The sequence below is a fragment of the Rhizophagus irregularis genome, chromosome 14 (genome assembly GCF_026210795.1).
Source record: "Rhizophagus irregularis chromosome 14, complete sequence".
In the NCBI taxonomy this organism is placed as follows: domain Eukaryota; kingdom Fungi; phylum Glomeromycota; class Glomeromycetes; order Glomerales; family Glomeraceae; genus Rhizophagus; species Rhizophagus irregularis.
In genome coordinates this window covers 420438-564616 of record NC_089442.1, presented here as the reverse complement: position 1 = coordinate 564616, position 144179 = coordinate 420438, and the positions used below count along the sequence as shown (strand labels likewise).

At 26.0% G+C, this 144179-nt stretch overlaps 28 protein-coding genes across 29 annotated transcripts; 12 read left to right on the top strand and 16 right to left on the bottom strand.

Moving 5' to 3' along the window:
* Positions 1-140: 140 nt before the first annotated feature.
* On the top strand, positions 141-5737 carry OCT59_005834 (uncharacterized protein; the record flags this gene model as incomplete). Its single annotated transcript, XM_025333451.2, has 15 exons — positions 141-215; positions 309-432; positions 871-975; positions 1177-1340; positions 1409-1505; positions 1683-1867; positions 1939-2046; positions 2550-2683; positions 2897-3041; positions 3132-3231; positions 3520-3629; positions 3727-4212; positions 4289-4352; positions 4802-4827; positions 4901-5737. 15 exons carry the CDS (start codon positions 141-143, stop codon positions 5735-5737), a joined length of 2760 nt encoding a protein of 919 aa, XP_025172333.2.
* A 5442-nt stretch (positions 5738-11179) lies between these two features.
* On the bottom strand, positions 11180-12883 carry OCT59_005833 (uncharacterized protein; the record flags this gene model as incomplete). The annotated part of the gene is made up of 1 exon (XM_025327238.1): positions 11180-12883. The coding sequence occupies one exon, from the start codon at positions 12881-12883 to the stop codon at positions 11180-11182; it is 1704 nt and encodes a 567-aa protein (XP_025172334.1).
* A 6691-nt stretch (positions 12884-19574) lies between these two features.
* Positions 19575-20547, top strand: OCT59_005832 (uncharacterized protein; the record flags this gene model as incomplete). The annotated part of the gene is made up of 4 exons (XM_066140867.1): positions 19575-19698; positions 19768-19973; positions 20062-20175; positions 20317-20547. 4 exons carry the CDS (start codon positions 19575-19577, stop codon positions 20545-20547), a joined length of 675 nt encoding a protein of 224 aa, XP_065997712.1.
* A 462-nt stretch (positions 20548-21009) lies between these two features.
* OCT59_005831 (uncharacterized protein) lies at positions 21010-25373 on the top strand (the record flags this gene model as incomplete). The annotated part of the gene is made up of 13 exons (XM_066140866.1): positions 21010-21102; positions 21175-21657; positions 21728-21776; positions 22128-22285; positions 22359-22551; positions 22705-22865; positions 22938-23058; positions 23260-23408; positions 23482-23565; positions 23632-23952; positions 24024-24174; positions 24415-24551; positions 24618-25373. The coding sequence occupies 13 exons, from the start codon at positions 21010-21012 to the stop codon at positions 25371-25373; spliced, it is 2856 nt and encodes a 951-aa protein (XP_065997711.1).
* A 3739-nt stretch (positions 25374-29112) lies between these two features.
* Positions 29113-31436, top strand: OCT59_005830 (uncharacterized protein). Its single transcript, XM_066140865.1, has 5 exons — positions 29113-29374; positions 29465-29537; positions 29630-29814; positions 29893-30226; positions 30292-31436. The coding sequence occupies exons 1-5, from the start codon at positions 29147-29149 to the stop codon at positions 31308-31310; spliced, it is 1839 nt and encodes a 612-aa protein (XP_065997710.1). The 5' UTR covers positions 29113-29146; the 3' UTR covers positions 31311-31436.
* Positions 31437-33763: 2327 nt separating this feature from the next.
* On the top strand, positions 33764-36294 carry OCT59_005829 (uncharacterized protein; the record flags this gene model as incomplete). Its single annotated transcript, XM_066140864.1, has 7 exons — positions 33764-34936; positions 35022-35233; positions 35313-35545; positions 35636-35932; positions 36003-36045; positions 36119-36183; positions 36266-36294. The coding sequence occupies 7 exons, from the start codon at positions 33764-33766 to the stop codon at positions 36292-36294; spliced, it is 2052 nt and encodes a 683-aa protein (XP_065997709.1).
* A 4468-nt stretch (positions 36295-40762) lies between these two features.
* Positions 40763-43826, bottom strand: OCT59_005828 (uncharacterized protein; the record flags this gene model as incomplete). The annotated part of the gene is made up of 4 exons (XM_066140863.1): positions 40763-42640; positions 42847-43204; positions 43279-43512; positions 43602-43826. 4 exons carry the CDS (start codon positions 43824-43826, stop codon positions 40923-40925), a joined length of 2535 nt encoding a protein of 844 aa, XP_065997708.1. The 3' UTR covers positions 40763-40922.
* Positions 43827-56717: 12891 nt separating this feature from the next.
* Positions 56718-58354, top strand: OCT59_005827 (uncharacterized protein; the record flags this gene model as incomplete). Its single annotated transcript, XM_025320028.2, has 5 exons — positions 56718-57227; positions 57292-57455; positions 57939-58156; positions 58223-58267; positions 58335-58354. 5 exons carry the CDS (start codon positions 56718-56720, stop codon positions 58352-58354), a joined length of 957 nt encoding a protein of 318 aa, XP_025172341.2.
* Positions 58355-59074: 720 nt separating this feature from the next.
* On the bottom strand, positions 59075-61620 carry OCT59_005826 (uncharacterized protein; the record flags this gene model as incomplete). Its single annotated transcript, XM_066140862.1, has 4 exons — positions 59075-59464; positions 59520-60892; positions 60965-61322; positions 61393-61620. 4 exons carry the CDS (start codon positions 61618-61620, stop codon positions 59075-59077), a joined length of 2349 nt encoding a protein of 782 aa, XP_065997707.1.
* A 1407-nt stretch (positions 61621-63027) lies between these two features.
* OCT59_005825 (uncharacterized protein) lies at positions 63028-64614 on the top strand (the record flags this gene model as incomplete). Its single annotated transcript, XM_066140861.1, has 2 exons — positions 63028-64357; positions 64421-64614. 2 exons carry the CDS (start codon positions 63028-63030, stop codon positions 64612-64614), a joined length of 1524 nt encoding a protein of 507 aa, XP_065997706.1.
* A 2361-nt stretch (positions 64615-66975) lies between these two features.
* Positions 66976-69663, bottom strand: OCT59_005824 (uncharacterized protein; the record flags this gene model as incomplete). The annotated part of the gene is made up of 5 exons (XM_066140860.1): positions 66976-67223; positions 67314-68570; positions 68649-69012; positions 69105-69338; positions 69433-69663. The coding sequence occupies 5 exons, from the start codon at positions 69661-69663 to the stop codon at positions 66976-66978; spliced, it is 2334 nt and encodes a 777-aa protein (XP_065997705.1).
* Positions 69664-70306: 643 nt separating this feature from the next.
* On the bottom strand, positions 70307-73188 carry OCT59_005823 (uncharacterized protein; the record flags this gene model as incomplete). The annotated part of the gene is made up of 4 exons (XM_066140859.1): positions 70307-72144; positions 72217-72574; positions 72645-72878; positions 72958-73188. 4 exons carry the CDS (start codon positions 73186-73188, stop codon positions 70307-70309), a joined length of 2661 nt encoding a protein of 886 aa, XP_065997704.1.
* Positions 73189-76912: 3724 nt separating this feature from the next.
* On the bottom strand, positions 76913-78382 carry OCT59_005822 (uncharacterized protein). The gene is made up of 4 exons (XM_066140858.1): positions 78285-78382; positions 78137-78213; positions 77902-78064; positions 76913-77833 (listed from the first exon to the last, which is right to left on the bottom strand). The coding sequence occupies exons 1-4, from the start codon at positions 78325-78327 to the stop codon at positions 77028-77030; spliced, it is 1089 nt and encodes a 362-aa protein (XP_065997703.1). The 5' UTR covers positions 78328-78382; the 3' UTR covers positions 76913-77027.
* Positions 78383-81007: 2625 nt separating this feature from the next.
* OCT59_005821 (uncharacterized protein) lies at positions 81008-82161 on the top strand (the record flags this gene model as incomplete). The annotated part of the gene is made up of 4 exons (XM_066140857.1): positions 81008-81098; positions 81512-81705; positions 81814-81908; positions 81987-82161. 4 exons carry the CDS (start codon positions 81008-81010, stop codon positions 82159-82161), a joined length of 555 nt encoding a protein of 184 aa, XP_065997702.1.
* Positions 82162-82202: 41 nt separating this feature from the next.
* Positions 82203-82903, top strand: OCT59_005820 (uncharacterized protein; the record flags this gene model as incomplete). The annotated part of the gene is made up of 4 exons (XM_066140856.1): positions 82203-82241; positions 82318-82429; positions 82510-82598; positions 82673-82903. 4 exons carry the CDS (start codon positions 82203-82205, stop codon positions 82802-82804), a joined length of 372 nt encoding a protein of 123 aa, XP_065997701.1. The 3' UTR covers positions 82805-82903.
* Positions 82904-84946: 2043 nt separating this feature from the next.
* On the bottom strand, positions 84947-88257 carry OCT59_005819 (uncharacterized protein; the record flags this gene model as incomplete). The annotated part of the gene is made up of 4 exons (XM_025320031.2): positions 84947-87236; positions 87318-87678; positions 87755-87988; positions 88066-88257. 4 exons carry the CDS (start codon positions 88255-88257, stop codon positions 85033-85035), a joined length of 2991 nt encoding a protein of 996 aa, XP_025172348.2. The 3' UTR covers positions 84947-85032.
* A 1484-nt stretch (positions 88258-89741) lies between these two features.
* Positions 89742-90032, bottom strand: OCT59_005818 (uncharacterized protein; the record flags this gene model as incomplete). Its single annotated transcript, XM_066140855.1, has 1 exon — positions 89742-90032. The coding sequence occupies one exon, from the start codon at positions 90030-90032 to the stop codon at positions 89742-89744; it is 291 nt and encodes a 96-aa protein (XP_065997700.1).
* Positions 90033-90962: 930 nt separating this feature from the next.
* OCT59_005817 (uncharacterized protein) lies at positions 90963-93894 on the bottom strand (the record flags this gene model as incomplete). Its single annotated transcript, XM_066140854.1, has 4 exons — positions 90963-92818; positions 92902-93262; positions 93344-93577; positions 93661-93894. 4 exons carry the CDS (start codon positions 93892-93894, stop codon positions 90963-90965), a joined length of 2685 nt encoding a protein of 894 aa, XP_065997699.1.
* A 1162-nt stretch (positions 93895-95056) lies between these two features.
* Positions 95057-97923, bottom strand: OCT59_005816 (uncharacterized protein; the record flags this gene model as incomplete). Its single annotated transcript, XM_025323539.2, has 4 exons — positions 95057-96834; positions 96922-97270; positions 97350-97583; positions 97687-97923. 4 exons carry the CDS (start codon positions 97921-97923, stop codon positions 95213-95215), a joined length of 2442 nt encoding a protein of 813 aa, XP_025175972.1. The 3' UTR covers positions 95057-95212.
* A 7305-nt stretch (positions 97924-105228) lies between these two features.
* On the bottom strand, positions 105229-105680 carry OCT59_005815 (uncharacterized protein; the record flags this gene model as incomplete). The annotated part of the gene is made up of 2 exons (XM_066140853.1): positions 105229-105472; positions 105658-105680. The coding sequence occupies 2 exons, from the start codon at positions 105678-105680 to the stop codon at positions 105229-105231; spliced, it is 267 nt and encodes an 88-aa protein (XP_065997698.1).
* A 4978-nt stretch (positions 105681-110658) lies between these two features.
* On the bottom strand, positions 110659-113682 carry OCT59_005814 (uncharacterized protein; the record flags this gene model as incomplete). Its single annotated transcript, XM_066140852.1, has 7 exons — positions 110659-110665; positions 110736-111592; positions 111661-111818; positions 112020-112125; positions 112198-112677; positions 112748-113218; positions 113293-113682. 7 exons carry the CDS (start codon positions 113680-113682, stop codon positions 110659-110661), a joined length of 2469 nt encoding a protein of 822 aa, XP_065997697.1.
* A 4564-nt stretch (positions 113683-118246) lies between these two features.
* On the bottom strand, positions 118247-121943 carry OCT59_005813 (uncharacterized protein; the record flags this gene model as incomplete). 2 transcript variants are annotated; one of them, XM_066140851.1, is made up of 6 exons in its annotated part: positions 118247-118607; positions 118678-118751; positions 120059-120900; positions 120975-121098; positions 121180-121535; positions 121604-121943. In XM_066140851.1, the coding sequence occupies 6 exons, from the start codon at positions 121941-121943 to the stop codon at positions 118247-118249; spliced, it is 2097 nt and encodes a 698-aa protein (XP_065997696.1). The 2 variants fall into 2 exon arrangements, with proteins under 2 accessions (XP_065997696.1, XP_065997695.1); XM_066140850.1 differs by lacking the exons at positions 118247-118607; positions 118678-118751 and having other exon boundaries at positions 120376-120380; positions 120532-120900.
* A 1024-nt stretch (positions 121944-122967) lies between these two features.
* OCT59_005812 (uncharacterized protein) lies at positions 122968-123553 on the bottom strand (the record flags this gene model as incomplete). The annotated part of the gene is made up of 3 exons (XM_066140849.1): positions 122968-123032; positions 123246-123296; positions 123430-123553. The coding sequence occupies 3 exons, from the start codon at positions 123551-123553 to the stop codon at positions 122968-122970; spliced, it is 240 nt and encodes a 79-aa protein (XP_065997694.1).
* Positions 123441-124134, top strand: OCT59_005811 (uncharacterized protein; the record flags this gene model as incomplete). The annotated part of the gene is made up of 2 exons (XM_025326482.2): positions 123441-123655; positions 123792-124134. The coding sequence occupies 2 exons, from the start codon at positions 123441-123443 to the stop codon at positions 124132-124134; spliced, it is 558 nt and encodes a 185-aa protein (XP_025175968.2).
* Positions 124135-124435: 301 nt separating this feature from the next.
* OCT59_005810 (uncharacterized protein) lies at positions 124436-124770 on the top strand (the record flags this gene model as incomplete). The annotated part of the gene is made up of 2 exons (XM_066140848.1): positions 124436-124551; positions 124608-124770. The coding sequence occupies 2 exons, from the start codon at positions 124436-124438 to the stop codon at positions 124768-124770; spliced, it is 279 nt and encodes a 92-aa protein (XP_065997693.1).
* Positions 124771-135070: 10300 nt separating this feature from the next.
* On the bottom strand, positions 135071-136680 carry OCT59_005809 (uncharacterized protein; the record flags this gene model as incomplete). The annotated part of the gene is made up of 6 exons (XM_066140847.1): positions 135071-135075; positions 135147-135173; positions 135239-135520; positions 135995-136103; positions 136171-136331; positions 136509-136680. 6 exons carry the CDS (start codon positions 136678-136680, stop codon positions 135071-135073), a joined length of 756 nt encoding a protein of 251 aa, XP_065997692.1.
* Positions 136681-140327: 3647 nt separating this feature from the next.
* On the bottom strand, positions 140328-141851 carry OCT59_005808 (uncharacterized protein; the record flags this gene model as incomplete). The annotated part of the gene is made up of 2 exons (XM_025318517.2): positions 140328-141534; positions 141601-141851. 2 exons carry the CDS (start codon positions 141849-141851, stop codon positions 140328-140330), a joined length of 1458 nt encoding a protein of 485 aa, XP_025175966.2.
* A 216-nt stretch (positions 141852-142067) lies between these two features.
* OCT59_005807 (uncharacterized protein) lies at positions 142068-142481 on the top strand (the record flags this gene model as incomplete). The annotated part of the gene is made up of 1 exon (XM_025332189.1): positions 142068-142481. The coding sequence occupies one exon, from the start codon at positions 142068-142070 to the stop codon at positions 142479-142481; it is 414 nt and encodes a 137-aa protein (XP_025175965.1).
* Positions 142482-144179: the final 1698 nt, after the last annotated feature.

Below are 144179 nucleotides of genomic sequence, written 5' to 3'. Positions count from 1 at the left end.
ATATGATAGTTGAATGGATACCATATAATCAGCTTAATGATATTAAAGAAATAGACAAAGATGATTATAGTATAATATGTTCAGCAATATGGACAGATGGTCCATTAAAATATAATTATGATAAAATAGAACGGAAAAAGATGCCTAATAAAAAAGTTGCTTTAAAATATTTAGTTAATTCACAAAATAATATTATCAATGAATTTTTAAATGAGGTCTGAAATTTTTTTTTGAATCTTCCAAAATATAATCTAATTTAATCTAATTTGATCTAATTTAATTAAAATAACTATTTTATATTTTAACAGGCTAAATCATATACTATTGAAAATGATGATCATAGTAATATTATTACAATGTACGGAATATCTCAAAATATAGATACAAAAAATTATATTATGATACTTCAAGATTGTTATTGTGAAAACTGTGGTAAAATATATACAGATAAAAGGTACAAATGGTGTAACCATGTCAAATAAATAATTTAAAACAAAATTTTGCAAATTGGACTAGTAGAAACGAAAAATTTGATAAATTAATTCAAAAAATGCAATTAAAAATTGATAAATTAGACGATACAATATTTGAATGGATACCATATAATCAGTTTAATTATATCAAAGAAATAGGCACATCATTATATTCAGCAATTTGGATGGATGGACCATTATTTTATAATTATGATAAAATGGAATGGAAAAGGAATCTTAATGAAAAAATTAATTTAATATATCATGATAATGATAATTCTTTTAAACTAACCAATAAGGAATTTTTAAATTATAAAGGGGTATGAATTTTTTATTACTATACTGTCATTTTAAATACTTTATTTATTATAATAATTTATTTTTTTATATTTTACAGATAAATTTTTTGAAGATTATATTATTAAATTATATGGAATATCCCAAAACCCAGATACAAAGAATTATATCTCAATACTTCAAGATTGTTATTGTGAATACTGTGGTAAAATTTATACAGATGTAAAGTATAAATGGTGTAACCCATGTCAAATAAATAATTTAAAACAAAATTTTGCAAATTGGACTAGTGGAAATGAAAAGATTGATGAATTAATTCATGAAATGCAATTAAAAATTGATAAACATAATGATGTAATAGTTGAATGGGTACCATTTAATCAGTTTATTAATATCAATAAAATAGGCAAAGATGATTCTACTCCATTATATTCAGCAATTTGGACAGATGGTTTATTAGAATATAATTGTGATACAATGGAACAGAAAAGAATACCTAATAAAGAAGTGGCTTTAAAATTTTTGAGTAATTCACAAAATAATGATATTACTAATGAATTTCTAAATGAGGTATGAAATTTTTGATTTTTTTTTGTAATTTAAGTGCTTTTATTAAAATAATTTTTATATCATAACAGATTAAATCATATTTCGCTGAATATGATAAAATTATTAAAATATATGGAATATCTCAAAATCCAGCTACAAAAGTTTATATTATAGTGCTTCAAAATGGTTATTGTGAAATCTGTAATAATATATATAAAAATATGAAGTATAAATGGTGCAAGCAATGTTTAATAAATAATTTAAAGCAAAATTTTACAAATTGGACTAGTGAAAATGAAAAAATTGACGAATTTATACAACAAATGCAACTAGAAGTTGATAAACTAAATGATACAATAATAGAATGGATACCATTAAACCAGTTTAATAATATCAAAGAATTATATGAAAGTAATTCAGCAACATTTGTAAATGGTCCATTATATTATAATTATGATAAAATGGAATGGGAAAGAAAGCCTAATGAAAAAGTTACTTTAATTTGCTTAGATAATTTACAGTGTACTACTGATGAATTTTTAAATGAAGTATGAATTTCTGGTTTCTTTATAATTCAATTTAAGTACTTAGTGTTAATGATTCTTCTTATATTTTACAGATTAAAACATATATTGATGAAAAACGTACAAAGGATTGTGTCATTGAAATATCTAAACGTTTTTCAAATAATTATGGAGAAAGTCATTTTAACAATAATGTTGTTAAAGTATATGGAATATCTCAAAATCAAGATTCGAAAGATTATATAATAGTACTTCAAGATTGGTGTTGTGAAAATTGTGGTAAAATGTATAAAGATTTAAGTTATAAATGGTGCAATTCATGTCAAATAAATAATTTAAAACAAAATTTTGTAAATTGGACTAGTGGAAATGAAATAATTGATGAAGTTATTCAAGATATGCAATTAAGAATTAAAAAGTATAATAATACAATAGTCGAATGGATACCATATAATCAATTTAATAATATTAAAGAAATAGTTCAAGGTGATTTTGCTACATTATATTCAGCAAATTGGATGAATGGTCCATTGGATTATGATTATTATAAATGGAAAAGAATACCCAATATTAAAGTTGCTTTAAAATATTTACATAATTCACAAGATATTACTGAAGAGTTTTTAAATGAGGTATGAAATTTCAAATTTATTTATAATTCAATTTTAATGCTTTATATATATAATAAAAATCTCTTATATTTTAGCAAATTAAACCATATGATATTGTAATATATGAAGACGATTTTACTTCTAATTCTCCTAGAATAATTGGAATATCACAAAACCCAAATACAAAAAATTATGTTTTGGTTCTTGAAAATGGAAGTCATTGTATAAAGTGTGGTGAAATATACACATCAATATACTTTAATTGGTGTGAATCATGTCAAATAAATAATTTAAAATCAAATTTTGCAAATTGGACTAGTGGAAATGAAATAATTGATAAATTTAGTCAAGGAATGCAATTAGAATTTGAAAATTTTAGTGATATAATATTTGAATGGATACCATATAACCAGTTTAATAATATTATAAAAATGTGTAAAAGTGATTCCGCCTTACTATATTCAGCAATATGGATAGATGGCCCATTAGGATATATACAAAATGAATGGAAAAGGATACCTAATAAAGAAGTTGCTCTAAAATGTTTATATAATTCACAAAATATCACCAATAAGATATTAAATGAGGTATAAAATTTTGATTTCTTTGTAATCTCTTTCAGTTGTTTATTTAATTTAAATAAATTTTTTAATATAATGATTTTTAATATACTTTAGGAAACTAAATTCTATTCTATTAAAAGATCTACTCTTAAAATATATGGAATATCTCAAAATCCTAATACAAAGGATTATATTTTAGTTATTCAAGATGGAAGTTTTTGTGGAGAATGTGCTAATATATATACTGACACTAATAGAAAATTGTGTAAAACATGCCAGATAAATAATTTAAAGAAAAATTTCGCGAATTGGACTAGTGGAAATAATCAAATTGATGAATTAATTCAAAAAATGCAATTAAAAATTAACAGACACTATGATAATATAGTCGAATGGATACCATTTAATCAGTTTAGTGAAATCAAAGAGATAGGAAAAGATGATTCTGCCAATATATTGTATTCAGCAATAAGGATAAATGATTCATTTGATTGTAATAAAGTGAAACATGGTTTTACGTCTCAAAATAATATGAAACCAAATAAAGTTACTCTAAAATATTTAAGTAATTTACAAAATAATAATATTACCAATGAATTTCTAGTAAATAAGGTATGAATTTCTAATTTCTTATAATTTAATTTGAGATCTTCTTGTTCTTCTAACTTATTGTATTATTGTTAATAATTTCTTTATATTTTTTTAACAGGTTGAATCTTATTTTATTGAATATAATAATATTAAAATATATGGAATATCTCAAAATCCAAATACAAAAGATTATATTTTAGTTTGTGAAAATGGAAAACATTGTGAAAATTGTGGTAAAATGTATAAAGATTATAAAGATTTAATTTATGATAATTGGTGTAAAGCATGCCAGATAAATAGTTTAAAGGAAAATTTTGCGAATTGGACCAGTGAAAATAAAATAATTGATGAATTAATTCAAGAAATGCAATTAAAAATTAAAAATTATGATGATATAATAATTGAATGGATACCATTCGACCAGTTTAATGATATTGAAAAAATAGGTAAAAATGATTTCACTATGTTATATTCAACGATATGGATGAATGGTCCATTAAAATATAATCAAGGAGAATGGAATAGAATGCCCAATAAAAAAGTTACTTTAAAATATGTAAGTAATGCGCGAAATAATATTATTACTGATGAATTTTTAAATGAGGTATGAAATTTTGATCCTTTGTAATTTAATTTAAATATTTTTATTTTAATGATTTTTTTTTATGTATTTTCAACAGGTTAGATCATATTCTATTAATATGCAAAACGAAGATAGTAGCAATCTTTCATATTCAACAAAAAGTACATCACATGATAGTATTAACATTGTACCTGAAATATATGGAATATCTCAAAATCCAAATACAAAAGATTATATCATAATTCTTGGAGATTGTTATTGCAAAAAATGTGGAAATCAATATACAGATATGGAAAATGAGTGGTGCAAATCATGCCAGATTAATTACTGTATTTGAAAAATAATTTTGCAAACTGGACTAGTGGAAATAAAAAAATTGATGAACTAATTCAAGAAATGCAATTAAAAATTGAAAATTGTGGTGATATAATAGTTGAATGGATACCATACTACCAGTTTAGTAATATCAAAAAAATAGGTAAAGGTGGGTTTTCTACAGTATATTCGGCATTATGGAAGAATGGCCTATTACGATGTAATACAAATTATGAAAAGTTGGAAAGAGAACATAGTATAGAAGTTGCTTTAAAATGTTTAAACAATTCACAAGATATTTCAAATGGATTATTAAATGAGGTATAATTTCCTTTAAATTAATGAAGCTAATCAATATCTTTTAATATAACAATTTTTTTTAAAAATTTATTAGGTTAAAAATTATTCTATTTGTGATAATGGAATTCTTCAAATATATGGAATATCTCAAGATCCATATACAAAAGATTATATCATAGTTCTTCAATTTGCAACTGGAAATTTTGTTAATCATGAATATATTAAAAATTCTTGGTATTGGTTTAAGAAATTATATATATTAGATCAAATTATTGACTGTCTTAAAATTATTCATGACAAACAAATGGTCCATCATGATTTGCACACAGGAAATATATTAATATTACCTAATAATGTTATATGTATTAATGATGATTATATTCCTGATGTATTAGACAAAATATGTATTTCAGATATGGGATTATGTAGAGAAGTTGGTGATATAAAAAATACAGATGAGACAAAAATTTATGGAGTTATGCCTTATGTAGCTCCTGAAGTATTAAAAGGAAATCCTTATACTCAAGCAGCAGATATATATAGTTTTGGTATGATTATGTATTTTATAGCAACTAGAAGACAGCCTTTTGACAATTGTGCTCATGATAATATTTTAGCATTGAAGATATGCAATGGAATTAGACCTGAAATTAATGAGCAAGAAATACCCGAAAGTTACATTGAGTTGATAAAGAAGTGTTGGGATCCAAATCCAAATAATAGACCAAATGCTACTAAAATTAAAGAGGAAATTAATAAACAATTTGAAGAAGCAAGAAAAAACAATATAAAATTTCCATATAATATCCAATTAACTACTCATCCAAAGGCTTGTTATACTTCTCGGTTACTTAATCCATTTACAAATGATCTCCCAAGGTATGATAATATTAGCAATAATTCAGTAGAAGTTGTTGATTTTACAGAGTAAGTCATAGCACCATTATTCAAATTTTGATGATTTAACAAAGGAATTATGTATTAAATTTAAATTATTAATGAGACATCATCGGAAGAATATAATTGAACTTAATTTATATTATTTTTATATTTTATATTAAATACACAGTATTTTGTTCAACACTGATTATAGAGTATATGTAAATTTTTTTTTTTTACATAAATAAAGTCAGTTTGTAATTGAGCAATAAACAAAATACAATCTTTATTAAATGTACCAACTTATAAAAAATTAAATTTTATAAATTTTTATCGAAGAATTATCATGACATAGTTTTATAGTGTACTGTATTTAATTTATAGTGATTACATACATTAAAATAAAACCATCAATAAAATGCATGACTTTTAGATTGACAATATAGTTTTCCCGCGCGTTTATGCTGCATAATCGGGCTGTTGGTACGAAAGGATCATGTAGTTACACAACCAAATAAGGGAAAATAATCACATTTTTATCCATGCAAATTCTTAGACTATTAAAATTTTCTTACTTACCATAAAATTGTTTTATTATTAATAAACAGTAACTCTAGAAATAAAATTAACATACAAAATTTCAATAACTTATATGAGATTCAGTTTTAATGGTGAATAATATAGTAAAAAAAAAAAGCAATAGACAATATTATGTATTATACATAAATTTTTTAACACAAAATTTTCTCATCATATATTCTTTTCAAATTATACTTATGTCATATTAAAAATGTATATTTCGTTTTAACTTTTGCTTTCAAATAGGACTGTTAAGACCGGTTAAAATGGTTAATTTAACTGGTTAAGTTATTTATTCGGTTAAAATACAAGATCTTGCAGATTATGACGGTATTGCCATTTTTCAAGCATACATATTTTTATAATTACATCAACAAGTGGCAAAAAAATTTTATCACCGATAAATTGGGAGCTCAATTCTTGCTGGAATTAAAGATTTAAAATTTGCATAATGTATTAAACTCCGGTCAAATTTTAATGCCGGCCAGAATTAACATCAGGAAATTTTTTCACATAAAATCCACATGGAAATCCATATCAAATATTGTGGAATTATGTGGAGCTCTGAATAGTTCCAATTTTTTCCAAATACCCTGTGATGAAACAATGGCATTTTCACAAAATTCTACGTAGATCCATGTAGGATATATGGGAATGTCACATATTTCTGAACTAATCCATATGGAATAACGTGGACCGATCTACCTAAAAATTTCATGATGCGGGTTAAGGTTTTTTGGACTGGTTCCAAGCTCTAGATCTAATTCATCTATTGTTTTCAGTATATTTTATAGAATTTAATTTTCAATTGTATTGCACAATGTATGAAAAAAATTTCTAACCACTGATATGGAAACGTATAATTAAGGCTATTATGAACTTATATTATTTGAAGATAAATAAACGAGATTCTGGTTTAGACAACATACGGTATTAAACGTCCTATACATCAACAACGTACAACTTCATAAATTTAGAATAAGATAGTATTAACTAGTATGGATAATTTAAATTCAATACTAATAATCCTCTCCATATATTTACAAATTTCTCCAATAAATAACCAAATATTTTTGCCGAAATATACCATAAATTAAAAAAAAAATGGTAGAGATTTAGTTAACTATACTATTAAATAAATATATATATTTTTTTTTCAAAAAAAAATTTTTAGGGCTTAAACATTTAAAATCCGCATAAATAAGGAATCAAAATTTATTTCAATGATAATTGTATAATATTAAAAAAAATATAAATTTCTATATTAGAATTAAAAATAAATTATGTTTATTGAGTTAATTAAAAAAAAATTGAATAAAATAAATAAATTTATAGAATTTCTTAAATACCTAATAGTTTTCATAGTTTTTCAAAAGATAAAAATGTAGTTATTAGATTAAAAAGAAAGTATAACTAACAAAATAATAAATAAACTCCATCACTATTTGGTCTCATGAAATTACTTGTCGTTACTATTATTAGCTCCATTATTTATTATCCTAACTCATCAATTTTTTTAGAGAAATATGCAATAAACATTTCCATTTTATCACTTCTAAATAAGTTAAACTTTTGTTATGAAAACTTGACTGTGATTCCGACACCTATAAAATATTTTTAATAAAGTGAATATTTATCCAAATATCAAGAAAACTTGATAAAAAAATTTAAATTAAAATTTTTTATTGTAAGAAACGAACTTGATTTGTCGACTAACCATAATAATTCTAAGCAATCATTCTCAATGACTTCGTAAACTTTCAATACTTCTTTTACATACTATATAGTATACAGAAATGAGTATTTTCACTACATTCAGCAAAAATATTTATTTTACTTGTAAATTAATCTGACTTTCTAATAAAAAAGTTGAAATGATTTCAAGGTACTTAATATATTTAAATTTTTAGGTTTTCAGTTTTTAACCTGTTTCTAATGTAATCCCAAGAAATCTCAAGAAATTCTCTGGTATTTTGAATACTTTTTTTGCATGAAATATTGAAATATGCGTACTTTTTAATTTCAAAAGTACTGTGTAGTTCAAATAATACAGTAAGTGTTGAAACCTTTTTCTTTGGAATCTTTATAAATTTTGTGATATTATTTAAAATATTTTTGCATACCTACATACATTATACAAACTCAAAAAACAAATTTGTAGTTTAAAAGTTTCCTGTTGTCATATTTTCTATTTTTATACAAGCGTACTAGATTTTTAGATAATTTAGGCCAAATTATAATGCCAGCTGAAATTAAAAATGCATTAGTTGATCGGTTAAACCGGTTTAAATACAATTAATCCACAAATAAACCGTTATAAATCCGGTAACCAAAATCGGTTCAAACCTTACTGCCAGCGTTCAGCAATTATGCACCTGGTATGAAATAGTTTTTTTTTAGCCATCTAAATCTCTATTATTAAACATCCATAATAAATAAAACTTTATCAAAATTTCTTCGAACAACTTAATCTTTTTTTAGACCAACTTGCATTCTCCCTTTCTAGACTTTTATGTTTATAAAATTTGGGTTGAAAAATATTACTAATATTGATAAAGCTTTGTTTCCAAATACATTCAAAATATTTGCATGTCATTATCTATTAATTATTATGACCTTTTTTTTTGTTAACCAAATATTCTAAATCGTACAGAGTATTATACCTTTAATATTATTTTTCATTTTCTTAATAAACAATTTACTATAACCCTAATCCAATGAACTTGAATAAAATAAATTATAATAATTATAATAGTATATTTTGTTATTTGTAGTTACAGATGTTTGTGATGTTCCTAATTTATTTACGTTTTATCTTTTTCGTCTTTTAACATTTTACTATTTTAATATAGATATACTTTTTTTTGTTACACAACAAATCCTATTTTGAACCAAAAAGGCATTTTCGATCATATTTTACCAAAGTCTAAACAATAATTAACCATCACATAATAATATAACATTTATCAACTACACACGTATTTTGTTCCAATAAAATGCCAACATCTCCATTGAACTCTTTATCATCTTCAGAAATACCGATTTTATATCAAATCCATGTAAATATTATGAAGATGTGGAATGAAGACCTTTAATAAAGAAAAATTTTCTATTATGAATAACAAATTTCTTCTCATCATAATAGTGAGATACTTCGTTTAAGTATTCACCAAAATAAATAAATCTATTTCTTAGTAAAGAAGTTGATATTTCAATATTAGCTACGTAAAATACAATATAGAAATCACGAACAAGTAAAATGAAAAAAATTATATAGATAATCGTCAAAATATTTTTTCCGGATATAGCTAGTCTTCTCTCGAATATATCAGTAATATCATCAACACGTGAATGACTTCATCATGGGCACAAATAAACGAGATTCTTTGGAAAGCAATTCTGTCCGATCCTGATCCACAAAGTCCGGTCTTTTTGATCAGATTGATCGACTGATTCAAATATTGTTATGAATAAGATCTAAAAACTACAATCCATAAATGTATAAAGTTTTCTCCATAAAAAAATGCTTTTAATTAATAAATGGGTAAAATTTTCTGCCGAAGCTTTGTCTCTTTCAAGGAGTTGTACCTTACTATCTACTGAAATTTATCCCAAAACCATCTAAGTTACTTTGATTAACATCTTCATCGGGATCACACAAAAATATAACATCTATACTGTATCTACTGTAATAGCCAACAACCGTAATAAAGTTGATTATAATATCAACGAATACATAATTAATAAATGATTGTTGATAAGTATTTGTTAAGAGATAAAAATGCGTAAACGAAATAATATAAATACGCGCTAATAAACAATAATAAATAATTGTACCCTGATACGAAATCAATCAATAAATAAATAAATAAAATAATAAATTAATTAATTAAATGAATTAAGTGAATGTTACGGAAATTATCAAATAAATAGCGTAAAAAAAAAATCACCAATTAATTGTCATACAGAAAATCTCTTACAAATAAAATTTTCAGTCTAACCCAATCCTGGAAAGATTACGAAGAAAAGATAAATAGTAGATATTCTCTTAATCCATCAATCTTAAATCGAGTAAATACTAGATCGAGTCTTTTTTCCATAGAGGTTGTTATTAAATACGATATAGTTTTATAGTATATTTAATTTATAGTGATTACATACATTAAAATAAAACCATCATTAAAATGCATGACTCTAAATTGACAATATATTTTCCCACGGCTGTCAGTACGAAAGGATCATGTAGTTACATAAAACCAAATAAGAATAATCATTGAAGGCAATATTAAATACTCTCACATTTTTTATCCATGCAAATTCTTAGACTATTAATCAATAAATTTTCTTACTTACCATAAAATTGTTTTATTATTAATAACATTAACTCTAGAAATAAAATTATGCTGTTATAGTAAAGAAAAAAGTAACAGACAATAATGTTAATCATAATATGTATTATGCATAAATTTTTTAATACAAAATTTTCTCATCATAAATTCTTCTCAAATTATAAAATTTTTTAAAAATGGCTTTTTTAGATAATAGGGCAAACCTGATTATTTTATTCAGATAAAGATCGCTCTATCAGGATATCTGTTAGTAACTCATTCTTTTAAAAATAATTATATCATACACTTTTACAATCAATTTCCTATTTATTTTTTTTGTGTTTTTTTAATTATATGATATTCATTCTTTTTTCAGATTTCTAGTCATCACCAGTATTGGAAATTTAGATTATTTATAAGCGCAGAGAATTAATCACATAAAAATAGTGTTTTTTTTAAATCCAATAATATTTATTTTATTCTGTTTTAAATTTACTATAAAATTGAATACAAAATGAATAATATATAATAATTCTCTTAATAGATATACAATAAATATAAATTATGAATATACATTATACATATCCCTAATACATCTCATCTATAAATTCATAAGCTTTAATATATAAATCATTATATTCTTTAACTTTAATGTTATATGATTCAAATTCCTTCAACTCATCTGTCATAGTAAACAACTCTTTTATACACCTATATGTACTATATGTACTTACTTGGACTTCTATATATCCTTCAATAGCTAAATATTCAGCCCTTTTTTCTTTCATAATATATTCCTTTATATATGGTAAAATATCATCAAATAAATTATTAATTTTGAATAATAATTTCTTAATAAAAATATGTTTTAAATTTTTAAAAAATACTTCCCAAACATTTTTTATAACATTAATACTAAAACTTAAATTCAAATATTCTAACTTATAAGGAAGAATATGTGCTAATCTTAAAAATAATTCTATTTTAGATTCAATTTTTTCATCATACGGAATATAAAAATATATTGAAAGATAATTAAGATTTTGTTCGAAAATTTTGACTGAATCTAATGCAATATGAGCTTTCTGAATACTAGACGTATGTATATCAAAAAATTTAATTCTCTTACAATAATTATTAATAAATTCTAATGCTTTGTATTTTAATCCAATATTTTCTAAATATTCCCCAAATTTTTGAAATAATAATTGCATTAATTCAATTTGTAATTTTCTATTTTCACCACTAATAAAAATATCATGTTCATCCTTTATAAATAAAGATATTAATTTAAATGGTTTGTTAAGATCAATGATTTGTTGAACAAAATTAGAATTGAAAATAAGACACTCAAGTATATGAATTGATTCTAAAACATTTAATTGTTCAAATGCCTTTTTTATATGTAACATATTCCTAAAATCAACTTTATGAAATATAATTATTTTTAAAGGTTTTGAACTAGTATTAGAATCACCTATGATATTATATAATGGTATACCATTATCTGAAAATGGCAAATAAGGACGTATATATTTATTATGTGCAAAAATAATTTTTTTAAGATTTTTTTGTGAATTAATAATTTGTGATAATTGGTTTTCAATTGTCATGTAATTATGTCTAAAACTTTCATATTCTGAAAATCTAATATGAAATGATGAAATTAAATTACAGTGATAATAAAAACATTTTAAAAATTCATACCCATTTTTATATTTTATAATTTCCTCATTAAAATGAAGTTTTAAATTTTTTATATTAATGAATTTTGGATTTTGTAAGATTAATTTAAAAATAGAACTAAAATATTTTCTGCTCATAAGGTATTTATATGCAATTTCAATTTCAAAAGTATATAATTTAGCTTCATTTTCGATAAATACTTTAATTAATAATAAAAAAATACGTCCTTTTGAACATGTAAACGTTTTGTTATCTTCAATCCAATTTACAATAATGGAACATATGTTTCGTGTATTTATACATTTAATAAAATTGGAATAATTAAATAATGTTTTTAAAGGAAATACATCATTATTAATTCCACATCTATTTAATTGTGTTTTGTCTTTTTCATTTATTTTTTGTAAGTAAATTTCAATAAAATGAAAATTTTTAGGATTTTTAATTGAAAAAGGATCTTTCCATAATAATGGAATCGCAATTTGACACCAAAATTTATTAACTAAAATACATGAATGTAATGTTGATATATCATCCCGAAAATATTGAATAATATCATCTGTTAATTCGGGAAAATTTCCTAATAATACTTTTGAGCATGCCATATTGCAAACGAAGAAAAAAGGGAGTACTTGTTTTTAAATTAGGATAAATTTATTATTTCTCGGCTTGAAATATATGGTGATCAGGTGATATACCTATTCCATTTATAGATAACAAGGAATCATCATTTTAACCAATCAGTTTTCAGAAAATCGAGCAAAAAAATTCATTGATTTTTATGTCGATCATTATTCATTACCGACCCTGCAGGTAAAACTTTATTTTTTAAGTAATAAATATTTTTAAAATCCATAATTTAAATAAAATTTATTTTATTAATTTTTTTCTGATACCCAATTTTTATTAATTAAATTATTTAAATTATGCTCTTTATGTGAACGCTAGCATAATAATATATACTCAAAGTTACATAAATCACATATCTGCAGAAAATGGGAATTTGGTGTGGTTAAATAAAAGTAAAAAATTATGTTAATTTATAATTTGTCTAGAATCTTCCTTAATTCTGCCTCCTACCATAGTCTTTGAAAAAATACTTACTTGTGCATATCAAAATACAAATTAATCCGATTCATACCTTGATTTCGATGGAATAGATACCATCCTTTTTTCATATCCAAATCCACAAAATCCCAAGATAGTAACAAATTTTCATATGTTGCATGTGGAATGAGTATGTTGTAGCAATTCTCCACATCGCCTTTCATATATTGTAATGGATAAAACAGCTTGAAAAGTTTATATAGTTAATATTGAAAACTTAATCATTAGCTGGAAGTATTTATTCATATTAATTATAAACCATGTCTTTTTGAAAATAATAAGCAAAACAATATATTATAATACTTTTTTACTCACTATTATAATCATTAATTTTTAATATAAAATTATTTTCTTTACAGTGATATTTCTGGAATAATCTTCTAAATATTTCACTTTTTAAAGGATTTTGTTCAACGTTGATAAAAATGTCAGTAAACTTTAATCATTTTAAGTTCATCATATTTACTTTCTAGGCCTCTATGATCAAGAGTTTGTCGGATATACAAAAGTCGTATCATGTGATTTATTTTGTAGAACGACTGATTTTCTGATCACACGTGATAGGACGGACTTTAGCCACAAATAAAATTTAGCCACAAATATTGCTATTTTTTTTGTAATCTGTGAATTTTATTTAATCATTATTATTATTAAGGAAAATTACTAACAATGGTTAATTAATCAAATTTTAGGGATGTGACTTCTTTTATTAAATGTGAACTAGAGTTTACATGATTTTTAAGCAAGATGATTGACCGTTATTATGCATGTAAAATTTTTCTTTATATTTTTAGTCTATTTAACAAATTTTTAACTAAAATTTCTGATTAATTTTTTTGTGGCTTGTTGCATTATTGGAAATGTTGAGTGATCAGAGGATCTTGAGGATCTTTGCCTCTTTGGCATAAGCCGCGAATTTACTGGGGCTTGCAGTCAAATTTTGCGGAAAATTATGGTACTGTACGTCATAATCATAATCTGATTTATTTTATTATTATTAATTATACGCACTTTTTCAATAATAATAAATGTCCAAATTAACAAAAATGTGCTTTACTTTAATATTTTTAAAGAGTTGCATATATAATAAAAATACTCTACATTATTACCTTTAGTTAATAAACCTGGTGTGAGATTACTATTCCAATTCTGCGGAGAAATCCTTAAAATTATTAAATTATTCAAAAAGGAAATTCCTATTGGATGTAAATCATGTAATCATTCACAAATAATATAAAGTGTTAAGGTATTGATTATACAATTAATTCATACAAAAAGCCTTTATTTAATTTTATACTACCGCGTTTCCTAATAGTCGTCCGTGATCTTCCTTATTGATATTTTTATGGATGATGTTTATCTAAAAGGATAGTAATAAAGCTAAAAAGCCATTCACTGGTCGAAGTGGGATGATTTGCATGAAGTTTATTGCCCATAAATAGCTTATAAATTTGGTGATCTCAATTATGATTAGGAAATCTCCATCAAATTTAATTTATAGATTGAAACAGTAAAATTTATTGTAAATTTTATGATTTTAAAATTAATTCGCTAATTTATAATGTATAAATTCTGAATAAATTTTAATTAAATTTAATATCAATGTATATTACACATATTATAGCTTGAAATTTACTTGAAATATGATATTTAATTTGCGACAAGCCATCTACTTAAATTTTGCTATTACTTAAACAAAGTTTTATATCATTGCAAAATAACAAAAATAGCAGAGATAAATCATAAACTTCGTAGCCACGCTCAATTAAGGCAATGTATTACTGGACCTACACTAAAGATGACTTTAGCAAGGCTTTCTTTATGAATTAAAAGAAATTTCATACACTTTGCCAGCTGGTGAGAAAGCTTATGAACTCTAATAATTTCAAGTCAATTATACTAAAAAACCCAGAATATAAATTTTTCTAGGATTTTTTTTTATATTAGATTGGTATAGTATAATGAATAGATATAAAAATTTTTTTGGAATTTTTTTAATAATAGATTGGTATAAATATATTTTGAGATTTTTTTTAACAATAGAGTCAATAGAATAATGGATAGATATAAAAAGTTTGCTGGAATTTTTTAATACAATAAGTTGTTTTGCAAGAAATAATAACTAATTTGTCTGTTTATTATTTTGAAGAGTATAAAAGAAAAAATGCAAAGAAATTAAAAAAAAATAGTTTATTCGTGATTAAAAATAGTTAAAATAGTTTAAATAGTTTAACGGCTTTAACGCGTCCGTCGCGTCCTACATAAAATTAATGTCACGTGTATCACGTGATATAATGATAACTGATAGGCGCAGTTCAATGATGGATAATCTCTAAAAAAAAGTTTACATTCTTGTCCTTCTTTCCCATAATTCCTTTCCCTCTTTCTCATTCATTAATTTCTTTTTCACAACAGTAACATCAACAAGCTATTGATATAAACAACTGACAAAAAATTAAAGGAATGAACAATGTTCCCAATGGTTTGAAGTTGAGGTTCAATTGAGAACGAACTGAACATTTCCACAAGTTATTGCTCTCTTAGGTGATTTCTGATTTCTTTTTTATTTTTATCGATTATTAGATTTTTTTTTTGTTTTATTAACTAATAAATTTTCTTTTTTTCTTTTTATTTTTCATAAAAATTTTTCCAAGCCTATGATAGCTGGACTTTGGAAATTAGTTTATAAACCATTGATTAGGCTACTGAAGAAAACAAAAGTAAAAATTATACTTTACAAAAAACAAGAATCGGAAAACTAAAATAAACAGTAAGTTATTAATTTTGTTTTAATAGTTTATTATTAAGTGTTAGAAATGAATTTTCTTTTTTATTTCCTTCTTTTTTTGGTAGGTAATATTCTCTGGAGGAACTTTTGGATGGTAAGTAAATTTTTTGGGGAAGAGTTTCGCCATTATCTATGAGAAACGTATTAAATTTTCCTTTTTTTATTTTTTGTAGGTAATAACTTTCTCTGTGGAAGACTTTTGGATGGTGTGTTATTTCTTTTGAGAGGATTTCGTCATTTATCTATAAGAAATGTCTGACACTTCTTTTTTTAATCTTTATAGGTTCTGTATTTCCAGACTCCAGTAAGCTATTTGAGTTCGGAATTGACTTTAAGAAACCTACTTTAAAAGAATTTTATTAATGAAACTTTTCTTTTTTTTATTTTTTAGCCTTAGGTTAATGTATTCTTTTAGATGACTGATATGGTACTTCGGATCTTTGAAGCAGAATTTTGACAAGGGAAGACAAAGAAGTTTTCACTTATTTTTAATGCTAGATTTTTTTGATACATGGACTTCTGGTAATTCTTTTTTAAAGTTCTTTTTTTTTAATTTAACGAAAGAAAAAGTGACTTTTAAATTATTCTAACAAAATTTTTTAAACTTTTTATTTTAACATAACATTAACTTAATGACTTCATTTTTCATTATTATTTAGATGGATCTTCAGCTTGCTCTTTGGATGCTGGTTTTGGTAAGATATTTTTTACTTTAATGTTAACAAACAATTACTAACTTTTTTTTCTTTTATACTGTAGACAACTTGCTCTTTGGCTTCCAGGAATATCTTTGAACACAAATTTCGTAAGTTCAATTTTTTCTTTAATTTTTTCTTTTAACAACCGAATGATCACTAATATTCATCATCTTTCTTTTTTCAGATGGTTGGTTCTTTGACTTTTTAAATGCATGAAAAACTTGGTGAGATTTTGTTTCTAATTATGCATTTCAATGAAATGTTTTTACTAATGTTTAATTTTTTCTTTTTTTAGATGGTCTAGAATGTTTAGGAATCTTGTAAAAAAGGGGGTTTAAGGTTAGAGATCATAGGCTTTCTCATCAGCTGGCAAAGTGTATGAAATTTCTTTAATTCACAAAGAAAGCCTTACTAAAGTTATCTTTAGTGTAGGTCTAGTAATACATTGCCTTAATTGAGCGTGGCTACGAAGTTTATGATTCTTTAATAGGATTTTTGTCAAGTATCTTATTATACAACATTTTGTTTTATTAATTTTACAATGCATTTAAAGTGTTAGCGAAGTTTCTTTATAATATACATAAAATTTATATAGAATTTATAATAATTTATTGTATTTATTGTTAATATTTTAGCTATATATTTGCAAATATGAGCAGAATTTCTTTAACATTTCTTTATAATGCAAACAATTTCATTTTAATATGTTGTAAATTTAAATGATGTATAAATATGTTTTATTGCAATTTAAAATACATTTATATAATGGAAACTTGCAAATTTCAAAAGACATATACACTTCATGGGAATTGGACAAGTTTACAACTAATTTCTGTGACATACATTTTAATCGGATTCAATTGAAATTACTAGTAAATCAATATGAAATGTGACGTGTGCGTAAAATTTGTCTGATGTAAATACTGTATATTGCACATCACCCCACTTTGACCAGTGATTGGTCTCTGTGGCATAAACCAGTTATTTCACGGTCAGCGTTGATCTCATTAACATCAGATATCAAGGCTTCCCGAGATGGATAAAATATCTTAAGAAATTAAAAATAATAATATCTTAGAATTAGAAGAAAAATTATTATTGAAATTTCTGGTATTTATTGGAATAGATGTTTTCAAGTTTAAATTTAATTATTCAACTTATATTGGTTGCTCCACGATGTGAAGAGGTAACTGCTGAACTAGAGAAAGAAAAGGCATAAGTAGTAAGTAGGGATGGCAACGGTCGGTCATGGTCGGTCATCGGTCGGTCATAACCGGTCAAGAACCTTTGACCGACCGACCGTTCTGACCGACCGCTATGGCTGACCGTTTGACCGACCGTTTGACCGACCGGTTTGACCGATCATTATAAAACACATTTTCGCAGCGTTTTTATTAAGGCAATTAAAAAAACGTGCGAAACCGTTTTTTTTTTTTATTAAAATAATTAAAAAACGTTGCGAAAACGTTTTTTTTTTAATTAAATTATTAATAAAAACGTTTTCGCAACGTTTTTTTGTTAAATTAATTAAAAACGTTTGCGAAAAATGTTAAATTATTAATAAAAAACGTTTTCGCAACATTTTTTTGTTAAATTAATTAAAAACGTTTGCGAAAAACGTTAAATTATTAATAAAAAACGTTTTCGCAACGTTTTTTGTTAAATTAATTAAAACCCGTTTGCGAAAAACGTTAAATTATTAATAAAAAAACGTTTTCGCAACGTTTTTTAAATAAAAATGTTGCGGTGATAATGATCGGTCAAACGGTCGGTCAAACCGGTCGGTCAAACTGTCGGTCAAACGGTCGGTCAGAAGTCTTGACCGACCGATATCGGTCACGGTCATGACCGGTCATAATCGGTTAATGACCGTGACCGTTGCCATCCCTAGTAGTAAGGATAAAAAAAACAAAGGTAAATCAAGTAGATAAAGGGAAGAGTGCGAAGACAGGTGTCAATTCAACATATAATAAATGAAATCGTAAAACAAATTAAAAGAAAATATTAAAATAAATATTAAATAGATTTGTTAGTAATAAATAGTATAACAGATAATGATTAATAGGTTGTATAGTAATATATGGGGCCATACATACGTAGAAGTATGGATAATTAGATATGGATCAAAGTATAAAGTCTTGAATATTATAACTACAACAATACGTTAAATATTGTGTTAATTGATAGTTTTACAACGATATGTTTTACTATTTATATATTTATAAATACTAATAAAGAAATACGTGTTGATATTTTTTTTTACCGTTGATATCAACTTTAAAAATCTTGATTTCAATCAATATAATGTTCTTCATATAAATCATATAAGTCAAAATTTATTTGTTCACCAATTAGTTTAAATTTATTCTGTTGCAAAGCAATGGGCGACCGCTAGTAAACAACCAATATTTTTTTTTTTAAAAAAAAAATACTAATTATTACATTTTTGTTAAAGTTTTAAAAGCTGTTCTAATGATTTTTTTTTGTTTTATATTAATTATCCAATAGCACTTAACTATAATCTCATTCTTTTTTTTTCGATTTCTATTTGTCTCACAAATGAAATTGGCGTAAATTTATAAGTCACGTGAAACAAAGTTTATTGGTCAATCATCACAAAATTTTATTAGGTGCAGCTTAATTTTTGTGTAGATCATAATACTAGACAATTTTCTCTCACCAAAGAAAACACTTGAAAGTATAATGTCATCTCAAAATGATATTACGTGTAAAAAATGTGGTGAAATTTACACAGAAATTAATTATAAATGGTGTGAACCATGTCAAATAAATGATTTAAAACAAAATTTTACAAACTGGACCAGCGGTAACGAAAAAATTGATGAATTAATTCAAGAAATTCAACTAAAAATTAAAAATTTTGATGATATAATAGTTGAATGGATACCATATAATCAGTTTAATGATATTAAAGAAATTGACGATGATGATTATAATATAATATATTCAGCAATATGGACAGATGGTCCATTAAAATATAATTATGATAAAATAGAACGGAAAAGGATACCTAATAAAAAAGTTGCTTTAAAATATTTAGTTAATTCACAAAATAATATTATCAATGAATTTTTAAATGAGGTATGAAATTAGTTTTTGGGTCATTTGTATTTTAATATAATTTAATCTCTGTGTTTTTATTAAAGAAAACTATTTTATATTATAACAGGCTAAATCATATACTATTGAAAATGATGATCATAGTAATATTATTACAATGTACGGAATATCCAAAAATATGGATACAGAAGATTATATTATCGTACTTCAAGATTGCTATTGCGTAAATTGTGGTAAAATATATACAGATAAAAGGTATAAATGGTGTAACCCATGTCAAATAAATAATTTAAAACAAAATTTTTCAAGTTGGACTAGTGGAGACGAAAAAGTTGACAAGCTCATTCAAAAAATACAATTAAAGATTGATAAACTAGATGATACAATATTTGATTGGATACCATATAACCAGTTTAATTCTATCAAAACAATAGGCATGACATTATATTCAGCAATTTGGATGAATGGACCATTATATTACGATTATGATAAAATAGAATGGAAAAGGAATTCTAATGAAAAAATTAATTTAATAAATTTTGATAATTCTTTAAAGATAACCAACAATGAATTTTTAACTTATAAAAAGGTATGAAATTATTTTTAATTGTTATACTATTCAAGTACTTTTTTTTTATTATATTGTAATAACTTTCTTTTTATATATTTTATCAAGAATAAACAATGTTTTATTGAAGATTATACTATAAAATTATATGGAATATCTCAAAACCCAGATACAAAGAATTATATTTTAATACTTCAAGATTGTTATTGTGAATACTGTGGCAAAATTTATACAGATATAAAGTATAAATGGTGTAATCAATGTCAAATAAATAATTTAAAACAAAATTTTGCAAATTGGACTAGTGGAAATGAAAAGATTGATGAACTAATCCAAGAAATGCAATTAAAAATTAATAAACATAATGATGTGATAATTGAATGGATACCTTTCAATCAGTTTAATGATATTAAAAAAATATGCAATGATTCTGTCCCATTATATTCAGCAATATGGACAAATGGTTTATTAGAATATAATTGTGATAAAATGGAACAAGAAAGAATACCTAATAAAGAAGTTGCTTTAAAGTTTTTGAGTAATTCACAAAATAATGATATTATCAATGAATTACTAAATGAGGTATAAAATTTTTAATCTTTTTTAATTTAATTTAAGAGCTTTTTATTAAAATAACTTTTTATATTATGATAGATTGAATCATATTCTGTTCAATTTGTCAAATATGATAATATTGTAAAAATATATGGAATATCTCAAAACCAAACCACAAAAGATTATATTATAGTACTTCAAAATGGTTATTGTAAAATCTGTGATAACATGTATAGTAACATAAAGTATAAATGGTGCAAGCAATGTCTAATAAATGATTTAAAGCAAAATTTTGCAAACTGGACTAGTGAAAATGAAAAAATTGACAAATTTATACAACGGATGCAATTAGAAATTGATAAGTTAAATGATACAATAATTGAATGGATATCATATAATCAGTTTAATAATATCAAGGTATTATATAAAAATGATTCTGTTATAATATATTCAGCAATATTTATAAATGGTCCGTTATATTATAATTATGATAAGATGGAATGGGAGAGGAAACCTAATGAAAAAGTTACTTTAATTTGTCTAAATAATTCGCAAATAACTACTGATGAATTTTTAAATAAAGTATGAAGTTTTGATTTCTTTGTGATTCAGTTTAAAAGCTTTTACTAATGATTTATCTTATATTTTATAGATTAAAACTTACATTGATGAAAAACATATAAGGAATTATGTCAGCAATAGTATGAAAAAATCCTCCTTTAACCAATATACAGAACATAATATCGGAATTTATGAAAATGATAACAATAATATTATTAAAGTATATGGAATATCTCAAAATCCGGATTCAAAAGATTATATTATGGTGCTTCAAGATTGTTATTGTGAAAACTGTAGTAAAATGTATGAAATAACAAGGTATAAGTGGTGCAATCCGTGTCTTATAAATAATTTAAAACAAAATTTTGTAAATTGGACTAGTGGAAATGAAATAATTGATGAATTAATTCAAGAACTGCAATTAAGTATTACAAAGCATAGTGATATAATAGTTGAATGGATACCATATAACCATTTTAATAATATTAAAGAAATAGTTCAAGGTGAATTTGCTACATTATATTCAGCAGATTGGATGAATGGCTTGTTGGATTATGAATATTATAAATGGAAAAGAACCCCTAATTTAAAAGTTACTTTAAAATACTTATATAACTCACAAGATATTACTGAAGAATATTTATATGGGGTATGAAATTTCAAATCTCTTTAATTTTTTTGTAATTTAATTCTAATATATAATAAAATTCTTTTATACTTAGCAAATTAGATCATACAGTAGTATTGCAATAAATAAAGAAGATAGTACTTATAATAACCCTAGGATATATGGAATATCACAAAATCCAAACACAAAAGATTACATTGTAGTTCTTGAGAATGGAAATCACTGTGAAAAATGTGGTGAAATATATACATTAATATATATAAAATGGTGTGAATCATGTCAAATAAGTAATTTTATAATGGATTTCAAAAATTGGACTAGTGGAAATGAAATAATTGATAAATTTATTCAAGAAATGCAACTAGAATTTGAAATCTACTATGATAATATAATGGTTGAATGGATACCATATAACCAATTTAATAATTTTAAAAAAATAGGTGAAAGTGATTTTGCTATGCTATACTCAGCAATATGGATGAATGGACCATTAGAATATGATAAATCTGATAAAAAGGAATGGATAAGGATGCCTAATAAAAAAGTTGCTTTAAAATATTTATGTAATTCACAAAATATTAACAATGAATTTTTAAATAAGGTATATAATTGCTAATTTTTTTAATTCAATTTAAATATTTTTTTAATATAATAACTTTTTTATATATTTTAGGAAACTAAATTATATGTTAAAAGCAATGAATATGATATTACTAAAATATATGGAATATCTCAAAATCCGGATACAAAAAATTATGTTATAGTTCTTCAGGATGGAATTCTTTGTGATAAATGTATTAAAATATATAATGATATTAGTAATAAATGGTGTAAAATATGCCAGATAAGTAATTTAAAGCAAAATTTTGCAAATTGGACTAGTGGAAACCAACAAATTGATGAATTTATTCAAGAAATGCAATTAAAGATTAACAATTATAATAATATAGTTGAATGGATACCATATAACCAGTTTAATGATATTAATAAAATAGGCAAAAATGATTCTGCTGCAATATATTCAGCAATATGGAATAATAATTGTGATAAAATGGAGCAGAAAAGGATACATAATAAAGAAGTTACTTTAAAATATTTGTGTAATTCACAAAATAATGATATTACCAATGAATTTTTGAGTAAGGTATAAAATTTTAATCTTTTACAATTTAATTTAAGTGCTTTTTTGTTAAAATAGCTTTTTTTTATTATAATAGATAAAAACATATTTCATTGAATATGATAATATTATTGAATTATATGGAATATCACAAAACTCAGCTACTAAGGATTATATTATGGTTCTTGAAATTGGAAAAAATTGTGAAATATGTGGTGAAATATATGCAGATTTGACCTATAAATAGTGTAAATCATGTCAAATAAATGATCTAAAGAATAGATTTGGAAATTGGACAAGTGGAAATAAAATAATTGATGAATTAATTCAAGAAGAACAACTAAAAATTAAAAATCATGATGATATAATAGTTGAATGGATGCCATATTACCGGTTTGGTAATATTAAGAAAGTAAACAAGAGTGATACGACTTTACAATATTCAGCAATATGGATGAATGGTCCATTAAAATATAATGGAATAAAGTGGGAAAGAATACCTAATAAAAAAGTTACTTTGAAATATTTATGTAGTTCACAAAATATTACCAATGAAATTTTAAATGAAGTATGAATTTTTAATTTCTATGTAGTTTAATTTAAGCACGTTTTTCCTAGTAACTTTTATATTTTTAATAGGTTAATTCATATTTTATTAAAGTGAATAACTTACCATTAAATCAACCTACTGATTATAGTAGAATATTACATCCAACTAAAGATATATCACCTAAAATATATGGAATATCTCAAAATCCAATTACAAGAGATTATTTTATAGTTATTAAAGGTTATTGTAAAAAATGTAGTGATCATTATACAGATATTGAACATAAATGGTGCAAACCATGTCAAATAAAATATTTAAAAAATAATTTTATAAATTGGACCAGTGAAAATAAAAAAATTGATGAATTAATTCAAGAAATGCAATTAAAAATTAAAAATTATGATGATACAATAGTTGAATGGATACCATACGACCAGTTTAATAATATTAGAAAAATAGGTAAAGGTTGTTTTTCTACAGTATATTCAGCATTATGGGAGAACGGTCCATTACAATATAATACAAATTACGAAGGGTTGGAAAGGGATCATAGTATAGAAGTTGCTTTAAAGTGCTTACATGATTCGCAAAATATTTCAAATGGGTTATTAAATGAGGTATAAAATTTTCCTTTAAATCAATGAAGCTATTTATAATTTTTTTTAATATATTTTATTTTACAGGTAAAAAATTACTCTATCAATCATAATAAAATTCTTAAAATATATGGGATATCTCAAAATCCAATTACAAAAGATTATATTATTGTTCTCCAACTTGCAAGTGAAGGTTTTGTTAATAGTAGATATATTAAAAAACCTTGGTATCGAATTGAAAAATTGTATATATTGTATAAAATTATTGACTGTCTTGAAATTATTCACAACAATCAAACAGTTCATCGTGATTTACATATAGGAAATATATTAATATTGCCTTCTGATCAATTTTCTGATGATATATGTATTATGGATATGGGATTATGTAAGGAAGTCGATAATATAAGTAATACAGTTTATGGAGTTATGCCTTATGTAGCTCCTGAAATATTAAGAGGAAAACCTTATACTCAAGCGGCTGATATATATAGTTTTGGTATGATTATGTATTTTGTAGCAACTAGAAGACAAACTTTTGCCAATTGTGCTCATGATGGTATTTTAGCATTAAATATATGTAATGGAATTAGACCCGAAATTAATGAGCAGGAAGCACCAAAATGTTACATTGAGTTGATGAAAAAGTGTTGGAGTTCAAATCCAGATGATAGACCAAAAGCGATCGAAATTAAAGAGGAAATTAATAAACAAATTGAAGAAGCAATAAGAAATAAAAAATTTAGATTTTTAAACATTGGAAGTAACCAATCAACTGTTCATCCCAAAGCTTGTTATACTTCTCGATTGCTTAATCCATTTACAAAGAATCTCCCAAAGTAACAATAATTCAGTAGAAGTCATTGATTTTACAAAGTTAACTTACATTGCTTTTATTCAAATTTTGACAAGAATTTATTAAATTAGTTTATTAATAGGTTATCATCGGGGGAATAAAAAAAATTTTAATTTACCATTTTATTCATTAATTTTAAAATATACTATGATATTTGTTTAACACTGATTATAGAGTATATGTAAATTTTTTTTTTACATGTGTAAAGTCAGTTTGTAATTGAGCAATAAAATAACATAAAGATTAAATGATATTCAGAGTTTTGTAGATTTATCATTTATGATATTTGATTAGAATTAAAATGAATAGATAAGTTATCATGAGATATTGAGATAAGTATGCTTAATATATTATGTAATTTGTGGAAGTGATGGCAAATAACCAGGTCATTTGACGGTCATTTGGCCATTATACTTATGAATGACCTAGTCGCTTGAGGCCATTTGTCATTTGAGTCGTTATTATTTAAATATACAGCTGCATAATTTAGGTACTATTATTGATATATTTATTTTATCCGCGAAACATTAAATTGTATAAATAATTTTGGTCAGGATTATGAGTTTATGAGATCACATGATGATTCATTCGTTGATATCATGGTCTAAATGACAAATGTCACATTTGTTGATTTTTGTCTTTAGTACTGTTTTGTCTCAGTGATGTCATTTAAATCATTATTCCATCACTGATTACATTTTTAAAAAATGTATAATTTTTGCATTCGAATTTAATGGATGATACGATCCAATTTATCTTAATTGTTTTCAGCATATTTCATAATTTTTAATATATTTTAATTTTAAACATATTGCTACAACGTACGTAAAATATTTCTAACCATAATATGAGATGCTTATAGGTTACGACAAACTTATATTTTCGAAGTTGAAGAAAACAAGATTGTGCTGCAGACGATATAACTATTAATTAATACTATCTTATTCCGAAGTTTATATGAGTTGTATATTGAGAATTAGTTAATTAGATATTTTCAAAAGGATATTTCTGGTTTAAACATTTAATATCTAACAACTTAGATTCGTTTTTTTTTAGAAATATGTTCCAATTGCGAGTATTTATATAGAATAATACTGAAAGATGCACCTATGAGATGCATATGACTAGTACGTACCTGATCGTATTTACACATAATAGTGTAACTTATCTCAAACAATACTACCAAAGCCAGAAATTTTATATATACATATTATTGGATGGGGAGTAGCTATATCGGTCACAGGACCGAATGATTGGATGAAAATGGGCCACGTAGTGGCCCATTTTCACCAATCAATGAAGGGCCCTGTGACCGATATAGCCCCACATCCAATAAAAGTGTTATCGTTCTGACGTTTTTGATCATGCATTAATTAATAACATCATAAATAAGTTTTCTATAAATTTCATTTTTATAAGCTTTATTTAAACTTTTCCTACAAAATATTCATTTACGCCATTTTTTTACTCCACTTTATTATATCAATAATGTGTTATTGCTATGACTAATAAAAATATCGGTCTATGAAAATCTGCATGATCCTATTTGGCTGAACGATAATCTATAATACATATGAACTTTACTAAATATTATCTGAGTTTAAATCAGTAAAAAGCAATTATAGCTTGTTTTAAGCTTCTCTCAATAATTATTTTTTCCATTTTCGTATAATTGCCAAAAATCGAAAGTATCACTATTCAAAGTTAATAGACATTTTTTACAATTTTTATTAAATTTTCCTTATAAAGTAATAAAGCAATTGAAATAATCACGAAAATGGCAAAAAATTTTTAATATAAAATAAAAATCTACGATCTCATTTCTTAAAATAATTTTTTATACTGAATAACTTTACAATGTTCTAGAGATTCAAAATAAAAATAAATTAACTTCATATTAAAAGTGAATTTAACGAAAGAAGTATTTAACCTAAATTTTTACATAAAAATATTTTTATTATTATCATAATTAATTATAATCTTTGAACTCACGTCATCTTATTAAAAATTTAATTTAATTTGCAGAATAATCGATTTTATGTCAGTAAAACAAGACAACGGATGATTTTCGTTTAAAATTTCATTTCACGTAAAAAAAGAGGAATTAGATATAGTATTTATTAAATTATTAACTAATCATAATTTTTTTATAAAAAATTGTCTTTTAAACAGATTTATTTTTTACCTGATAAGAGTCTATAACATTCATTATAATTTATAATTGTTCAGAAGTTGGTCTTTTAACAAGAATAGGATCCCACACCTTTTTATTAATTCCAAGTAATCATTCTCCATGACTTCATAAAATTTCAATGCTTCCCAATTTTCGTTCTTAATCCTTGACAAACATTTAAGGATATATTGAGTATTATAACACGAGAAATGATCTCTGGCATTCCTACTTTTAATAGTGTATTGTACCTCATGATTTCAAAGCCTTAAGGCAGGTCTTATATATTTCTTAAATTATTGCAATTTCTTTCTGATTTCTAGCTTTTAATTGAGCTTCTGTATAAATTTATCTATAAATTTACACTATTTCTACAAGCCCATTTTTAGAAAACTCTTCGAAGTCGTTTAGAATTAGTATTTGATTTATTACAATCAGGACATGATCCGAATTCTTGATTAAGATCTTGTTTTTCATAAATTCTGTAAGTTTCTTCAAAATTATTTAATATTTTCAGACATTTGTATACCGATTAATACATTATATATTAAGTTTCTCGCGTTTTATAATTGTATCTATCATTTAATCATGTAATTTAAAACTCTAAAATATTTGTTGGCTGCCGATCGTATTAAAATAGAAAAGCTTGATTCGAATTTAATGTAAATGTATTATATAATCAGCAAATCAATACCAAAGACAAGGATCAGTATCTTAAAATGGTAATCACTAAAAACTAATCTTATGATAACGTTAGGTAAACGTTAACGTTAACCTATCATGACACGCCATTTCAAGTCAATACATAACGTTAACGCGCCACCCACCCACCCACGAGGTCATAATACACTTTTATAGAATTTCTTCTTTTACTAAGTAAAAAATTGTGGGATAAAAATTTCGGCAAATCATGTTAAAAACTGAATAATTTTTTTTTGTCAGCTAAAATTAAAATGATCTTCATAATAAATCACATGAATATTTAATACACAATCACATGATCTATCAGTAATTTTTCCACCAGTTAAAATTTAGAAATTCTCTTTAAATCTTTAAAACTATTTATCATAATTATGATACTGTATGGTAGTATAAACCAACTTAATTAAAAAAAGTCAGAATATTACAGCTCTAATAATACTATGATTATAGCTCCCTGCCATGTTTAACGTTAACTTGTAGGTCAATATATGCGGACGGATTTGACTCCCTTGATGATCACCATTCCGATCATCAAGTGAGCCAATGATGTTATTGTCTTACATCGATATTTTTATGTTCTCATGTAAAGAAAATCTTATTTCTATATTGACAGACTGTAGTGTGTATTAAACAAAATTATCTTTAACAAAATGTTGCATTATTAACCGTTTTTTAAATAAATTAATGTATAAAAATTTGTTCTTTGAAAATTTGATTAATTGGTTAAGAAAAGTAGATCACCGCAGCATGTTATGTGGCTTTTTTTGTGCACATTTTGTGTACTGTACGTCTTGTACGACGTTACCAAAAATTTATTTATATAATGAAAAAAAATAAAACTTTTTAAACTTTTTGATTTTACTTTACGCCCAAAATAATAATATCAAAATGCAAAACACCGAAAATACAAATGAATGGATCAATTGGATTGAAGAAGCAATTTCTAAGGAATATTTTAGACTTTATGAACACAAATATTTTAGTAATGTTCAAAGAATTGGTACTGGAGGATTTGGAAAAGTTTATCGTGTAAATTGGAAAAATTCAGACCAATATTTAGCGTTAAAATCCTTTTCCAATGTTGATGACGTAATTGCAAAAGAAATCGTTCATGAGGTATAAATTATGAAATAAGTATACTATTGTCATTTTAATATTAATAATATATGCATTAAATTTATATTTATTAAAATATTATAATCTAAGCTCAAGCTTCAACGTGATATACAATTTCATAATAATATTATTAAGTTCTATGGCGTTGCACAATTTGAGCCAGGTAATTTATATAAATTCAATTATAATAATAGTTAAAATTTTATTTAACTTTGCAAATATAGAAAATAATTAATTTCTTTTATTCATAATTAGAATATCAAAATGTTCAATCGAAAAATTATTTGTTAGTAATGGAGTATGCTGATTCTGGTACTCTCAAAAATTATTTAAAGGAAAACTTTAGTAATCTTACTTGGAGCAATAAATACAACTTGGCGTACCAATTAGCTAGTGCTGTGGCGTGTTTACATAATGAAGGAATAGTGCATCGTGATTTGGTAATTTTAATTTTATTAAATAATAAAATAATTATTGTAATTTTTTTTCATATTTTTAACGTCGTATTAACTTAATAGCACTCCGGAAATGTGTTAGTCCATCAAAATATTATCAAACTGTCCGACTTTGGGTTGTCAAAAAGAATTGAATCATCAACCAACACAAAAACTAAATTTTTTGGATGTGTTCCTTACGTCGATCCAAAAAAATTTAGTGGACGAAATAAAAATAAAAAATTAAATGAAAAAAGTGATATTTATAGTGTGGGTGTATTATTTTGGGAATTATCTAGTGGTCAGCCACCTTTTGTTACTGAAGAGTACGATATTGATCTAGCTATAGAAATTTCACAAGGTCGTAGAGAAGAACCCATTCTTAATACGCCTGAAAATTATATTAAAATTTATACCGGTACGTATGAACTCTCATTAATTATAATTTAAAATTTATTTATAATTTATTATTATATTTTTTAGAATGTTGGGATAATGAACCAGACAATCGTCCAACTATGAATCAAGTCTTAGAAAGATTAAAAGCAATTATAGCGAAAACAACAGAAAATCATCAACCGGAATTAAATCTTCAATCAACATCAACAGACGAACAAAATTTTAATTCAATCAATATTGATACTTCAAATGTTAATAATTCATTACATGGGGAAATGTCTCAAATTATTGAAAATTTTGATAAAATGAATACAAAGGAAATAGTATATAAAACATTAACAAATGAAGATATTTCATCTGAAAAAAATATAAGTAAAATAGTTAATGATATAGTAAATTATCTTTTCAAGTCAAATAATGAAGGAAAAGATCTATCAAGAAAAGATATTCTTGATTATTTTAATGATAATAATATAAATTCACAAGAAATCCATGATTGGTTATTAATTAATCAAAATAATTCAGATTCCATATTTTTACTTGGATATTTTAATTTTTTTAGAATTGAAACAAGTGAAGATGAAAAAAAGAAAGCGTTTAACTTATTCATTAAAGAGTCAGGACAAAACCACACATTATCGCAATATTGTGTTGGATTATGTTATCAATTTGGTTATGGAACTGTAAAAGATGAAAAATTAGCTTTTGAATATTATGAAAAAATAGCTAATAAGGGTTACGCAATGGGATTACTTAAGTGTGGTTATTTTTATTATTATGGAATTGGAATTAATATTAATAAACAAAAAGCAATTGAATTATATCAGCAGGCGGCAAATTTAGGAAATAGTGGGGCTTACAATAATTTTGCCGCTATGTATTATAAAGGAGATGGCGTTAATAAAGATTATAACAAAGCTTTTGAATTATATCACAAGGCAGCAAATTCAGGATTTAGTTTGGCTCAATATAATCTTGCTGGTATGTATGAAAATGGAAAAGGAATAGAAAAGGATATAAATCAAGCAATTTATTGGTACGAGAAATCTGCTAAACAAGGATTTGAACATGCTCAAAATAAATTAAAAAAATTAAGAAAATGAAATAAACAAGTTTTTTTTATTTGAATAAATCTTAGTGACAAAGTGTGTATCAAGCCAGTAGTTTTATTTATTGTAACGTTTTTCTTAAATTAAATATTGTATTATCCTATAAATTTATTTATAATTATTAAATACTAGTAATTTAAAGTGACGCGTGCAGATATTTCACGTGAATTCCATTTTTGTAATTGATGATTCAACCATCATCAAAGTAACTAATTGTTTAATTTTGATTTCTACAAATGGTACGTAATATATATATATAGATATAACCACAGAAGTTAATACACGAAAACTTTGATATTCCTTAATAAGTTTTTATATTTTCCAAAAGTGTAAATTACAAAACCGCGTAAAAAAATTATATAAGATTTTTCTAAGAAACGTTAAGATTGTTGTGATTTATTAAAATTTCCATTATTCTATCAATAAATGACAAATTAAACTCTTGTAAAATTACTAACTGATGGAAAGTAGGTATGATTATTTCATACTTCCAACATAATCAATTAATCTCAAATTCTTTAAACTATTTTGTAAAGAAATTAATTCTTCTAAACTATTTTCTAACCCATTTGGCATATAAATGATTTCAAATAATGAATTCAGCTGTTGGCAGCTGATAAAAAAATTTCAAAATGAATGAATAATGTATAACTAATTTCTTCTCCAGAAAAATAAGTAAAATATCATTAATTAAATAATAAGTCAATAAAGTAATTTGGTTTGTAAACTTCCTTCGTGACTAAACAATTTTTAACTTTTAGAGAATTATACTAAATATTTAATCAATCATATAATTAAATACAAGTAGTTTTGAGGCATTGGATATTTAGTGCTGAGAAACGAATTGTTAATAAACCAAAATATTCTTCCAAAAAATTGAGACAATATCTTATGCCGCAATTATTTTATAATGTTGTAAAAATGACGCATGATTATTATTAGTAAATTCTAAAATCATAATTAGATCGGAATTAAAAATTAATGTGATTTATTCAAACAATTGATTATATTTGACAAATCCCATAATTAATTTTATAATCGAAACTATGCCAAATTAATTTATTGAATGATAGATGATATTTAAAGTATTCTGAATTCTATACTTGACATTCATCAAAATTTAGGTGATCCTCAATATTATCATCTACTTCTATTATATTACGTTTTTGGCCAGACATCCTGTTTCTTTAGGTTTCAGTTAGTTTTTACGAAATAATCATAATATACCGTATAACATTTTATACTAATCAATTTTATTACATCATATTTACATCATATCCTAGGATATCCGGATTATCCTACTGAAAAATGAACGGATATATCCGTAATCATAGGATAATGAACAAATAAAAAATAAAACCTAAAATTTAAATTTCTTATCATAACCAATTTCAAACATCCGTCATTTTTATTCCCTAGGTATGCGACTCATTATGTATTAAAATTTTATGACATACAGTATGTTAAAATTTCAATAATTCGAAGCTTTGAATATTATTTAAATATTTTTTTTTGATAAAAGTTAATATTTGATATAACATCTGTTTTCGTAATTATATCATATGTGTCCTTTTTATTAAATGTATTTGGGACAACCGACATTTATCAATAGGACATTAGATGATTGATGCCTTTTTTTTTAAAAAAAAAAACTAGCTAAATTTCATACTTTAATAACTTTTGTAAGGAGAAAAAGGGTAGCTATATAAATAGAATTTTATATTTGTTCTTTAAAAAATTTCTGAAGTATATCAAAAAATTTATTTTTCAAAAAAAGATGATATTTAATATTTGATGATTGTTTGTTCAGCTTTATATTATATTTAAGTTTTGTGCATATGATACATTTCATTTAAAAAGGAATATAAAGTGTTTTCTTATGAAAAACAAAAGAAATATGAAAATTTTCTACATAAATAATTGAAATAAAAAGGTTTTAAAAAAAAGTCTTATTATCCTATTTACCAAAATATGTTAACTTTAATAGCGAGATCTTCTTAAACTGACTGGAACGTTAACGTTTAAAGTTTATTAACCATTCCTAATAAGCTGAAGAACATTCGGTACGAATAAAAAAATTAGAAAAGTTACACACGTGTAGTTAAAAAGAGCGAAAATCCTCCACATAAATGGTCATTTGTTTGCGCCATTCCTCGTGATTGTCAATTTAGGATCATGTAACATTAACCTTGTTTAGTCAAGCGTTTTTGTAAAACCGTAAATTATGTAACGTATTAAGTGATCATCACAAAGCTAACGGATTTATTCTTCAAAGTACTTCCAAATGACATACGAACTTTCTGAAATTCCATGCATATTGGTAAAAAAAATCTTAGAAATACTTTTTAGAAAGTTCTATCTTTTAAATTTCCGAAATAATGAATCATCGAAAAAAACTATATATATGTTGTAAAAATTTCTAATTATTCATCAGTACTTATGATAAAATGGAGCTTACAAATGACGATTCTTTTGATCCGACACCAAAGTTAAAATCTAGTCCTGTGCCGATTTCATTTATTTCATTCAATAAACATGATGAAAATTGTATTCGTTGCGGTGATATATATACTGAGACAACAATCAATTATCAAAAATACTGCAAAAAATGTTTATCGGGTTACCTTACTAATATAACTGATGAAAATATATATTTAGATGTGTATATATTTACAAGGAACTTAGAATGTAATGAACATGAAATAAGTAGAACAAAAGAACCACAAAATATTCAAGAATGCTGTAGAAATTGCTTAGAAATATTATTCTTTAAACAAGTACCCAATAATTATTATTTATATGGAAGTAATAAATTTAATTTAAACGATAATGTGATTGAAAGTGAAAAAAATTGTAAATATGGAGGTAATAAATTTAATTTAAATGTGATTGAGAGTGAAAAAAATTGTAACCTATGTAGAAAAGAATTCCATGAAACACATATGTATTTTACATTATGTTCAGATTGTTATCTAATTTCTTCCAGATATACAGAATCAACTTTGACCAAAAAACCTATACCAATTATTTACTTACCATATTGGTATAGTTTATCTAATTGTGAAGCTTGTAATTTAAAATTAAAATTTACATCAGATTGTCAAAAATATTGTGAAAATTGTTTTATATTTTATACCGGATGTAGATATTGTTTAACAACAAATGTTATTTTTGGCGTTACAAATCAATCACAATGTAAAAAGTGTAAAAGAGTATCATCAATAATTTTTGATAGAAGCGGAAATAGCGATTTAGATGATTTTCTTGGTAATTTAAGAATTGAGATTCACAATCGATTGGAAATAACTAGATTTACTGACGAGATAAAAAATATTTACAAATATTACAAATATTATATGCCAAAATCATTAATTGGTTCTATTTATGTTAAGCAAGCAGAAATTTTGATGGAATGGATACCATATTCTCAATTTACAAATGTAAAAGAAATAGCAAAGGGAGGATTTGGTATTATATATCAAGCGACTTGGTTAGATGGTTCAATAAATAATAAAGAAGTTCGTTATAGTGTAGAAATAAGAAAGAGAAGGAAAAATGAAACTGTCATATTAAAAAAGTTTAATAATTCTCAAGGAATTAGTAAATATTTTTTAAATGAGGTAAATACAGTAAATTGTATTTAAATTATTTACTTGATTACAAAATAAATAGTTTGTTTAACCTTTTTACCCTCAAAAATTATAGTTAAAATCGAATCAACATTGTTATGCACTTGATCGTCATATTATTAGAACTTATGGTTTTACAAAAGATCCTAAATCTGATGATTATATATTAGTTATGCAATATGCATCGGGAGGAGATTTACATAACTTTTTACGAAAGCAATTTACAGAAATTACATGGAATCATTGGAATGAACATAAAATAAGTATTTTGTGGCAAATTGCAAGAGGGTATTTATAATAATATATTATTATGTTTATTAGTATTATAAATTTCTAATAATTTAAATTTTTTCTTTTACCCTCCTAGGCTCGAAACAATACATAAAGCAAATTTTATACATCGTGATTTTCATAGTGGGAACATATTAATTGATTTATCATACGATAAAGCACATCAATGGCAAATTGGAGACTTAGGATTATCTCAGCATGAAGGTAGCGCATCATCAAATAATGAAATATACGGAGTGATACCATATATCGCACCAGAAATATTTAAAGGATCTACATTTTCCAAAGAATCTGATGTTTATTGTGTGGGTATGATTATGTGGGAACTTACGACAGGTTGTAAACCTTTTGCTAATGTTGAACATGATATTAGTCTGATTTACAAAATTCTTGATGGAGAACGGCCTGAAATTACAAAAGATACACCTGAATGTTACGCCAATTTAATGAAAAGTTGTTGGGATCCTGATCCGAAAAAAAGGCCTTCTATAACAGGAATTCGTAAGATTTTTTATAAATGGTATTATAGAAATGAGAATTTAAAACAATTCAATCGAGCTGAAATAAAAAGAAAAGAGTTAATAAATTTGAAGGAACTTGGTCCTGAATTTAATGGAAAAACTCATCCAATTGCAATATATACAAGTAGACCATTAAGATCTTTTATTTCTAGATGTTCATCTTATTTTTCAAAAGGTATGTAGTAAATAGGTAAAATAAGTATGATTAGGTCCTTGGATTAATATATCAAATTTTTTTTTTATAGATTACAATTCAATAGAACTAGAGCTTGACATAGATATTAAAAGGTATTTAAGGTTTAAAATTTTTAGTCCATCATTACATACGTAACTTAAATTCAAACTATTCGAATACTATTAGCTCAAACATACTCGAAAAAAAGCGAAATATTGAAGAATTAGAAATCAATTCTTATGGAAATAGTGGTATATATTAATTTGACTAAATGTTATCAATATTAAGTTTATATTTATTTAATTCTTATACATTTTTAAATTAAAAAAATAGGAAAGCACATTAAAATTGAAACCACTTAATGAAAGTTTTCTCACAGGCCGTTAAGTGTAAACAAATCCGAAATATTCTTCATATATAATTTGATTTTTTTTTTTGCATTTTTCATGTACGCTATGCGATACTTTTATTATTTAAGAGATATCATTAAACGTGTAATGTATAACAATAATTGGATATTAATATTACTTATAAACATTAAAGTAGGGTGTATGATTACAAATATTCTATTTTTATATTTAATAAATTTTAGTCAAGTAATGAAACCGAAACACTTTTTGCTTCAGTATTCACAGTATTTAAATAAACATTTTATATGATAGTAAAATCAAATTCTTAATAACGCGGCGCCCAAAGCACGGCCATCAAAATACTTGAATTGTTGTTTTACATGTGTAATATTCTATCATCAAAAATTAATATCTAGCGTCACACTAGAGGTTGGAATCGATTAATTAAATCGGTTAAAAATGCAGAAACAGGCATTTATTTTTTCATTAGTTATATAGCTGATAGATTTACGTAAAAAAAATAAAAAAAATTTAATTTAATTTATTTTAAATAAAACTTTATTAAAAGTGGCTATTTAACATGAATGATAACGAACTGAATGATGATATTTATGAATATCGTGACTATAGGATTGTTGAAAGTATTGAAAAATCTATATCTGGGCCGCCAAGCTTGCATCTTCTAGCTAGTACTACAATTTCTAAAGGACGTCATTTTCGAAATCAACAACTAGTAAGTCATTTAGTCATCAGCAGCAAACAAAAAAATCAAAGGGAATTGCTTAAACATCGCCTGGGCGATGTATTGTATTTTTTTATTAAATATTTTACTGCTTTTATTTTTATTTTTTAACGCTATTTATAAATATTTTTGTAATTAAGTATTTGTATAAATAAATATATTTCGGATATTAATTATGTTATGTGATAGTACGCGAAAAATTATAAAATGTTAATAGCAGGTTAAGTAAAAATATATAATATAAATTAAATAACCTTAAATTTATATATAAATCGGTTAATTAACCGATTGATTAACCGATTAAATTAACTGATTAATTAATCGATTATGGTAGCTGGCTAAATCGATTATTAATCGGTTAAGGTTTTTTCGGTCGGTTTCAACCTCTACGTCACACTTTATAATGAAACCACGTTTGTCTCATTGTCTGGCTATACGTAAAAACTCCTGATAGTAATATTTGATAATGTGCAAGTCTCAGCATTTTGTTATTGCTTGAATATGCGGGATTTAATGACCGATATTTTTACGAGACATTCAATATTGAAATCTCGAACTATAAATATTTAATACAGTAATAAAATTTTTTTTTTTAAGAATAAATTTACTATTTATTAAACATATATATGTATGAACGTTATGAACGAAAAAAAAATGATTGTATTTATCATATCAAAGATATGGCCACAACATTTGAATATTAATAAAAATAATAAAAATATATATATACTGTATATAACTTATTATATATTTACAAATAAATCATCCAAAGAAACCATCTAGTAACTTATTAACTAAAAACATTAAAATATTGTCGATTGTTACCTCAAGTCCCATTTCATCCACTGAACTAACTATTATCATCAAAAATTTTTGAGTATTCCGAGCAAAAAATAAAATTGTTTAAATATTAATTTAGATCACGGTATATTCCCTTTCTATGTTTTCTTCTAGCTTAAATTGAAGATGCGTCGTGAAAAAAATTTGTATGAACAAACATTAATAGATACTCTAAACTGGTTATATTTCTTGTATTATACTTTAGTTTTTCTTTGGATTCATCTTGTCAGTTTCATTCATTTCCTTCCTATAATATCATTTTTACGGTTGATATTATTTTTCTTCCTTTTGCTATCGTTAAGTTGAATTCGTTGCGAGAATTTTGTAAAATATTTTCTGTGAAAAACTCTGATAAATGATCATTTTTCTAATTTATATTCCAAGAAAACTCCAACATGTAATCAATTTTCTAAAAAATTTTTTATAGGGCGTACACGAATCATTTTGAAGAAAAAGAATTATTTAGAATAGTTTTGTTAGGAACTCTTATTTCATCATTAAAGAAACCATCCAATGCATTTAATAGTGGTGTGATATAAGAATAAATTTCTTTTACTTTAAACAATTTGTTAACTTTTGTTCTTTTTTTTAATTTTGTTCTAATATTCAAATTGTTCCTCTTATATGTCTTAATTGTAAATTAGTATTAGTCAAAATAACTAGTGAACCCACGACCTTGGACTTATTTAATTTTTCGAATAATATATTCTTATTAGTCCTTTTATACCTAAATCTACAATTGCAATAATAACTAATAACCATGATAGCTGTTAACATTTAATGGAGCCATTACTATATTAGCTGCTTATTTTTTATCTGTTCCATGATCTAACTTGAGAAATCTTATTAAAATGCCATCCAGATGAAATTAAACCATGTATATTAGCATAATTCTTAAAATTATATGCTATGCTATAATTTATTTCAATATATTTCATATTCTTTGGGTGATTCCATGCAAGATCGGATACTCATAAATGTTGTATTTCTTTCAAATACAAGGTATAAGGCAGTTTCACTTAGTTCATTCGATTGTAGCTGAAGTGAAAAATGTTTTTATATATTTTATATTATCCTTGCCGTGCAAATTTTATTTTTCTTCTTACTTGTGGTTGATTATAAACTTTAAATATAGCAGAATTGCGATTATGTGGCCATAATAACCTTTAAATTCATAAGTAATAGAAATTTTTTCCTATAAATATTATGATATCCATCTCTAAAATATGATTATGAAAATATTCAGTATTATTATAATATGAATAATATTATCAATATATAATGATGGTTTTTATTATGATGGTTTTTTTAGTAGAAATAATCTGATTGCAACTTTAAAATTAATACTAGAGTTTTAAGAATGAAAAAAAATTCAAGATAGGGAGAGGTATTGATAGATTGGTTCTTTTATTTGAATTTTTGTCCATTTATTTTCAGAAAAAGGCTTAGTTTTTTAATTGGGCTTAGTCAGGCAATTGGGCTTACATAGTTGAGGCTTATTTGGCTTAGTTTAACTTAATTGTTTTAATTGGTTTACTTAGTTGAGGCTTATTAGGTTTAGCTTTTTTTAATTTGTCTTAGTTAGGCTTACTTAGTTAAGGCTCATTAGGCTTAGTTTTTTTAATTTGGCTTAGTTGGGCTTACTTAATTAAGGCTTATTAGGCTTAGTTTTTTAATTTGGCTTAGTGAGCTTATTAGGCTTATGCTTAGATTACCGTATGTTTGATCATATGACCACATAAAAAATAACAGTCTCTTAAAAAAAGGCTAATAAAAAAAATATCTTGTCATTTTTGTTCCTGTGTAAAGTTTACAAAGGAAAGAATGATATAAATTATATCAATATCATATACAAATATCCATGATAATTAAAGAACACTCTCTTACTAAAAAACTGTTATACAGTCGCCTCTTAACAGGCTTAATTGGTAATGATAAAATTAAAAAACTATTTATAAATTTCGCGTTATGACATCGACAAATAATTACAGTATATGGCTTTTACAGCATAAGATGAAACAAGTACAATGTTAGTGGTGTGGCGATGTGAGTTTGTGGATTGATGTGTTTAGCGGGTTATTTGTTTATATTTCTTAGAATGTTGTCACATTTCATATAATATTCTTGGAAAAAAGGAGATGAATAGTAAATCCATTCTAGTGCTTGGCTTTTTTCTAAAGGTGAGTAGTGCAGATGGTGAGTTTGTAATTTGTGGATGGTTTTGGATTGGTATGTTTAATACTATTGTGTTTTTATTTTATCTTTTTAGAATGACTTGTATTTTATGATGAAAAAATGGATTTCCAACATTATATCAAGAACTGCGGATTTATGTTAATTCCAAAATGGTGACAAAATATAATTTTTTTATATTTATGATAAAATATTCATTAGTAATACTAATAAGTTTTTCATGTAGGGAAAAAAAAGGGAATCCATTTTAAATACAGAAGAAGTAGTAAAAACACAAAAATAAAATTGCCATAGAAAAGAACCTTCTCGCCTCTTACTTTTTCTTCCCACTCTTGTTAAACTATAAAATAAGCCTAATTAATAAAATAATCTGCCAAATACATTAATTAAAGACCGCTACTATTAATAAGCAGTGGCAACTTAAAACATTTTTAAGTCGAAATATACTGATAAACTAAACCAAAATGCTAGGTAAATCTTTCCTCGAAAATTCTTTAAAGTTGTTTGCATTTGATGATGAGGCAGTATATGATTAGCTTTCATAATATCATTTACACAACTACTACAGTTTGTAACTCAAATAATTAAGACATCTCAAGTCTGCATCAATATTTAATAGTTATTTGGCTCGAAGTGCCAAATAAGTGATTTATCTGGTGTAACAATCAAACTTTCAAACTTTTTTTACCTGATACACATGATATTTTGACAATCTTCAATTATAACATACCGGATAATTTTTATTTATTTATTTATACATAATAATTTAAAAATTAGTAATACAAGGAGATTTAAAAGAAATCTCAATTTAATCCAATTGATTTTCTTTTGTTACTAGAAATGCGAGAATGTACTAAACTATAAATTAGCTAATGGTATCAGTTTTTTTCAGTTTTTTTATTTTAGTAGCAATTTTAAGTAAATTATCTGCCTTTTCTCTATCAATATCAGTTCCGATTCCTCTTTTATAATATCCTATAAGTACATACATTCCTTTAAAGTAACCTTTTTCAATATAATATTTAATACATTTAAATGCTTTAGCTTCATTTTTTTCAACGACTTCATAGAATTTAGCTAAAAGATAATAAGCAGCATCATATCCATTTTCTGCTGCTTTTTTATACCAATAAATGGCTTTTCTTGAATCTCGATCAATTTCTTCACCTTTTTCGTATAAATATCCTAGGCAACATTGTGCATAAGCATAATCTTGTTCAGCTGACTTTTCATACCACCATACTGCTTTTTTTATATCCTTTTTTACAAATCCATACCCTCCTTTTTCAAAATATAATCCTAAAATTACTTGTGCATATTTATTTCCATCATTCGCTGCATTCTTGTACCACTTAAATGCTTCAACACGACTTTTCTCAACAATAATTCCTTCTTCATAAAATTTTGCTAAATATAATTGCGCGTATTTATTTCCTTTTTTTGCTGCTTTTTCAATCAAATGAACTGATTCTTTTAATTTTTTTCCAAAACCTATTCCATTTATATATAAATGTCCTAATATATATATTGCACTATAACATCCTTGTTCGGCTGATCTTTCATACAATTCAAATAGTTTAAAATCATCCTTCTGAGCACTCAAAAGATTATCATAATGTGCACTTATATGAGATTTTTTAAATTTTCTTGCTCTTTTCATTGCTCTTTCAATCCAACAAAATGAGTTTTCAAAATCTTTTTTCAATTTTTCATATAATATTCCAAGTAAAAGTTGAGTAATAATATACCCTTGACTAGCTGATTTTTCAAACCATTCAATTGATTTATCATAATCTTTTTCTATACCTATACCACATAAATAACATCTACCTAAATTAAATTGTACAACTTTATTTCCACTTATTGATGCTTTTTCATAATATTTGAATGCTTTAAAATTATCTTTTTTAATACCATTTCCATTTTCATAACATTTACCTAAATAAAATTGTGCAAGTTTACTTCCATTTTCTGCAGATTTTTGATACCAATAAAAGGCTTTTTTAGAATCTTTATATAATTTACCTAAATAGAATTGAGCAATAGGATAATTATCTTTTGATGCTTTTGAAAATAATCTAATTGCTTTATCTTCATCTTTTTCTATAATAATGATTCCATTATAATAAAGAAATCCACGAAAAAAAATATATTTTGATGATGTTTGATTTCTAATAAGCCAATCAAAAATTTTAATTTGTAAAAATTTATCAATATTTTGAATATTTTGATTGATGATTTCTTTTGCTTCGGTAGGAATATAACACAATTCATCATGAATTCTAATCAAATGGTCAATTAATTTATCAACAATTTTTTCAACATTATCAGTTAAATTAGTTAAATTAAGTATTAATAATTTATTTTTTACATAATCAAACGTATTTAAACTGGAGTTGTCATCTATCATAATTTTTGAAAAGTTGTCGTATATAGATAAATCATAATCATCCATCATGTATTTAAGATCATTATTCTCAATTTCATTTGTAATAGATTTGATAGAATGATCAATTATTGATTTAAGACATGAAACTACTATTTGAATAGATGGTCTTTCGTCAGGATCATCTGACCAACACGCTAAAAAATAGAATTTTACATCATTAATTGTCATGTAAATCATCCCACCCACTCCACTGTGATACGGTTACGGGACATTTTGCGAAAGGACGATTTGCCGAAAAATAGGGCAAAAACTATGCAGCATTATGTATAGCTCAGGCCAAAGATTATTTTTCTGCGAAATAGCTTTCGGCGAAATGTCCCGATACCACTGTGATACGTACCTGTATATATATCACTATATTCAACAGGCGTGTCCTCAATGATCTCCTCTCTTTTTCCATTTACTATCTCCGTGGCTAAACTTTTATCATATTGTGTACCTTCATCATAAAAAGGTCTACGTCCGCTTGACAATAACCAGAAAAGAACTCCTATACTATAAATATCTGATTTAAAATTCATTATATGGGGTTCACTTTCACATTTGATATCAAATGCATCATTAAAGCTTTTTGGATCTAAATAAGGCAGAAAATCTAATACTTTATTGGAATAATTTGATGTTTCGTTCGCTCTTTTAGACAAGCCAAAATCGGCAACTTTTATACTATTTTTATGTATCAGTACATTCTCTTCGTGCTAAAATATAAAGGATAGTAATAATTAGTAATTTATATAAAAACAAAAATGAATGTTTAATAATTAATACGTACCAGGTTACAGTGGATTATACCTTTACTATGAATAAAGTCTATAGCACTTGCAAGTTGTAACGCTAAACAATATTTATCATCCCATTCAAGTTTAGTGAAACTTTTCTTCAAATAAGAATATAATGATCCACCATCCGCGTACTCTAATACTAATGAATACTGATTGTCTAATTTTGAAATTCCATAAATTCGTAAAATATTTTGATGAAAATTAACTTCTTTCTGCGCTTTGAGCTGTTATATATATATATTTTGATAAATAAGATTTTTTTGTGAAATTATTAATTATATGAAAATATGAAATATATTAAAATTTTAAATACCTCATTTACAATTTTTTTAACATCCAATTCGAACGATGTTTTCACGACCAAATTAGTATTAGTGTTATTCCAGTTTGCTTTAAATATTTTTCCGACACTATTTTCAATTATTTTTTTATTTTTAAATTCGTTATAATCATAGTATGTAATGAAATTATTCTCAATTGCTTTTCTTATCCAATCAACGTAATTGAAATTTTTATTTTGTTTTTCGGTTATCGACATTTTGTAAAAAAAATAAACCGTTTTATTTTTTTTCTTTAGCGCTCAAATGGTTTCTTATATAAAACTCGATTGTACTACCGATTTTTATGATTATCGTTAATCATTTAGTTGTAAGAACAGGTTTTGATCGCTATTAATTGTTCACCTTGGTAAGATTGTTCGGAAATGTTAATCTCCGCTGATTCCTAACCCATATTAGGTTAGGAATAAATACTGAAAATGATCAGATCGTTCACAAGTTTGATGGTCTAACATGTGATATGATAAGTGCTTACACCTGAAAGATCATCCTATAATGTACATTTTTGTTCTAAAATTTCGTCATTATGATTTTTTTTTCCTTTTTCAATTTTTGACTATACAAAGTCAGAAATTACGTAAATACATAATTATGTAATATCTTTTTTTTTCTAGATAACGCCACATGGTTTCCAAAATGACTTATATACTGTATTTAAGAATAGCTCGTTTGAAAATCTTTGTTTAAAATTGCAACTTACTATAGTCAACCTTATTTGCTCAAATATTTATTAATGTTAATGTTTTTAATACAAGTGATTTTTTCTTAATTTATAATGAAATCCAACTTTGTTAATAAATATCTGATATTATCTATATAAAAGCAACGCAAATCATTGACGATCGTTAAAAACTTGAAAACTTTTGTGATATTTCCTTAAAAATATAAGTTTTAATGTAAAAAAAAAAATAATAATAATAAATTCTTATTAAAACCGCCAATTTTTTTTTTTTATTGTGCTTTCATTATTTAACAATTAACAAATAAAATTTATAAATAATAAAAATAAAGGTTTTTAACTGGTCACCACACGTCAAATTCTCTAGTTATTAAACAAAACGTATAATGCGCAAAAATTATTTTTTAGATTCTCATTTATTATTTATTATTTTTTTTCTCTAAACAGTTCGTGAAGAAATATGACTGGGGCTAATTTTAATGTGCTTTCTTAGTATTTTTAATTGAAAAAAAATAAATAAAATATAAATGAATATAAATAAATTAAATTAAAATAAATATTTACTATTATTTTTACTAGTGTTGATATTTTGATTCTTTAATATTTTGCTATATTCCAAGTAAATTTCGTCTACTAAGATATAAAATTGCATTGGGTTAAATTGTTAAATTTAGATTTTGTAAAGATAAACGAAAATATTTTTACTTCAAAATCGATTTAACTCTTAGATGAAGCATTTAGAAATAATAGATTTTAATGATCTACTTGTATAAATAGCACTTCAAGTCCGAGTTTCTTTTAATGTATTAATTCTTTTCTTTTTTTCAGCTTGATTAAATAGTTCTATATTTCTTATTTCTGTAATACTATATACCAAGGGTTTTACGAATTTCTGTCATAGTAGGTCTTTTTGGGTCGGAATCCCAACAACTTTTCACTAATTTAGTAAAGCATTCTTGTGTGTCTTCTGTAATATTAGGTCGTTCCCATCAAGAATTTTATAAACAAGCTAAATATCATGTCCAACATTAGCAAAAGGTTTACACACTGTTGTAAATTTCCACATAATCAGACCCATATACAATAAACATCAGATTCTTTAGAAAATCTAGATCCTCTAAATATTTCTGGTGCAATAAAAGGTATCACTCCATATTTTTCATTATCTTCAATTTGCCATTGATGTCTTTTTTCAATTGATGATTTTTCTCGTCGGAATAATATATATAATAAATAAAGAAATTGAATGAATAATACAAATAATACAACGAATATAATATCATAAATATCCTTCTGATATTTTGCCACAAATATCCAATCTTTGAAACTCTTTTGTATGTAGATTTGACGCAGCAACACATTACAAAATCAAACTAACTTTTTTAATTATATAAATAGCTATTGTACTAAATATTTTATTTATTAAAAAATTATTTTTTTAATTTCCTTCTCCCGACTCATTTATGGCCTATTTGGTAAGCCAAAATATTTCAGGTTACAATCCAAGAATCGTTCCCACTTTCCATTTCCCAATACTAGAATGAAGCAAGCATTGATCGAAGCTAGTAACCCCAAACCCGCAGCGGTTCATTAAAGAATATATGGAAAGCCATTAGTCAGAAGATAATGAAAACTTACGGGAAATCCCCTGTAATGGTTTTACGTTGGTTCAATAAAAATCATTAAATTATTATTTTTTTTTACATTGTCATCTTAAAAATTCAAAATAATGCGAAATATTTTTAGCTTCATCATAAAAAAGATTATTATTAAATGACGAAATTTTTTTCTTTTATTTGTCAGCTTAGAAAAATGATAATCATGCTAATCATACGATAAGTGGCCAACATTATGTAATTCTGGTAGGTGTTATCAAAGAGAAAGATCAGTTATTTAGTAATTTTTTTTAAAAAAAATTATTTTTAACCTGAACCGAAAAAATTATTAAAAAAATATTTATCTTATTTTTTTGGATTTTTCGGTATGAAGTATGAACTGAAAAATAAAATAATTAAAAAAAATTATTTTTTGGTATTTCGGTTAGAAAAAAAACGGTTATGCCTTACAGTGTCCGGTCTGATGATCTTTCTGAGTCCAGTCATGTCAATTTTTAGTACAGTCATGTGGATTTGGGTCCGGACCCTCGGACCATGCGGTCCGATGATCCGCTTAAAATCACTTGAGTCCGATTAATTGTAAAGCTTTGATCTACACTGGATTTTTTTTTGCCATTCGCTTCATAATGAGTCATTAAAAAAAAATATTTTTAATTTAATGAGATATTACTATTATGCCATAATGAATAATTATAATGTCATTAATATTATATAATTAATAATTTTAATTAATAATTTCAAATTTGTAAGCCTTCCAAATGAAATTTTACAAAGTATTTCTTTCAATTTTTCATGTATTTAATTTTATAAAGAAAAACATGGATGTAATTAACATTACTGAAAATAATAAAAATAATATTACATTTAGTTCACTAATAGAAATACCAAATGTTAGTTATAAAATTTTCGTGTCAATATTAATATTAATGTTATATTTTATAATAATATTAAATACTATTATAATTGTAATTATTAAATTCAAGAAATGTAGATCAGATCAGTCGTGTAAATTTAGTTCAGTCCGATTGATCAACATCACAGGACTCGGCACAATTAACTCAGTCCGATGGTAGTGAAGTCCGATCAAAGTTTAAATTCAATCCGCATCAAAATTCACATGACTGTGCTAAAAACTGACATGACTGGACTCAGAAAGATCATCGGACCGGACTCAGTAAGGATATACTCGAAAAAAAATAAACGTACACATGACCCGACGCCAATCAAATTATTGTAACCATAATAAATATGGAATAGAGTAATCTAAATATCACCAAATCTTTTTAAATATACGGATATATCATTAACAAATTATTATTTTTTTTTAAATTGCTTTTAGTATAATTTCCAAAACAAGCTTTCATTATACCATTTGTTAAATTTGCTAACTTAGCTATATTCTTTTTTGAATATTCGATCACACAAGCTTACCATTTTAGAAGTGTCTTAAATTATCTAATTTTTTTTTAAAAAAAAAATCTCGTAGAAATACTTGACAAATTAATACATAAATACTACAAGTTAAATCATTTTCAGGTAAATCTTTGTTTATTTTAATTTGTTAACACTTAACAAATCTTAATTTAAACAAATCCTATTCTGGATTTCTGGAATATTCTGGGCGGTTTTATTAACTTCAAATAAAAAATTCAATAAAAATCTGCGTTATATTTGTACCCAGGGCGTCAATCCTCCAAAGTTACATTGCTCTTTACCCTTATGTTTCTTTAATCTCGATTATTTTTTCCAGTTTGTTGACTAAAAATTGATATTTATGCATGAGTTTTTTTACGTCTAATAATGGATTGGTGACTAGATTATTTATATACTGCCTCTCTTCCTTGATAACTTTTCTAAGGTCCCCCTCTCTCTCTTTTTCAGTTTTTGGGCCCATCAATAATCCAAATTTTTGATGATGCTTGTTATCCAAGAATATTTTCCCAGGAAATATTATTTCGTAAAAGTCTAGCGTTTTAAATTTCGCTGAAAAATCCACAACTTACATAATAATATAATACTAACTATAATTAGTTAACAATCTTACCTATTATGGAGAATTTAAATAAAACTGTAATTTGCCAAAATTGAATAAATTTAATTGCCGATCAGATCCTTTGTGTATTTTAACTAGTCTTTTTTCATAATTTTGTTGCCGATCTTGAAATCATTACAACATAAAATAACGTTTCACCATTTTTTTTTATCATTTTTATCATTTTATTTTTTTTATTTTTAGTAATTTGCATACGAATTAAAAACATTTTTTTTTAATAAATTATTTATTAAAATGGATGTAATTAAACTAAGTGATGATGTAATTGAACAAATAAAAGACTTTGATGAGTATCGGAAATTGACTGAAGAGCAACAATCGTTAATTGATAAACTAATAACAGACAAAGAATTAAAAGAACATTATAAAGCAAATGGTTTATGTAAAAAATGTAAGCAGCCTAATACTAGTCTTTGGTGTTATTGCCCATGTAATTTACAAAATTTTAAACAAAATTTCAAAAATTGGACAAGTGGAAATCACGACATTGATGAATTTATTCAAAAAGAACAATTAAAAGCTGAAGATATGTTCCATATCATAGAGTGGATTGAATATAATAAATTTGAAGATGTTGAATATTTAGCAAAAGGGGGATTTGGAACTACTTTTAAAGCAGTTTGGAAGGATGGTCCTTGGAAATTAAATTTTGGCAATAAACAATGGGAACGAAAAGTTGATACAAAAGTCGCTTTAAAATGCTTACATAATTCACAAGATATTACAGCAGATTTTTTAAAAGAAGTAAGATATTTTCTTATAATCTTCATTTTCATAAGTGTTAAATTAACTATAATTTTCTTTTAAGGTTGAATCAAATATTTTAGTATGTAATCGTTCTTGGATAGTTCGTTGTTTTGGTATTACCAAAGATCCAAAAACAAATAATTTTATGATGGTAATGGAATTAAAAAATGGTAGTTTAAGACAACATTTAAATAACAACTTCATTTCGTTGAATTGGGAACAAAAGTTGTCTAGTATAGTTAAAATTGCATTGGGTCTTAATGAAATTCATGATAAAGGATTAATGCATCATGATTTTCATTGTGGGAATATATTAAGCGATTTTGTTAAAGATGCTTATATTACTGATTTGGGATTATGTCAACCAGCAAATTTCAAATCCCCTCAAAATAGTAATAAAGAAATATATGGAGTATTACCTTATGTAGCTCCTGAAGTTTTAAAAGGAAAAGAATATACTCAAGCAAGTGATATTTATGGATATGGAATTATTGCATACGAAATTTGTACAGGTTTCCCTCCTTATTACGATATGGCTCATGATGAATTCTTAGCAATGAAAATTTGTAACGGGTTGAGGCCAAAATCTGATTATAAAATTCCGAAATTAAATTTTGACATTATTAATCAATGTTGGGATGCTGACCCTTTAAAACGACCTAATGCAGTTGAATCACATAAGTTATTTTATAATTTATGGGTTGATATGCTAAATAAAAAAGTGGATTCTGTAATTTATAAGCAAGTTAAAGAAACAGATGAAATTAATAAGAAGTTATCTTTTTCATCACCTTTAATATCTAGTGATACTAGTATATCATATGTGACACATCCTCAAGCAGTTTATACAAGTAAACTTTTAGATTTTAAGAATCTTCCAGAACCAAAAAATGCTGATGATAATGATGATTTACATGGAATAGAATATTCAGGTATATATATAACATGCTATAATAATATAAATTTATTTTATAATGCTAACAATTAATATTTATAGATTCTTTAAAAATGGATTTTACTAAACTTAATATTAATTCTAAAGGTAATTAACTTTGCGTGTGATTTTTTTGATCCATTAAATTTTAATTAAACTATTTTTTTTTATTATAGATGAAAATAATTAAGCTCAGATTACGTAAAATTAAAGTATATATTTATTATTTATTCTTATTATGTAATTATTTATTTTATTTGTATTTGTATTTTGTAATTGGAGATTGAAGGAATTATTTTATGATTTAAATTTAACAAATTTATATAAATTTCCTAATTTAATGGTTGGAATCCTTGCACAAAAGTTTATATTTTGAAACCGGTCCAGTCCGATCCAGATTCCACCCAGAATTTCTTATTAACTAGGATAGTAACCTTTAAGAAAAAAAGTATTTGTTAAAAAAAAGATCTTCACATTTATTTAGTATTAAAAAAAAATCTCCTTTATATTTATTTTTTTCTTTATATTTATTTATTAAAAGTTTCGTATTTACTTATTAAAAAATTTGTTGAAAAGTTATTCATATTGCGGTTACTATTTATTAAAAAAATCATCAGTGAATTTATGACGAGATTTTCACTCGCACAAATATTTTGTATTATTTTTCTCCACAGGATTGGCTCCTAACGAGCTAAAATTTTCAAAATTTAAAAGGTCATCATAATAATTTAAAGTTCAAAGCATTGATTTCAGTTCATAATAAGATTTTTACTCATAATTGTAGCTAGTAAAAGAAAATAAGAAAGTTATTTTTCAAAGATTCAATTTTACAGCACAAAGCTAAGATTTAAATTTTCTATTCAATTTATTTGTAAAAAGGAAAAAAATTTAACGTAACATTAAAAATTGACATAAACTCTTCCAAATGTAAAATGTTTTACCATGATATAGTATACATAACATTAATCCGCAATAAAAACTGAGAATTCCCACACAACCTTTTTTTGGCCAGTGATCGTTATAAGCCGTTCATCGGATGAATTTGTTGTGATGAGATTAAACATCAAAAAGTTAAATTATGCTACGTATACGATAATATATGCCTACGTTTTACCTAGGCCAATTAAATGTGGCTTATTTACTGTCAGGCTTACTCGACTATAGTTAATTATATCAAGTACTTTGCCACAATATTCGTTGGAAAAAGAATGCGTTATAATTACTTTTGTGATATTTTTTCAATTTTTATAAATACTTTGAATTTTCACATTAATAAAAACAAATTTGAATAAATTGAAAGTATAACTATTAACAATATCTTAAGCAAACTTTTAAAATTAATAAAAAAAATGAATATCAAAGCTTATTTATTACCAAATAACTTACATTTATTAAAACTATAATTTTTAAGTTATACCTTGTCCTCCTAAACATCTTCGTCTGTTTCCGTCTGGCAAGTGTGTTCACCTGGTTAAGTATAATTAGTTTAATTTACTATTAATTTAAAAATTTATAAAACTATGGCAGTCGTGATAAGATTTATATAGTACAGAAATACTTTGCTGAAATGTATCAAACTGTGCTCAAATAGTAAATAAATCATGGCCAAATCGTGCAAGTAATCGTGAATTTTCAGTAATGATTTGGAAACAAACTCGTAAATAATCGTCTACAAGCACCTTAAGACGAAGATCAATTATTCGATCCAATAAATCGTCACGAATTTATTATCAAAGTCGTTCCAAAAAATTTTAAGTAATTATAAAATTTAGTAAATTGTATTGTATAAATAATTAATAAATTTTAATCAATATATTTTAAATATCACGTAAATACATTATTAAAACTACATTGTTAAATTTTAGTAAATGTTTGTATCGAAGCAATATTATATATTTATATAATGAAGAAATACTAGTTTCTCATGTATAAATAATTTTCAAATTGGGATTATATCAACTTCACTTTATAGGATAGATCATCGTATCTCAAAGCTTTAATTAAGCATCCAAATATAATCTGAAAGTGAAACTTCAAAAAAATAAGAAACAGTTAATAATCTGCTTCTTTAACTAAGAAAATCAAAGTTTCAAAGTTCGAATAACATTGAAACTTACTCAGCCTAGCTATTATAGAAATGAAGCTTGAGCCCTAAAAAAAGTGTCTAGAACAGTAAGTAAATCATTTTTCAATTTGATAAAAGTAAAGTTTCAAAATAATTCTGAACTTAACATATATCTTTAAAATTTCAAAGGTCGAAACTACAAAAGAAAAACATTAGCCGAATATTCTAGTTAGAAAAAAAAATTGAAGTTTCAGAATAGCGAAACTTACCATTTTCACAAAAATCCAAACCCTACAAAAGAGAGAAAAAAAAAAACCTTAATAAATGTTTCTTTAAAAAGTAAAGTTTTGAAGTCCAACTTAGAAACTTACCCAACGATCCTTTCAGATACAAAATATGAAGAAATGATTTTTTTAAAATTTTCAATGTTTCCAAAAACTTAAAAATCGAACTGATTGTCTAAAAAAAAAAGAATAGAACAGTTAATAACAGTTCATTAAAAGTAAATGAATTAAAGAAAAGAAATCCAAAAAAAAACTCGTCCTAAAAGTCAAAGAAAAAAAGAGAATGAAATGTTAGTAACGTTTCATTGAAAAAAATAATGTTAATGAACAATAATCCACTTACTGAAATCAAATTCATAAAATTGTACAAGACTTACAAAAGAAAAAAAATGAAGATAATGTTAGTAAATGTTTCTATTCATTAAAATGTAATAAAAAAAATTAAAAAAATGAAGTAATTTTTTTCAATCCAGCGTCCAGAGTAGGGATTGGAATCGATTCCCATTATTAGAATCGATTCTAAAATCGATTAATCGCGATTAATCGTTTCGCAAATACCGATTTTTTTTTATACTATTTATAATAGGTGTGTTTAAACACATATCACGTGATTACAAAATTACAGTGATCGACGAACAAATTTTCCTTTTTTGGAAATTTGTACAACCTTGTGCGATAGCAACTTGAATTTTATTGGGAGATAAAATTTCCTTTTTAGGAAGTTTGTGTTCCGTCACGTGATTCGCGGGCGGAATTATGAATTTGGCCAAAATTAACTATTATGAACAAATAATAATTTACGGTCAAATTAACGAAACTGCGCCACAATAAGTAGATTCGATTTTTATTCGAGATTCGATTTAAAATCGATTCTTATCGATTTTCGATAGTTTCGATTTTAATCGAATCTTTTCCGATCCCTAGTCCAGAGGCCACGAAGAACCAGCTATTGTAGCGAACGATCGATCACGTGACCAAAATTCGGCCTAATCACGAGGTGACGATCAATGTTCGAAATGTTGCATATGTTGCATATATGTAACATATCAAATATATGTAAATATCAAATATGTTCAACATATCAAATATATGCAACATATCAAATATGTTTAATTTATTTAATATATTTAATATATGCAATATGTTAGATATTTTTAGTCTGGTATTTTTACATATTTATAAACCTGTAATTAGATCTGTAGTTGAGAAAGAAATTGAAGTTCAAGTAGAAGAGTTTTCTTAATAAAAATGGTTCTAATGATTATATTAAATAAACTGTTGTTTGAATTTAACGAAATATAAATTTGTTATCCTTTATTCGTGTTGGGAGTATATGCCGACGTACAGTGCTATACTACACGTCTGATTGGATTGTTTATTAAGTGTTTATACATATAGTTTATTTATTGATTATACCCGCCTACCTATATACCTTCTGCTTACCCTTTTCCATTTGTTTACGTTTGTAAACGCTAAAGAACTGGCTATAACACTATCAAACTATTATAAAATAAAAAAACAAAATATAAGTAAAAAAGGTTTCATTTTTTAAAAGTTAGAAAAAAAAATAAAATAAATCTAACCACTTACCATAATCCTGTATCCAAAGAGACTGGAGTGCTGTAATAAGAGTTACAAAAGAAAAATGGCCAGCATTATATAAAAAAAAATCATTTTAACAAAAAAATAAGAAATTATTTAAAGAAAGATTGTGAAAATTAAATTAAAATGTGGATATGTAATAAAAAAGATTTTTCTGAAATTATAATAGAAGTAAAAACTGAAACGTTACTAGACGTTTCGTAGGGAGAGAGTAGAGAGAGGGGGAAGGATGAAGGGAAGTGAAAAGGGAAAGGAAGGATAACATTAGAATTTTATGATAACTTTAAATCAATCACATTTATTAATTTATCATATTCGTAAAAAATTAAAAAATTGTTGTACCACCACCTAGGAGTTTGTCAATACATTGTCAATTTTTTCATGACACATAACTTTTTCTACTATATTTGCTATTTTTAAAATAAATATTATAATTTTATAAATAATTAGTTATGAAAACAATAGTGATGTTTTTACAATTTGTGGCATTTCGCTAATATACGGTAATGCGAATTTATGGCTAATTCATGACGAATATTGCGATCACTTAACAATTAAATGACAATTGACAAAGCACAAAGTTTCTGCAAAGTATTAGACAATATAATTTTTTTTCTTCTATATAGATGGAATAAGTCATTAAATAAATTCAATTTTTTTTAAAAAATTCGGCGTTGTACAAAGAACAATCAACTTTTAGTAGAAATAAGTGGTAGTATAATTGGTTTTAATTTACTTTTAATTTAAAAATTTATAAAACGTGATAAAATTTATATAGTACGAAAAATTAGATAATATATATGTCACCGTAATTTTTTTCTTCTATAAACATTAAATACAATTTTTTTAAAAAAAATTAGCCGGCGCTGTAAATAGAACGATTTCAAAAGTTTTTCAGTAAATAATCTTTATTAAGGCTGAAATAAGTGGTAAAGATCCAAATATGTGTTGAATTTTGTATAAAAGGAATACTGCAATAAATCTCTCAAAATGAACTTTTTCTAACCCTCTAGTTGTTAAAAGTCTTTGTATGTTAAATATTATAAAAGTTTATATTGTACAAAAATTTTATCATTATAAATTAACGTGTTACGTAATACCTTTAAAGAAAAATGACATAAGTGACGTAACTTTAAACATCATACTTACCAAACTGATTTAACTGATTAGAGAAATTTTTATATATAAGTGTATAGTAATGATTTATATTTATTTTATTACAGTGTCGCTTAAATTTTAGTATTAAATTTTGTAAATTTTATTTTTTGCAAGTTTGATAAAATATATCAAATAATGACACATTCTCAATATTGGAGTAATTGGGTTAGATAGTACAATAGGAAGATTGGTTAGATATATGAATTTTGCAGGAATATTTCATAAGTCCGCCGTGATATAAAATACAATAAAATCATTTATAAATTTCTCCTATTATTCAAAACTTCTGTATATTAAGACATAAAAAATGAAATATACAAATATTTAATATTCAAAAAAATAATTTTATTCTCCATGGAATCAATTGAACCGCAGCATCAAAGCTATCTTAATGTATTTGCCATTTCTTAATTGGTTACGAATTTCAGGAATCTCTCCATATTTATTGAATGGAAGAAGTTTTTCTCCCATTTACATATTCTTCCTAAAACATAAAGACCTTTTGACAGGTGAAAAGTTCAATCAGGATTTATGTCAGACTGGAGGGTGAAATATAGTATTAAGGTTGTCATTAAAATATAATACCAAAATCATTATCTGAAAAATTTTGAACTATTGTTATAAAGTACTCGTAGCGAACATGTATTCAAAAAGCAGGAAATACCGTAAATGATATTATACAAAATCAAACTGTTGCTCTGAACTTGGTGAACAACCGAACGGAATAGCATGGCTTTCTGATAATAACAGTGATAACAGTGGATATGCTGCGGCAATTTGAAATTAGAAACTTATCATCGTACTTACAAGTCTCGTGTTTTATGTTTAGGACAGTGTAACTTGTAAGACCTACGCCCGTAGTAAACTACGTTGCCACCGCGGTCTTAAGTACTCTTAACAAAAATGATGTTTTATTAATAATATAAAATTACACAAATATAATATAATATATGCTTGGTCCAATAATGTCGGAATTCTAAAAATTATAAAAATAGAATTCTAAAAATCCCCTTTTTGTTAATCAAATATTCTCCCTTTTTATTACTAAAATGATTTTCGTAAAAATAAATTCTAAGTGTTTTGAATTTCCCTTTTTTTCAACTTTGACAAATGATCTTTATCAAAATAAACCCTAAGTCCAAAAACATTTCTTATTTTACCCTTAATAAACCTTTTTCCTCACATCGTCAGAATTTCAAAATTATCATTTTCGACATTTCATAATTATCAACTTTTCAAAATTCCTCTTTTTTGTTCTTCGTACCCTTTCCTTATTTGGTGATACTCCGATCCTAGTTTCCTCTTCTAAACCTAAAAATAAATGTTTTACATCGTTACGGATGTAACACCAGATGCTTGTGTTACCACCAGTTTTATTACGTCAAAGAGTGATAACTAAACAACAAACAATAAAATATATTGCGAAATTAATAAATAATGTGTATAAAATAAGATATTGATAATTAATAATAATTAGCGATAAAATATATATTATATTGTCAAAGATTTAAAATGTATAACAATTATTCAATAAAAACATTAATGAAATGTCATAACCAAAAAAAAAATGATCGGTGGGTTCTTTATTAATGTAGTGTCATAATTTTACCAAAATTGAAAGTAGTAGATCAGTCATTAATTTAATGATCACTGCTTAATATTGGCCAATAAAACTGTGGTTTCCATAGAGGATATAACCTATGCATTTGAGACACGAATACACGATGGATTAGGTTATATCCTTTGCCGATCAGGCTAATGGGGTGATAATTGCCGATCAGATTTTGTGTATTTTAACTAGTCTTTTTTTCATAATTTTGTTGCTGATCTTGAAATCATTGCAACATAAATAACGGTTCACTATTTTTCTTTTTTTTTTCTTTTTTCTTTATTTTTAATAATTTTTACATACGAATTAAAACATATTTTTTGCTTAATAAATTATTTATTAAAATGGATGAAATTAAACTAAGTGACGATGTAATTGAACAAATAAAAGACTTTAAAAATAAGTATCGTCACTTGACTGAAGAACAAAAATCGTTAATTGATAAACTAATAACAGACAAAGAATTAAAAGAACGTTATAAAAAATACGGTCTATGTCATGATTGTTCTCAGCCTGAAACTGGTAGTTTTTATTGTCAGTCATGTAATTCACCACGTTTTAAACAAAATTTCAAAAATTGGACAAGTGGAAATCATGACGTTGATGAATTTATTCAAAAAGCACAATTAAAAGCTAAAGATTGGAAACATATCATAGAGTGGATTGAATATGATAAATTTGAAGATGTTGAATATTTGGCAAAAGGGGGATTTGGAACTACTTTTAAAGCAGTTTGGAAAGATGGTCCTATATGGGATTATGACAATGATCAATGGAAACGAGCTGCTAAAACAAAAGTCGCTTTAAAGTGCTTATATAATTCACAAGATATTACAGCAGATTTTTTAAAAGAAGTAAGATATTTTCTTATAAATCTTCATTTTATAAATGTTAAGTTAACTATAATTTTCCTTTAAGGTTGAATCAAATATTTTAGTATATAAAACTAAATACATAGTTCGTTGTATGGGTATTACTAAAGATACAGAAACAAATAATTTTATGATGGTAATGGAATTAAAAAATGGTAGTTTAAGACAACATTTAAATAACAACTTCTTTTCACTGAATTGGAAGCAAAAGTTGTTTAGTTTAACTGATATTGCATTGGGTCTTAAAAATATTCATGATAAAGGATTAATGCATCATGATTTTCATTGTGGGAATATATTGAGCGATTTTGATAAAGAAGCTTTTATTACTGATTTAGGATTATGTCAACCAGCAAATATCAAATCTTCTCAAAATAGTAATAAAGAAATATATGGAGTATTACCTTATGTAGCTCCTGAAGTTTTAAGAGGAAAAGAATATACTCAAGCAAGTGATATTTATGGATATGGAATTATTGCATATGAAATTTGTACAGGTTTCCCTCCTTATCATGATATAGCTCATGATGAATTCTTAGCAATGAAAATTTGTAACGGGTTGAGGCCAAAATCTAATTATAAAATTCCGAAATTAATTTTTGACATTATTAATCAATGTTGGAATGCTGACCCTTTAAAACGACCTAATTCAAGTGAATTATATCAGTTAATTTATGTTTTATGGACTAATAGAAATAACGCGAATTCTGTAATTTATGGACAAGTTAAGAAAACAGATGAAATTAATAAAAAGTTATCTTTTTCATTACCTTTAATATCTAGTGATACTAGTATATCATATGTGACACATCCTCAAGCAGTTTATACAAGTAAACTTTTAGATTTTAAAAATCTTCCAGAACCAAAAAATGCTGATGATAATGACAATTTACTTGGAATAGAATATTCAGGTAAACATACATAACATGCTATAATAATTTAAATTTATTTTATAATGCTAACAATTAATATTATAGATTCCTTAATAATGGATTTTACTAAACTTAATATTAATTCTAAAGGTGATTAATTTTGCGTGTGATTTTTTTGATCCATTAAATTTAATTAAACTATTTTTTTTTATTATAGATGAAGCTAGTTTTTGTTAATCAAATATTCGCACTTTTTATTACTAAAATGATTTTCGTAAAAATAAATTCTCTGTTTTGAATTCCCTTTTTTCTCTACTTTGACAAAATGATCTTTATTAAAATAGACCCAAAGTCCAAAAACATTTCCTTTTACCCTTAATAACCTTTTTCCTCACATCGTCAGGATTTCAAAATATCATTTTCGACATTTCATAATTATCAACTTTTCAAAATTCGAACCCCTTTCCTTATTTGGTGATACTCCGATCCTAGTTCCCCTCTTCTAAATCTAAAAATAAATGTGAACACAAAAATAGTTTTACATCGTTACGGATGTAATACTTGTAACATTCCACAATTATAAATTTTTAATACTTTGAAATTTTATACATACACTTAAATTAAATATGATACTGCGCCCCTCAATAAATAAATTCCTTTAAGTAGTAATTCTGGCATTACAACGGGTAGATGATTTTACGATTTTGCAACAATAATCTGCACATCTGAATTTCTAACTTACAAAACACTTTAATTAAAAATTATTTACAGTCAATTTGTTACATATTCAGATTTTATTTTTAATTTAAAAAAATAAATAAATAAATAAATAAATAAAATAGATAAATAAATAAACTAATAATAAATACATGAATCAAGAAGATTTAAGAAATCTCGTATTTTACTAGCTATTTGATGGCTTCTTTTACGAAACATTATAAAATTGGTTAGAGAATGTTACATCAGTTCTAGTCGTTTTTGTGCATCTTCATTTCCACTTTCAGCAGCAATCCTGCTGTATAATTCAACTGCTTTTATTTTATCAATATCAGTTCCAATTCCATTCTCGTAACAGTTCCCAAGTGTATACATTCCATCTAAATAACCTTTTTCAACTGATTTTTTATAATGCTCAAATGCTTTAACTTCATTTTTTTCAATACCAATTCCATAATGATAACAATTACCTAAAAAATAATACGCGGCTTTAAATTCATTTTCTATCGCTTTTTTATACCAATAAATTGCTTTTTCTAAATCTTGATCAACTTCTTCTCCTTTTTCGTATAAATATCCTAGACTACATTGTGCGTTGCCATGCTCTTGTTTGGCTGATTTTTCATACCACTTAATTGCTTTATTTATTTCTTTTTATGTTCCTATACCTTTTTCATAAAAATACCCTAAATTTAGTTTGAGCAATTTTATTTCCATTTTTTGCTGCTTTATCAATCCAGTAAAATGCTTTTTTTAAATCATTTTTCTCTTTTCTATATATCACTCCAAGAACATATTGTGCATTACTACATTTTTGCACAGCTGATGTCTCAAACCATTCAGTTGCTTTTTCATCATCTTTTTGTGTTCCTTCGCCATTTTCATAAAGATATGCTAAATGTAATTGTGCAACTCTACATCCATTTTTTGCTGCTTTTTCAATCCAGTAAAATGCTTTCTTTAAATCATTTTTCTCTATTTTATATAATTTTCCAAGAGAAGATTGAGCACCACTATATCCTTGCATAGCTGACTTTTCATACCACTTAAATGCTTTATTAATGTCTTTCTGTATTCCTTCCCCTTTTTCATAATAATATCCTAAATTGAATTGTGCAACTTTGTTTCCATTTTCTGCTGCCTTTTTAGCCAAGTAAAATGCATTTTTTAAATCATTTTTCTCATTTCTATATAATATTCCAAGATAAAATTGCGCGTTACTACATTTTTGCATGGCTGACTTTTCATACCATACAATTGATTTTTCTTTATCTATTTGTGTTCCTATACCATTATAATAAAAATATCCCAATTTAAATTGTGCAAATTTATTTCCATTTTTTGCTGTTATGTCATAACATTCAAATGCTTTGAAATCATCTTTTTCGGTACCATTTCCATTTTCATAACATTTTCCTAAATAAAACTGGGCAAGTTTATTTCCATTTTCTGCCGATTTTTGATACCAATAAAAAGAATCTTTAGGATCTTTATACATTTTACCTAGATAGACTTGAGCGATAGGATAATTATCTTTCGATGCTTTTGAAAATAACTCAAATGCTTTACCCTTATCTCTCTTTATAATAATTTCATTAAAGTAAAGAAAACCATGAAAGAAAATATATCTTGATGATGTTTGATTTTTAATAAGCCAATCGAAAATTTTAATTTGTAAAGATTTACTAATATTTTGAATATTTTGATTGATGATTTCTTTTGTCTCAATAATAGTATAACCCCATTCATCATGCATTCTGATTAAATGTTCAATTAATTTATCAATAATTTTTTCAACGTTATTAGTTAAACCAGTTAAATTAAGTGATAAATTATTTTTTACAAAATCACTTGTTAAGTCATCATCTATTATAAAATTCGAGGCACTGTTGCATGTGGATATATTACAATCATTCATCATGCCTTCAAAATCATTATTTAATGACTTTTTCTCAATTTCATTTGTAATAGATTTGATAGAATAATCAATTATTGATTGAAGACATGAAACTACTATTCGTATAGATGGCCTTTCATCAGGGTCATCTGACCAACACGCTAAAAGAAAAAATTTATATCATTAATCGTCATATAAATCACTCATCATCCGTGAGACGTAAAATTTATTACCTGTATATATATCACTATATTCAACAGGTGTGCCCTTAATAATTTCTTCTCTTTTCCCATTTACTATATCCATGGCTAAATTTACATCGTACTGTGAACCTTCATCATAAAAAGGTTTACGTCCGCTTGACAACAGCCAGAAAAGAACTCCAATACTGTAAATATCTGATTTGAAATTCGTTATACATGGTTGACTTCTACATTTAATATTAAATAAATTGTTCAAGATTCTTGGTTCTAAATAAGGCAGAAAGTCTAATACTTTGTTAGAATAATTTGATGTTTTGTTCGCTCTTTTAGACAAGCCAAAATCGGCAACTTTTATGTTATTTTTATGTATCAGTACATTCTCTTCGTGCTAAGATATAAAGGATAATAATAATTAATTTATATAAAAAAAAAATGAATGCTTAATAATTAATACGTACCAGATTACAGTGGATTATACCTTTACTATGAATAAAGTCTATAGCACTTGCGAGTTGTGACGCTAAGCAATATTTATCATCCCATTCAAGTTTAGTGAAATTCTCCTTCAAGTAAAAATATAATGACCCACCATCAGTGTACTCTAAAACTAACGAATACTGGTTGTCTAATTTTGAAATTTCATAAATTCGTAAAATATTTATATGAAAATCAACTTCTTTCTGCATTTTGAGCTGGTGATATGCATTTTGATAAATAAAAAATATTGAATATGTGTAATTATATTATATTAAATATATATTTAATATGTTAAATACCTCATTTACAATTTTTTCTACATCAAATTCATACGATATTTTCACGAACAAATTAGTGTTAGTGTTATTCCAGTTTGATCTAAATATTTTTCTGACCGAACTATTACTATTTTCAATTTCCTTTTTATTTTTAAATTCGGTATGATCATAGTATTTGATAAAATTGTTCTCGATTGCCTTTTTTATCCAATCAGCGTAATCGAAATTTTTAGTTTGTTGTTCGGTTATCGGCATTTTGTAAGAAAAAAAAGGTTTTTATTTGTTCTTTAGTTCTCAAGCAGTTTCTTATATAATTTTCGTTTGTGCTTTTGTGCTACCGATTTTTGTCATTGCTGTTAATCCGTTAATCCTTAGCAGTAACAGGTTTTGACCATAATCGGATAATAAATTTACCGGCTATTGTCATTATTATCCAACTTGGTAAGATTGTTTGGAACTGCCTTTGTCTCTGCGGATTCCTAACCCATATTAGGTTAGTTATGTGAAGTAATTCATATACTTGTTTGTCTAAAAGTTTTTTTACCAGTTACTTTCCATTTCTGACTACATGTATATATAGTCAAGACATAATGTAAAAATATAATTATGTGTCTTTTTTTTCAGATAACGCCAGCTTAACGTTACATGGTTCCATTATATAGATTGAGCCCATACCTCTTTGACCCATATACTGTATATAAGAATAGCTCGTTTGAAATCCTCGTTTAGATTTGCAACTTACTTTGAGTAGACATGTTCGCTTAAATATTTATTAATATTTTGCAAGAATTTTTTTTTAATCCAATTTTATTAATAATAAACTAGGGAACGGAGACCGTTGTTAAGTCCGGAGCAAAAATCACGTGATAATATAAAAGTTACTAGGTGGTGCAATATCAAACTAATCATGTATCGACTCATTAGTGGAGGCGGACAACGGCCGATACGCATCTCCTCTTTTTTTGATATAAGAGTAAATTTTTTTTTTTTTTTTTAAACAGTAACGCGCTTTATTAGTTGAAATCGATTTAAATAAATCTGGTAACCAATACAAAAGCACCTAGAGCAAAGAAGATATAAGAGTAAATCATGATCATCATACAGTAAAATATTTATGTGACAAACTTTTATAGAAATCAAACATTGTTTTTTAACATGATTAAAACTAACAATTATACAAATCAACTGGCGTTGGTATTGATAAGTGAGATGAAATATTGTTAATCACAAAAGCAAAGAGATATGAGGAAAAACTCTTTCTGATGATTTTTCGGACCAAAATTTTACGAAAGAAATTTTTACTTTTATTATACAAAAATTTATTAAATAATACACAAAATGTCAGAAAATACAGAGTTATCAAAGGAACAGTTATTTGTAAAGGAGTATTTGTTAGAATATTATAGGGGTTTCGCAGGACTAGAGTTAGAATATTTGAGAGACTTTTACGAAGCTGAAGAGAAGAACGAGCAAATAAGTTTAGCGGAACAAGAAAAGTTGCACTTAGAAGAAGAAAAGTTGGCTAACTTACCCCCAGGAAGATTTTTTCAGTCATACTATTCTGAAAGATGTACAGAAAAGAGGCACTACAATATGTTTCGCGCCTCTATCTTTACTATCAAATTAGGAGGGAACAATATAAAAAGTATTTTAGAAAAAATTTTTCGTGAGAATCTCTCAAAAGGCGCAGCAAAAAAAGACACCGCAACAACAATTGGGCCAATAAGAGGACCAGTGCTTATGAGAGATGGCAAAGAAATTCCAATTGGATGGGAAGAGGAAAAAAAGCTACTGATAGAACTGAAAGATGTACGAATACATGAACTAGAAGAGGAAGTAGAGCTTTTCAAACGGTACAACAATAATGCAAAAGAAAAAATAGAATCGCTGAAAAAAGAAATAAAGATAGCTGAAGAACGAATTATATTATTAGAAAATGATGCAAGAAAATTCTCAGAATCAGAAAAGAAGATAACGAGTGAAATTGCTACATCCAGTAAACCGAAAAGTAAGACAAAAAGCCACGATCAGCACCAAAAATCCAAAAAGAAGAAATCATCGACACAAGAAATTAATAAAGGGAAGATCACCGAAATTCCGGTTCAAACAACTTCCGATGATGATTATCTGGGAAAACATTTTGCCGAACAATCACGTGATTTGAAATTTTACGATTTTCCTGCTTATTGGAAAGATAACGATATTTATGAAATGTTGGAGAAAGTAGGATATATAGAAAGATTAGAAGTCAAATGGAATTATAAGTACAGAACCGTTCGGGCTAGGATTCGTTTGACAAAAGAAATGGAAGAGATATTTCTAAAAGGAGGATCCAATATAGCTCTAACAAAAAATGAACGAACGTACTTTTTCAGGATGTTTGATGCAGAATTAAATGCAACAGAGATAAAAAAGAGGTACGAATGGCAAGCTTATAAGAAATTAAACGAAGAATCGATGAAAAAAGAACACGAGATAATAAGAGATTATAATAAAAATCTCGGTGGACATTTTGCCAAAATTATCAAGATCAACAAAATTAAATATATTTTGATATACTTTAACAACGAAAGCGATTTATTAAAAGCGATTTATAGGTCCACAATGGAAGAGGATTTAGGGAAAGGACTCCAAATAAAAAGTCAAGATGAGTTAATTGGTAAAGAGGGTACGTACAAGAAAAGAACAGGAATAAACAGATTTAAGGTGCCAACGTAAACAACATCTAAAGATAAATTTGTTGATGCCAAATCTGATATCCTGTCAACAATACCAAGAACGCAAGAGGAACATGAAGAACTTGATAACTTAAACAACAATTTTAAAGAAAGATTGGATGATTTAGAACAGAAATCAAGCTTGCCAGATGAGAAAGGAAAGAAGTCGAGGATAAAGACAATATTAACAAGAATAAAAAACGTGTAGTGACAACACAAGGACGAAGGAAAGATTCTGATAGCGAATAAACAAAATCATCCTTTAAATTTTAACAAAATTATGATGTAACTTTAGGGCAACACTTGGATCTGACTAAAGGCTACGCGGACAAAAGAGGAATTTTTGGATGCTATCTTGGGTATTTCCATCAAAAAGTGTAGTTTTAGAGTTTTTTTTTCTTAATGTTTAAATTTTATTTTTCTTTTTATTCATTTATTTTGTTTTTACAAGTAGTTATTTTACAATTTTAGTATATAGTCAGTAAAAGTCTCAAAACATAGAAAATATTAAAAATCAAAAAACATTATTAAAATTTAGATTAGTAGCGTAGTATAACAATAATTTAGCTATAACAATAGGATAAAATAGCTGATTTTTCTATTTTTGTTCGAATACTTTAGTATAGAGGGTAAATTGATTTTTCATTTTGCTTTCTAAGTGTTTTAATGTTTATGTAATCTAATAAATAAATAAACGCGTTACTAATTTTATAAAAAAAAAACACAAAAGCAAATATACATAAACAAACTCTGGAAACTTTCATCATAATTTATATAAAATCTGACGTCATACTGACATTACAAAGTTGATTGAGACTTTGCATGTAATATTTAGTCAATTCAAAATTAAAAAATAAACATTTATGCGAAAAAAATTATGTGAATATAGTTACTATATAGAAAATTGTTTAAACAAATAAAAATACTTATTGCGAATAAAATTACTCATGTAAAAAAAGAAATTATTGAATAAAATTACACATGAGTAAACTTTGTTATCAATCTGTTGCACATAGTACCTAAAAAAATATATAAATTTTTATTTGCTATTGGCAACACCATTTCGCAACTCCATTTTTTTTAGCAACTAAGTCAGCAACAACGGATAAATATTTGAATATAAAAAAGTTTCGTGATTTTTGTAATTTTGAACGTTATAATTTGGAATCATGATATAATAGGTTATAAAATATAAATGTTTCTTCATAAGATTTTTTATGTTCTCAAAATATGTAGTGCAATCTAATCCCAATACTATGGTGTCATAGCGTTACAGGCTTACAGCCACAATAAGTAGAATACTTACAGTACTATGTTATGTTACTTTACCCCTGTAAAAAATCTGATCCGTGTTTTATCTTTCCATGTTTTTCCGTGAATGTATCATTTTCATGGAATTTATAGCCTTAAATCATGGAAATTTTCATCTTGCTAACATGGATATTCGTGAAATAATATAAATGGATTAGGGCAAATGTATCATTTTCACGGAATTTTTATAAAAATTTTTTATAGGGTACGCTTTTCATTATTATTTTAACATTAGTTTTTAACAGGAATTTGACGTTGTAATTACTGGAATTTTGTGAGTATTTATGGTTTTCTATTAATTCAATTTATATCTAAATTACCAGGCAAGTTACTTATCAACTATTCAAGTTTAAATCAGCAATTAGTTTACGAACATAGAAACATCCGTAAATCCGTTAAAAAAATGAAAATCACAAAACCAATTACACCATGCATTAATTTAGTTGGAATACTTTTTAACAACTCGAGATTCACAGTAATTGTTAAGAATGAGGGTAAATTAAATGGATACATTAAATGTAAGCGATTACTGTACTTTGCGAATTGGTGATTGCGTATCCACGCAAATTATCTGGAAAAAAATTACCAGATTATAGTTATCATAAGTCCGGAGGACATTTGGCAAATTTTACAGTGTTTAGTCAGCAATTATTAAAAATTGGCCAGCTTTAAGCCAATTTTGAGCTGAATATCACGATTATGACATGATCAATTTTTAAAATTTTCCAAGGGTCCCGTTACTTTATTTACTTTATGGTCAAGTCATTGACTATACTATTGTCAAATCCAATGTTCCACTGAAGTCACGTGAAGACTTCTTAATATAGTAAACTCTGCAGAAAAATAATTGCTATTTTTAAAGGCATGATTACGCAATTTCTTGACCACTTTTTTAATTCGCCTCGAATAATTTTTTTTTTTATTCGTATACGTAATAATAAAACACTGAGAATAGCTCGTTAATTTATCGACGCTTGTATTCACGCACAAGAATTCAATTCTGTGTATAAACTAACCTTGAATCACATTCTAAAATGAGTAACGAAGACACTGCCGCTATATAACGCGAAATCCATGCTATATTTATTTAATTAAATAAATTTATATTAACAAATCAATAGACATCTTCATAATTAATTGATTATATTTATATTGTTAAATACAATTGTATTTGAATTTTTATAAAACAAAAAAACCATAATAAATAAAATTTCTTTTTATTATAAAATTGATTAGAGAATATAAATTATGAATTAGTTTATTCAATCAGTTCTACTCTTTTTTGTGCATCTTTATTTCCCCTTTCAGCGGCAATTTTATACCATTTAACTGCCTTTTCTTTATCAATTTCAGTTCCTATTCCAGTCTCATAACAGTATCCATGCATATATATTCCATTTAAATATCCTTTTTCAGCTGATTTTTTATAATACTCAAATGCTTTAACTTCATCTTTTTCAATATTACCTAAATAATAATACGCGGCTTCATACCCATTTTCTGTTGCTTTTTTATACCAATAAATTGCTTTTTCTAAATCTTGTTCAACTCCTTTGCCTTTTTCGCATAAATGACCTAGACTACATTATGCAATACCATACTCTTGTCTAGCTGATTTTTCATACCATTCAATTGCTTTTTTTATATTCTTTTTCGTTCCCTTATTATTCTGATAAATTGCACCTAAATGATATTGAGCAAATTTATTTCCATTTTCTGCCGCTTTTTCAATCCAACCATACGCTTTTTCTGAATTTTTTTCAGTGCCTCTACCTTTTATATATAAATGCGCTAAAGCATATAGCGCATTATTATATCCTTGTTTAGCTGATTTTTCATACCATTCAAATGATTTGCCATAATCTTTCTCAATTCCTGTACCATAATAATAATATTTACCTAAATAAAATTGTGCAGCTTTATTTCCGTTTTCTGCTGCTTTTCTAATCCAGTAAAGTGCTTCTTTTAAATCTTCTTCCTCTCTTTTATATAGTAATCCAAGACAAAGTTGTGCATCACTATGATTTTGCATGGCTGACTTTTCATACCATACAATTGATTTTTCTTTGTCTATTTGTGTTCCTATACCATTATAATAAAAATATCCCAATTTAAATTGTGCAAATTTATTTCCATTTTTTGCTGCTATGTCGTAACATTCAAATGCCTTGAAATCATCTTTTTCGGTACCATTTCCATTTTCATAACATTTTCCTAAATAAAACTGGGCAAGTTTATTTCCATTTTCTGCCGATTTTTGATACCAATAAAAAGCATCTTTAGGATCTTTACGCATTTTACCTAAATAAACTTGAGCGATAGGATAATTATCTTTCGATGCTTTTGAAAATAACTCAAATGCTTTACCCTTATCTCTCTTTTCAATAATTGCATTGAAGTAAAGAAACCCCTGAAAGAAAACATATTTAGATGATGTTTGATTTTTGATATTTTCAACTTGTAAAGACTTATTAATATTTTGAATACTTTGATTAATAATTCGTTTCACTTCTTTAAAACTACAACTTTTCTCATCATGCAATTCGATTATATAGTCGATCAACTTATCAATTCTTTCAACGTTATCGGTTAAATCAGCTAAATTAAGTACTAAATTATTTTGTGTAAAATCATTCGTGTTTGAACCAGAGTCATCGAAATCTATAACTAAATCAAAATCATTCTCCATCATGTTATCAAAGTCTTCATTTGATTGTCCCTTTTCAATTCCGTTTTTAATAAATTTGGTAGAATATGATGTTTTTTCGTTATTTTCTCGATATATTATTGATTTAAGATCTAAAACAACTCGTTGAATAGATGGCCTTTTATTAGGATCATCTGCCCAACACGCTAGAAAAAAAATATATATAATTTCATGTTATATGAATTATCTCATCTCATCGTTGATTGATACGTAAAATTTATTACCTGTATATATATCACTATATTCAACAGGCGTACCATCAATAATTTCTTCTCTTTTTCCATTTATTATACCCATGGTTAAACTTATATCGTATTTTGTACCTTCATCATAAAAAGGTCTACATCCGCTTGATAATTGCCAGAAAAGAACTCCTATACTATAAATATCTGATTTGAAATTTATTTTATAGAGTTGTTGACTTCCGTGTTTGATATTGCATATATTATTCAAATATTTTGGATCTATATAAGGTATTATACCAAATACATCATGGTCAGAATAATATGATGCTTCAGTCGCTTTCTTAGATAGACCAAAATCTGCTACTTTAATATCGCCTTTATGTATTAGCACATTGTAAGCATGCTAAATATGCATTAAATATTAATTAATAATAATTGTATTAATTTAAAAAGTAGGAATAAAATAAATTAACAAAAAAAAACTTTAATACATACCAGATCACAATGGATTATACCTTTATTATGAATACATCCCATAGCACTCGCAAGTTGTAACGCTAAACGATATTTATCATTCCACTCAAGTTTAGTGAAATTCTCTTTCAAGTAAGAATACAATGATCCACCATCCGTATACTCTAAAACTAACGAATACTGATTGTCTAATTTTGAAATTCCATAAATTCGTAAAATATTTATATGAAAATCAACTTCTTTCTGCATTTTGAGCTGGTGGTCGGTATGCATTTTGATGAATAAGATTTTTATGAAATTAATAATTATACAAAATATGTGAAATTTTAAAATATCTCATTTAAAATACCTCATTAATAATTTTTTTAACATCCAATCCAGGTGTTTTCACGACTAAAAGGGTATCATTGTTATTCCAATTTGCCTTAAATATTTTTCCAACCGAACTAACGCTATTTTCGAATTCTTGTTTATTTGTAAACTCGTTATAATTAAAATATATGATATAATTATTCTCAACTGCTTTTTCTATCCAATCAGCATAATTGAAGTCATTAGTTTGCCTTTCGGCTATTGACATTTTTTAGTAAGAGAAAAAAAAAAAAAATTTTATTTGATGTCAAAAAAAGTTTATTTAGTAATTTGTAATGGGTTCAAGTTTTGTACTACATATTTAAATCATATTGCATTGTAAGACCAAAACAAATATGTAATGATAGACATGTGGCGCAACCGGCGCATGTATTTCTGAGCAAATAGAATAATAGTCTAGAGTAAAAACGCAATACAACAGATTTTTAAAAATATTTTAAATGAAAAAAAAAAGAGAGAGAAATATTTTCAGAAGAAACAAATTACATAAATGTAATAATAAAGCACTGCAACTCATTATTTTATTGCCGCGGGTTTATATTCAAGTCTTCGAATCACATTTTAACATAACCAAAGATTTTGCCTCTATATAACGCAAGAATTTATGTTGTGTTTTTTTACTCATTAAATAAATTTATATATAGATATCTTCATATTGATTAATAATTATTTATTAATTGTTAAGTATAATATTTAAGATGATGAAATGAAAAAAAAAAATACTAGGATAATTAATAATATTTAATGACTTTTTTTTTTAAAAAAAATCAATAATAAATAAAATTTCTATTTGATGGCTTTTTTCGAACTAAATTCATTTGATTAGAGATTATAAATTATAAATTAGTTTATTATATAAGTTCCAGTCTTTTTTGTGCATCTCTATTTCCTCTTTTAGCAGCATCGTTATACAATTTAACCGCCTTTTCTTTATCAATATTAGTTCCAATTCCATTCTCATAACAGTATCCCAGCATATATATTCCATTTAAATATCCTTTTTCAACTGATTTTTTATAATGCTCAAATGCTTTAACTTCATTTTTTTCAACACCATTTCCATAATGATAACATTTACCTAAATAATAATACGCGGCTTCATAGCCATTTTCTGTTGCCTTTTTGTACCAATAAATTGCTTTTTCTAAATCTTGATCAATTCCTTTGCCTTTTTCATACAAATATCCTAGACTACATTGCGCATTACCATACTCTTGTTTAGCTGATTTTTCATACCAATTAATTGCCTTTTTTATATCTTTCTGCGTTCCCATACCATTTTCATAAAAATATCCTAAATTTAATTGTGCGAACTTATTTCCATTCTTTGCTGCCTTTTCGTACCAATACAATGATAATTCTATATTCTGATCAATTCCTTCTCCTCTTTCATATAAATATCCCAGATTATATTGTGCTATACTATATCCTTGTTCAGCTGATTTTTTATACCATTCAATTGTTCTTTTTATATTCTTTTTCGTTCCCTTATCATTTTGATAAATTGTACCTAAATGAAGTTGTGCAAATTTATTTCCTTTTTTTGCCGCCTTTTCAATCAAATAAGATGCTTCTTCTAAATTTTTTTCAGTGCCTCTACCTTTCATATATAAATTCGCTAAAGCATATAATGCATTATTATCTCCTTGTTTAGCTGATTTTTCATACCATTCAAATGATTTACCGTAATCTTTTTCAATTCCTGTACCGTAATAATAATATTTGCCTAAGTAAAATTGTGCAACTTTACTTCCGTTTTTTGCTGCCTTTTCAAACCAGTGAAATGATTTTTTTGATTCTTTTTTCTTTCTTTTATATAGAAAACCAAGACAAAGTTGAGCGCTATCATATTCCTGTATGGCTGATTTTTCATACCACTCAATTGCTTTTTCTTCATCAACTTGTGTTCCTATACCATTATCATAAAAATATCCTAAACTTAATTGTGCAAATTTGTTTCCATTTTTTACTGCTTTTTCATAGCATTCAAATGCTTTAAAACCATCTTTTTCAATACCTTTTCCCTCCTCATAACATTTACCCAAATAAAATTGTGCATGTTTATTTCCATTTTCTGCCGATTTTTGATACCAGTAAAAAGCTTTTTTAGGATCTTTATACAATTTACCTAAATAAAATTGAGCAATGGGATAATTACTCTTTGATGCTTTTGAAAACAATCCAAATGCTTTATCTTCATCTTTCTTTACAATAATTCCATTATAATAAAGAAAACCATGAAAGAAAATATATTTAGATGACGTTTGATTTCTAATAAGCCAATCGGAAATTTTAATTTGTAAAGATTTATTTATATCTTGAATATTTTGACTGATGATTTCTTTTATCTCAGTAGGATCATAACCCAATTCATCATGCAATCTAATTAAATGGTCGATTAGTTTGTCAACAATCTTTTCAACATTATTTGTTAAATCAGATAAATTAAGTAATAAATTTTTTTTCATAAGGTCACTCGTGTTTAAACTGAAATCATCAATCACAATATTTGGGATGTTGTCATGTATAGACAAGTCATAATCATCAAACATATATTCAAAATCATTATCTAATGCCTCATTCTTAATTTCGTTTGTAATAGATTTGATAGAATGATCAATAATTGACCTAAGACATGAAACTACTATTTGAATAGATGGCCTTTCATCAGGATCATCCGACCAACACGCTAAAAAAGAGTATTTTACATCATTAATTATTAAAATTAATCTCACACACCGTGATAAGTAAAATTTATTACCTGTATATATATCGCTATATTCAACAGGCGTGCCTTTAATAATTTCTTCTCTTTTACCATTTACTATATCCATGGCTAAACTTATGTTGTATTGTGTATCTTTATCATAAAAAGGTCTACGTCCGCTTGACAATAGCCAGAAAAGAACTCCAATACTGTAAATATCTGATTTGAAATTCATTTTGCAGAGTTGACTTTCACATTTCATTGTATATACATTATTCAGAATTTTTGGATCTAAATAAGGCAGGAAGTCTGGTACTTTGTTAGAATAATTTGATGCTTTGTTCGCTCTTTTAGACAAGCTAAAATCGGCAACTTTTATGTTATTTTTATGTATCAGTACATTCTCTTCGTGCTAAGATATAAAGAATAATAATAATTAATTTATATAAAACAAAAATAAATGTTTAATAGTTAATACGTACCAGATTACAGTGGATAATACCTTTACTATGAATAAAGTCTATAGCACTTGCGAGTTGTGACGCTAAACAATATTTATCATCCCATTCAAGTTTAGTGAAATTCCCCTTCAAGTAAAAATACAATGACCCACCATCCGCGTACTCCAATACTAACGAATACTGATTATCCAATTTTGAAACTCCATAAATTCGTAAAATATTTAAATGAAAATCGACTTCTTTCTGCAATTTGAGCTTTTATACATTTTGATAAACGTAAAAATATTAAAAATATTGAAATATGCGTAATTACATTATATAAAATATTAAATACCTCATTTACAATTTTTCTAATATCCAATTCGTACGATGTTTTTACGACTAAATTAGTGTTACTATTCCAGTTTGTTTCAAATATTTTTCCGACCGAGTTATTACTATTATCAACTTCTTTTTTATTTTTAAATTCGGTATGATCATAGTATATAATGAAATTATTTTCGATCGCTTTTTTTATCCAACGAATGTAATTTAAATTACTATTTTGTTTTTCAGTTATCGACATTTTGTAATAAGAAAAGTTTTATGTGTTCCTTTAGCGCAAATGGTTTCTTATATAAATTCGTCTGTGCCACCGATTTTTGTTTTTGTTGTTAATCCTTTTGTAAGACTATAATAAATTGTTATTGTTATTAATTCCTATGCCATATTAGGTTAGGCAATTTATACCGAATATGGTCAGATCGTTACCAAATTTATGCAGGGCCGATGATTTTTTGCGGTAAATTCTGTGTGACAAACCAAAATTTTGTGATTTGGCCAGAATTATGCAAAGTCAGCCAACATTACCATTCGCAAATTCTGGCAAAATTTAATGAAAAATTACGAACTGGCCCGAATTTAGGGGGTATGCACTTGCACGTAACTCCGGCCAGTTATAGGCTTATAGCCCTATTATGTGAAATTCTGTGACACAGAGAAATCATCTGATGGTATGACATGTGACGTAATAAGAGTAATAAGCGCTCATCACCTTTTTTTTTACTCCTGAATTTTTACGGCTGAAAGATCATCTCATCAATTTCATCACAAAGAAGCCGAACCTTTTAATTGTTTGTGAAATACTAAAGCTCGAAAACTGATTATGTTCAATATTATAATATTATCTAACATCATCAAACTTGGTTCTTTCGACAAGTCAGTTTTAAATACCATCATATTACAAGATTATTGGACAGCGACTGAAGCTACTGACTTTACATCTATTGAAAAAGAAGTGCTATTATCCCTTTATAGAAATGAAAATTTATATATTGAAGGATATGAATTATGGGATCATTAATTCGTCGGGTAAAGCTCAAAAAAACTGGACATCAAATGATTTTAATATATAAAGAAAACTTTGGATGACTTTTTACCTCGTATTAAATTTTATGACATCTCACCTGAAGACTTTTTCTAGGATCATCAGACCAAACACCGTAAAGAATAACCTGAAGTGGTAGAGTAATACTAGATATATGGTGTAGAAATGTCCGTATCAGCAGATAATTTTTTTCTTGTAGGACTTTTTTGAGGAATATTTCCCTTCCTTCGGTTGTTGTTTTTCCTTAAGTTAGTGTTTGCTATTGTCGGACCTTCGGGTCAGGTATTTAGTTTACCTAGCTCCTAGAGCGTGACAGATATTATTTTCGGGACGTTATCGAATATTTTTACTTTATCATATAGATTATTGCACTATTCCTAGATTTAGTCTTTGAATCCTCCTTTAAATTTTAAATTATTTTATTTTATTTTTATTTTTATTTTTACTTTTATTTTTATTTTATTTATTTATTTATTTTTTGACTAAACACGACTATTGCAAATAGTACAGTGTCAGAAGGTACAACATATTCACTTTCATCCAAGATTTACTTGTCTACTGCTTACAAAAGCTACAGAAGTACCAAAATAAAAATACTATAATGTTTCATGGACCAAGTCACATCATATCTAGCACTCACTTGGAACGATGTTAAATCAACACTACCTTAAAGATCGCTCATCCTGAAGAACATGAAACACTGTCCATTTTAAGCGAAATTCTTTAACCCACTAAAACAACTATCATATACCCACTCAATAAATCCTACATGAAGTTTCAAACCAGTCAATCAATCGTTCGGGTGAGTTGCTGTTACAAATTCAATTACAACATTAAACCGATAACAACACTTCACACCGTTCAAACGAACGCATACTATTATCCCTTGCCCAGGACGCAGCCTACTGTACATACACCATACTACAACATAGGCCTTCAGTCAGATCTAATCAAAAGCTAGATTCCGTAAAATTTATAATTCTAGCTTCCCCAATATTAACACCTTTTCTCATCCTTAGAATACTAGCTTATAATATCTATATACCAACTAACCGCCCATACTTTATTAATATATGTTACCTCCCACATCACAGTTTCACTAACCAGATATGGTATTATTTACAACAAACCCTTCTACTGGTTCAGCCACGTCCATATCAACCTAAACTACAAGAGTGATATCTACAAAGAGTTAATGTACAGGTTTTATAAACGCCGCACTATTCCTATATTTTAGTAGCTTTATAGTTGGTAAAAATACGCAGGAAATAAAAAAAAACTATTATCTTCAATTGTTTGAGTACTGTTCATATTTCGTTCCGTTCTCATGGTGATTATAGAAACCGTTTCTTTCAAAATTCAGGATAACTACTGTCCCTTCGTCTCCAATGGTTTTTACTAGCACTACTGTAATAAGTCGTTTCTTTCTGATCCTATATGTGAAACCTATTTTTTTACATATAAATTTCACGTTATTATTTGGAAGCCAACCGTGACCCAGGGTCACAGTCTCGTTGGTGAAAGAATACGTGACGTTGCACCACAATCATAGCACAAGCCATGTGAATTTATATTTGTCGCAAAAAAGAACATAAACTTGTTTCTCTTTCTCTTTCATTGAATCCATACAAATCTAAGTCCACGTATGTCTGAGAGGTTCTTTTCAAATCTGAGAGAAGAGGGATATCTTAGATTGTTTCAGGTGGTGCTACCAAGATTAAACGACTCAGAAATTCGAATTATAAATGTCCACCAAGTTATTATACATGTGAAGAAAAATTGGATCCAAGAATCACTTTGTCATCGGGAGAAAACGGACCCGTATGTAGTACTTATGTAGTGACTAGTATTATATTATACGTTCTATCCACATTTCTTAAATTTCTACGACTAACGATTATCATAAGCATTCGAATAAAAATATATTTCACAAGAAGTCTAGGATCTCACAAAATAGAAGACCGGATTGAGGCAATGTGTTTAGAACACAGTAAAGAAAAACACTCGTTTAGTAATGATCTAAACTTTTTCCCGTTCAAAAGAAATATTTTACTTGTTAGCAATTAGATTTAGACCACATCCGACTAATTTCCTGCCTTCCAGAAGAAGCAGATATCCAGATTTCTGAAATGTTATTCACAACAATTGGTCAGCGAAGCACGTGTGATTCCGCAGTAAATTGAGTCATGTGTATAATGACGTTGTATTACTTGGATATTCTAAATTATTCGGTATAAATACCAAAATTTTAATTGGATGATAATAATCGTAACTTAAAAGCTTATAACTCTTATCCTGAATGAACTTGTTACAAGAAAGTAGTTTATTTTATTTATTATCTCTTAAACGGTAATTAAAAAATCATTAAACACCGAAATGAGATGTAGGAATGATCCTATGTAGGCATTTGTAATTTTCCCATTTTAGTTTTTTCAAATTCGCAGCTAAATTTTCCGTCAAAGGATGAGTATTTTATAGTAGCTGAATTCGAGGTGATATTGGGTAGTACATGGGTAGTGCATATCGTACGTAGAGTTGACAAATATAAGAAACCTATCATCATGTCAAACTCTGACTGGTTGAAACTTGAGAGAGTAGAAAAATCCAAGCTTATACGAGAAACAACGTTAAAGTATTAGCTCACTTATTGCATAATTCTACGAATTATTTTTTTTTTTCCTAGTTACACTACAATCGATTCTGATGGAAAGTTGTGTTGATTAAATTCTCGAAACAAAAAATGGTTGAAACCAGGATTGTGATTTTGTACAACTCCAAACTTGTACGAAGAGTGAAAAAGAGAGTTTTAATCACTCTACCATTTCATTTATTGTACGAATCACAGCCCGGATGAAACCTTATTAATCTAAGTATATTATTATGATTTAGATCAGTACGAAATGCTGTTCAACAAAAAATAGAAAGATATTATGCGAGAGTATATTTTTTAATGGCAATATAATGACAATAATCATATTATGGATTATATAATTTCTTCATGATCTTCATCCGCAATGATGTATCTATCGAAATAAAATTTATGCCATTATATTCGATATGATCTTCCTCCCAACGCCAATCGCAAGACCCACAAGGGCACCCATCATTGTTCCCAGTCCTGGCCCAACAACTGTTCCGATTACCGCTCCAACCATAACACTATCAATAATTCCTGGTTCTTCTTCCTTCCTTAGCTCTTCGTTCCTTCGCTCTTCTCTCCTTCGTTCTTCTCTCTTTCGCTCTTCTTCTCTCCTTTGTTCTTCTCTCTTTCTCTCTTCCTCCCTCCTTTGTTCTCCTCTCTTTCGCTCTTCTTCCCTCCTTTGTTCTTCTCTCTTTCGCTCTTCTTCTCTCCTTTGTTCTTCTCTCTTTCGCTTGTACTCTAGTTCTATAAGTATCTTTTGCGCTTCTTGGAACTTTTCTTGCTGAACTCTTACTGCATCCGCTTTTAGTTTATTCTCATATTCTTCATTTTTTCTTCTTTCTTCTTCTTCCGCTTTTTTTTTTAGACGCTCCTGTTCTTTCCGGTTCTCTTCAAATTGTCTAGTGGTATATAGAACTTGTATATGGGTAATTAATTCCTTGATCTCCATTAATCGTTTTTCATTTGTTTCTCTTTCAGCTTCAAAAAAATATGGATGCATCGGAGAAACACACCAACGATACCCAATTTGCTTAATAAAAGAACGAAGAATTTCGATTTTATTCCAATCTATTTGTTTATCCTTAACCCGTTCCGGATCTGCTTTGGAAAAAACAACGATGAAATTATTTGTCGCATCTTTTCCAAGAAAATTTCTTATGGTGCTCAAAGTATTCTTTTCTTCATCAGTAATCCTTCCTGCTTCTACAAAGTTCATTAAAGTCAAATGCTAATAAAATATACAATCAAATAAGTAACAGTTATTTACATACCTAAAACCAAAAGAATTGCCCTGACCCCACCAGCGCATTTACGAATGAATTCTGTTATTTCTACATTTTCACGATTGTCAAATATTCCGGGTGTGTCAACAAGGTCATATTTTTTGCCTTTAATTGTCAATGTTGTTACTTCACATTTTTTCGTTTCCGATTCCTATATTTTCATAACTTTCTTCATGAGTACTATACAATAAAATGTAACTAAAATATGAAACATAGATATTACCGTACTGCCTGAAGCTGTAAAAGGTTTATTATCCCGACTACCGAGAAGCTGATTACCAAGTGTGCTTTTCCCAGTACCTACAATAAATAACTCTGCCGTGCGTTAGTTAATATTTACAGTAACGAAAGACGAAAAAGTAAAAACTTGCCGGTTTTTCCTAGCAAGAGGACAACTTCGTTTTGAACAGTCATTTAGAACAAGTTTTTAGAACAAGTTAACAAAAATTGTTCCAAATGAAACTTTTATTATATGCTGTTATATCGTGTGATTGTTATGTTACATTGCATTGAACCAATGATGTACATTTTTACTCGTGATAATTGTCCGAAGCCGTAAGCGGATTCTTGTTTGCCCGAACGCGTTTAAATACCAATCATATTCTAGAATATTGTGTGACAATAAATATGTTGTGAAATTTTGCTTGCATCACGCGTGTTGAAAAGTTTTATATACTGTTTTAGCCATACATTAATGTACCTTTTTTTTTGTACAAAAAAAAAAGATATTCGAAGATAGAACATCGAACAGTTTCACAGTCGCGCCATCATAGCCTTTTACAAAAGGTAACCTATTGCAAAAGGCTATGGGTTATATCACCCATGGGTGATCTATCATTTTGGCACTTATTACCAATCATAGACCTTTTATGTTCAACTAAAATAAAGATTATCTAATGCCAATAAAAAAAAAATACTATAAAATTTTTTGTGCTCATCAATGAGCGCTAATGCTAATAAAAAAAATAACACTAGTTAAATTTATTTAACATCCTTTTACTCTCGCGTAATTTTGTATTCCTCTTACTCCCTTACATTAAAATTTTTACTCAATTACGCTAAAATTTCATCCCTTTTATTTTAATTTCATGTTCTCTTTTACCTTTGTCCATTAAAATTTCGTCCTTTTTTACCTAAATCTTAGTTCTTCACGTTGTTTTCTACTTATTTACATTAAATTTTTTGATTTCTACTCCATTAAAATTTATCATTCCTGTACTTTTTACATTAAAAATTCCATTTACCCATTTTCTTACATTTTCTAATACTGAAATTTTTAAAAATTATAATAATTTAGTTGTATTTTTTGGCAAGTAAATAAGGTTATAACAAAAAATTTATTATGTATTAAAGTGTTTCTGTTAATATTTGCGTTTATAAAGTACTGACGTGCAGATGATCGTTAAATTGTATGATTTGTATCACGTACCTCATCTGACGATTTTAATTTGAAGTGCGTGATGTGGCAAGAATCGATCTGAGGCACAAAATGACTGAGAAAATAAAGCCAAGATATTGATTAATAATATAAAAAAAAAATTAAAAATGAACACGTAAAAGAATTTATATATATGGAAAAATTTTGCACACAAATTACTGGAATTAGGAACAAAATTAAGAATTTAATATTGTTATGGAAACGAAAAAATTTATTAACGAGTACATAATGTACATATATTGATACAAAATGTCGGATAAAATTTTTTTTTCTTAATGTTTATATAAATTTTATATGTATAAAAAAACCTGATTGATAAAACAAGAACGAGAAAATTAAAAATAAAAAGTGGAATTTTTGAAAGAAACATATTCTGTATATGTATTGATTGATAAAATAAACAGGTGAAACTTTTTTTTTGATTAATAATTGAATATGAATAAGTTTTTGTACATTTTTATAACAAAGACGAATATAATATCGGGTTTCGGGAGAAACGATTGAGGAAATAAAAATTTAGAAAAAAGAACATTGATTAATAATAAAAGAAATGGCTTAAAATTTTTAATAAACGTATATTATATATATTGAAGCAATTTTTTTAATAATGTCTCAAAACCTTTATAAATCATCGTAAGCGGAGCTACTGGTAAATACTCTAAATATGTATATTAAGAAACTCAACGTTGTACTCACAATATAGGTGCCCGTTTCTAATAATTAATAAAAAAAAAATGTTATCGCGTCGGATATTTTTTTTTTTAGGATTTTTACAAGATTTAAATTTTGGTTTCATATTTCACAATTACGATACATTTTTTTTTGTTATTTTTGTATGTAACCGACGATGAGAATCCAGCCCGTAATATATAGACTACTCAACCCCCTAATTTAAAACTGTGAAAAATGATCTGCTAAAATGACGAAAAATCAATTATTTAAAAGATCTTTATGGTTAGTATTACCATAATTTGTTGTTGATAATTAATTAATTCGATCATTAATAATACAAAATACAATGTTCTAATAATTAATTTAATACGTATATATAACTAATTTTATTCTAAAAAAGGTAAAATATAAAATTTTTCAATTTTCAACAATATCCCAAAAGCCGTCAACGTCAATTGTATATCACGTGAAATTAATGTTTCCAAATCAGAGCTTTACAAAATTCGAGCATTAACTCGTTAGAGAAGAAGCTTTAAGTGGTCTGGTATTGCTTGAATTGTTACTGATTTCCTGAACCCAGTAAGTATAATACTGTATGTACGTATACAGCTATCAATTTTACTGGTAAAAATCACGTAAAAACAATACATCAGGAAATTTGGAAATTCCAATTTTGCGTATCTCAGTTTCTACAGCAAAATACTGGAATTTTCCTACCTCTTATTTCGAATAAAAAATGGAGAGATTGAATTTGTTATTCCTATATTTCTAAAAAAATGATTAGATTCTTTTGGTCGTTGTCGGTAAAAAAGTTCCTATTGCTAGTGAGAATGTTACTATTAAACACATTAATGTTGTATTGACCAAAGGTAAAATATAAATATTTTTATAAATATTTTTTATAATGACTTTTCTTAATCTAGTTATCGGAAGAACTCATAAATTAAGAACTATATAAAGGATTTGGAGCTTTAGGAGAAAATAATGAACTTCCAATATATTACTATTGCTAAGAGACTGTATCCAAACATTAAAACCTTCAGAGCAATATTATACTTGGAACTTAAGATTAAATGTAAAATTTGCTGCGCTATTTTGCAAGGACCAATAGAATTGTCCACTTATACGTAAGAAAGGTGTAATATGTTACACCAATTATGTTTGACGTAATGATATAATGCCCGATGTTGATTCTAACTTAAATTGGAACAATTCGTGCATTATGGTGATGTCAATGGGAAATTTTTTAAGCCGTACTATTATAATATCTGGATCTTTAAATTAAGGGTTCTTTTTGTTCTTTACTTTATAAATATTAATATGATTTTTCTAAATAAGTAATTGAATTCGTAATGTAATACCAAGAAAAATAGTATTTGGTTAATTTGGTTAAGTTCTGAGATTTCTAAGGTCAAGAAAGAATGTAAAATATATTAACGTTTTTCAATTGATCAATTGCTAACTTGTTAACACCTTCCAAAAAATTAGGTTCTCAGGGTGGATCCGTTGTTAATGCACTTCTTGCTACAGGACTTTACAAAATTCGAGCATTAACTCGTAACCCAAATTCCGATAAAGCAAAAGCGTTAAAAGCTAAAGGAGTTGATGAAGTAGTTAAATGTGATCTCTCTAACAAGGAGGATATTAAGAATGCTTTAAGCGGTGCTGATATTGCTTGGATTGTTACTGGGATCCAGTAAGTAATAACTTTGTGTACTATAATTAATTACGCAAATCTTAAATCATTTTCATTAATTCAATTTTATTTTAATAATTTTACGTAAATTTAGTTAATCATTGGTGTAAACCCTGGTGAAGAAGAAAGACAAGGTAAATTGATTGCCGATGCCGCTAAAGAAGTAGGATTTAACTGGTTAATCTACAGGTAAATTTAATGTATAAGATTCTACACGCACTTTTTTATTTTCCATATCGAAATTTACACATAAATATTATTACATAGTTTTCTTCCTGATTCTACTACTGAATCTGACGGAAAATATCCCGCTATTATTAATTTATCTGGTAAAAATCGTGTGGAACAATACATAAGATCATTAGGAATTCCAAATACAACATTTTGTCTATCTCAGTTATTACTACCAAAACTTAGGAATTTCCGCACCATTTGTCGATAAGGGTAATGAAGTTGAAGTTTGTTTTCCCTATTTAACAGAGAATGATGCAATTCATGATCGATGTCGAGAGTGATACAGGTGTACGTGTTTATTTATAATTTTTATAATGATTTTTTTAAAAAAATTCTGGATTAAAAAAAATTTTTTTTCTCTTAGCCAATTGTTGCAAAAATTATTGAGGAGGGGCCAGCTAAATGGAACGGTAAAAAAGTTCCTGTTGCTGCTGAGTCTGTTGGTTTGAAACATTTGGCTGATGTATTAACCAAAGGTAAATACAAATTATTATATAATACTTAAATTTTATTTAAAAAAAATTAGTAAACTCAATTACTTTTATTCTTAATCTAGTTACTGGAAAAACTCATAAAATAAGAACTTTGAACGATGACGACATAAAAGAATTTTCATTCATTGATACTGATGAATTAAAACAAATGGTAAATAAAAATTATAAATATATAATCAATTTTTTCTCATTCTTTTATTAATAAAAAATATTTTTTTTTATTAGCATAAATGGTTTATAGATTACGGACTTTTTGGAAAGGATAATGAACTTAAAGATATTTCTATTGCCAAGAAATTACACCCAAAAATTAAATCCTTTGAGCAATATGCAATTGAAACTTACCCAAAGGCTTAATTGTCACTTTATATCTCTTGTATTATATTATCTCTTGTGTTATTATTTTTTTTTCGAAATCTAAATAAAATTTTTCATTTTCAATGATCTATATATTATAAATTAAACATTTTTTCGTTGACATCTCCATCTCGCTTGAAATTCAAACAGGTTTCATCTAAATGTTTACAACTTTTATTTATCGATAACTATGAGAGTTGTTTTTTTTTATGTTTTTATATAATCGTACCAGAGTCCCATCAATAATCCAAATTTTTATGAGTCAGAGTGCTGTTAAACAATAAAACCATTAAGCAAACACTATCCAATAATCAATAACTAGTAAATAAGGGATAAGGAAATTACCAATCATGAAACATTATTAACGACATACAGTATTTCGCTGCTCAGAATTCCTAAAAATGCTGTAATAATTTATGAAAAATACACCTTGATCAAAAGGAATTTTACAGAATCAGGAAATTTTTTTTAGGAAAAATACATGATTATTTCAAAATTAGTATCTTTGAATAAATTAAAGTGAGATTTTAACGCTAAATATTGTCAGGATTTCCGATATACGCAGTAAACTCCAGTTTCAATCAAAGATATTACTGTGAAAAAGATTTTGTGAGATACAATTGTAGTTCGCTCATTCAAGATTCTAATTGAATATATAATAAATGAATGAATAATAATTTGAGTATACAAAGTATATTCAGTTGAAATAATAATTAAAATAATTAATTACATAGTCTAAATTATAAAATAACGACATTTTAAAAGTATTTTTCGCGAAATTAAAGTAACACCGAATACCTGTACGAATAGCTAAAATTTCTAGTAAATATATATTTGTGTTTTTGTATTGTACAGTCAAATACATGGAAAAGATTTCAAGAGTTGAAACGCACAACTAATTACCAAAGACTAAGTGATTCTTACGATTATATATTCATAAAGTATGCTGAACGATATCCTTTAATAAAATAAATTATTGGTTCGACGGGACCGTTCATAAATTTTCAATAACAAAATTCCGTTACTATCCAATAGCCTTAACTTGAAATATTTTAATTTCATGATTAGGTGTTAATTTAAAAAAGTTCATTACATTTAATACTTGCATATTACTATAATATAATGTCCACTCCAAAACATCATCGCTTTTATCATCATTACCTATATTTATATACATTCTCTATATATTTCGGAGCCCTGCATCAATTAAGTTGAAAGAAAAAGAAGTTTAAGAAGTTTATTGAGAGGCGACAAGCTGTGTGAAGATGTGCTTGGTGTATAATAATCTGAGGGTGTTATCGTATTATTGATTAGCCGTTCCACTATTTATTTGCTTTGTACTCTGAACAAGGGCATTTTAGTTGTAGACTGAGTAGTAGGACGTAGTTAGTTGCAACAAACCGTGTAAGCAGTTTATATAGCGGAACCTATCAACATCCCAATTTATGTCAGGTAATGTTAGATATATCTTTAGATATACAAGTAGTAAAAGAAAAATACGGTCAGGGAGATACGGCCTTCGATTCTTTTCTTTTTTGGTGTGAAAAAGAGCAGGTCTTCGTATAACTTCCGAGCAGGAAATTGGGAAAGTAGTACATTCTTTCTGAGCGCCTTGATTCTGATCTTAATATATTTTGGATAGCTGCAAGTTTTTTATAGACGTAAATAAATTATCATTTTCACATGTACTATCATCTTACGTTTCTCATTGTAATCATTCCAGTTTTCTACTGAAGTAATATAAAGATTATTTATTATGAACGCTTGCAGAAAACAGTTATTTTTGAAAGATATGATTCCGCAATTTTTTTGGTCTGCTTTTTTATAAAATAACTCGTTATCTATCTATCACCATTTCTCACAAAATTTCAATCCTGTGTATGTGCAAATCTTGAATCACATAACGAAAACTCTGCCACTATTAAACGTGACATAATTCGCTTTTAAAATACTTGCTACGCCAAGATGACAATTTTTTCATTTAATAATTAAATTTCATAATTTAAAATTAATAATTACAGTAATAGACATAATCGTCTTAATAATTACATTATATTTATTTTGTTTAAAAGTATGATAATATTTAATATGATGAAATATAAAAAAAATAATATATTATACAAAATATTTAATAATTTTAAAATAATTAAATAATAGAAATGATGTACAGATGTTTGTCGGTTTTCGAACTATTATAAAAAATGATTATACCGATTATAGAATATAAATTATGAATTACTCAGTTCTAGTAGTCTTTTTTGTGCATCTTTATTTCCTCTTTTGGCAGCAATTTTATACCATTCTACCGCCTTTTCTTTATCAATTTCGGTTCCAATTCCATTCTCACAACAGTATCCAAGTATATATATTCCATTTAAATATCCTTTTTCAGCTGATTTTTTATAGTGATCAAACGCCTTAACTTCATTTTTTTCAATACCAATTCCATCTTGATAACATTTACCCAAACAATAATACGCGGCGACATGTCCATTTTCTGCCGCTTTTTTGTACCAATAAATAGCTTCTTTTAAATCTTGATCAATTCCTTTGCCATTTTCGTATTTATATCCTAGACTACATTGTGCGTTACCGTATTCTTGTTTGGCTGATTTTTCATACCATTCAATTGCCTTTTTCATATATTTTTGTGTTCCTATAATATTTTCATAAATATACCCTAAATTATATTGTGCAAATTTATTTCCATTCATTGCTGCTTTTTCGTACCAGTATAATGATTTTTCTAAATCCCGATCAATTCCTTTGCCATTTTCGTATAAATATCCCAGACTACATTGTGCGTTGCCATATTCTTGTTCAGCTGATTTTTCATACCATTTAATTGCCTTTTTCATATCTCTTTGTATTCCTATACCATTTTCATAAATATACCCTAAATTATATTGTGCGAATTTATTTCCATTCATTGCTGCTTTATCGTACCAGTATAATGATTTTTCTAAATCTTGGTCAATTTCTTCTCCTTTTTCATATAAATATCCCAGTCTACATTGTGCGTTGCCATATTCTTGTTCAGCTGATTTTTCATACCATTTAATCGCTTTTTTCATATCTTTTTGTGTTCCTATACTATTTTCATAAATATACCCTAAATTATATTGTGCAAATTTATTTCCATTCATTGCTGCTTTTTCGTACCAGTATAATGATTTTTCTAAATCTTGGTCAATTTCTTCCCCTTTTCCGTATAAATGCCCTAGACTACATTGTGCGTTACCATACTCTTGTTTAGCTGATTTTTCATACCATTCAATTGCCTTTTTCATATCTTTTTGCGTTCCTCTACCATTTTCATAAAAATATCCTAAATTTAATTGCGCGAATCTATTTCCATTCTTTGCTGCTTTTTTGTACCAATAAAATGATTTTTCTAAATCTTGCTTAATTCCTTTTTCTACTTCATATAAATGTCCCAGAATATATTGTGCTGAACTATGTCCTTGCTTAGCTGATTTTTCATAACATTCAATCGATTTAACATAATCTTTTTCAATTCCTCTACCAAAATAATAATGAATTCCTAAATAAAATTGAGCCAATTTATTTTCTCGTATGGCAGGTTTTGTATACCATTCAAATGATTTATCATAATCTTTTCCAACACCTGTACCATAAAAATAATATCTACCTACATTTAGTTGTGCATATTTATTTCCATTTATTGCTGCTTTCTCATAACATTCAAATGCTTTAAAATAATCTTTTTCAACACCTCTTCCATTTTCATAACATGTGCCTAAATAAAATTGTGCAAGCTTATTTCCATTTTCTGCCGATTTTTGATACCAATAAAAAGAATCTTTAGGATTTTTACACATTTTACCTAGATAAACTTGAACGATAGGACAATTATCTTTTGATGCTTTTGAAAATAACTCAAATGCTTTACTATTATCTCTCTTTACAATAATTTCATTAAAGTAAAGAAAACCATGAAAGAAAATATATCTAGATGATGTTTGATTTTTAATAAGCCTGTCAAAAATCTTGTCCAGTAAAGGTCGGTTGATATTTTTAATATTTTGATCAATGGCTTGTTTTGTCTCCATAAAACTATAACCCATCTCATCATGCATTCTCATTAAATGGTCGATTAATTGATCAATTATTCTTTCAACATTATCAGTTAAATCAGTTAAATTAAGTACTAAATTATTTTGTATAAAATCATTCGTGTTTAAATCAACGTCATCATCTATCTTGGAATTTGGGAAATCATCGTCTATAAATAAATCAGAATGATCATTATCCATCACGTAATCAATATCTTTATTTGGCGGTTCTTTTTTGATTTCATTTTTAGTAGTACATTTGGTAGAATATACTGCTTCATTATTTTCTATTGATTTAAGGTCTGAGACAACTTGTTGAATAGATGGCCTTTCATTAGGATCACTTGCCCAACATGCTAGAAAAAAAAATATAATTTTAAATCTTAATTTATTATATAAATTATCTCGATACCATCGTGATGCGTAAAATTTATTACCTGTATATAAATTACTATATTTAATAGGCGTACCTTCAATAAACTTTTCCCTTCTCCCACTTATTATATTCATGGCTAAACGATTATCGTATTGTATACTTTCATCACAAAAAGGTCTACGTCCACTTGATAGTAACCAGAAAAGAACTCCTATACTATAAATATCTGATTTGAAATCCATTATACTGAGTTGGATAGTGCATGTAATATCAAATGCAAAGGCTAAGTGCCTTGGATCTACATAAGGCATTAAACCATATACTTCTTTAGCAGAATAATTTGATGCTTCAATTGCTTTCTTAGATAAGCCAAAATCTGCTACTTTAATAACGCCTTTGTGTACTAACACATTGTGCGCATGCTAAAGATAGATTATTATTATCATTAATTAATATACGCTAGAGTAAAAATAAATAATGCTCAAATATTGTACGTACCAAATCACAATGGATTATTCCTTTATTATGAATACATTCTACAGCACTTGCAAGTTGTAACGCTAAACGATATTTATCATCCCATTCAAGCTTAGTGAAATTCTTTTTTAAGTAAGAATACAATGTCCCATCATCAGCGTACTCTAAAATTAATGAATACTGATTATCTGGTTTTGAAATTCCACAAAATCGTAGGATGTTTGCATGAAAGTCAACTTCTTTCTGAATTCTGAGCTGTTATATCATACATATTAATGAGATAGATATAAATTATTGATTATACGTTATTATACCAAAAATATAATATATACCTCATTTACAATTTCTTTAAGTCCACCTGATTTAACGACCAAAATTGTGTCAGTTTCACTCAAGTTTGCTTTAATTATTCTACTACCGATTTCTTCTTTATTTATGAACTTAGTATGATCAAAATTCGGGATGTAATTATCCTCAACTGCTTTTTCTATCCAACCAATATAATCAAAATCATTTTCCAGCATTTTTGTAAATGAAAAAAAAAATTATTTGGCGCCCAAAAGTTTTCCTTATATACAAAATTCGTGCTACCGATTTTCAATAAATAATAGTCTTGATTATGAACAAGTTAACGTAGTAAAGTCTGTCGATCTTCTGGAGTACAGGGCTGTCATGTTTTCATCCCACGTGACTTGCATAATTTGTCACCCTGGATCACGCCCTCATTTAAAAAATATTTTTTCACATCCCTATTATTTGTTACCGATCACGTGTGAAATTTTACTTAGATAAATGGTGGTTCTCCAACATACAATTGTGATACAATTTTGACTCTAATCTATTTGAAAGAATGAAAAAACAAAAGAAAAGGAATGTATAAAATTAAATCCTAAAGAAAATAATCATAATACCGAGATATTCGAAAAACCGTAAAACGGCGCAGTATCGCAAAATGAAAAATGCAGGTTTTGACATTTTATCGTGTATCTCGACATTCAGTGGTCGTAGAAAGATGCTCTAAAGCTCATTAGATTCGAGTTGATGCAACGATTCGAATGAGCTATTGTGCATCTTTATACGATCGCTGGTTGTCGAGATATTCGACAAAACATAAAATGACACAGTATCGTAACTTGCAATATGTTTTGTTGAATATCTCGGCATCCAGTGATTGGATAAGGATGAAATTAGCGCCATTCGATCCGTCTCAACAAGACGATTCTAATGAGCTATTGTGCATCTCTGTAGCTCGCAATTAAAAAAAAATCCAATCCGGTTTCCGGTTTCTATCCGGATTATCTGATCCGGATTTAAAATCCGGATCAACCAGGATATAATCCGGATTTTTTTTTTGTGTAATCCGGATGACGGTTTTCATCCGGGTCGAAGCACTAACTGTAAGGATACGCTCTGGCCTCTGAGTTAAGTGGGATCAGAAAGATTTTCGTCATTTGTATACGGAATAGAATCTACATATAACCAATATAATTTTACGATAATTGAAACCTTATTTCAAGTTTTTGAGTCGTAGGATGTTATGCATGCATAATACCGGCTCTGAAAAAAATATATGGTCATGTAGAACTCGACATATGAGTGCCTCCCTGGCCTATTTAAGTATGGTACGATCAAGGATCCTGTTTAGAATTTTTTTTTTTCTTAAACTTTATTAATAACATGACGATCGCAGAAACTACGCATCATGTTCTAGACGACGTGCATCTGCTAGTAATAAAGTATCTATCTACTAAAAACAAAACCAAAACATACAAACAAGAACACTACAACTACTCGCAACATCAAAATAAAACAGAAATTTAACACTAACTATTTATACGCCTGATTTAACAATTTTTAACCAAGCATTAGCGCCAATGTTAAACCCCATTAAAATCCCACCCATAGATACTTTATTACTAACTACCCATTTCCCTTACGCATTTCACACTTCTATCTCAAAACAAAACAAAACAAAAAAAACAACGAAAATACAACAATAAAAACTACTCTATTTCTCCCTTTCCCTCAAAACATTCAAACAGTCACCACAGAATTGGCTAGACCCTGCAGTGAAACGTCCATTCTCCCGAAAAGAGCGTTTTCCACCAAAGAACTGGCTAGGCCCCGCAGTGGAGCGTCCATCTTCCCGAAAAGTGCATTCTCTATAGTCACCTTGTCCATTCACAAAGACTTGCATAACGTTAGCTTTTTGTGTTTCTTTGAACAAAACAACTGTTTGTCTACATTTATTCACATTGCTACCGTCCAAGTCAAAACTAAAAAATCTATCTTCTCTCATGTGTCCTGTTTAGAATTGACCACATTTGTATATGAATTATTCTTTTAAAGATTTTAGAATTTTACATAATAAATTGAAAAATTTAATGTGATAATAATTGTTGCTCATGTTGATAAGGATTAATTAAGTTCTGCGGCTTTAATTATCTTACATATTTTTACAGCCTGTTTTCATAACTTGGCATATTTGTAGTGTTCAACCGTTGACAACTCGAAACCTGGCAAATTTTCTAGAATTAGGAGTTAGGATAATCCAGTCAAAAATTAGCTATGCTAATTTTGGCTGAATTGCGCCCTATAAAAATTTTTCTGGGAAAATTCCAATAAATGATCATTTGCTAGTTTCATTCCGATACTATGTGATCAATTTTCTAAAAAAAAATTTTATAGGGGCGCAGTATATAGGATAGGACCGGTTCTGAGCTTCTGAACCGATGTTATTGAGCGGCTGACTGAATTGGATGAACAGGTTCCGGTTCCATAAAAGTTTCATATTACGATATGGCAAGAACTGAGTCAGTCCATCGATCGAACCGAACCGAACCGTTCAACCGCGAACTTTTCCCATCCTTAGCGATCATTTTTCTGACGTTCGGTCATTATCGTTAGTTCGTGCAAATCATGAATCGCATAACGAAGACTCCGTTACTATATAACGTTATACAATTCAATTTTAAAATGCTTTGCCAAGATGACTTTAAGTTGTATTTTTAATATTAAATCAATGGAACACTTCATTTTAATAATTTTATGATATTTACTTTGTTAAGGATAATAATATTAATATGATGAAAATATAGAAAGATTATACAAAATATTTAATAATTTATAAAATAAAAAAAATAATCAAAATAATATAATAATAGAAACGATGTTCAGATTTTTCGAACTGTTATAAAATATGATTAGACTGCTGATTAAAGAATGTAAATTATGAATTAATCATTTTTAATCTTTTTTGTGCATCTCTATTTCCTCTTTTAGCAGCATCTTCATACAATTCAACTGCCTTTTCTTTATCAATTTCGGCTCCAATTCCATTTTCATAACAGTATCCAAGATTATATATTCCATTTAAATAACCTTTTTCAGCTGATTTTTTATAATTCTCAAATGCTTTAACTTCATTTTTTTCAATACCAATTCCATCTTGATAACATTTACCCAAACAATGATACGCGGCGACGTATCCATTTTCTGCTGCTTTTTTATACAAATAAATGGATTTTTCTAAATCTTGATTAATTCCTTTGCCATTTTCGTATAAATATCCTAGACTACATTGTGCACTACCATAATCTTGTTTAGCTGATTTTTCATACCATATAATTGCTTTATTTATATCTTTTTGTATTCCTATACCATTTTCATAAATATATCCTAAATTATATTGTGCGAATTTATTTCCGCTCTTTGCTGCTTTTTCATACCAATATAATGATTTTTTCAAATCTTGGTCAATTTCTTTTCCTTTTCCATATAAATAACCCAAATTACATTGTGCTATACTATATCCTTTTTCAGCAGATCTTTCATACCATTCAATTGCTTTTTTTATATTCTTTTTCGTTCCCTTATCATTTTGATAAATTGCACCTAAATGATGTTGAGCAAATTTATTTCCATTTTCTGCCGCTTTTTCAATCAAATAATGTGCTTTCTCTAAATTTTTTTCAGTGCCTTTACCTTTTAAATATAAATATCCTAAAGCATATAACGCATCAATATATCCTTGCTTAGCTGATTTTTCATACCATTCAAATGATTTTCCATAATCTTTTTTAACTCCTGTACCAAAATAATAATATTTACCTAAATAAAATTGAGCAATTCTATTTCCATTTTTTGTTGCTTTTTCAACCCAATAAAATGCATTTTTAAAATCTTTTTTCGTTCCTTTATATAATATTCCAAGAAAAAGTTGTGCATTACTACATTCTTGTTTTGCTGATTTTTCATACCATTCAATTGCTTTATCTTTATTTCTTTGCGTTCCTTTACCATGATCATAAAAATATCCTAAATTTAATTGAGCAATTTTATTTCCACTTTTTGCTGCTTTCTCATAACATTCAAATGCTTTAAGATCATCTTTTTCATTATTTTCATACCATTTACCTAAATAAAATTGTGCAAGTTTATTTCCATTTTCTGCCGATTTTTGATACCAATAAAAGGCTTTTTTAGGATCTTTATACAGTTTACATAAATAAACTTGAGCCATAGAATAATTATCTTTTGATGCTTTTGAAAATGATGCAAATGCTTTATCTTCATCTCCTTTTACAATAATTCCATTAAAATAAAGAAAACCATGAAAGAAAATATATTTAGATGATATTTGATTGTCATTAAGCCAATCAAGAATGTCGTCTAAAGGTTGATTGATATATTTAATATTTTGTTCAATAATTTGTTTTGCTCCTGCAAAACCATAACCTAATTCATCATGCAATTTGATTAAATGGTCTATCAACTTATCAATAATTTTTCCAACGTCATCCGAATCTGTTATGTCAATTAATAAATTTTTTTGTATAATATCATTCATGTTTAAATCAAAATCATCATCTATCAAAGAATTCGAAAAATCATCGCCTATAAAGAAATTATAATCATTATCCATCATGTTATCAAAATCTTCATTTGATGGTTCTTTTTCAATCACATTTTTAATAAATTTAGTAGAATTTTTTTCCTCATTAATATCTTGTTTAATCATTGATTTAAGACATAAAACGACTTGTTGAATAGATGGTCTTTCATTAGGATCATTTTTCCAACACGCTAAAAAAAAAAAATTAGAATTATAACATAATTAATTTATTATATAAATCATCGCATCTCTCTTTGACACGTAAATTTATTACCTGTATATAAATCACTATATTTAGCAGGGGTACCTCCAATAATTTTTTCTCTTTTTCCCATCATTATATCCATAGCTAAATTTGCATCATATTTTATACTTTCATCATCATAAAAAGGTCTACGTCCGCTTGATAATAACAAAAAAAGAGCTCCTATACTATATATATCTGATTTAAAATTTAATGTATAAAGTTTACTCCCGTATTGGATATCGCATACATTACTCAAATATTTTGGATCTATGTAGGGTATTGTACCCAATACATCGTCAGAATAATTTGATGTTTCAGTCGCCTTCTTAGATAGGCCAAAATCTGCTACTTTAATATGGCCTTTATGTATTAGCACATTGTGAGCATGCTAAATAAATATTAAATTTTAATAATGTATTTAGCAGTGTGTATTAATTAAAGTAACGAAAAATAAAATTATAATACATACCAGATTACAATGGATTATACCTTTATCGTGAATATATTCTACAGCACTTGCTAGTTGTAACGCTAAACGATATTTATCGTTCCATTCAAGTTTAGTGAAATTCTTCTTCAAGTAAGAATACAGTGACCCACCATCCGCGTACTCTAAAACTAAAGAATATTTATTGTCTAATTTTGAAATTCCATAAATTCGTAAAATATTTATATGAGAATCAATTTCTTTCCGTATTTTGAGCTGTTATACATTTTGATAAAAATAAAGATTTTTATGAAATTATTAATTATTACAAAATATGTTTGTTTAAAATTTTAAAATACCTCATTTATAATTTTTTTAACATTCAATCCAGGTGTTTTCACGATCAAACGAGTATTATCATTATTACTCCAATTTACTTTAAATATTTTTCCAACTGAACTGATACTATTTTCAAATTCTTGTTTATTTGTAAACTCGTTATGATTAAAATATGTGATATTATTATTCTCAATTTCTTTTTTTATCCAATCAACATATTCGGAATCGTTAGTTTGTTCTTTAGTCGTTGACATGTTGATAAGAAAAAAAAAAGAAAAAGAAAATAAAACTTTTTTTTAATATTAAAAAAAATAAGTCGATTATATATAGTTTTTCAATAGTTTCAAGTTTGTAACACGAATTTAAAAATTAATTAAAACAGATAGTCGTTTTCTGTATATTTTTAAGTCAAATTTTTCAAACTCGGCAACTCGGCAATAAAATTTTCCGTTGACAATCATTTCTTATTATCATTGATCTTCATGAAGAATTACCATTAAATTTCACAAAAAATATTCCTTTTTGGTAAAACAAAACATTGTGATAGACATAGACAATAGACAGTGATTTAAACAATCATTTGACCTGGATTTTAACTGTGCTACTAAGGATGAATGGGATGAATGAATGTTAATAATTCATGAAATAAAATCACATTTGTTTAGTATTACGTTGATCAACTTTTCTTTGTTATACGAAACATTCGAAACAAAGATTCGGGTATTCATATATCTTATTTAAAAAAATAATTAAACAGATCAATACCAAAAAAAAAATTTATCTAGCACATTCTATCAATACAAAAAGGGAGGTACAAATTTAATTGTAATTTCTCATTTTGAACTTTTCTGATTGTATTACAAGATATTTAAAATGTTTTTAGTAATAAGTTATTGTTTTAATATTTAAAACCAAATATATGATACAATTATTGCTAACGAACTAGTCGTAATTGTTTGCTACTGAATAAAATAACTATAATTTAAACGTTATAGAGAATAAAATCGTAATTCGAATATTTTGAATTTTATACCAATAATTAACGACATTTTTTTGAAAGTTAATAATTCATTGACAGTTAGTGTTCCGAAAGGGTCGGGTCAAACCCGCCCGACTCGTATTTAGGGGTCGGGTTTGGGTCGCACGATTTGATGACCGTAACCATGAACTTGACCTGACCGTCGAGTCGGGTTATACCTTTACTTTGACCTGGCGACCCGAATCTTTTTATTATATTTTTAGCTAAAAATTTAAATTTTTTTATATTAAATACAACTTGACGGGTAGAACCCGGGTTATCCGAGTCAGAATATAATTGGGTCAAGTCGAATCCGGGTCATTACTTTTACGCTCGGGTCGAGTTCGAATATACCTCAAAACCCGACCCTTCGGAACACTATAATCATTGTTTATATTCATATTTCATAAATTATATTTTTTTAATTTCATGTTACCCATTAAATATTGTAGGCGTACAAACTTTACAAATTCTATGTACATTTGAATCTTAAATTAACATTCTAGAAAGAATAAATCAAGACTCCGCGCGTTATATAACAATATTTAATTCACTTAGAAAAACACTTTGAAAATACAATTTAAAATGTATAGGATTATTCTACAAAATATACAAAATAAAAAGATAGAACAACAAATCGGAATTAAGAAATTTTGTGATTCGGCCATTGAATGATTTTTTTTCAAGCTATCGTAAGATGATTGGAGTTCTAGCATTCTTTTTGCATCTTCATATCCTCCTTCAGCAGCATCTTTATACAATTCAATCGCCTTTTCTTTATCTATATTAGTTCCAATACCATTTTCATAACAATAACCAAGTATATATTTCCCACCTAAATATCCTTTTTCAGCTGATTTTTTATAATGCTCAAATGCTTTAACTTCATCTTTTTCAATACCAATACCATATTGATAACATTTACCCAAATAATAATGCGCAGCTTCGTAACCATTTTCTGTTGCTTTTTTATACCAATAAATTGCTTTTTCCAAATCTTGATCAATTTCTTCTCCCTTTTCATATAAATATCCCAGACTACATTGCGCATTACCATACTCTTGTTCAGCTGATCTTTCATACCATTCAATTGCTTTCTTAATATCTTTCTGCGTTCCTTTACCTTTTTCGTAAAAATATCCTAAATTTGATTGTGCAATTTTATTTCCACCTTTTGCTGCTCTTGTATACCAATAAATTGATTTTTCTAAATCTTGGTCAATTTCTTCTTCATTTTCATATATATATCCCAGCTTAGTTTGCGCATAACTAAACCCTTGTTTAGCTGATCTTTCATACCATTTAATTGCTTTATTTATATCTCTTTGCATTCTTTTACCATTTTCATAAATATATCCTAACTTATATTGTGCAATTTTATTTCCATTTTTTGCTGCTTCTTTATACCGATAAATGGTCTTTTCTAAATTTTGTTCAATTCCTTCTCTATTTTGATTAAAATAACCTAAATCATATTGCACTTTTTTATTTCCATTATTTGCTACCTTTTTATATGAAAAGATTGCTTTCTCAAAATTTTGATTAGTTCCTTCTCCATTTTCATAACAATTTCCTAAATAAAGTAATGCAAGTTTATTTCCATTTTCTGCTGATTTTTGATACCAATAAAAGGATTTTTTAGGATCTTTGTACAATTTACCAAAATAGACTTGAGCAATAGGATAATTATCTTTTGATGCTTTTAATAACAAACCATATGCTTTATCTTCATTTCTTTTTACAATAATTCCATTAAAGTAAAGAAAGCCACAAAAGAAAATATATTTAGATGATGTTTGATTTTTAATAAGCCAATCAAAAATTTTAATTTGTATAGGTTTACTAATACTTTCAAAAAGTTGTCTAATGATTTCTTCTGTTTCAGTAATAGTGTAACCAAATTCATCATGCAATTTGATAACGTAGTCAATTATTTTATCAACATTTTCTTCAACGTTATTATTTAAATCAGTGAAATTATTTGACACAAGATTTGAGGGATTGTCGTCATTTAGAGATAAATCATAATTATCCATCATGTTATCAAAATCATTATTTAACGATTCTTTCTCAATTTCATTTGTAATAGATTTGATGGAATGATCAATTATTGATTGAAGACATGAAATTACTATTTGTAAAGAAGGCCTTTCATCAGGATCATCTGACCAACACGCTAAAAATAAAATTTTATATCATTAATTATCATATAAAATCATCCCATCCCATCGATCGTGATGTCGTGATGCGTAAAATTTATTACCTGTATATATATCACTATATTCAACAGGCGTACCCTTAATAATTTCTTCTCTTTTTCCATTTATTATATCCATGGCTAAATTTATATCGTATTTTGTACCTTCATCATAAAAAGGTCTACGACCGCTTGATAATAGCCAGAGAAGAATTCCAATACTGTAAATATCTGATTTGAAATTCGTTATACGAGGTTGATTGATGTTATACGTAACATTCAAGTTTGTTGGATCTGAATAAGGCAGAAAATCTAACGCTTTATTAGAATAATTTGATGTTTCATTCACCCTTTTAGATAAGCCAAAATCTGCAACTTTTATATTATTTTTATGTATCAATACATTCTGTTCGTGCTAAGATATAAAGGATAGTAATAACGATAATTAATTTATATAATAACAAAAATAAATGTTTTAAATAATTAATACATACCAGATTACAGTGAATTATACCTTTATTATGAATAAAGTCTATAGCACCTGCGAGTTGTAACGCTAAACAATATTTATCATCCCATTCAAGAATGGTAAAATTCTCTTTTAAATAAGAATACAAAGATCCACCATTCGCGTACTCCAAAACTAACGAATACTGATTTTCTATTTTTGAAATTCCATAAATTCTTAAAATATTTATATGAAAATCAACTTCTTTATGCGCTTTGAGCTATTTGTTATACAATTTGATAAATTAAAAGATTTTTCGTGAATTTATTAATTAATTATATATATATAAAAAAAAAAATAATGTTAAAAATTTTTAAAAATACCTCATTAATAATTTTTTTAACATCAGAATCGTATGATGATTTCACGACTAAATTAGTGTTAGTGTTATTCCAATTTACTTTAAAAATTTTTCCAACCGAATTATTATTATTATTTTCGATTTCTTTTTTATTTTTAAATTCGGTATGATCATAATATGTGATAAAATTTTTCTCGATTGCTTTATTTATCCAATCAACGTAATTGGAATTATTATTTTTTTTTTCGGTTATCGACATTTTTGTTTAAGTAAAAAAAAAATCAAAAAATTTTTTTTTGTTTTTGTTTTTTTATCGTCAAATGACCTTTTATATAAAAATTTTGTTTGTGCTACCTGATTTTAATGTTATTGTTTATTCAAGGCTTTGCCATAACAAGTTAATGAATCGCGATTACTGGTTATTATTTATTTTTTTTGGTAAAGATTCTACTAATTTCTAAGCCATATTAGGTTAGACATGATCAAGATCGCTCCAAGTTTTGATTGTCTAACATGTGACATAATAGGTATTTACATCTGAAAGATCATCATTTACATACAGCTAACCCCAACCAGTATACATTAACTTAATTACATAGAGCTTAAAAAAATGCACGTCTATTTGACCTATATATATTTAACAATAGCTCGTTCGAGTTTTACTACATTCCAAAATGAGAAAGATAAAAGATCTTTTGTAAGTTACGTTACTTGCAGCTCACAGATTAATGAAAATTGCGATAATCGTTAGGTATAAAGTTATTGCGGAAACCTTAATTTGTGTTTTATTAACTGTCAACATTTTAGCAACATTGAAAGACATTAACGAATAACTTGGAATAAAAATATCAATAAGAATCTTACGATATTAAACTTTTTTAACTTGATTAATGCAATATCTGATATTATTTTTAAAATAAAATTAACTTTCAATACAATTATTGAACCTCTCTGTAAAGAGTAAAATGTCTCAAAAATAAACAAAAATAAAAAAACTGAAATTATCTTAAATACTTTTGAAAATTATTATTAAAGATTCTCATTTGTAATCTATCACATATTGAAAAATTATTCAAGAATTAAGATTAATTTTTAACATCATTGAATAATTCAAACGTAACGCTAAAAAAACTAAATATGACGCTGGATTACCATCTTCATCATAACGTTCATTTAACTTTTGTTCGAAAACCTCTTTCGATACCGAATTTCTATACTCTTTTGTTTGTTCTGTTTGTTCGTCCCGTTATGAACAAAGCACTTTCGTCCAATCAAATGTCATTTCAGTGAATATGTTTAATCGATCCCAATCGATCGGTCTTATCACCTGCCTTTCTATATTTATTCAATGCATCAGCTTTTACTGAGCATTTTCCCGAACTCTTGAGTTTCTTCTTTTTATTCTTTTTCTCTGTTACGTGATTGTTTCAGATCTTCTTGCGCACTTCATTACTAGTTCGTTCTGTACCTACTTTTCGTCTACTTTCACTTAATTTTTTGGTAAACGTGAAATGCAAGCCAAATTAACGTCGTCGTGAAATTCTTTAAATTCTTCATTCGTCGGCTTTCTTGACCCGCTCGTATACTGAACGCTAACTTTATGTTCTACCTTCTTCATTTGACTATCTTTTCGTTTTTCATTAATTATACAGTACTTACTACCTCCGATGCAGTATAATCTTTAATCTTTAGTTTATCATGAAATTATTTTAGATGTTTATTCGTACAAGAACCTTTGCCTATATTTATTCACTACTTCATCTTCACCAACCTTGGTTCCAAAAATTCTATTGTGTTATCTTGTACTATTAATGATTACTGCGATAGCACCTTCTTAGACAAACCTGACGACACCGATTTTTGTTTTTGTTGTCCGTAAATAAAAAATCATCAAATTTTTTCTTTTTTGGAGGAATCACTTAGTAATTCATTTCCCTATTCAAATTATTTTCAATTGCCTTCCTAACTCTAACTCCATATTGAGATAAGCATTAAATACATCTCTGTCCTTCAATCACAATTCTGCTTCGCAAAGATAAATTTATCTTAAGTTTCGTATAAATCTCCGAGAAAGATAAATTTTTTAAATCATCGGGAACTTTTTTTTTATATGCTATATACTTGAACATGTCTTGTATCTGCGATAATTATTATAAGAGATCGATATTTATATTGTTTCTTTTTAGTAAATTTAGACAACACGACCTAATGTTTTTAATACACCAACTATATCATTATTGCTCCACCTGTTGTAATTAATATGTCACGTGCTTCGGTACTATGTTTTGTCAGCAGATCTACAACTTGGGTTTGTATAGATTTCCTTGCGCTTACTAATCCTTTTGCGTTGATCTGACGAATGACGTTATCTTTACTTTTTTTATTTTTTTTTAAAAATCAATAAAGCACTTTATTAATTAGGCGATACAAATTTGGCAAAAATGTCAGCCGGGTCAGTTTTTGTCAAGTCTTAAAAAAAGAATTTTTTTTTTATATTATTACTATACCGGGTGAGAATTTTTTAAAAATTGAAAAAAAAATTTTCACAAAATTTTAGAAAAAAAAAATTAAAGCCAGGTTGCCGAGTTATTGATAAAATTTTTATATTATGAAAACCTAAAAATATTTAGGGGTATTAATAAATAAATTAAAAATAACCCTATAACTAATCGATCTATATAAAAATTAACTAAAATCTAAAAAAAAACCAAAACCTAAAAATAAAAATTAAACACATTACGTAACCTAATCTAAATAAATAATCTTCTGATGCTATGCATCATTTTTTTTGTTCTGTTATAATTTAAGATCATTTTTTTTCTTTTCTTTTTTGTTTTTTAAATTGTTTTCTTCTGTTTGTTGTCTTTTTATTTCTTTTCTATCAGATTCTATATTAATCATATCCTTTGTTGTTTCTCTCAATATTAATTCTTTTATCTTTTTTTGAAATTCCTTTCTTTTGTTTCAATTCTATTACTTCCTCACATCTTTACACCAAATGTTACTTTTAATTCGTTAATAACAATAAACACATTGACCCTCATCTCCCAACTTAATAAAGTTTTCTTCGAAAGACACTATAGCATTTAATATAACTTCCCTAACTGTTGACTCATTAACCATCATCTTTATTTTGATTTTTTTTATGCTCAAAGAATAATTGTAAATGACATTTTTGTAGTAAAATCTTCTGGTTTTATAATTAATATGTAAAAAATTTAATTATGATCGCGAATTTTATAATTGATAAGACATAAAATATTTAAAAAATAATGATTTAAACATTTTAAGAATCTATTTAAAATATTTTTTAATGGAGAAATATTTAAAAAATAAAAAAATTAAAAAATAAATTATATCTCTGGATACAGAAATGGAAAGACAAACAAGTTGGATGTTAAAAAAAAAAAATAAACTTTCATAATAGCTTCTAGATACATATCTTTCACTACTTTCCATAGCACTCCCAGCTTTTTTCTCTCAGTTTTTTGGTCGAGTGATCATTGGGAAGGGATTACTGCTGTTTTCATAAGACATGGGACAAAATAAATTTTTGAACCTGACCACCGATCCGCTGATCCAGATTTGACCCTCATTTAAGTCATTTCATTTATTTCAAATTAAATCTAATGATTAATTCTTCATTTCTGAATTTAAGAAAAATATAAGAGCTCTCCTCTTCTAGTTAAACAGTTTTACTCACTTCTTTTTAAAGACATCGTCATACGTGTGTATAAACGCGTCCTAACATGAATACTGAAACCATGCGCTCCCGCTTTGATTCCACCATTGAGCGAAAACATCTTAATTTTTTAAATAATATTTATCTTATAATTGTAAAATTTTAAATCAATTTTAAAAATTATGTGGATTATAAACGTCATAATAATGGTATACATGATATTGTTAGTTATTCAATGTTGAGGGACTCAAAGTTCAATACTCTAATAGAGTTAACTAAAATTTAGTCAAATAGGGGAATTACTGATTGCTTGCTTGTGAGTGTGCCCCACATTTTTAACTGCTCCTTGATGGCATCAATTTGTTCCTCAAGGTTTTTGTCTAACATATTGATAACACAGGTGACAATATCTTTGTCAAACTGCTCCTATTCTCCTCAAATATTTTTATTTCAGTATTTATCTTCTGAAACGAGGTGAAATTGGTAATATTTTTTAGCAATGGTGAGGTTTGATGTATTATTAACCTTTATGACTTTAACAAGTCAAACTCCTAAACATGTGAGTTTTTGAAGTAAATTACGAGCACAGGTTTTCATCGCTTTTTCCAGTACTCAATTTCTGTATTAACTACTTGGATTAACTTTTCATATGTCCTCTTTGCACTTTTTGATGCCTGTTTTTGTCCATACTTTAGCAAAAAAGTATGTTTCAATCAGATACATAAGAACATTTTCTGCCTTGTCAATATCTTCAGTAATTTGTTGGTCTTAGAATTGTTCTCATCCTTTTCCAACTTAAATTTATTCTAATAGGGACAGAAAATATATATAAGCTTTATAAGTTCTAATCACTCTCACATAAAAATTTTAAATTCTTTTTTTTATCATTATCTTGGTTTCTGGATGAGCTATTGTTCCAACTCCTACATCTTTTAATAATCCTGAAAATTATTCTTTCATTAAAATTTACATAATTACTATCAAGCTTTATTTATCTTACAAATATATAATAATATTTGGTAAGTAAGCTCTGAATGTAAAATATTGTCTACAGTGCTATATACTTCTTTTAGCATTTTTTCCTTCTTAATTCTTTTGAGTTGAAAATTTCGTATCAACCTTTTACTTGTTTAATTTTCTAATAGTATATAGGTTTTCTAGTTTTGTAAATTTGAGCTGGATTTGTTTCAAAAATAATATGTATAAATAGCAACTATAGAAATAAAGTATTCTATTTTTCTTTAATAGTTATCATTTTCAAGAAGTTGCTCCTAAAAAATATATAATGTATATTGAAAAAGTTATCTTGCAAATTTGATATTATATGAAAAAATATTAATTGAAATTCTTTGTTTTAAATTTTGAGAAATATTCATATCATATAATAGTTAAATCTTATGCTTCTCATCTTAATATTTGGATTTGTTTCTTCTTCAATTATATCAGTATTAAACACTTAATAATTTTAATGTATGAAAATCTAAGATGTCCTTCATACATTTTAAAACATTCTCTAAATTACTTGTGAAATATGTATAAAAAAAAACTGAAAATTTGATCCATCAAATGGAAGAAAAAAAAATTACAAATTTATGTAATCATATTTTTTTTTGTTTTTTCACAAATTTCACAAGATCTCAGCTATGCATATTTTTGTCCATTTTTTTCAAAGAAGTTTTTTTTTATTACAACCCCATGCCTATTTTTGCATCTTATTTGTCATAGTTTTTGCAGATACAGTACTGACATATACTGTTTTTGTATATCTATCTTTATAAACTTTGTTGACATCAATATTAAATGGTTTCCCTGAAAATTCTCCGATTAGCATTTCCCATTCTTTATGGTTTTCCGGAAAATTCTCCAATTGGCATTTCCCATTCTTGTTTTCCTATTATTTGCCAAATTATACTTAGTCAACTTTATAACTTTAATATTGAAATTGTTATACCTCTATATTTTAATTTTTTATTGATTAAAAAATTTTTTTAGTGGTTTTTTGATCTCAAACTGGAGATTTATAGTATTTGATTTATTATCCATTTCCAGCATACAACTTAATGTCTAAATCTATGAATTCTTTTGTGGCAAATATTCCAATAAACCCTTGTATATACTTCTCATCCTGATGTTTGGAGCTTGTTACTTCACAGATAATGCCTATACAGGTTTTAAAATTATTGTTACTATATTGCATTTATAATTATTAATTACACCCTAGCATTTTGAATGAAACCAGTACATTTCTGTAATACATAGTCTATTTCAATATCTTAATGTGATTTTGCTATTATGAAAGTTTTTCTATTTTATAATTTCCATTTTTCATCTAAACTTTTCAAGCTTATTGACTTATTATTAATTAAACTGTATATTTGGAGTTTGAGTTATATGATAACAGCTAAAGCAAAGGTTTAACCTTATTTCTATCTGTCCTTTTAATGTGCCATTAGCATATTTGTATTTAGCGTTTAGCATACAGAAATCTGTGCATAATCCTTATTCTTGTAATAAATTAGTTGAAATGCGATCACATGATGATGGATTATAATTTGATCAATGATTCTTAATCATATTGACATAATATGGATTTTCAATCACTCTGAATGGAATTCCACACATAAAGATGGTCTGATTCCAGTTAGTTAAAGGTTCCTTAATATATTTTATTTTTTCTATTAATTGGATATTAATTAAAATATTATGATTAATATATTCAAGAATTTTAACTATCTTTCTAAGTTCTTCAATTAACTTCTTTCTTTTATTACTTTGAATCAATGGTATTTCTATTTGAAATATTTTATCCATTTTTGCAAGTGGCCAAAATTCTTGACTAACAATAATATATATAAGAAATATTGAATAATTAATTATAGGAAGATAATGGCAAATCTTCATATGACTTTAAAATATATTTCATTTTGGCGTACTGATTAATACTAACTTCAGTAATTTTGGAGTAACTAAAATGATGTAATTGTGTTTGTATTATATATCTTCAGGTAAGAATTATTCTTATTTTCTATTACTTTAATTTTCTTTTTTAATATAAAAATCAAGAGAAATTATAATTCCAGTTTGTTTTCTTTTAAAAAAGTAACATTAATTTTCTTTTTTTGGTGATTGAATAGGTATTGATGGTGATGAATAGGGTTTGTTCGTATTGATGACAATTGAATAGGTATTGATGGGAATTGAACAGGTATTGTCAGTATTGATGATGATTAAATAGGTTTTGATGGGAAATTGACTTCAATTATGAATTTATAATTATTCTTAATAATTCTAATATTATTTTCTGCTATATTTTCATATTTCATATTATATTCCACTATTTTCTGCTCCATTAATATTTTAACTACTTGTTCTTACTTGTTGTAATTCCTATCAGCACCCATCAAACGAATATTTATAGATAATTCTTCTAAATACTGCTGGGTATATTGGGTGTATGTTATAGCAGGAAATTCAGAGAGCTATACCAATCCCAGAAAATACTGAAATTATCTGATAGTATAGTTCATGTGGATAATAATGAGTGCAGGATCTATCACGATGCTGGAAGTGATGTTGAAACTTCTTAAATCCTGATGTATTCTTCCGAATTTACAGGATCCTTCAAAATTTTCCATCCATAATTTGTAACTTATAAGCTCTGTTATTTAGCAATTCATAGATAACTAGAATATTTCCATTATATTTATTATTTTGCATTACTTCTTTTTCAATTTCATCAAATATTAATTCTATTTTTATCATTAATTATTATATGACTAAATTTAAATAACGATAATTATTTATTTGGTTTGGGCATGAATAAGTCATTCTTGAATAGCATCTGTATTTTTTGTTTGCCTTGGATAATTGTTGGTGTATCCTTTAAAGAGATTCTAAAACTAAACTTGATGATGGTTCACGCAGAGAAATGTCAGTAATAACAATATTTTCATCAGTAAAAGAGTCATCAAAGGGATGTGGAGTTGGAGATGTGTATCTGTCTTGTTCAACAGAACTTGAATATTCAGAACTTGAAGTATTCTCATTCATTTTTCGGGCTGTATATTCTGATGATTCTGACGATTCTGATGTGTAATTATTATCTGAATCATGACCATACTCTTTACTATCATTTTGTTATGTAATGCACACATCAAAAGAGCTTTATAAAAGATATCGTTGAGAACTGAATATTTCATAACATAATTCCGTGTTCTTAAATGATGTTTACATATCAGCTAAATTCAGAAGATATATTAATGAAGCTGTATCATATGCTAACACCAAAGGGCTTTATGTTGAAATGAATACCCATGAAATATTATCACTATCATCAATTCTTGTGCTAATACTGAATTCTTACTCCACTAAAATGGTGGAAGCATTTGGTTTAGATGTGCTAGAGTTAATTCACAAAGAATATACGAGAATGGTATGTACAGTAATTGAAGTTAATAATTTTTTAATCTATTCTAATGGACCAGCAGCTGATTGTGTAAATCCAAATATTGTTTTTATATAAAAGTATCAGTTTCTTTGAAAAAAAATTTGTCAAACTCTTTCTATGTGAAGTGCATCTACATTTTAGTTCTTATTTAAGACTTTTAATTAAGACTATCTAACATTTTTTGTTGGTTCTCATTAATAAAAATTTTTGACCAAATGATTAATGAGAAAGAGTTTCTTTTTTTATATACCATATTAAATTGATAATAGTAGTGATATAGTAGTAAAGTTATATTATAATCATAATTTTAGTAGATAATTCTCAAATTTGAATAACTGAAGTATATTCTTTGATATAATCTCCTAAAGACTTAATAATATGAGTGTAAATTGAACTTTGTTTTAATAATAATTAATAGTTACTCTATTTTTGATAAATTGTATTTTCTTTGCAAATCCCATCTTCTGACTATAAAAAATTATTAAAATGTTTATCAGATATTTGTCAAAATTATTTATAAAAAAAATGAGTACTACCTAAATGTAAAGTTGATGATAAGATTTATCTATCACTTATATTACCAGATTTTGCTAATTCAAAATCATTATATTCTGAAATTTAATATGATGGTGCTGCTGTTAATTTCTAAAGTTTAGTTATTTCCACTCTTTTTAATATATTTTGACTTTTTTTGTTTAATTATAATTTGAATATATGCTTAAATTGCATATTAAATTTTAATTTTTTTACTGGTGAGAATTGCTTTACAATTCCCTAAATTTTGATTAGATAATTTAATAGAGTAATGGAAATAAGAATAATAAATTATAATATAATTTAACGAGTATCAGGGTTTAATGTGAGTATACACCAAATTCACTGCAATTCTATGATTAATTGACTTCAGTTATATCAATTATAAAGTTTATTACAATATTACCAATCCTGGCAAATTGTAATCATTGTGTTAAGTATTGTAATAGTTTTAATGTCCTCATAAGATAAATCTATAATAATGTCTATAATTTATTCATTTTTCTTCAACAGTACTGATAATTTTCATTTCAATATGACATTGATTCCTTACATTTATTTTTAAGTTGCAATTAAATTCTCTTAGTATTCTAAGCTTGCTTATGTTCTGAGATTTTGGCCATGATTATTATTTATTATATTTATGGTTGTGATACCAACAACTTAATTTAGGCAAGCATTCAGATTTTCATCTTGCATTAAGAAATTTGAAGTAGAAATTGATCAATTATATGAAAATAGGAGATATAGAAAATAAGAGTATTTAAACAATATATAATTTGTATGTAAAAATCCCATAAAAGAAAAATTCACATGATTCTAAATTTGCTCAAATGCCAAAAATTTTGCATACAATTTTAGATAATTCTAATAATTTAATTAAAAAAAGAACTTATTTTTTCCATGTTGTCATTTGGATCTTTTAGTATAATTTGTAAAAAAGTGTTTATTTGCAATAATATGGTTTAATTTGTTAATTACTAAAAAATTTTTTTGATTTCTTGTGTTTTTATGTAACAATAAAAGAGTTTGAAAACAATTTTTGGTTTTGTTGTGACATTTTTAGTTCATTTCCACTAGAATGTTCTGGCTTCTATGACTTGCTTTTTGTTTATTGCAGTTTATAAAACTTTGAAAATTTTACATTCTGAAGACATTGGTTAAAATATTAACAAGCTTTGCATCATAATAGCTTGCTGTTTTTGGTTATATATTTCCATAATAAACCTTCTATTCATAAATACTTGGTAATCATATGCATAAGTGATCTTAACCTGCTAATGTAGAATTATTTCTTTTTTTCAGAAAATTTGTTATTTCAATAAAATTTTCAAATTTCATTTTTAAATATTGGACCCTATTCTCCATCTTGAATGTCATGCAAATCCTTCAAGTAAGAAGTACCATGATTACGAGCCTTGCACAGCCTGTTGAGAACTTCGCATAAAACTTTGATGGTGATGTTATAACAAATGTTTGAAATATTTAGCTGGTTTGATATTTCTAATACATAAATACTGGTAATTATGTATCCAAGTGAGTTTGTATGAAATTGGATAACCTGTTAATGGAAAATTATTTCTTTTTTTAAGAAAAACATTTGGGATTTATAAAATATTCAAATTTTATTTTAGAAAAATGAAGTGATTAAATATTAAGAGGAAGGGAATTTATAATAAGTAAAAATTTATCTATATTTATATTTAAATTTCATTTAAATTTAGACCTGTTGTCCTACTATGTAAAAAAAATTGCAAAAGGTAAATACTGATAATTTTAATATTCTAAGTAATAATCATAAAGTTTAACTTTATTATATAAATTACATAATTTTTTTTAGAAATAGTATATATGATAGTATAAGAATTAAAGGGAGGGAAGATTTTTTAAAAGAAATGAGGGGGGAGGGGTCATTTAAATATTCTCATAATGAAATGTGGCAGTGCAAAAATTTTTGTTTATCAGACCACACAGCAACTGGGCTTTTTCCGAAAAATAACTGTTGATCCATAATTACTGATTTTGAATATATTTTTTTTTTTGCTTAGTTGAGGCTTACCAAACTGATTTAACTGATTAGAGTTTACAATTACATTACGTAAATTTTATTTTAAATGTACGTGTATAGTAATGATTTGTATTTATTTCTATTATAATATTACAATATGAGATTATTACCACTTAAATTTTAGCATTAAATTTTATAAATTATATTATTAATAGTATATATTGTCCATTTCCCCTAAACCGAATTATAAATCAAATTTTAAAATAGTATTGCTAAATATCACCTCTAGAGATTATCATCTTACCTGAATTAGGGTAGAATTTTGGGCAAAATTAAAAATGACATGAAACTCCGCCCGCCAATATTTGATAATGCTGGTGCGGTGATGATCACTGCGTGATGGTATTTGACATTTTTCATTATAAAAACCATATGTCTGATAGTTTTTTTCTCATTATAAAACTTTTAGTCCTTTACAAATAAATAAATTACTTCTAATGTACAGGATTAAAGAAAATTAATACTACACAATTTGTAATTTTTCTATTTTAAAGTCTATTTTAATAACTATACTTTTTTACTAAGACTTTGGTTTAAATTTATTTTTTTTTTGCCTATAATATTTTAAAGAAATTTAGGTGATTATAATTTTATTATTAATTTCAAAGTTAGGCGAATTTTACTATTCAAATTTTAAAAGATTATGAAATTTTTAAGCTCCTTATTAATAACAACTTTTTTTTTTAATATCATTAGAAATCACCTTAGTTAAAGATTCGTTATGACCTGATTTCATCCATTGATTTGTAAAAAAAATTTCTATGTTATTATACTCTTATTTGATAGTATAATAAACACATCAAAGAAATTTTATATGAAATTACGTATTTAATTCTCAAATACTTTTGTATTATCTATCAATTTAAATAACTTAATTCTCGAACTACATATTTTTTTTTCTCCTGTACAAAGTACAGTACATTCGCTTTCAAATTATCTGAATCGGCATAGGACCCAGAAATATATATATAGGGGTCAGGTGATGAAAAAAATTTTTTACTATGAGCTGTACGCATTTTTTCAGGGCCGGAATTATGATAATGCCAGTCGGTTACTATAATAGGAAATAAAATTCTGACTGGCATTATCAAAAATTATCTAAAAAAGGAAAGATTTTCATGATTTTTTAGTTCAAAATACGCAAACTCAAACCTGACCCTTTTATATATATTTCTGGGTCCTATCGGCATCATCTTAATTTTTATTATGATAAACATTTACAAAAAGATACTTATAATGAGAATTTTGATAAATTTTTTATTCTTTAATTAAATTTAATTCAAGCCAATATATACTGTTGAAAGTTAACATATTGGCTTCCGGACTATAGTTTCTCCGATTTCATCTTAAGTAAACATCGTAGAAAGGAACTTGCCAAGCGATGATGCTTGAAAAAAATATTAATATATATATATACTGTATGTATATATATATATATAGTATGGTTCTTTTTTTAAACTTATTATATAATTTAAAGCATATTAATATAGTCATTAAATATTTATTTACTACCCTTAATTAGCAATAAAAGATGTAATAATTCTATATTATGGTGAGAGATTAACAAATTCTTTCTTTTGACGAGAGTAATGATAAAGTCCCAGCCTAGATTAAATTATATATTTTAAATTGTATACCATATTTCTATAAATTACAATATCAATTTTTTTTGCATTCCGTCTTGATAAATATTTTCACAATATTTTCATAATTTAATCTTTAATATATTTATCTGTAATTAAGTATATTATAATTTTAATATACAAAATATAACCACATAATAGGAAATTTTTATTATTTTGAAAGAAAATGTTAGCAACAAATCCACTATTGAAGCTATTATTGGCAATAATTCGCCAATAATAGGTTTAAAAAATTGATAATTGCTAGTATATTTATTATTAACATTTTAATCACCATAAAATTAACAGAATATCAGGTAATAATATTTTCAAATATTATATTTTATTTGCTCAATTACAAACTAATTTTTTATTTATGTAAAAAAAAAAATTACATATACTCTATAATTAGTGTTGAACAAAATACATTGATATCAATAAAAAAAAATATTATCCTAATTATAAAATTGTGTTAATTGTTTTTATATTAGACTTACATCGTGTCTAACATAAGAAGTTTAGTATAATTATAACATGAGTTTTCACAATTGTGTTACATCTTTTATACTTATATTTTTTAGATGAACGTTCATAAAATATTTTTATATTTGGTGAAGATGCATATTCTAATTGACTTATTTTCATAACCTATAAAATGATTTATAATTTAATAAATTTTCAATAAAAATAAACAATAATTTAAGTAAATGTTACATACTCTGTAAAATCAATAACTTCTGCTGAAATATTGTAAGTATCATCATGTTTTGGAAGTTCTTTTGTAAATTGATTGAGTAATCGAGAAGTATAATAAGCTTGTGGATGAATTGATTGACTATTTCCAGTAGATAAAAAATTTGTTTTTCTATATTCCTCTGCTTCTTCAATTTGCCTTTCAATTTCATGATCACTACGGAAAAAATCTATGACCAATTTATGAATTTCAATAGCACTTGGTCTCTTATCTGGATCTGGATCCCAACAATTTTTCATTAAATCAATATAAAATTTTGGTGCTTCTTGTTCATTTATTTCAGGTCTAATTCCGTTACATATATTTAATGCTAAAACACTATCATGAGCACAATTGGCAAAAGGTTGTCTTCCAGTTGCAATATGATACATCATCATACCAAAACTATATACATCTGCTGTTTGATTGTATGGCTTTCCTCTTAATACTTCAGGAGCTACAAATGGCATAACTCCATAAATGTTTGTTTTGTCTATATTACTAACTTCTCCACATAATCCCATATCTGAAATATATATATTACTAATAGAATTTCCATGGCCATCATAAGCATCATTACGAAATGATACCAATATATTTCCTGTATGGAAATCACGATGAACTATTTCATTTTCATGAATTTTTTTAAGACCTGTAACAATTTCACTTAGTACATACAATTTTCTATTCCAATTATGATTCCTGATGATATTATTATTGTAATTATCAAGATTTCCACCATTTGCATATTCAAGTACAATAATATAGTTATTTGTATCTGGATTTTTGGATATTCCACATATTCTGAGAATTATATTATAACTAATAGAGTATGCACCAACCTATCAAAAAGTAAAAACAATCATTATTAAGAAGTGTTTAATAAATTCTAAACAAATAAATTTCATACCTCATTTAAAAATTCATTAGTAATATTTTGTGAATTATATAAGCATTTTAAAGCAACTTCTTTATTAGGTGTTTTTACATGTTTATTTTCACCAAATTGATATTCTAATGGGCCATCTTTCCATATTGCAAAATAGACTGTAGCAAATCCACCTTTACCTATTTCTTTAATATTATTAAACTGGTCATATGGTATCCATTCAACAATTGTATCATGATGACTGTTAATTTTTAATTGCGTTTTCTGAATAAAATTGTCAATTTTTTCATTTCCGCTAGTCCAATTTACAAAATTTTGTTTTAAAGTATTTATATGACATGATTTACACCAATCAAAACCTATATCTGTATATATTTTACCACAGTTTTTGCAATAATAGCCATCTTTAAATACAATAATATATTCATTTGTATTTGGATTTTTGGATATTCCATATATTTCAGTAATATCATCATATCCCTTAACCTATTAAATGTAAAAGTTGTTATAATAAAGTGCTTTTAAGGATTAAATTACAAAAATTAGAAGTCTCAATACCTCATTCAATAAGTCATTAATAACACTTTGTGAATTATTCAAGCATTTTAAAATGACTTCTTTATTAGGTTGTCTTTCATGCTTATGCTTTTCTTCATTGTAATTATATTCTAATGGACCATCTTTCCATATTGCCAAATACATTCTAGCAAAATTATCTTTGCATATTTCTTTAATAATATTAAACTGGTCATAAGGTATCCATTCTACAATTCTATATTCTGGATTTTCAATTTTTAATTGCATTTCTTGAATGAATTCATCAATTTTTTCATTTCCACTAGTCCAGTTAGCAAAATTTTGTATTAAGTCACATGGTTTACACCATTGATAATATATATTTGTGAATATTTCACCACAATTTTCACAAAAACCACCAAGAATAATAATATAATCTTTTGTGTCTGGATTTTGGGATATTCCATATATTCTAGGAATATCATAATCATATTCTGGTCCTTTAATGGAATATGCTTTAGCCTGTTTAATATAAAAGTTGTTATTATATAGTACTTTTAAGGATTAAATTACAAAAATTAGAAGTTTATACCTCATTTAATAAGTTACTGATAACATTTTGAGAATTATTCAAGCATTTTAAAGTGACTTTTTTATTTGGTTTTCTTTCATAATTAAACTTTTCTTTATTATTATTATATTCTAATGGACCATTCTTCCATATTACTGTAGTAAAGCCATTTTTGCCTATTTTTTTAACATTATTGAATTGGTTATAAGGTATCCATTCAACAATTATATCATCATATATTTCAATTTTCAATTGCATTTCTTGAATGAATTCATCAATTTTTTTATTTCCACTATGATTTAGTTCTAAATTATTTATTTGACATAGTCTACACCATTTTGACCATCTTTCCATATATATTTCACCACATTCTTTACAATAATAACTATTATCAAGTACTATAATATAATCATTTGTATCTGGATTTTGGGATATTCCATATACTTTAGGAATATCAAATTCATCAATTTCACTTACTTTAATGGAATATTTCTGTTAATAAATGTAAAAGTTGTTATAAAAAAGTACTTTTAAGGGTTAAATTACAAAAAATAGAAGTTTCATACCTCATTTGAAAATTCATTAATGACATTTTGTGAATTGTTCAAGCATTTTAAAAAAACTTCTATATTAGATAGTATTCTTTTATATGTCCTTTCTTCTTCATTATATTTTAATAAACCATCCTTCCATATTGCTGTAGCAAAACCATCTTTCTTTGTTTTTTTAACATTATTGAATTGTTCATAAGGTATCCATTCAACAATTATATTATCAAAACTTTCTATTTTCAATTGCATTTGTTGAATAAACTCATCAATCTTTTCATTTCCACTAGTCCAGTTCGTGAAATTTTTTTTTAAGTTATTTATTGCACATGGTCTACACCATTTTAACTGAATATCTGTACATATTTTATTACAGCTTTTGCATATAATATCATCTTGAGATGACATGATTTAAATTTTTTTGTTTTTTTTAAAAAAAAAAAAAATCGGAAGAGGAGGTGTCAAAACAATTACACAAATATGCGATGATTGTTACAAAATTTAAATCAAATTGAAAATCATGTTATAATAATTACGCCATTGTAACATAACATACAGTACAATGCAGATCAAAATATAATCGACATATGGGCGGATTTGATGATCGGAATGTTGATCATTTTGGCCAAAATTAACGTTAATTTTAGCAAAAAATGATCGACATTCCGATCATCAAGTGAGCCAAATCCGTCTATATTGAATGATACAAATGAAGAAGCTTTCTTGGAGCTATAAATATGTTACATTTACAATTCTATTAACAGAATAAATAAGGATTACATAATTTTGTACTTATTACCTAAATGAAGATATTTATATTCTTCATTAAAAATTTGTAAATATATTTTCAGTTCTTATCTTATGATTATTATAATTGGGAAACTTTAGTAATGACCATGATGATTTATGAACATTATTGATAAAATAAACTTTAAACTTTCGTGAATAAAATTCTAAAATTGATTTTTTTAAAAATTTGCTGTGCCACTTTCGAAAAAAAAAAATGACAAATCATAAAAATATAAACTAATAATTTAATTTACGATTAATTTTTTATTTTTAATAACTTATATCGAGCCCACAATTTTTATTTACTATGTGTCGCATGACATTGTTGCTTATAAATAACATTCTTAAATAAAACCCAATTTAAAAGTAATTAAATAAAAATAACTCATTGGTATTTAATTAATAATAATATCATTATAAGTGGTTGTTTTTAAAATTATTTATTAAGACTCTAAGCTAAACTCCATTTTCAACACACCTATGCATGTGTAACTTATTATTTGTGAAGAAATTTCTTTTTTCTTCGTTATTACCAATATTGTATTTTTTTTTTTTATAATAAATTAAATTTCTAAAATATTTTAATTGGGTTAAAAACCTTGTCAAAACGAAATTAAAATTTGTAACGGTTAATTAATTGGCTGAATTAAATAATTGATTATTGTAAATTAATTAATTTATCAATTTTAAGGTAGCTTAATCGGTAATCCTGACACCGTCAAGCTCATTTGAGAAGCTTGTTTTAAGCTTAAGCTGTATTGAATAAATTCAAGCCAATTTCTTTTAGCAATTTAATATTACTTATAGAATTTAACTTTTGTAAAATTATTTTTATATTTTCCTTTAATTAAATTGTTGAAATCCAGTAATAAATAGATATCTTTCTCTTTGTGATATGAATCATCGTTAAAAATTTTAGTTTGAATTTAAACGACGATCAACGATCGTACATTATATTTTCGAATTTCTTTCATGTTTCATTTAACAAACTTCCAATAGATTTTATCAAATGGTTGTTTTTTTTTCGGTCAACTGTTGGTATTGGTATTGCAAGTTGGAAGAATTAATCATGGTAGGTGTGATATTGGAGGTGGCATTATTACACAGGTATAAGGATTTACTGCAAGTAGATCATACAAAACGCCATATTAATCCTTAGGATAGTTTTTTTTAATGTAAGTTTGAATATATTCTCTCATTTATTTTGTACAAATTGTTAATGTGACTTTTTATTTTATTTTACTTATTTATTTTTTTTAAGTCTATCGTACAACTGAATAGATTTTCTGAGGATCAGAAATCACAATCTAATAAAACCAAAACTAGGTTATTCTTTTTTTGCTTAAATTTTTATTTTTATTTTATTTTTTTTTACTAAATCAAAAGTCTATTAAGAATCCATCTTTATTAGCAAGATGTATTAAGAAAGGTCACACTTGTTTCAAATGGATCATAATAGCAAGCGGGATGTTTTTCTTTTTTTTTTTGTTAATAACATTTTGCTAGAAATAAAACAGTATACAGTTTGTACATTAAGAGAAAATTCGTTAACCATATACTTGAAGAATACCAATAGAAGGTCGATCAACACCTGCGTAAATGACATCTAATTAACACGGGTTAGAAAAAATAGTGTTTGCTTGATCCTGATCACTTGCTATGATATAATTTTGTTTAGAAATAACGTTACCTGTTCTGTCCGTTTTAGAAGAGTCGCCGGTTAAAATCGAATTAAATAAATACTTGTTATTATTGTAGCGTAAAAACGAACCACTTCTTTGACCTAAACTCAAGATTAGTGGAATTGATCTGTTATATACTACCGCTAAAATCTATTACCTTTGGTAAAGTACGTTCTCTTATGGGACCTCTTAATATTTATGTGTTAAGTGCAGGAAATAATAGAGTTACTATTCATAATTTTTGTTATTGATAATAAATTCCAACTGAATAATTATAATAATAGATTCCGAAAGATATTTTCCATAAAGGGAACAATAACGGTCTATGATCATGTCCTAAATTTTTTAAAGAGCAAATATCCGAATGTAATTTTCGTTATAGAGGCTGAAATCCTTATTTAGATATTATACGACATTCAGTATTTTTTTTTTCAATTTAAAAAGAATCTTTTGTAATATTCGTTGTCTAAAACGCTAAAATGATATGAAAAAAAGTAAAATGGACATGTTTATAGTCTGATAATATTTTTCCTATTTTGTTAATAACTCCGGAAAAATATTGTCTCAAAGTATGTACTAATTTCCATGTCATTTTTTTTACTTATTTTCATTTCATGTTAAGATTAATTATATAAATAATACTGCATTATTTTAATGAAAAATTTTCAATATTATCAATCTTTTTATTTTATTTTTTTAAAAAAAAATCAAATTAATAATTTAGGAAATTTAAATAAATTTATTTAATCTATATTAGTAATTTTCTTATAATTGATTACAAACTGGTCTATTTAATAATAATACATTACTATCCATAATTTCAGTGATCAAATTATAAAAACTAACATAATATTAAAAATTATTTAGCATGCATTTCTTCCAATAATTTCTCTATCTTATTTAATTCGTGATCAGTGAAAACTACTAAATACATTTCGTGGAACTATTTTTGCAAATTAATTATCCCTTAAATGACTTTTGAGCCAATTATCCCAAAAATTTTTTTTTTTTTAAGTATTACAGAACAATTGTTCCGAAGTGTATTAGAATGATAAATTTGCACCATCATATATTAGTTTCACAAATTTGATCAATATATAACTTGTAATTTAAGGTTACGACGTTATACAAATTGGTGATATTTCCTAAAAAATAACTAACCAAATCTGTATTACAACCCTGGCTGAAAAATAGTGTAACCAATTGCTTAAAACTGAGGGAATTAAGATTCGTCAATAATTTTTTTATTATACGACTAGATGTAACCTGTTTCGTTGCAACAGGATTAAATGAGTTTAAACCAATATAACAATAAAATCTTTGCTTTTAATATTTAAATAAATTAGATCTTATATAATATTAACACGTTTTTATTTTAATTATATGTTGATCCAAGTGAAAGAGCGAAAAAAAGAAAAAAATAGAAAAAAATTAGTAAAATAAAAAAAATTATAAAAAAAAATAAAAAATCATGCTTACCGTAAAACTGCAGTGTTTGATCCAGATATTAGTATCCAGATCTAAAGCCTAAAAGATTAAAGTAAATAACAACTGATAACGATAATATACCTTATACATATATAAATTATCGTATTTAAGACCCCTTTTTTGCATTTAATGGCGGCCAAGGTCCTCATAATTCTGGCCAAAATCGCTTAATTCTGGCAGGGATACTCATTTACTAACCACAATATATGGTAATAAAAAAAATATGTATAAAAAAAATAAATGAAAAAAATTGCAAAAAAAACCGGAATGAAAAATATTAAAAATTATTAAAATTTCGGTTAAAAGATCCGGTCTACCGAAAAAAAAGTAAAATATTAAAAAAAAAAGATCCAGTCTAAAAAAGACCGAAAAAAAATATTAAAAAAAGAGATGCGATTGACCGCAGCGGCGATCATGATTAATTAGCCATCGGAACGTACACGTGAGTACTAAAATTAAAAAAAAGGAACGTACACGTGATCCGACAGCCAATCAAATTATTCAAATCATCATTGCAGGACCGGCCTATGTCAAATGAGGTGTGTCAGGTACGTTGAATAATTGGCATTCCAAAAAACCAGCCCATACGCGCAGACAAATCACAATTCAATAATATTTATGCAGGTTAACATAAACGTAACCAGTTGCACGAGAATTTTTTTATATAGATTAGTTAAAAAATTTTAAAAATGCTATTATTCAATTACAAGAAGTATGACAGATATTTTTTTATTTAAATATTATTTATATAATTTAAAAGTTATAAACAAAAAAATAAAATAAAATAAAGATATTAAAATTATTTGTCAATTACAGGCTGTCTAGCTTGCTATACCATATTTTGCTTATATTGAGCAGTATACTAATTTTAAATAATTGACACTTTTGAAATGGCAGTTTCTTCTAAACTATAAATGTTGTAAGTTCATTCCACATTTCCTGTGCACCATATCTATCATTCTTATCTGAATTTCCTGTTGATTAATTTGCAAAAATAATTCCCAAATGAGTTTTCACTGGTTTGGAGACGGATCACGAATTAATTTTTCTAACTTATCTAATTTCTCTAATATTTCACAATGAGATTTTTCTAATATTTCCAACCTATCTGATTTCTCTGATTTCTCACAATGAGATTTTTCTAATGTTCCCAACTTATCTAATTTCTCTAATATCTCACAATGAGATTTTTCTAATTTTTCTAACGCCGATAATTTCTCTGATATTACCACATTTCCATTAGGATTACGTTTAATTTGAAGTTGTTCTAATAATTTTTCTTGCGTCTTTATGAATTCCTTATTATCCCATTCACCCTCTTTAATCAATCTTTTAATTTCTATTTGAGTCTTATCAGCATCAGCATAATAATGTCTTGAAAAATAAATTTGACTAATTAATAAATCATAACATTATTTTTTAAAAAAAATTCAAAATTACATACATTACTTCAGGAAACCATGTTTGCCAACGTCTCTGATGTGGTAATAGGTAAAATAACTCAATCTCAGCCAAAATCTTTAAAAAATAAAAATTGAGAAATATTAGTATATTTATAAAAAATAGAATGATTAATATTAATATTATTTACTTCTGCCTTCTGTATCAAATATGAGACTCTATTATTATCTTCTTCAATTGCAATATTTAGCAATCCAATTAACAAGTTCATAAGATATACAACAATTAGGAGGGAAAATAAAACAATCAATATTGCAATTGATGGATTATCTGCATATGACCAATTGGATAATGCATTTGAATCACCTATTGATAAAAAAAAAGAATTGCTTAAAAATATTAGAAAATACTTATACATAATTATGAAGATTTAAATATATTATACCTGCTAAAAATAAATATATAGCAAAAAGAGAAGTTCTAATATCTATAAACATGTTTGTATTTTTATCAGGTGTTTGAATCATAGTAAATGGATTGGAGTTTATATTTCCATCATTATCAGTTACTTGACTATAACTAGGAGCTAAATTCCAAGGATTATTTGGATCATTATTATTTGTATGCTGTTCAAGTGAAAATTCAGATTTTGGTGATAATAAAATATAAAATGCGTGTGCAAAACTTATTATAATAATGAATATGACTACTAAAAAAGAAAAGATCTTTTTTCCAACACTAATAATAATTGCAAAATATATACCAAAATATTCAAATGCTCTAAAAAATAACAAAAACTTTATATCCAAAAATAAGCATGAAAAAGAAAGTAATTGAATTAGATAATTATTGCTCTTATCATTTGTTTGAAGCCAATAAATAGAAGTATAAATTGAAAGTACATAAGCAATTATATCTAAAATGTTAAAAAATATATGATTAATTTCATTTTCTTAAAATATTGTAAATATATAAATTAAGCATTTATATTTACCAAAAATATTCCAAAAATTATAGAACCACTTAGTAATATTATAAAAAAATTGACGAATTTCAAATATCAGATGAATAAATCCAAGTATAATCGAAGCAATAAAAAGTTGTTGTCTAACTTCTTCATTGATATATCGCTGAGGAATTGTTGCAGCAACAGTAAAGCATCCAAGTAAAGCCATAAATAAAATCCAAATCATTGCATAATAATATTTTCCATAAGTATTCCATTTAAAATTAATTAATGCTTCACCATTCCATGATTTGTAGATATTTCTATTTATTGATTTAGTAAATGGACTAGGTTGAGGTCTAATTAATTCTAAGAACCAATTATAATCTTTTGAATAATTAACAAAATTAATATAAGGAATCATAAAAGTAATTGTTGGTGTTGTTGTCGTTATATATTCATATATATAGTATTTAACTTCTCCTCCAACATAATCAACAGCCCAAAAATAAGCACCAGAAAATACATCTGGAGTATAAATATAATTAATAAAATTGTGTTTTGATAAAATATAAAATGTAGCCAAATAAAGAGGTAAAGTTGGAAGTATTATTAAAGCTTGAATAGCATAATATATAATTAACAAAATAAATATTAATAAATTTGTCTTTTTAGCTTTATGATAAAGTTTATGAAGTTTATAATAGTATTTTGTCCATAAAAGAGATTTCGATAAATTAGCTATTTGAGGAGATTGAAAAAAAGAATAAAGATGGAAATTTTTATTTTGATGCTCTATACTATAAAAAGAAGAATCTATTATCATATTCGTTTCTGATGAATATTTTAGAATATATTCTGGATAATATTCATCTAGTAATGGCATTGCAGAAGTGATAATGCTTAAAAATGACTTATTGTTTATTGGATCCTCATTAAAATAAGTCATACATTTTTTATAAATGTCATCAATTAATTCTAACTTATGATTTTTAATTGCAGATGCTAATGATGCAACTCCATCTTTCAAAAGCCTTGACTTATTAATGTAAGTTTTTTTGTCATCATCATCACATTCAATAACTTTAGTTTTTGGCATATTTTCGTAAAATTTAGATTTCCAAACACGTTCATTTAGAATTCCAAACACAAACTTTGTTTGTTCATCAGTTTGTTTATCAAATAAAAGATTACACCAATTAAACCTAGTTATGTATTTACTATTCCAGCAATATTTGATTTCTTTATCCGGTGTATAATAGAATGAAGAAGGTAAAAGAAATAAACCAGTACGATTCATAAAATTATATAGTTGAATATCTAAATAAAAAAAAAATAGTGATTTAATATGAGTAATAATTAAAGTATAAATAAAATTTATTAAAAATGGTTACCATCATTTATATCCAAAGAAGCAATAGTAATTCCCAATTCGATTGAATAAACGATGATTTTATCATTGACTTTTAAAATATTAAACTTTTCATTACTGAATATTCCGATATGATCCGTTTCAATCTACAAAATAAATAATATTTAATATATTTAATTATAATTTAACATCAATTGGTTTGAAAATAATTTTATAATATTTATTACTTCATTACTATCCTTATTATTATCAAATATTTTTACACTTTTTTCAGTATTAATATTCCATTCATAAATGTAATCATCTGAAACCACGTAAATTTTATCATATTTTGATATACTAATAATATTATGACGATAAATAGGTATCCTGTAAAATCTCTTACATTCCCATTTGTTATTTTTAGTTTGTGTGGAATAAATCCAAATAATTTCATGCTCGTTGAAGCAAGAGTTAACTCCACTATATAAAATAAATTCACCTTTTAAATTAAAGGTACAATAGTGTGGACGAATTTCAATATCAAAACTTAATGCAATTTTTTTATCTTTATTATTCATATCGATTATATCGATTTTATTTCCTACAAAAAAAAAATATTTAAAATAAATATCAATTACCATAAGCTTATAATTACATAATATTACTTACTATGGCAATAACCAAGTTTCTTATCATCAGAAACACACAAACTTTCGATTTCATTGATTCCATATTCAAGATCAAAAATTTCAATATCTTTAAAAATTTTAATAGTTTGATCAAATTTAAGTTGAACCTTATCTTTATCTTTAACATTCCAACCGACAATTGAACCATCTTTTTTACTATAAGTAATAAGGTAGTTTTCATTTGGTGATATTTCTATCCAAGTAATAGGTTCACCATTATGTAGTTCACTATCGAAGGTAAATATTTTATCATCATTTTTATCAACATCGATTTTATCAACATCGATTTTGTCAGCATAGGGATTGGAATCGATTCCCATTATTAGAATCGATTCTAAAATCGATTAATCGCGATTAATCGTTTCGCAAATACCGATTTTTTTTTATACTATTTATAATAGGTGTGTTTAAACACATATCACGTGATTACAAAAATTACAGTGATCGACGAACAAAGTTCCTTTTTTGGAAATTTGTACAACCTTGTGCGATGGAAACTTGAATTTTATTGGGAGATAAAATTTCCTTTTTAGGAAGTTTGTGTTTCGTCACGTGATTCGCGGGCGGAATTATGAATTTGGCCAAAATTAACTATTATGAACAAATAATAATTTACGGTCAAATTAACGAAACTGCGCCACAATAAGTAGATTCGATTTTTATTCGAGATTCGATTTAAAATCGATTCTTATCGATTTTCGATAGTTTCGATTTTAATCGAATCTTTTCCGATCCCTATGTCAGCATCGATTTTGTCAGCATCATCGTTAATGTTGATTACTGAAATGTCACTCATTTGTTAATTGCTTATAAATATATAATTTTATATCCAAAGAAATTATTATTTTTTTTTATATCGTCCATTTGCGATTATATACTTTTTATTATTTAAAACACGTGTGTAACTGTGCACAAAATTTCAGCCTCTTGCACAAAAAAAATTTTTTTTTAGTGAAAAGTTAATTGAGTTTTTTATTTTGAAACACATGCATAAATACGTATGGCTGTACGTAAAATTTCAGCCTCTTGCAGAAAAAAAAAAATTTTTTTATTATGTAGAGTTAATTGAGCAATGATCACTTTTCGACATAAAAAATTTTTCAAATTTTATTTATTTTTTTTTTTGTACGTGGTTGTACATGTACATACAATATATATATAAGGAAATCTCAAATGAAAATATGTTTTTTAAAAATGACAAATCTGTTTATTTTAAATTATTTATTTATCTTTAAACTATAATATAAAACATGAAGAAATTATACATAATAAATAGTTTTGTAATAAAATACTGAGGTCGCCATCATTGGAGAAATCCAAAATGTGGTTTTGTTACAAAGATCGTCAGTCACGTGGCGATAATAGGGAACACACGGATACTAATTGTCCGACGTCCGACGTTTCTGTAACTTATATTTAATATAACTATTAATATATAATTTATATCAAATTTAGATAATTACAAATATCGCTAGTAATCATTAATTTGATAATTCGATAGTTCCTTAGACACATTACAGATCGCCGGCTGTGGCAGCAATATTGGTTTTCGTTTGCCGACGATCTTTCATACCAATTTTTTTAGGAAAGAATAAAATATAATTTTATATATAAAAACTTACAAAATGACTGAAGCCAAAGTTTTCCCAAACGGAAAGAGTATAACAAGATACCTAGAACAATATTACTTAGGTTTTAAAGATCTGGAATACAATTATTTGGGTGACTTTTACCATGTTGACCAAGACGAGTTCGACCTGGAGGTATACGAATGAAAACACTTAGGTAGCAATACTTTTTACAAACCTGTAAGGTATATGGGGGAAATATTAGCTGACAAGTGTTCAAACAGAGACGTTTCAGTTATTCTTGCGAGTTTATTATGTATAAAGCTGGGAAGTGAAATAATAAAGAAGATATTAGAAGACATAGTTCGTGAGAATTTTTTGAAAACCGCAGCAACAAAGGAACCAATAGTTTCTTCTCATTCACATAACAAAGAAAAATCACAAGACTGGGAAGAAAAAATGCGGTCTTTAGAAAAAGATTTAGAAGATTAGATACAAGAAATCAAGCTAAAAGAGGAAGAAGTGAACCTGCTTAAAAGAAAAGATAAAAGATTTAGAGATAACAGCAGGAACGAATAGAATTACGAGAAAATAAAAAAGAAAAGGGGAAAATTCCTTAGGAAATAATGAAACGAGTAGTACATCCAAATCTGGTAAATCTGGTAAATCAGAAAGTAAGACAAAACGCCACAATCGACATACAAAGTCCAAAAAGAAATCATCGACACAAGAAAAGAAAAAAGGGAAGATCGAAGAAATTCCGGTTCAAACAACTTCCGATGATGATTTGGATAAATATTTTGCCAAACAATCACGTGACCTTAAGTTTTACGATTTTCCGAAGGATGTTGATATTTATGAGACTCTCAAGAAAGTTGGATATGTAGAAAGGCTAGAGGTCAAGTGGAATTATAAGTACGGAACAGTTCGAGCTAGGATCTGATTAACAAAAGAAATGGAAAAAACTTTCGTAAAAGGCGGCTCCAATATAGCGATATCAAGAAACGAACGAAAGTACTTTTTCACGCAAAAGCTTGAGGCAAAGAAAAAAAAAGAGAGATATTCTTGGCAAGCGTATAAATAATTAGAGGATAAGGAAAAGTAAAATGATCAATTGGAATTTAATATAGTTAAAGAAGTATGGTGGTCATTTCGCGAAAATCATCAAAATTAACAAAATTAAATACATTTTGATATATTTCAACAATGAAAATGATATGCTACAGGCAATATACAGATCTACAATGGATGAAGATATAGGGAAAGGACTACAAACGAAAAGCCAAAAGGAATTAATAGGAAAGGATGGAGTCTATAGAAAGACTGGAATCAACAAATTTAGCGTTCCTACACACACAAAGTCTAAAGGTGAAATATTCGTAGATGTACTAACAGGTCCTCTTTTACGATACTTAGAAGTAAAGAAGAACATGAAGAGCTGGACGATTTGAATAACAAATTTAGCGAAAGTTTAGATAAAATGACGAATAAGACGAATCAAGAAGAGAAAGGAACAACGAGTACGGAACAAGATGAAGTCAACGAAAACAAAAAATGCGTAGTGACAGCGCAGGGATGAAGAGATGATTCTGATAGTGAATAAACAAATTTGTCCCATTTTGAAACAAATTTAAGATCAAGGTTTTTGGATAAGCGTTCAGATTTGGTTGAAGACTACACGCGGACAAGTTTTGGACGATTTTTTGGATTCAAGCCCATCAAGAGCGTTGATTTAGAGCTTTTTTTTCTTAATGTTTCCAATTTTAATTTTGTTTTTGTTAAATTGTCATGTAGAATTACACGTTATTTTAATTTTTAGGAAGATTACGATGTATTAATTTTTTTGTTTTTTGTTTTTTTATGATTTTATATGTCAACATGGTGGTTATTTATTCCCGGTAATGCGTCTCGGTTTCTTATAATGGGAGTTCTTGGAGGTTGTGAAGGTTGTGGAGGTTGTGGTTGTGGAACTATGAAATTTCTTGACAATGAAATCTAACTAACGGAATACATCTATGAAGAGTTTTTTTCATCATGTTAATTTCTTCCTCATCCCATTTTTTAAAATCCTGTTGAATTGAAGAATTTTGAGTAAGATACTGATCCATCTATATATACGTGGATGTTGTTTGAACTATCTAACTTTATTCTATCTTTAATCCGTTTAATCCGTTGGTACGAGATGTTATACCTATTTCCTTTAAGTATTTTAGGGAAAATTTTAGAAAATTTAGAAAACATAGGAAAATAAGAAAAAAATTCAAAAAAACTTATAAATTTTTAGATCAGTAGCGCTATTACATATAACACACACAACAGATAGATTTAAAAATTAACAATTTAATTTTTTAGAATTATCGTAGTTTTTTTTTTTAGACTAGATTGAACTCAGTTATAGAGGGTAGTTAGGTTTTGTCTGCTTCTTTCTAGGTGTTTTTACATTCATGTATTCTTTTTTGATCATAAATAATAAATGCGATACTGTTTTAAAAAAAAAAAATAAATGAATAAATATTGGTTTTCGTTTATTACTGTCATATATTCTTCTTACATGTGCGCAGTTCCACTATTCCTTGGGTCACGGTCCCATCGCTGGGAAAATGATTGTTTAACAACCGATTAAATCTGTAATAATAAAAATTTCAGAATACTTTTTTTTTGGCTGGATTATTAGTAGATTCGCTAAAAATATATGTATCACAGTAGAACTTTACTTTTTCATGTTACGGGACGGATGATTTTAGAGTTATTGTATTTCCCATACCATACGTCATACAATATTTTGAATTGAAGTAAAAAATAATGCTCAACGATGCTAATCTCCTTTAATAGTATAAACATTTTCGGGCTTATACATTATTTTTAACAAAATATTTGTGCAAATTATTGTGAATGAGGTCAAGTGTAATAAAAATTTTTTATTTGCGAAAAAAATACCATGATTATTATAGTGCTAGTCTCTGAGATTGTTCGTTAATCCTGATATCTTTGAAATGAAAAAAATCTAAACATCTAACAAGCTCACCATACTTACGCAGTTTGATTGTGCCGCAAACCGCAAAATGTGTTTAAGATTCAATTTAACATACCTTCATTAGAATTTTGTACAATGAATTTTTATATGATAGTTAGTTCTATAATTTCCTTTACTAACTCTGGCAATAAAAACGATGAATCCATTACTATATTATTCTTACAGTGAGACTACACTTCTCACAAATTGGCCGCTTGTATTTTTTGTTCTTGTATTTTTCTGTTATGTTAAGTAGCTCAAAGACAATCTATCAAAAAAAAAGAATATTCCTAATATTATATCTAATTTTTTGATGTTTGAGACAAGAAATAAAGGATATAAAGATTTTGTCTTTAGGTTATTAGGTCTAAATTGCTAACGGTAGCACAGAAAATTAAAAAAAAACTAAGTCTTCCAGATAGAAACGGGCAGGATGACTGATCAGTAACTATTGCTCCATTGTTCCACAACAGACAAACAATCACTAGTTGATATGTATATATATAATGTGGATTTTGGATATCAAATCATATGGAAATAGAATATATTGCTTCCATATAATTGATCATTGATAGAATTTTTAAGAACAGTTATTTAATTGTTATATATAAAATACTACATTATATTAAAAAGATTCTTTTTTAATATTTGTGACTAAATTTTATTATCTTACTATTCTCTATTTAAACATTTGTTACTGTATAGATGCATGACAATCATGACAGCCAATTCTACATGGTAAATTAAATTGTTTACACTTGCAAACATTTTTCTATATTCTCTCTTTTACAACGCAATTACATTTGGATTCCTTTTATAGCTGATGTGGATTGCATTACTGAAATAATAAGGTCATACAGTAATTACTATGAGAAATAAAGGTTTTATGGCATCTACTAGAAGATTTTTTTAAGATATTTATCAGCCAATGAAATCATCAAATGTTTTTTTTTAGGGAAAAAAAGATATTCTTGGTTTGACATGTTTAACAAAATCATATGCTAGATCATATGACAGATGATATTCTATTTTCACATAATTTATGCCTTCTTGCAACACAAATTAAATCATTTAAAATCAGAAAAAGGTAAATTGTTATTATATAGAAAGAGTTTCCATTTAATTTTAATTATTACCTGTAATTCATGTTTAATTCATTATGCGCAATTACAGAAAAATTTGTTGTAAATCTATACTGGTGTATTTCATATTAATAATCAAGAATTTATGCATTAAAGCCAATTGCACTTATGAAGAAATTTTATGAGAGGAAGCAAATTACAAATTTATAAAATTAAATAATTTGAAATATACAGTATACTGTATTGTAGTTATATATATATATATTAAATATTAATTACTTCATTTTAAATTATATTGAACTTGCCTATTTTATTTTACTATTAAATTATGTGTCAATTATACTTTCACCAATTCTGAAATGTTGTTAAAATAATTTAAGTATATTTATTTCAAAGCTTTTTTTAACAATTTTATACTTTTATACAAAAATAGGTTTAAATGGTTATTGAATGTATTTATATTATAATTTGGCCTACCAAAGTTAATCAATATCATTTAGAAGGATTGGCTAAATATGCAAATCAATTAAAAAATTAAGTGTTAGAGTTTTTACTGATGTGAATGATATTATTAAATTAATTGAAACACAAAAAAATCTAAATGACGTTAAGTTTGTCAGTATGATAGAAGATGAATCAATTTACAAAACTTTTGAAGTATCATTGATTAAACATGCAGATACTATTCAATATTTGAAAATTGGATGAAAGCCTATTACAAGATTTTTTTCTCACCTTACAAACTTATTAAGTTTAGAATTTGACTTTATTGATGGTTATATTAAATGGAATGATTCGAATTATTTTGAAATTTATCATTACTCGTTTTAAAATTTTTAAAAGTTGCAAAGTTTCATCTAAAGTATTTAGCAAGATTAATTGAAAATACGAAAGAAATTCAGAAATCAGCACATTTTATGATGCTAAGATTCTTATTAAAACAATTTATCAAAATTGTCCAAATTTAAAATATCTTAACTTAACAATATTTTCAATTTTAATACTCTTAACTTAGAAATTGAAAATTTATTAATTAATTGTAAACTTTTAAATGGATTAATTATTAAAATAGATAAAAATAATGAATTTAATTGGGATCCAATGAATTTTTTACAATATCGATATTAACTAAATCATCATCAAATAATTTATTTAAATTTAAATTTTGTTTTTATCATAATACGATTAAATTTGAAGATATAAAATTATTTCTTGATAATTGGAAAGATAAAAATTCTTTATTATTAAATTATATATTGGAAATTATTATTTTAAAGTGAAATTTAAGCATCAATTAAAAGTTTAATTAAAGAATATAATGAAAAAGGAATATTCTATTGATTTTCAATCATATAGTCATAATAATCGAGTTTGAATGGGATTTATGAAATAATTTATTAATTTATTATAATTTAATTTATATAAAATAATATATATAATATTAATTTAATTGATTCAGATACAATATTTTGTAACGTAAAATTTTATGATTTATATTATTATTCTACCAATCATAATAAAGTTATTGTTCTTAAACCAATTTTAAAAAATAAAAAACCATTAGATTCAAGTTCAGTAAATATTTGACTATAAAAAAAATTTTGACTTAATATTTTTTTTTTTTACTATTAGCTACACGCATTTTTTTTCGGTGCCGGAATTATGATGATAATTTCGGTCAGGACAGGCATTATCCATAAAAGGAAAGATTTCCTGATTTTTTTACGCAAACTCGACCTGCTTAGTGATATCATATTGTGATTTTTAAAGATATTGTAAAGTTTCTAATCTAGGAATAATACATACTAAATTCTTGATAATATAGGATGTAAGTTATTAATTATATTATCGTAGGATCGGTAGTATTTTATAAATTAAATTAAATTAAATTATATAAAATAAGCGCCAAAATATGAAAGAATTTTTTTTTTTACTTGCCGAATTTCCTGTTCAAATAACTGAAAAACTGGCTTCCTAAAAAAATTTTCCGATTTCCTTACAAAAAGAGAATATTTATTTAGTGATATTCGTTAAATTTTTTAAAAAAAAAATTAAGAAAAATTGAACCAGAAAAACTCAAAAACCAGAAGCTCGCTTAATGTAAATTTATTATAGTAATATCTTAAGTCTTAACAGTCACATTATTAAACATAATAAAATAATATATTTTACTCATTGCGATGTGTTTAAAATACTTAAAATAACACATATTAGTCACGATGTATTCGGAAAAGTATATAAAATACTATCTTCTTTCCCTATTATAATAATATTACTTACAGTAATATCTCAGAATGGTTACTTCATTAGACTGTTATATTTTAGGCGAATCTATTAAACATTTATTCTCGGCTGTAATTGGCGAGCGAATTTTATTATATAATAATGAAATCACAATTGACGAATTCAAAATTAATCATCTCAGGGACAACTTAGTAAATTTTAATATAACAGATAATATTTTGTTTCTTTATTTAATAATTTAAAGTTAACTAATTTTTATGTAACATGATTTAAAAAAAAATAATAATTTTGTAAATATTAATGCAATATTTTATTCTTTATTTAATAAAATTTAAAATTGACTAATTACAAAAAAATTTAAAAAGTAAAAATTTAATTAAGTTAATTTATAAAAACTTTTGCTTAAAGCTATTATTAATAAATGGTCTTTATGATAATAACTTGGAGATAATCGATAATTACGGATCTATAAATAGAAATAAAAGTGGTTATCCTATGATCACTCAGATAAATGAGTTATTGAATTACTAGGCTGATATCAGAACGCTCATCCACGCTTACTCAGGCACATATACCAGATTTCATCTAGACTCACAAAGAATCCCGACAAATAAATATATTTGGAAAACCTTAGACATATATATACGTGAGCAGACCCATGAACTAAATCGTAAAAAAGCCTTCATTGCAATTAAAGCTCTAAACACAATAACTCACCTAATATCAGGGATATTTTTTGGACACAGAATTTTCTGGATTTCTACCTGGTCTTTATGATAGTAACTTGGAGATAATTAAATAATCGATAATGATCTATAATAGAAATAAAAAAGGTTATCCTATGATCACTCAGATAAATGAGTTATTGAATTACTAGGCTGATATCAGAACGCTCATCCACGCTTACTCAGGCACATATACCAGATTTCATCTAGACTCACAAAGAATCCCGACAGATAATATATTTGGAAAACCTTAGACATATATATACGTGTGCAGACCCATGAACTAAATCGTAAAAAAGTCTTCATTGCAATTACAATAACTCACCTAATATCAGGATAATAAATAAATTTCTGTTGATATTGTTAAATCAACCAAGGATTCTAATCTACAAGAATAATTATTACATTTAAAATACTTTTATAAGGTCCAAACTACTCTTATTTATAAGAAATTTTACATTATATTTTAATTGATATTTTATTACTTATAATGAGTCATAATTATTAATACTTATAATAAGATGAATAATTACAAATAATAATTTCCATCATATTCCTTTTCAATAAAATAACTTGTAATGATTCATAATTATTAATATTTACAATATGAATAATTACAAACCCTGATTACTAATTTTCCATTATATTCTTTTTTTCAATAAAATAACTTATGATGAGCCATTATTAATGTTTACAATAAGATGAATAATTATAAAATTTTCCATTATATTCTTTTTTGCTTATAATGAGTCATAATTATTAATATTTACAACAAGATAAATAATTACAAACTCTGATTACTAATTTTCCATTATATTCTTTACTTAATTATTAATAATAATACCTAGTAACTATTATTCATTATTTTGTAATGGGTTATAATAATTATATTGTATTGTTTTATTTTCACTTGATCCACTTGATCACTATGAAATTGAAATTTTGAATATATTTTAACACAGTTTACAATATTTCATATGACTTGCTATGCCCAAATTCATTAATATGTCATATTTCTTTTGATCTACTGTATTATATTATTTCATGTGATCTATTAAATTTAAATTCTAACATCATAATTCTTAATAGAATTCTAAGTAATACTGTTATAACTTACATAATAATTTACATAGAGTTTATAAAAATATATTTAAACTAGTTTGTGTAAATTGATTAATTTTAATAACTAATAATTTGGATTTGTATAGTGCTGGCCCAAATTATGAAATTTTAGCAAAGTGAAGGACTATATACTGCTTGTATCAGTTCTCATTGTCTGCCCGCTCAGTGTGAGTTGATGTAGATGTTATCCCGACTGAATGGTTCGAATTCGATTTTTGTATCTACATCACAGTCCGATCGAGTTTGATATAAGTAACCCATCAAGTTATACATCAATTGAGCTTAAATATTAATTGGCCTGATTTTTCCAATCAACCGATATGATATGATATTTTTTTTAAAAAAAAAAAAGTCTGGAAAAAATATTGGGATAATTTAAAAACAAATTTTGTTTAATTTTTTTAAAAACTTTACCATTAAAAATTTTTAAATTATCTTTGCTTTTCTAAATGAGAATTTGAATTATCATATATGTCATTATCATCCATAAAATAAAAATAAATTAATAAATTATTGCTTTCTATTATTATTATAATATATTATAAAATTTTGTACTATTTGCTGCATTTAGATGATGCTTCTTTGTTTGTTGCACAGCAGATTCTTTTCCATAATATCTATAAAAAATATTATATATAATCCGAATATCTGAATAAATCTACAATATTATATCTCGTAAATAGTTTAGCTTAGTTTTAAATTTTGCTGAAAAAATCCACAACTTATTAACTAGCGAGTAAGGAAACAGAAATAAAGTGAAGAAATTATTTGTACAAAAGTGGAAAAATAAAAAAAATTTCTTTGCATATAAAATAAAGTTCAAAAAAATAATTATGTAAGACAAATTTGCTTTTATAGCAAAGTTCATTACAATAAACACTAAATATAACAATTATACTCGCATATTATTATTATTCCAGAATTATGCAAATTATGCAAGAACAATCTTCTTTTTAGAACAAAGTAATTTAGCTCTACTAATTACTATGTATTAAAATCATAAGACCTCTGGTTGTTTCCTAGACACTATACAAAAAATATTTATAGATTTTTAAAATGTTCCATGACGTTATAGGTTAAAGACATTTAAAGGTATTATATTGTAAAAATATGTCTAGCGTGTAGTAAAATTGATCAGAAAATTAGAAAATTTTATTTCATTTTTTACGTTTTTTTTTTTGTAGAAAATTAGAAAAAAAAATACTATTGTATCAGTAATCCACATTTTATTTTTTTTTTATTAGAGTTTAAATTAAATTTTTTTGAAAGAAATCACTTCAAAAAAATATTTTTTTTTTTCATTAGAAAATTAGTCTTAGGTACTGTATATAGAGGGATGTTAGGCATAACAATAATACACCGCCACATTTAAATTCCATTGTTTACACCATTCCAAAGTCCCGTTCAATTCTCTAGAATGTCCAGTGGTCTATAAACAAAAAAAAAGAATGTTACTGTATTTCTTAATACAATCGAATATAACTCCCCATATAGTACTTCCAATAGTCTGGATTCATTTAAATCTTCGAAAGTTTGGTCCTACAAAAAAGAAACCCAGCGTGGTACAAAAAATAAAATAAAATACAAAATAAAAAAAAACCTAAATAATAAAGGTTTACTTTTTTTTTAAAATAAAAAAGGGAAAACTTTAAATAAGAGAAGTCGAGTGAACTTACAAAAAATTTAAGAGAAAAAATACTGAAAAGATATTAAAAAATTTTGAAGATATGCCTTCAAAATGATTTAAAAAAATTTATTTTGGTAAAAAAAATTTATTTTATTTTTGGTAACTAAAAATAAAAAAAAAAAATATTTTGGTATGAATGTTCTGACGGCAAGCTTCCATTAACGAGGGTGATGAAGCCCAACGGACAGCTAGGTCGTCTGAAAAAAAATAAAAAAAAATGATTAAAAGAAAAAAAGAACAAAAAAAAAATAAAGATATTATAATAATAATACAAAAAAAAATCGGGTTTAAAAAAGAAAACGAAAAAAATAATTTGAATAATTTCGGTTTGAAAAAAAAATTAAAAAATTTCCACTTTTTAAAAGAAATATTGATCAATATCGTTATTATAAAAAAGAACCAATCAAAAATTACATTAACCGGCCACATGATCTCAACAGCTAACCAATCAGATATGGAATAGATCAGGCGCAGACATATCACGCGCTTCCATGTTACACTTACAAATTCACATCGTAAAATTTAAATAATGAAATGATTAATTATCTACATTTATTCTATATTAGTGAATTAAATCATTAAATAAAAAATCCATAGAATACGAAAATTTTTTTAATCATTTCACATCACAGATTTTTATTAAAGAGTATATACTGTATAATACGTTTAATTTATTCATATGGAATAAATTCATTTTCCTATAATATCTATTCAAGAAATTTAATGCTTATTTGCAGAAGAAAACAACACCATAACATGGAATGATAGTTCCTAATTCTTATATAGTAGTAGAAAACAGATCTTATTTTTTTCTTTTTCGGTAATAATAATGTATTCTAAATCTATACAGTTTATTTAATGTGAAGTTTCTAAATTTTTTAAACAATTTATTAATTCTGGTCATGCTTTCAAAAGAAGCTGAAATTACTTTAGCAGATCTAAAGTAATGATAATAGTTCTTTCACCATACAATATTCTAAAGGTTCTCACTGCCAATTTATTCGCCAAGTATTCTTTATTATACGAAGTAATAAAGAATACAAACATTTCATAAAAATTAAAGATTATAAACAACTAAAATTATAAAAATGTGGCTAAACGCTAAAGTTATTATATCAATCCATAAAATTAATATCATTGCTCTTTAGTATGTAAAAGAATCTCTGAGCGAAAGTTCAACTTGATGAGTTAACTCAAGATTCAAAGTGCATATTAAAGTTCTAAATTAAAAGGTTGGAAATAACCAAAAAAACTTCAACCGATTAGAAACTATTTAACCAAGGGCCTTAATAAATTAATTAATCGATTAATATTAAAATCTTTTTAGCTGCAGTTTGTACCAATTTTTTTTTACTCATATATTTAGCTGCACGAAGCAATATTTAATTAATTTTACTGTATCTGTATTATTATTAAACGAATTTGGAGAATATGTGACCGAAATTTCACCTTGCATTATAGAACCATGATTTAGATAATTTTGATCGATTAACCGAATTTTGAGATGCTCTAACTGGTTAATCATCCATTACTATTAATCGGTTCAAATCTCTAAAGTAAAAAGCTGATACTTTCTATCATAAAGAATATTATCAAAGAATAATTTTCCACAATTTATTTAGAACCATTTTTATATAACGTACACACAAAATAATCTATTAAGCCACAATTATTACATAAACTTCTAATGGATGTGTTATACTGCTGTAATAAAGGCGCTACAAAAAAGTAATTTTACATTAATAAACTTAGTTATCAACCGTTAATACTTATTAATATTTTAGATAATTTAATATAATAATTTATTTAATAAAAAAAAAACATTTTAAAATTTACTACAATGTTAATCTTCAAATATGAATAATAGATAATATGAACTTTACTATATTTCCATCAAAATGTTCCAGAATAATATTAAAAATATCAGTTCAAAATAAAGTTGTATCTAATGTGTTTTTTTTTATATACTAAATATTTTCAATTAAAGTAAATGGGTTTTAATTTTCTTAATCTATAATAAAAAAATTGTTTAATTAAAATTTACTAATAGATCAAAAATCACATGAAAAAGAAATAAATTACCTTTAGTAAAATCCATTTTTAAGGAATCTGTAAAATAAAAGAATAATTATTACTCTAAATAGATTTAAATAATTATTTTTTATTAAAATTACCTGAATATTCTAAATCATCATTGTCTGCATTTTTGGGCTCTGGAAGATTTTTAAAATCCAAAAGTTTACTTGTATATACTGCTTGAGGATGTGTTGTATATAAGAGATTACTAGTAGATGATAATGATGATTGAATCATTGAAGATGATAACTTTTTATTAATATCATCTGTTTCTTTAACTTGTCTATAAATTACAGAATTCACATTATTATTATGAGTATCATTCCATAAATCATAAATTAACTGTTGTAATTCACTTGCATTAGGTCGTTTTAAAGGGTCTGCATTCCAACATTGATTAATAATGTCAAAAATTAATTGAGGAATTCTATAATTAGACTTTGGTCTCAACCCATTACAAATTTTCATTGCTAAGAATTCATCATGAGCCATATCATAATAGGGAGGGAAACCTGTAGAAATTTCATATGCAATAATTCCATATCCATAAATATCACTTGCTTGACTATATTCTTTTCCTCTTAAAACTTCAGGAGCTACATAAGGTAATACTCCATATATTTTTTTATTACTATTTTGAGAAGATTTGACATTTGCTGGTTGGCATAATCCCAAATCAGTAATATAAGCATCTCGTTTAAAATCGCTTAATATATTCCCACAATGAAAATCATGATGTATTAATCCTTTATCATGAATATCTTTAAGTCCAATTGTAATAGCAGTTAAATTACTCAACTTTTGCTCCCAATTCAGTGAAATGAAGTTGTTATTTAAATGTTGTCTTAAACTACCATTTTTCAATTCCATTACCATCATAAAATTATTTTTTGTTGGATCTTTGGTAATGCCAAAACAACGAACTGTAAAACCCAGAGAATATACTAAAATATTTGATTCAATCTTAAAATAAAATTATGGTTAGTTTTTTTATAAAGACTAATGAAGATTCATAAAAATAATATCTTACTTCTTTTAAAAAATCTGCTGTAATATCTTGTGAATCATGTAAGCACTTTAAAGCGACTTTTTTTTTACCATTTCGTTTCCATTGATCATTTTCATAATCCCAATTATACATAAGGCCATCTTTCCAAACTGCTTTAAAAGTAGTTCCAAATCCCCCTTTTGCTAAATATTCAACATTTTCAAATTTATCATATTCAATCCACTCTATGATATGGTCCTCATCTTTAGCTTTTAATTGTGCTTTTTGAATAAATTCATCAACGACATGATTTCCACTTGTCCAATTTTTGAAATTTTGTTTAAAATGTTGTGAATTACATGACCGACAATAAGAAATACCAGTTTTAGGCTGCTTACATTTTTTACATAAACCATATCTTTTATAACATTCTTTTAATTCTTTGTCTGTTATTAGTTTATCAATTAACGATTTTTGTTCTTCAGTCAATTTCTGATACTCAAAGTCTTTTATTTGTTCAAATATATCATCACTTAGTTTAATTTCATCCATTTTAATAAATAATTTATTAAACAAAAATAAGTTATTAATTCGTATATAAAAACTACAAAAAAAAAAATAATAAAAAAGGAAAGAAAAAAAAATAGTGATGAAACGACTGAAACGTTATTTTATGTTGTAATGATTTCATGATCGGCAACAAAATTATCAAAAAAAGACTAGTTAAAATAAAATAACACAGAAGAAACACAATAATCTTGATCGGCAATTAAATTTATACAATTTTGGCAATTGCAGCTTTTTATTTAAATTCTCCATAACAGGCAACGTGAGTTTAAACTTTTACGAATGTTGATTATTACCGTTACTATCCAAAAGAGAATTTGAAAATTTGAGAAAGAATTCGTTAATTTCTGTTGGAATTGATATCATATTAACAAAATCTGAAAATAATTTATAAAGAATTGCGAATAAAAAAAAAAACTATAATATATCTTTATATATACTGTATATTAAACAAATTATTTTAAAAATATTTACAAAAATCTTAGTTTTTGACTTCAAATTTTCACTTAAATTTTCATTCTGAAAAATGATTAATTAATAAATAAAATCATCTCTTTAATAAAAATGTGAATTTTTAATATTTAATAAATTCAATAAATTATTGATAGACCTTTTATTTGGAATTCGAATTTTAATTTAAAATTTTACACTTAGAATATATCATAGTATAATTTGAACTTCAAGTTTATTTCTTTGAAAGGAATATTAATGTTAATGTTAATTTCTAATTAATTAATTAGGCAGTTGTTAATTTTTAATAACTTACAGAAAAACTTTCAATTTAGCAATTTTTATTTATCAGTATTTATTCTTTAATTTATTTATCTGAATAAATATTAAGTTTAATATTTAATATATAAAGAAAAAATAACATTCTATATTTCTAAAAAATAAAATTATAAGTTAACTTAGTCATAACAGGGAGTTTCATATGAGACAACATATTAATACTAATATTTGTTATGTAAATAACTAATTTACAAATATTAAGAAGTGTTCAAATTTCAAAAATATATTACTTTCAATATATATATATATCAAAAAAAAATCGTCAAAATTAATAAAAAAAAAATAAAAATAAAAATACACTAAATTTGCAAAAAAAATTTGTCAGATCTAATTAAAAAAAAAAAAAGGTTCTATTCTATTGTTCTATTGTACTCTTTTTAATTATTCAAATTATTTTAAAAAAAAAACTAATTTTGAATTTCCCATAATTTGGATTGTACGAAATCTTAAAAGACCCGGAAAAGCCATGCAGATATAGGTAAAAATTTATACAAAAAAAAAGAACCTTCCAGAACTTCACTCTAAACAACCACGTGATAAACAACGCCAAGAAACTTTACATCATCGGTTACGACAACTCACTTTCAACGTTGACACCTCTGTCACAGAGTCACTTATACGACATCGGTAGCTCGAATTATTCTTCCTCTCCCTCTTGTTCTCTTCCCGACTTTTCTCTTCTTCCATGTGACGGTAATTGTTTTATATTACATAGCTTTACTTTTTAACCATATAGATGATAGAAATATGCTCTGCGTCCGGGTTTTATTTGTAGAGGGTAAATTATAAAACTATTTTTAGTTTTTTTTTAGCTTATACCTTGGTTAGGGCGGTTACACCCTTAGGGCTTAGGGTGTATCTGCCATTTTCTTTTTTTTTCTGGGTTCGATCAAGGTGGCGCCGCCACTATTGCAGTCTGGCTTACTGCTTTTTTTTTGAATTACTTTTCGATTCTAGCATATAGTTTCTATTGTAATTTACACTGTAACTTAGTTCACTTATAGAATTAAAAATAAAAATAAAATAAAATGATTACGAACAGAATCAATTTATTATGTTTTGGAATAATGGATTACAAATAGGAAGAATTTTTGATTTTGATAAAAATTCAGAAGAATTTATTGTTAGACATTATATAGTTATTAGTAATCAAGATAATATAGATCTAGAATTACGTAACTGTAGCGGTTGTAGTTTGAAGAATGAAGAGAAATGAATTTTCATCTAGAAAATGTTTGTTAAAATTAAAGAAACCAAAATTATTTCTTATTGGATAAAAATATAATTTTTTTTATAAATGAGTTTTCTGAAGAACGAATAATCATGTTAACGTATGCTCAATATTTAGATATTTTCCAAATTATGGAGACACATCAAAACTTATTATTGAACCCACGAAACTATCAATTTTGGATTCCCGTTATACAATATATTTATCCAGACAAGATTTACTATAGATTTTTCGAAAACCTTACATAGAACCCGATCTCAATGAGATGGAGAGAAATAGAGCTTGATTCATGAAAGATTCAGAGTTTATCACTCGAAAGAACAAAAAAAAAAATAACAAAGAATTAGCTTTAATCTGTTTTTTGTGTCTACTCGACATAATTCTTTTTGAGAACTTTACATTTTTAACCAAGAGAATAAAAATAAGTTGGCTTGGACCAATTACAGTAAAATCTATTTTTCCAAGTTAACATATCTTCTAGTTGAAATCTTTTCATTACTACGCAAACGCAAGCGTACAAAGCGTGGAATGAATTCACTAACTATTTCAGAACGTTTTGGCCTTTTTGCTGAACCATGATTTGGAAAAATTATTGTGAATCGATTACGTAAGTTTCGCTATTCTAATTACGGAAATTAATTAAATGATATTGAAACGGAATTATATTTAATTTTTTTTTAATTTATTATTTGATTTAAACTCATAATTGAGAAAAAGATAATATTTGAAATATGATATTATATATAAATTTACGCTTTGTGGCTTTATTATAACTTTTATGTTAAATTGCTTTAACGTTAATATATAAAAACTCAAATCTTTTAAAGGTAAAAATTATAGGCACGAAAATAACCTACAAATAGACATTTTAAAATATTGATCACATATTAATATTTTTTAGAGAAAAATATATGCAATCATTCTTAATTCTTCTTATCAAAAAAGTTTTAAACTTTTGATATCGTTTGCCAAGACTGCTCGTTTTTAATGTCTAAAAATGAAAATAAAAAGAATGAACTTTTAAATTCAATACGGAAAAGAAATTTGGTAATTTAGCAAATTTGTAATTTTTTAAAATCCAAATAATATTATCGTTCAATTTCCTTTACCATCGGGAAATTATAAAATAATCACAAGACAAGTATATTTTTCATATATGTATAATTTATTGTGAAAATGCACGATACAGGTAACGGCTGGTAACGCGCGTCAGGTATCTGACGCACATCAGTTATTTATTAGTTATTTGATAGGGGGGTTAGAATATCACCGAACTACGAAGCAGTTCGGATGATATTTTAACACCCTATCAAATAACTGTGTTATTCTGCAGCCGCCAATGATCATCTTATAAATACAATAATCTATTGATTAAACAATGGTAGTTTATTTATAGCTTAATAAAAAAATATCAGCATGATGAAAAAAGCATGATCCCATTTGGCTGTAGAATAACATGTTATTGGTTCAATTTCACATGATTTGATAATATACCTTTAACATCATTTATTTATTTATTTATTTATTTTTTTTTGAAAATAAAAAATTTATATTGTGAAAACAGAAATATGAATGATCTTTAAGGACATTTATTTTACAATATTTTATTCTCTTATTTTTTCGTGATTTGAAATACTTCATAATCTTCTATATAAAATTTATCTTCAGTATCCCTTATTCTTTTCTCATAGTCAGTTTGCTTACATACATTAGAATCAAATGGATGCTCGTTTCCATAAGCACTACAATATAATTTAAGATCAGAACCACCAAATGTGGGACCATGATAACGATAATAACATAATGCTTTATCTATATTTTTGATGCGACTTAAAATTAGATCATTAATCACATCTTTATTTTTATAAGAAAATATAAAACTATAATAAGATTGACCCCAACCGGGTCTACCACATCCATCACAATTTTTCCATATTGAAGGATTATATCCACCCAAGATTTCGTCAGTTCCCTTTACTTTAATAAATGTAATAGTATTAGGTTTATCATCACATAATCCATGAAATTTTTTAGGACTAAATCCATCACGACTACCTCTTAATAATAATTCGAATTTGTATGGTAAATATAATTCTCTCACGTATGAAAATTTACTATTACAATCCACTTTATCAATCCATCTTGAAATAGTTGAAGTTATATTTAAATTAACAATATTTGATTCAATATCATCACTTATTTTTAAGTTCCTGGGAAGTGATATATTGCTATAATTTGGCTCGATATCAGGATCCATATAAGAATTCAATAAATCTTTATAAAGTTGATGGTTTAAAAGTTTTTTGTATGGACTCACTTTATGCAAAAATTCCTTAGATGATAAACTAAAAAATCTAACTAAAGGTAAACAATTTTGTAAAGTATTTTCCATCATTTTAAAGTTTTCATCTGTCCAAGTATCGGGATCAGAAATGAAAGTTTGATTTTGCGCAAGTCCCCATTTTAACACATGTTTCCATACTTCAATTTCTTTCATTTGCAAATCATCCCTTTTAATAAGTGAAATTAATGATTTTTCGGGTAACGAAGTAAAATCAAGCGATTTAAATATTTTTTCGGGTGATTTAGCCATAAAATCTGTACAAAATTGTTGAAGTTCTGATAAATTATTAGACTGAAAACTTGTTCGATGTATAAGTTCAAAATGTTGTTCCATCCACTCAATTTTGTTTTCAATTAAATATTTTTGTAAATAGTCAACTAATTCGTGAAGAAGTAGTTCATCAGCAGCAATCAAAATTTTAATAATATTCAAATTATCTTGTTTATTTAATGAAAAAATGCCACCATAAAGATACCTATATTAAGATTTATATAAAATATTAAAATTTGTCATTTTAAATTAATTATATGTATTAATTTACCTCAAGATAATTTGAAAGGTTTCCGGAGAAATATTTGATAATTTAATATGAGCTAAAACATCATTATTCTTTTTGTTTGAAGTTAAAATTCTTCGTAAAAATGAAGAACGGTGACATAGGATAATCATATGTGCACGAAATATTTTTACGTTAGGATCCTTACCAACTTCAATAGTAATATCATAATATTCATTATCCTCTAAAATTTCAATATAGTTTTGACTTAATTTTGAAAAAAATTGAATAGACATTTTTTAAGTATAATTCAACTTTATTAAAAGAAAAAAAAAATTTTTTTTTTTTAACCGCATGATCGACTTATAAATTTGCAGGTGAACTTGTGTCACAAACAGTAACCTGCCTATGGATGCATGTAAGTTATAACGTTGAACAACGTTGAACAAATTTTTAACCATTTTTGTTTTATTTACTTATTTTTTTTTTTCTTTTTCATCGATTACTAAAAAATGTCTATTCAATTTTTTCCGAAATTAAGTCAAAATTTTATTAAATTATCGGATAATGGTGAATATTATGATATTACGATTGAAGTTAGCAAAGACCCTAACGTAAAAATATTTCGTGCACATACTGGTATTTTATGTTACCGTTCTCTATATTTAAGAAGATATTTAGCTTTAAATAAGAAGAATAATGATAATGTCTTGGCTCAGACCAAATACGAAGTTCCATTCTTTAAAGTACTATTTCCATCAGAACTGACGGTAGAAGAGATCTTAGCAACTAGGTCGGAAGATAAACTTAAGTCAAGAGCTCCCAACCGATATTTAATTTACAGAATCGCATTCCTTAAGGAGCTTAGGGGTCAGGGAGCGATATCAAATTTACAAAGATTTATTGAATTCTTATATGGATCCTGATTTTTTAAACCAGTTAGCAGTAATATTCCACTTCCTAGAAATTTAAAAATTAATGGAATCATTGATTCAAATATTATAATTTAAATATTGCTTCAATTGTTTCAAGGTGGATTGATAAAGAGAATATTAACAATAAATTAGCACATCTTAGAAATTTATATTTACCATACAAATTCGATTTATTACTAAGAAAGAATCAAAATAGATTTACTCCTAAAAAATTTAATGAATTATGTGATGATAAACCCCAATACTGTTATATTTATTAAAGTAGAGGGAACTGGTGAAAACTTAGACGGACGTAATCCTTTAATATGGAAATCTCCTAGTAATAGTTGGGTCAATATAGTCAATCTTATAGTTTTATATTCGTCATTTAAGAATAAAGATAAATTAGGTGAATTTGAGTCGTGTAAACAATATAGATAAAGCATTATGGAACTCTAATTGTGATGGTCCTCATTTAGTTCTTCTGATCTTCATATATCAGTTGATCATTGGGAAACAATACTGATTATAGTATATGTGTAAAAGCTAATTATGAGAAAGAAATATTGAAGATGAATTTAATATAGAAGAGTACGAAGTTTTTCAATTAATAAGAAATTAATTTGAATAACTTTATTATATAATAAAAGTACGATTACATCAATTACTACAAATATTGAACTTCATGGTATTCCCGGCATAACGTACATTTTTTTCATCTTTTAAAGTGAACACATCATGTGATTAATATTATTGTATTGTTAATTTTTAAGTAATTCCAATCAAGTAATTCGTTATGGTACATTAATTCATAAGAAAATTCATAAATATGCCTAATATAATTTTTGCATCAAGATCTTACATCCTAACTGGGGAAAAAAATATTATGCCGTTCTAAATAGAAACGACAAACGCTATTAATTTTTTTTTTACACGACGGACTGCTGTTATTTTATTTAAATATCATCCTGACTTGTATCAAAATTACAATAACATTGGGTTCCCTAGCATTTGTCAAAAGGCGATTCCAAAAATTCATCTAATTGTCTTTCAATTGGTCTGAACCTTTGATGATTAAGGCCATCATATAGAATCCAATATAGAGTTGGATGTGTCTGTAGATATCATAACAGCAAGTGTAAGAATATATGAAGAAGTTCTGATAGTATCATTTCAGGTTTTGCCATATTTCCTAAATTTCATAGTGTTTGTTTTTTTCCTCCACTTCTTCCAGAGTAACACAAGATGTATCTCATGATAAAATAAACTATATAATAAGGATATGTCAAAATTGTTACCATACACAATCAAACATAGTTTTAGTTGGAATATCTTTGAGTCCTAAATCATTTCTCCCTTATATCTTCATGTTGTACTCGATTCTATAAAGATTATAATTTCATAAAAATCTGCAGCAAATATTCAATAAAATAAAACTATTTCCATAAATAAATAACAATGTAAGGGTTTTCGTTTTGACTTATTTGAGTCATTTAACCTACAAAACCTACGAAGAATTTTTAAGACGTGTGCGATCACGTGATGTGATCGCGAAAAAAAATTGAAAACACGTTAAAAATATATATAATATGCCAGTGTTCGGCAAATGACTTGAAATGACCAAATGATTCAAATGACAAATGACAAATGACATGTCATTTCAATGCTCAAATGACAAATGACCTTGGTCATTTAAATGTAATTTTGGCC

Bases quoted from the DNA above. Each gene is read 5' to 3' on its own strand.
- OCT59_005830 (XM_066140865.1), top strand. From the start codon at position 29,147: ATGCAAAACACCGAAAATACAAATGAATGGATCAATTGGATTGAAGAA. The intron at 29,375-29,464 runs GTATAAATTATG...TTATAATCTAAG, and splicing joins CAAAAGAAATCGTTCATGAG to CTCAAGCTTCAACGTGATAT. The intron at 29,815-29,892 runs GTAATTTTAATT...TTAACTTAATAG, and splicing joins GAATAGTGCATCGTGATTTG to CACTCCGGAAATGTGTTAGT.
- OCT59_005822 (XM_066140858.1), bottom strand. From the start codon at position 78,327: ATGACTGTTCAAAACGAAGTTGTCCTCTTGCTAGGAAAAACCG. The intron at 78,214-78,284 runs GCAAGTTTTTAC...TATTTATTGTAG, and splicing joins CCTCTTGCTAGGAAAAACCG to GTACTGGGAAAAGCACACTT. The intron at 78,065-78,136 runs GTAATATCTATG...ATGAAAATATAG, and splicing joins TTACAGCTTCAGGCAGTACG to GAATCGGAAACGAAAAAATG.